The 117,643-nt window shown below is 43.3% G+C and overlaps 10 protein-coding genes and 1 long non-coding RNA gene across 20 annotated transcripts; 6 read left to right on the forward strand and 5 right to left on the reverse strand.

The window, feature by feature from the left end:
* Nucleotides 1-9,225: 9,225 nt before the first annotated feature.
* LOC113145933 (high mobility group protein B3-like) lies at nucleotides 9,226-18,296 on the forward strand. 3 transcript variants are annotated; one of them, XM_026333098.1, is made up of 3 exons: nucleotides 9,226-9,367; nucleotides 11,146-11,304; nucleotides 17,367-18,296. In XM_026333098.1, exons 2-3 carry the CDS (start codon nucleotides 11,155-11,157, stop codon nucleotides 17,553-17,555), a joined length of 339 nt encoding a protein of 112 aa, XP_026188883.1. In that variant the 5' UTR covers nucleotides 9,226-9,367; nucleotides 11,146-11,154; the 3' UTR covers nucleotides 17,556-18,296. The 3 variants fall into 3 exon arrangements, with proteins under 3 accessions (XP_026188883.1, XP_026188891.1, XP_026188900.1); XM_026333106.1 differs by lacking the exon at nucleotides 17,367-18,296 and adding an exon at nucleotides 14,372-15,012; XM_026333115.1 differs by lacking the exon at nucleotides 17,367-18,296 and adding an exon at nucleotides 14,375-15,012.
* Nucleotides 18,297-22,840: 4,544 nt separating this feature from the next.
* On the reverse strand, nucleotides 22,841-34,110 carry LOC113145887 (H-2 class II histocompatibility antigen, A-Q beta chain-like). 2 transcript variants are annotated; one of them, XM_026333031.1, is made up of 6 exons: nucleotides 33,957-34,110; nucleotides 32,050-32,322; nucleotides 28,551-28,764; nucleotides 28,387-28,454; nucleotides 23,317-23,430; nucleotides 22,841-23,224 (listed from the first exon to the last, which is right to left on the reverse strand). In XM_026333031.1, exons 1-6 carry the CDS (start codon nucleotides 34,009-34,011, stop codon nucleotides 23,199-23,201), a joined length of 750 nt encoding a protein of 249 aa, XP_026188816.1. In that variant the 5' UTR covers nucleotides 34,012-34,110; the 3' UTR covers nucleotides 22,841-23,198. The 2 variants fall into 2 exon arrangements, with proteins under 2 accessions (XP_026188816.1, XP_026188824.1); XM_026333039.1 differs by lacking the exon at nucleotides 33,957-34,110 and adding an exon at nucleotides 32,697-32,703.
* A 5,539-nt stretch (nucleotides 34,111-39,649) lies between these two features.
* Nucleotides 39,650-44,583, forward strand: LOC113145917 (mamu class II histocompatibility antigen, DR alpha chain-like). Its single transcript, XM_026333075.2, has 4 exons — nucleotides 39,650-39,804; nucleotides 39,883-40,131; nucleotides 40,861-41,145; nucleotides 44,385-44,583. Exons 1-4 carry the CDS (start codon nucleotides 39,732-39,734, stop codon nucleotides 44,504-44,506), a joined length of 729 nt encoding a protein of 242 aa, XP_026188860.1. The 5' UTR covers nucleotides 39,650-39,731; the 3' UTR covers nucleotides 44,507-44,583.
* Nucleotides 44,584-47,839: 3,256 nt separating this feature from the next.
* Nucleotides 47,840-51,088, forward strand: LOC113146009 (uncharacterized). The gene is made up of 3 exons (XR_003297307.1): nucleotides 47,840-48,054; nucleotides 49,189-49,304; nucleotides 50,953-51,088. It is a non-coding gene; the product is annotated as an uncharacterized LOC113146009 (long non-coding RNA).
* Nucleotides 48,764-56,724, reverse strand: LOC113145829 (CST complex subunit CTC1-like). Of its 2 annotated transcripts, XM_026332940.1 has the most exons (25): nucleotides 56,556-56,724; nucleotides 55,999-56,092; nucleotides 55,725-55,821; nucleotides 55,271-55,493; nucleotides 54,786-55,006; nucleotides 54,584-54,713; nucleotides 54,126-54,431; nucleotides 53,902-54,024; nucleotides 53,538-53,767; nucleotides 53,220-53,361; nucleotides 52,901-53,115; nucleotides 52,489-52,658; nucleotides 52,294-52,408; nucleotides 51,813-52,215; nucleotides 51,642-51,731; nucleotides 51,238-51,375; nucleotides 51,100-51,146; nucleotides 50,922-50,998; nucleotides 50,537-50,672; nucleotides 50,348-50,416; nucleotides 50,102-50,261; nucleotides 49,664-49,719; nucleotides 49,380-49,536; nucleotides 49,167-49,287; nucleotides 48,764-49,011 (listed from the first exon to the last, which is right to left on the reverse strand). In XM_026332940.1, exons 1-25 carry the CDS (start codon nucleotides 56,610-56,612, stop codon nucleotides 48,920-48,922), a joined length of 3,669 nt encoding a protein of 1,222 aa, XP_026188725.1. In that variant the 5' UTR covers nucleotides 56,613-56,724; the 3' UTR covers nucleotides 48,764-48,919. The 2 variants fall into 2 exon arrangements, with proteins under 2 accessions (XP_026188725.1, XP_026188734.1); XM_026332949.1 differs by lacking the exons at nucleotides 55,725-55,821; nucleotides 55,999-56,092; nucleotides 56,556-56,724 and adding an exon at nucleotides 55,112-55,137 and having other exon boundaries at nucleotides 55,271-55,355.
* A 9,777-nt stretch (nucleotides 56,725-66,501) lies between these two features.
* On the forward strand, nucleotides 66,502-73,747 carry LOC113145927 (high mobility group protein B2-like). Its single transcript, XM_026333085.2, has 5 exons — nucleotides 66,502-66,643; nucleotides 68,423-68,581; nucleotides 70,815-70,966; nucleotides 72,071-72,245; nucleotides 72,776-73,747. Exons 2-5 carry the CDS (start codon nucleotides 68,432-68,434, stop codon nucleotides 72,899-72,901), a joined length of 603 nt encoding a protein of 200 aa, XP_026188870.1. The 5' UTR covers nucleotides 66,502-66,643; nucleotides 68,423-68,431; the 3' UTR covers nucleotides 72,902-73,747.
* Nucleotides 73,748-75,914: 2,167 nt separating this feature from the next.
* LOC113145851 (vascular cell adhesion protein 1-like) lies at nucleotides 75,915-80,461 on the reverse strand. 4 transcript variants are annotated; one of them, XM_026332998.1, is made up of 8 exons: nucleotides 80,376-80,461; nucleotides 77,772-77,813; nucleotides 77,439-77,699; nucleotides 77,102-77,338; nucleotides 76,836-76,913; nucleotides 76,345-76,410; nucleotides 76,097-76,141; nucleotides 75,915-76,016 (listed from the first exon to the last, which is right to left on the reverse strand). In XM_026332998.1, the coding sequence occupies exons 1-8, from the start codon at nucleotides 80,428-80,430 to the stop codon at nucleotides 76,009-76,011; spliced, it is 792 nt and encodes a 263-aa protein (XP_026188783.1). In that variant the 5' UTR covers nucleotides 80,431-80,461; the 3' UTR covers nucleotides 75,915-76,008. The 4 variants fall into 4 exon arrangements, with proteins under 4 accessions (XP_026188783.1, XP_026188758.1, XP_026188774.1 ...); XM_026332973.1 differs by having other exon boundaries at nucleotides 76,836-77,027; XM_026332989.1 differs by having other exon boundaries at nucleotides 76,836-76,946; nucleotides 80,376-80,455.
* Nucleotides 80,462-82,819: 2,358 nt separating this feature from the next.
* On the reverse strand, nucleotides 82,820-91,058 carry atp1b2a (ATPase Na+/K+ transporting subunit beta 2a). Its single transcript, XM_026294954.2, has 8 exons — nucleotides 90,675-91,058; nucleotides 87,653-87,781; nucleotides 86,301-86,405; nucleotides 86,109-86,188; nucleotides 85,876-86,001; nucleotides 85,217-85,276; nucleotides 84,592-84,687; nucleotides 82,820-84,339 (listed from the first exon to the last, which is right to left on the reverse strand). Exons 1-8 carry the CDS (start codon nucleotides 90,778-90,780, stop codon nucleotides 84,175-84,177), a joined length of 867 nt encoding a protein of 288 aa, XP_026150739.1. The 5' UTR covers nucleotides 90,781-91,058; the 3' UTR covers nucleotides 82,820-84,174.
* Nucleotides 91,059-92,487: 1,429 nt separating this feature from the next.
* Nucleotides 92,488-105,345, reverse strand: LOC113125274 (uncharacterized). The gene is made up of 7 exons (XM_026298625.2): nucleotides 105,249-105,345; nucleotides 96,188-96,678; nucleotides 95,591-96,106; nucleotides 95,112-95,511; nucleotides 94,796-94,900; nucleotides 94,502-94,576; nucleotides 92,488-94,395 (listed from the first exon to the last, which is right to left on the reverse strand). Exons 1-7 carry the CDS (start codon nucleotides 105,262-105,264, stop codon nucleotides 93,491-93,493), a joined length of 2,508 nt encoding a protein of 835 aa, XP_026154410.1. The 5' UTR covers nucleotides 105,265-105,345; the 3' UTR covers nucleotides 92,488-93,490.
* LOC113125275 (uncharacterized) lies at nucleotides 98,969-103,118 on the forward strand. Of its 2 annotated transcripts, XM_026298629.1 has the most exons (7): nucleotides 98,978-99,272; nucleotides 100,188-100,269; nucleotides 100,374-100,454; nucleotides 100,871-100,978; nucleotides 101,101-101,137; nucleotides 101,691-101,776; nucleotides 101,865-103,118. In XM_026298629.1, the coding sequence occupies exons 1-7, from the start codon at nucleotides 99,258-99,260 to the stop codon at nucleotides 101,879-101,881; spliced, it is 426 nt and encodes a 141-aa protein (XP_026154414.1). In that variant the 5' UTR covers nucleotides 98,978-99,257; the 3' UTR covers nucleotides 101,882-103,118. The 2 variants fall into 2 exon arrangements, with proteins under 2 accessions (XP_026154413.1, XP_026154414.1); XM_026298628.2 differs by having other exon boundaries at nucleotides 98,969-99,272; nucleotides 101,691-103,118.
* Nucleotides 105,346-107,588: 2,243 nt separating the features above from the next.
* mogat3a (monoacylglycerol O-acyltransferase 3a) lies at nucleotides 107,589-113,019 on the forward strand. 2 transcript variants are annotated; one of them, XM_026299223.2, is made up of 9 exons: nucleotides 107,590-107,971; nucleotides 108,199-108,377; nucleotides 108,457-108,517; nucleotides 109,628-109,771; nucleotides 110,948-111,078; nucleotides 111,670-111,713; nucleotides 111,819-111,909; nucleotides 112,392-112,500; nucleotides 112,649-113,019. In XM_026299223.2, exons 1-9 carry the CDS (start codon nucleotides 107,878-107,880, stop codon nucleotides 112,801-112,803), a joined length of 1,008 nt encoding a protein of 335 aa, XP_026155008.1. In that variant the 5' UTR covers nucleotides 107,590-107,877; the 3' UTR covers nucleotides 112,804-113,019. The 2 variants fall into 2 exon arrangements, with proteins under 2 accessions (XP_026155009.1, XP_026155008.1); XM_026299224.2 differs by lacking the exon at nucleotides 112,392-112,500 and having other exon boundaries at nucleotides 107,589-107,971.
* The last annotated feature ends 4,624 nt before the right edge of the window (nucleotides 113,020-117,643 follow it).

Below are 117,643 nucleotides of genomic sequence, written 5' to 3' on the forward strand. Positions count from 1 at the left end.
CCTCAGATACTAAACAGCACATTACAGTAAAATCATTGTAAATACCATTGATGATAAATGTGGATGAGGATTAGGGCCACTGAAAAAATAAAAACGATGCCAGATGCCATCAACAATAATATAAAAGGAACATAGTTGGTTAGTACAGTCGAGCACTAATATTCAGGCATAATATTGTGTGGTGCTGTTTTGTCTTTTCCCCTGAAAACAGTACTTGGAAATATACATCTGACTGTAATCTCAATATTTTGTGTGTGAAAACAAACTTTAAATGACCAGTTCTCAGACTGCAACATATTTACATCAGTACAAGGTGTAAACTGTCATATGGGCTAATGTGCAACTGGGTAAAGTATTGGTCCATGGCCCAGTTGATGCAGTTGGAACAGATTGATCGTCCTCAGGTCACAATCCTACAAAATATTATAAAATCCAATGCCACATCCTAATATATTACTGTACCTACAGCCAATGGGCTTTGAAAGGGAAACAGGTTAAATCAATCAGAAATTAGAGCAACAGAAACACTTGAGTATTAATTTGTTGCAAACCAAAAATTTAATTAAACAAATGTATATAATTAATCTCAAAAACACATATACAAGCGTCCGAAATAGATTTGTTACCATGTAAAGTGTTCAAATGTACACAGTTACAAACAAAATGTACAATTACACTTCAAAAGTCAACGTATGGACATGCAATTATAGATATAGACAAATAACAAACTGTAATTTTTCATTACACATACCCTAATTTAAAAATTCTTGGCATATAAAAAAACATCTGGTCACATCTAAAAACTCTCCTCAGATTTTATTTGGCCTATTAAAATATTTCATTTATAAAAAATGTTTAATGTTATGTTCTTGATTAAGGTCTCTTAGTGTGAGGGTCTGAAGAGTGAAAATATAAAAGCTCTTTTTTTAACAGCAGAATATTAACATCCTCTTTAACATGTTCTATGTCAATATATCTCAGAGAAGACACAGAATGGTTTGACTCTGTGAAATGTACAGCCACAGGATTATGCTGATTTATCTCATGTATAGCACTTCTATGTTCTGCAGTCCTAGTGTTTATAGCTGTTGGTGATTTGCTCATATATGCAAAACCACCAGCACATTTTATCATATAAATGACCTTTTTTGTGGAGCATTTTATAAAACCTTTTATTTTCATTATTTTTTCTGTTATCAAGTAGTTGAATGTAGTAAAATGACACTGAATGACAGAACCACATCGATAATTACCTGTACGAGGATGCAGAAGGTTGTGTTCTTAAGTGTCATCACGTCAGATTGAACTAACATTTGTCTTAAGTTTGGAGGTCACTTATATACAACTTTAGGAGATTCATATACAGTATCTGACAGAAGTGAGTCCACCCCTCACATCTCTGTAAATAGTTTATCATATCTTTTCATGTGACAACACTGAAGAAATGACACTTTGCTACAATGTAAAGTAGTGAGTGTACAGCTTGTGTAACAGTGTAAATTTGTTGTCCCCTCAAAATAACTCAACACACAGCCATTAATGTCTAAACCGCTGGCAACAAAAGTGAGTACACCCCTAAGTGAAAATGTCCAAATTGGGCCCAATTAGCCATTTTCCCTCCCCGGTGTCATGTGACTTGTTAGTGTTACTAGGTCTCAGGTGTGAATGGGGAGCAGGTGTGTTAAATTTGGTGTTATTGTTCTCAGTCTCTCATACTGGTCACTGGAAGTTCAACATGGCACCTCATGGCAGAGAACTCTCAGAGGATCTGAAAAAAGAATTGTTGCTCTACATAAAGAGGCCTAGGCTATAAGAAGATCGCCAAGACCCAGAAACTGAGCTGCAGCACGGTGGCCAAGACCATACAGTGGTTTAACAGGACAGGTTCCACTCAGAACAGGCCTCGCCATGGTCGACCAAAGAAGTTGAGTGCACGTGCTCAGCGTCATATCCAGAGGTCTTTGTCTTTGGGAAATAGACGTATGAGTGCTGCCAGCATTGCTGCAGAGGTTCAAGGGGTGGGGGGTCAGCCTGTCAGTGCTCAGACCATACGCCGCACACTGCATCAAATTGGTGTGCATGGCTGTCGTCCCAGAAGGAAGCCTCTTCTAAAGATGATGCACAAGAAAGCCCTCAAACAGTTTGCTGAAGACAAGCAGACTAAGGACATGGATTACTGGAACCATGTCCTGTGGTCTGATGAGACCAAGATAAACTTATTTGGTTCAGATGGTGTCGAGCGTGTCTGGTGGCAACCAGGTGAGGACTACAAAGAAAAGTGTGTCTTGCCTACAGTCAAGCATGGTGGTGGGAGTGTCATGGTCTGGGGCTGCATGAGTGCTGCCGGCACTGGGGAGCTACAGTTCATTGAGGGAACCATGAATGCCAACATGTACTGTGACACACTGAAGCAGACCATGATCCCCTCCCTTCGGAGACTGGGCCACAGGGCAGTATTCCAGCATGGTAACGACCCCAAACACACCTCCAAGATGACCACTGCCTTGCTAAAGAAGCTGAAGGTAAAGGTGATGGACTGGCCGAGCATGTCTCCAGACCTAAACCCTATTGAGCATCTGTGGGGCATCCTCAAACGGAAGGTGGAGGAGCGCAAGGTCTCTAACATCCACCAGCTCTGTGATGTCATCATGGAGGAGTGGAAGAGGATTCCAGTGACAACCTGTGAAGCTCTGGTGGACTCCATGCCCAAGAGGGTTATGGCAGTGCTGGAAAATAATGGAGGTCACACAAAATATTGACACTTTGGGCCCAATTTGGACATTTTCACTTAGGGGTGTACTCACTTTTGTTGCCAGCGGTTTAGACATTAATGGCTGTGTGTTGAGTTATTTTGAGGGGACAGCAGATTTACACTGTTATACAAGCTGTACACTCACTACTTTACATTGTAGCAAAGAGTCATTTCTTCAGTGTTGTCACATGAACAGATATAATACATTATTTACAAAGATGTGAGGGGTGGACTCACTTCTGTCAGATACTGTATATACCTTTATGGAATACTTAGTGAACATCTCAGGCAACAGAAGCCTGATGCAGAGGAAGAGGAGCAAGAACCATCATGGCAGGACAAACCCCTGCACAGCATGTACCACCGACAGATACAAGAAGTGTCTGATATATAAAAGTCCTACCAGTGTCTGGAAAGAGCTGGACTGAGAGACAGCACAGAGACAGCACAGAGACAGCACAGAGACAGCACAGAGACAGCACAGAGACAGCACAGAGACAGCACAGAGACAGCACAGAGACAGCACAGAGACAGCACAGAGACAGCACAGAGACAGCACAGAGACAGCACAGAGGCTCTAATCGTAGCAGCACAAGAACAGGCCCTGAGCAACTTCTTGTTTTGTCATTTTACAGACTTTAACTGTACATCGCAATGCATCATGGGTCCAAAATAATTACAGTAGCTAGCAGCATTTTTCTACAGTAACATGTTGCAAAATTACAGGCAAACTGTGTTGTGATTGTAGATGATGCTGTAACAGTTAAATTCTGTAAATATCGGATTACGTTGCAAAAGGAGGTTTGAAGGAGGAACCACAACATGTGAGGAGCAACAGTCAGCTCTGTGGGGAGAACAATATTATGTTGTTTCACACATCACTGAAGACGATTTAGAGGTGAGAACATTTGTCATTTATGTGATTGTGTCCAAGTGTGTAGCTGTTTTCTGACATTCAGGATGAGCTCTGTGCTAATTTAGCATAGATAAACTAGTTTATCTTCATCCATGGCGCTGCTTCTCTGCGGTCACTACTCCAATTCTTCTCTGATTGGCCGGCTGACTTGACATGCGTCACTTCTGACCAATCAGGGGCAGAGCTCTATGCTAATTTAGCATAGAGCATTTAAGCATTTAGCATTTAAGTTTGTTACCCTCTGCATAACGTTTTAGGTGTGATAGTGAAACACTTGACTCTAGGTTGTGGTACCAGTTAGTTAATGACCCAGATTAGTTAGAGCTGTGTTTACTGTGTTTAGCAGCTGTGAGCAGTTTTCTTAAGAAGTTTCTTGTCATGTGATTTTGTGATTTCAGGTGTTTCATTGGAATCAACCCAACCAGTGGCACCAAGATGCAAAGCTGCCAATAACTCAGTTAGTCCTCTCGTCTCCTCTCAGCTCAGGTGATTAATGGACTTTGAGCTTAAGTCATATACAAACCTCCGGTTCTGAAACCTGTTGTAAATTGAGTTTTAATTTAAAAATGTTTTTGGCTACAGCTCTGACTCTGGTTTTATTTGAAACAAATGCAGTGTTGATGAATTTTGGTTCAACAGCAAGTCGGGTCTCAAACACTTCACAATATGTAGAATTTGTCAAGCTGTTACTGTAAAAAACAGAAATAAACTGTAAAATATTCTACAACAAAATATTGTGTTGTGAAGTATCCAGGTATTTATTGATAACTTTAGTTGCCAGGTAACTTCTGTAACTTGAACACAATACAAGGTAATGTAAACTAGATTACAATTAATTATTGTTTTCCTGTAAAAACAATATATTGCTGTAATTTACATACAACAAAATCCTGTAACATACTGTAGTTCTTGTTACAGTAATTAAAAGCAAATTGTACAAAACTATTGGCAACTTTTTTTGCCAGGTATTTACTGTAAATTCTATAGTCAGTTTGTTACAGTGTACATGTTGAGGCTTTCAGATGACATGTTTTACTTTATTGATTAATCTCAGTTAAAATAATTTACACATTAGAAAATAAAGAAAACTGCAGTTTACAGTCAATGAGGTGATGTCTTCAATTTAAATGTTTTGTCTGAACAACAGTCCCTAAAACATATTCAATGAAAAACCATATTCCCTGAAGAAAAACAGAATTTTTTTTTGAGAAGCTGAAACCAGAATGTTTTTGACATTGTGTTTGAAAAGAAAAAATTAACCTGTATCAAGATAATAAGGGGTTGAATCCAGCAAACATTCACGCTATTGCTTTTTATTTATCTCTTCATCCATTCTGTGCATTTTATTTAATCATTCAGTCTGGAAAATATACAACACACACTCCATGAAGCTTTAAATTGTAATCATGCTGTTTTCTATGATACTGAAAATTTCAGGTTTTTTTATATTGGTCAGAAACAAGATATTAACAGACATTACTTTGGGTTTTACATCAATGTCAATGAGCAGCTACCAAACTCAATAACAGAGATGAAAATATCTGATTTATTTTCTGTTATGAATCTTTATCTGTCCCACACTGAAACAGCAGGGATGTACGGCACAAGATAAAAATAGCTGCAAAATAGAAAAGGGAAAAAAACAAGGTATTAATAAAAATAATTAGGAGTTGGTTCTGCAGGTGTAACCGGGTCATATGTTCCCTTAGTTATAATTACACAGAATCTGTTTTTATCCCCAAATATTTCTATACCTAACTGTCAGGACCTCCTAACCTGTTGTTTTTGTTGATAAAGTTTGAGTTCAAAGCCCCTCGTCATTAATTTCTGCTTCTGTGGTACCCCTCCAAAGATCCTGACTAGCATCAATGCTGCTATCAGTAACTAGGACACCCAGGGCCTCTGCTGTTCTAGGACTTATAGCCATAATAAACCACTTATCGACCTGAGGCCCAGGGAGAGAACACTCTCCCCTAGTGCTATAGCTCCAGTCAAAGCACGCAGAGTGACAGTTAGACTGTCCAATCAGAGAAATCTAATTCAAATCACTTGCAGACAGATAGTTTCAGGTCCTACTCAAACCAATTTGAAACTTGCAGTGCTCAATGTCAGATCTCTATGTAACAAATCATTTTTAATCAATAATTTTATCTCCTGTTACAATCTTGATTTTATGTTTTTAACAGAAACATGGTTAGATAGCAGGACAGCAAATGCAGTTCTTATTGAATCCACCCACCTAATTTTACATTTCTATCAGAAACAGGAGAAAACAAAAAGGGTGGTGGCGTCTGTGCCTTGTTTAGGGATAATGTGGTTCCCCACAGGCTGTCATTTGGGGAGTTCTTATCATTTGAGTATGTATCTTTTAAAATGGAGCAAAAATTATCTCCCTCTGTACTTTTTATCATCCTCTACAAACCTCCCCAATGCTGTCAAAATTTTATTGATGAATTTACTGAGATGCTTTCAGTCGTCTTCACAGAGTTTGACTGTCTGGTTATTACAGGTGATTTTAATGTTCACATGGATAAGGCCTGTGACAGATATGCTAAAGAACTTTCTGCCGTCCTTGAAACGTATGGCCTTAGTCAGCACGTTAGTGAGCCGACCCATACCAGAGGTCACACTCTGGACCTTGTCATTACTAAGGGTGTTAACGCTTCTAATATCACTGTGATTGAAGTTGCTTTGTCTGATCATTTTTGTGTCTTTTTTGATTTGTCCATAATTCCCAAAGATGCAACTGGACCTACACTTGTTCAGAAAAGACCCATAAATGACAACACCAGGACACTGTTTATGGAGATGATTAGGTTTGAAAATATCACTTTCTCTCATGTTGAAGATTTGTTGAATTCATATACTTCAAGTGTTCTAAATGTCATAGATGTGATTGCTCCTGTTAAGGATAAATTAATCAGGAACAGGCAAAAGCCACAGTGGAGAAATGATGACTCGGTCAGGGCACAGAAAAGGGAGTGCTGGAAGGCCGAAAGAAGATGGCGTAAATCAAAGCTCCAGGTTCATTATGACATTTATAAGCAGATGTTCTGTGTGTTCAATGAAACTCTATGTAGAAAGAGAGAAATGTATTTTTCTGAAATCATCAACAACAGCAGTAACAACTCACGTGTCCTGTTTGCTACAGTGAGTAGGTTAAGAAACCCTCCATCTCCATTGCCACTGGAACTAATTTCAACATCTAAATGTAATGAATTTGAATAATTTTTTAATGACAATATTCAGGGTATTAAACAAACAATAAATTGCACAAGGCAGATACCAACTCTGCAGCCATCCAGGAGACACTTGGTAGAACTGACACACTTTACACCTGTAAATGACATAAAGAGATGAAGACATCATCTCCAGTCTGAGTTCATCCACCTGTTGCCTTGATGTTCTACCCACTAAGTTTCTGAAATCAGTACTAAGCAGTTTGTTACCACAACTCACTCAATTAGTTAATAACTCATTACAGTCTGGAACATTTCCAAGGGTCTTGAAAATTGCTGTCATCAAGTCTCTCTTGAAGAAGAGCAGTCTCGATGCCATGGTACTGAACAACTACCGGCCCATATCAAACCTGCTGTTTTTAGGCAAAATCATTGAAAAAGTTGTTTACCAACAACTTACTGACTTTCTCATGCTAAACAACTGCTTTGATGATTTTCAGTCAGGATTTAGGCCCCATCACAGCACTGAGGCTGCCCTCATCAAGGTGACAAATGACATTCGTCTGAACACTGATGCTGGCAGAGTCTCTGTCTTAGCACTGCTGGATCTAAGTGCTGTGTTTGACACAGTGGACCATGTGATCCTGTTACAAAGGTTAGAGGACTGGATAGTCATCTCTGGTACTGCCCTTAAATGGTTTAAGTCCTATCTTGAAGACAGGAAGTATTTCATTGTTGGTAACTGTGTCTCAGATCAAATGGTTAATACGCAGCAATAATGTGTCCTACCATAACTATGCAGATGACACTCAGATTTACATTTCACTCACAGCAGGTGAACATGGACCAGTCGACTCACTGTGCAGCTGTATTGAACAGATCACTGTGTGGATGAAAAACAACTCTCTCCAAATAAACAGTGACAAGACTGAAATAATCATCTTTGGGCCTCAGAAACAAAGAGAAAGTCTCAGCAGTCACCTCGAGTCTCTTTCTCTAAAATTTAAAAATCAAGCTAGAAATCTAGGGGGAATCATGGACTCAGACTTGAATTTTAAATAAACTTGCCTTGCCTCCTATAAATTCTGGGCGCTCACTTCCCCTCTCCCTTTTTGTACAATTCTCCTGTGGGAGAGATGGGTGCCATTTTCTCAGTTCAATTAACATCGTAATGAAATCGTGTTGTTTCTTATTGTTTTGCATTTATTTTAGATCATCCTCACCATCATTATGGTTGTTACTATCTGTTCATATGAATGTGTTGGCACATGAGCGCTTATAAAGCTACTTTTAATAGACGGGTGTTGCTAGCTTAAAAGCTATGGTGCTAACTCCCGTCCTGTCTGTTTATATTTATTTGTGTAGGAGCTGGAGCGGGAAGAATAGTTACTTGGAGGTTTTTCTTTTTTTTCTTTTTATTGTCAGGAAATAAATGGAGATCGTCTCTAAACATGATCCTAGTGTCACCATCCTCACTTCAACACAACGCAGAAACCCACCGGTCACACAGGCACCAGTCAAAACTGGTCCCTGTGGGGCCCCTGTACTACAGGCTACCATGTCAGACACCCAGCCCTGTGCCCTCATGTACTGTGGACAGCTGGTGAGGTAGTCTAGTCTGATTAATGGAGGTCCACCCCCATGTGGTCCAGATTGTCCCAAAGAAGTCTTGGCTGTCTGGTGTTGACTGGAGAAGTCAGAGAACATGATCCAGACTCTGTATAGGATGTAGATGAGGGCGTCATCCACCCCTATGGCAGGCTGGTAGGCAAGTTGAAAGAAAGATGAGCTCAGCAGCTGAGATGGACTAGGACCAGCCTCTCCAGTGTCTTCATCAGGTGTGATGTCAGTGCCACTGGCCTGTAGCTGCTGAGGTCCTTTGGGTGCTGTGTCTTTGGGACTGGTGCCACACAGGATGCCTTCCACAGTTGTGGTACTTTCCCCAGCCTCAGAGTGAACAAGTGCACAACTATCCCAACTATCACTGTAGTTTTAAACTTGATGCCACTTAATGTTCCAAATGAAACATAAAAATGTCTCGATAATAGATAAATAAACTACAGTTTATCTTCATCCATGGCGCCTCTTCTCTGCGGTCACTACTCCAATTCCTCTCTGATTGGCCGGCTGACTTGACATGCGTTACTTCTGACCAATCAGAGGCAGAAACACACAGTAGCCCCACCCTGTTGTCAGTGTAGAATTCCCGCCCTGCTGACGTTCTTCAGTGGGTGGAGCCGCGTAAGCAAAGATCTTTGACATGCGGTCCTGTGAGCCAATCACATACGAGTATGGAGACGCGCCCCGCCCAGGTTGGCTGGCCGTATTCCCGCCCTCTGTATAGGAACGACCAACGGGGCGTCTCTGGGGGGCGGGGCCAAGCTCGAGCTCGACCCAGTTTGAAAGTGAACCAACGGCTGCAGTCGCTGCTTCGCCACCAAACAACAGCAAGAACCCGAGAACCCGAGAACCCGAGCCCGGTCCAGAGTCTGCTCCAGCCTGTGTCTGGGCCTCCTACCAGTGAGTACCTTCCGTCCTCTCAGGGCTGGACTCAGGGTAGCGCTGTGGTATTTCTCTGGAAATGAGCTGGTCTTGACTGGGCTGGTTTGTCTGTGACAAGTGGGACTGTGCGATAAAAGGTCCGTGAAAGAGGCCGAAAACAGGAATAAAATGGCCGCTTTGACGGTAACGAGGTGGCGGGTGTGTGATTTGTTTGTGTTTCTGGCCTTTGTGTGTCCGCACTCGGGGCCTTTCGAGACTCGACTGTAAACACGAAACGCCCATTTTGGAGCATGAACGCCAGCAAATAGTCTGGTCCCGTCCATACAACGTTGACCTCTCCGGAGCATAGACGGAGCCTTCGTTGAAAATGCGTAGCTGTTATGCGGGCTCCATATTTCCATTGCAGACGCGCCAGTTCGGTATAAAACCGGCGCTGTGGTTAAAGGTAAAACGGATTAACGGGGGTTCATACCGGGGTCTCTGGCGTCCTGCGGTTTAAATGTCTGTTAGCCCGGTAGCTGCTGCTGCTAGCGGGGGGATGGGGCGGCTAGCTCCGCAGAGGGCGGGAAGAAATGGTGGCCCATTGTTCTGGCGGAGCTAGCCCGTTAGCACGGCTAGGCTAACGGGCTAGCCGTGCCCGTTAGCCTAGGATGTAGGATCTCTGTACGGGACTCGGCCCCGGGTCCACTTCATCTCTGCGGCTCACACACCTCCAGCCACAGCAGGAGAGGAGGAACCGAGCTCCAGGGGATGTCCCAGTATTGTACCGGGCAGAGAGGGTCCATCCCGGGTGTGAGGGCCTCCCAGCCCCCGGTGGATAAAATGGATCCCCTCTTCTTTGTTACCACAGTCAGCCCCGGTTGGACTGATGAGCCGGTGATTCCCCGGTAAATCACGATTAACGGGAAACTTTAGTGGAGGATGGAGGAGCTTAGTGTCCCTGATTATAATAAAACATTTTTTAATATTTTACAGGTTAAAGGGTCATTCCACACAAATGTGTTTAGTTTCTCTCTTCAATCACCAATGAAGCACTTTTTGATTTGAATCTAATGAAAATAAAATGATGCTGCTTTTACAGATTGTTTTAAAATATTTCATTGTTTGATTTGATGTGGTGTCAAGTTCAAATATGACTCATTCTTTAATTCACAATCTTCATTATTTTCAGCTAATCAATATGTTTATTACAAATTTTCCAATCTTGTCTTTCTGGTTCTTCATTGTGCAGATTTGACATCTGATAATATTTTACGCTGCAGGTCAGACAGGAGGACATGTGAACGCCTGTTTTAATTAGGATAATTGTGATGAGCATTTATTAATATTTTATGATAAATTGACAACATAATGGATCGTCTAACCCTCAACTCAATTATATACAACAGTTATTAATAACACCTGATCTGTCATATTATTGAATTATTCTCTGGCTGCAAATGTTCAGTCCTGATTTTTCTCAGCTAAATATCTGGACATTTGAAGTCACATTCCTTCCACCTGATTCTGAAATAAAAATCTTATAAATAATAGACAACTAAACAGTTGTTTATAATAATATGTTTGTTTAACCAGGCTGTTGACTATATGTTTGGTCACAATAGTAACCACATTTAACATGTTTGTTATTACAAAGTTGAGCTGTGTCGACTGAAATGCTTCAAAATATGAGCAATGTCATGAAATTAATAATGTTGTCAAACTGCAAATCAGCTCATTGACCAGCTTTTTACCAACTAACCAATGTTTCCCTTCACTTTTTACCCGTATCTGTCTCTCTGCCTCCTTTCTATCAGACCGCCACTATGATGCGTAAGGACGTCAACAAGCCGAAGGGGAAGACGTCGGCGTACGCCTTCTTTGTCCAGACGTGTCGAGAGGAGCACCGGAAGAAAAACCCTGAGCAGTCGGTCAACTTTGCAGAGTTCTCCAAGAAATGCTCAGAGAGATGGAAGGTAGGAGGGAGAGAGAAATACAGGTGGAGAGTCAAGTAGAGACAGAGGACTGTTTGTTCAGAGAGGTTTCACTGGAAACATAAAAACTGACTGTGAGTCTCAAGCTGACAGAGAAGTTTGTTCCAGTCTTTGAGTGGAACAGGACAATGTTGAGGTTACCGTACTGCTAATAATTCAAACTCCCTATTCTATGTTACTAGTACTAGATCTAGTTCTAGTGCTGTTTCGGATCAGCTGAAAAGATGAAGACAGATTAACGTACTATTGAGTTTTCTGAGAAAAAGTATTTTGTTTCTGTTAAAACATGCCTAGAGTGAGTGAAAGGGTTTTCAGAAAATCAAATCTTATATTTAGAAACAAATCAATGGTGTGTTACTCAGTTCCTGACTTCCTGTCTGTGCTTCCCGGCTCCAAGCTCATTGGTTCGTCCTCAGTAATGCTGGGTTGGTGTTGTAGTGAGTGTTTGGGCAGTAAAACAGTGGATGTGTGACTGACAACACACAGAACCTGGTTTAGATCTAAATGTGGGAACATACAGTGGGTACGGAAAGTATTCAGACCCCTTTAAATGTTTCACTCTTTGTGTCATTGCAGCCATTTGCCAAAATCAAAAAAGTTCATTTTATTTCTCATTAATGTACACTCAGCACCCCATCTTGACAGAAAAAAACAGAAATGTAGAAATTTTTGCAAATTTATTAAAAAAGAAAAACTGAAATATCACATGGTCATAAGTATTCAGACCCTTTGCAGTGACACTCATATTTAACTCACATGCTGTCCATTTCTTCTGATCCTCCTTGAGATGGTTCTGCTCCTTCATTGGAGTCCAGCTGTGTTTAATTAAACTGATTGGACTTGATTAGGAAAGGCACACACCTGTCTATATAAGACCTTACAGCTCACAGTGCATGTCAGAGCAAATGAGAATCATGAGGTCGAAGGAACTGCCCAAGGAGCTCAGAGACAGAATTGTGGCAAGGCACAGATCTGGCCAAGGTTACAAAAGAATTTCTGCAGCACTCAAGGTTCCTAAGAGCCCAGTGGCCTCCATAATCCTCAAATGGAAAAAGTTTGGGACGACCAGAACTCTTCCTAGACCTGGCCGTCCAGCCAAACTGAGCAATCGTGGGAGAAGAGCCTCGGTGAGAGAGGTAAAGAAGAACCCAAAGATCACTGTGGCTGAGCTACAGAGATGCAGTAGGGAGATGGGAGAAAGTTCCACAAAGTCAACTATCACTGCAGCCCTCCACCAGTCGGGGCTTTATGGCAGAGTGGCCCGACGGAAGCCTCTCCTCAGTGCAAGACACATGAAAGCCCGCATAGAGTTTGCCAAAAAACACATGAAGGACTCCCAGACTATGAGAAATAAGATTCTCTGGTCTGATGAGACCAAGATTGAACTTTTTGGCGTTAATTCTAAGCAGTATGTGTGGAGAAAACCAGGCACTGCTCATCACCTGCCCAATACAATCCCTACAGTGAAACATGGTGGTGGGAGCATCATGTTGTGGGGGTGTTTTTCAGCTGCAGGGACAGGACGACTGGTTGAAATTGAAGGAAAGATGAATGTGGCCAAGTACAGAGATATCCTGGAAGAAAACCTCTTCCAGAGTGCTCAGGACCTCAGACTGGGCCGAAGGTTCACCTTTCAACAGGACAATGACCCTAAGCACACAGCTAAAATAACAAAGGAGTGGCTTCGGAACAACTCTGTGACCGTTCTTGACTGGCCCAGCCAGAGCCCTGACCTAAACCCAATTGAGCATCTCTGGAGAGACCTGAAAATGGCTGTCCACCAACGTTCACCATCCAACCTGACAGAACTGGAGAGGATCTGCAAGGAAGAATGGCAGAGGATCCCCAAATCCAGGTGTGAAAAACTTGTTGCATCATTCCCAAGAAGACTCATGGCTGTACTAGCTCAAAAGGGAGCTTCTACTCAATACTGAGCACAGGGTCTGAATACTTATGACCATGTGATATTTCAGTTTTTCTTTTGTAATAAATTTGCAAAAATTTCTACATTTCTGTTTTTTTCTGTCAAGATGGGGTGCTGAGTGTACATTAATGAGAAATAACATGAACTTTTTTGATTTTGGCAAATGGCTGCAATGACACAAAGAGTGAAACATTTAAAGGGGTCTGAATACTTTCCGTACCCACTGTAGATTACTTTCACTTGTGTTTGATGAGTCTTTGTTTCTTTACCTATATATACCTGTTCCTTTTCTTTGTTCTTCGTTGGAGCATTAACGTATGTGAATGAGTTTACCTGTGGAGATTATATGTTTGCCTGCTTGTCCGCGCCGAGAGGGGCGTTTAGCTCCCGGTCAGGAACTCTTTGTTTTTGTGCCTGAGTCCTGGGAGATCCAGGTTTAAATAAAACTCTTTTATGTCCTGCATTTGGGTCCTACCTCCTTCATCACCACACCCCCACACCACATAACACAGAGAAATTCAATGTAGTTGGCTGCACTGAGCTGCTCAGTAAACATGTTCACAGTGAACTGCAGGTGTCAGGTACATTTAAACTGTTAAATTGAGTTTGTGGTCTGTTGTATTTTAATTGTAGATTATCTTAGTGTGGACGTTTTATTATTTCTTCATATTTTGAAATAATAAGCCCATTAAATGTAAATGTTGCCTTTTCTCTGGCTTGTATATTTGATTAGAAATAAAACAAAATATAGAACAAGTAATAAAAATTTTAAAAAATATTTAAGTTTGACTTGTCTTTACCATTTTCCAGTGGGAGGACCTTCACCGCATTACGAGTGAGCTTAAGGTTCTGTTTGCAGACCTGTTGATTAGCCACAGCTCCTTCATAAGTTCCTTCCTCATAGCTCATATGATCAATAAAACTGGGCTGAGGTTCGACTCCTTTCTTGTTGATAAAGTCAGCGTACCACTTCTCTTCACCATCCAGTCCGTACACGTCCTCTCCATCAGAGTCTGAACAGCCTGAGATACCAATGTCCTGATGTTGACCTGAAACAGAAGGAACCTGATCACAAACTGTTTGTTTGTTGTTGAGTCCAGACTGTAAACAGACTCTTACCTTCAGCAGAGACACAGAGGACCCAGGAGAGGACCAGGACCAGGACCAGCTCTGACACCTTCACCTTCATCATCATCATCAGCGTCTGTGGCTCGGACTGAGTCTGTGAGGAAGACTCTCAGGAACTGACTGAGAGTCCAGCAGCTGCTCAGCTCTTACTCACACAGCAGCTGCTGCTGCTCACACCTGAGGCTTCATCACACACACCTGGAGATCAATAATAAATAGTTTATCAATAATCAATAGTTCATCAATAATCAGTAGTTCATCAATAATCAATAGTATTTCAAGTTAAAGTTTATTGGTAAAAGTTAAATCTGAGACAAATTTTAAATGAGATTTTCAACATAAATTTAGTCGAAAACATTTAATCAGATTTTTCTTTCAAACAGCAAAAAGGTTTTTTCTCCAACATAAGAAAATCTATTGTATAAACATATTTATGAATGTACTTTATATTTGTAATAAATGTTGTTTTCACCACATTTTATATTTTTAATCAAACTGTTTAAATTTCCCACAGACACAATCATTTTCATAGATCAAACAAAATTCAATAAAAGTCACACATTCAGTTTTGTGTGTTTTTCCACTGTGGGAAAGAACATGACTACAATACTGCAATAAGTACAGTTTTAAAAAACTTCCACATCAGTGATATTATTGATTAATCAATACTCCATCTCAGACAGAAACACTCTTCACTGCACAGCATTTATGAAAGAGATGAGACAAACTTTATTCATCCCTGAAGACTAATTCAGGTGATCTTGTAGTACCACTGGGTATCTGACGTTAACTACCTTATATACTTGTGATTTGAAGTACTTTATGTACCGCTGGGTATCTGACGTTGACTACCTTATATACTTGTGATTTGAAGTACTTTATGTACCGCTGGGTATCTGACGTTGACTACCTTATATACTTGTGATTTGAAGTACTTTATGTACCGCTGGGTATCTGACGTTGACTACCTGATATACTTCTGATTTGAAGTACTTTATGTACCGCTGGGTATCTGACGTTAACTACCTTATGTACTTCTAATTTGAAGTACTTTATGTACCGCTGGGTATCTGACGTTAACTACCTTATATACTTCTAATTTGAAGTACTTTATGTACCGCTGGGTATCTGACGTTGACTACCTGATATACTTCTGATTTGAAGTACTTTATGTACCGCTGGGTATCTGACGTTGACTACCTGATATACTTCTGATTTGAAGTACTTTATGTACCGCTGGGTATCTGACGTTAACTACCTTATATACTTCTAATTTGAAGTACTTTATGTACCGCTGGGTATCTGACGTTGACTACCTGATATACTTCTGATTTGAAGTACTTTATGTACCGCTGGGTATCTGACGTTGACTACCTTATATACTTCTGATTTGAAGTACTTTATATACCGCTGGGTATCTGACGTTGACTACCTGATATACTTCTGATTTGAAGTACTTTATGTACCGCTGGGTATCTGACGTTAACTACCTTATATACTTCTGATTTGAAGTACTTTATGTACCGCTGGGTATCTGACGTTGACTACCTTATATACTTCTGATTTGAAGTACTTTATATACCGCTGGGTATCTGACGTTAACTACCTTATATACTTCTGATTTGAAGTACTTTATGTACCGCTGGGTATCTGACGTTGACTACCTTATATACTTCTGATTTGAAGTACTTTATATACTGCTGGGTATCTTGGGAATTTCCCCCCAGGGATCAATAAAGTTTGATGATCAGTCTGTATTTTGTTGGATCCATCTGATCCTGAAAAGGAACTAAAGTTATCAGATAAATGTAGAGCAGGAAAAAGTCCAAGGTTTGACTCTGACATGTAGTGAAGTCCAAGGGTGAAGTAGAACTACATGGAAATACTCAGGTTAAGTACTAATATTGCAGAACTGGACTGAAGTACTGTACTTTGGTAAATGAGTTATTTCGTTCTGTCTGTGTTTGTTGTGGATTTTAGAGAACATTTATCAGGATGTTACAGCATTTTTACTTTTTGTTTTTATGAGGCTTCAACCACATAAACATATACACATACATTATATCTCTCTGACATATTTGATTTACTAACAGCACAACTGTCTCCATTTCAGACAATTTCATATTATTTAATTATTTTATAGAGATTTGCATTAAGAAAATATATAAAATTGTTGTTGGTTTGTCAGATATGATTCCTAGAGATTTATTCTCATACATAAAAATGAATAACTGAATAACAACCCAATGAACACACAGTAAGAATTTGTTAAAAACAAAGTATAATAATGAAAATAGATAAATTCTTTCTTGTCAGATTCTTAATCTGAAATTTGTTTTGCATAAAAAAACATTTTACTCTGTTCTGACACAAACACATGAACATTGACATTAGACATAAACATCCAACATAAGAACTTACTCAGCATTATAAGGCCTTTGACTATTATAGATTAGGCTCCTTGTTTCCTCTGAGGACTGACTGATGGACTAATGAATGTTTCAGTCTGACCCTGTTAAAGCCTGGAACGTGGTCCAAAGTGTAAACTGGCTGTTCAGAACATGTTTGGAGTCAGAGATGATGCTTTTAATCAGCCACATTGTGTTGTTGTCATAAACTGTCTCATTCAGTCCTTCCAGGGATTGACCTACGACCTTTGAACAGCTTTTTATTAGATGTTTCAGTCCAGATGTTGTAGACAGCTGTTCCACACTGTATTAATACTGTAGAACACTAAGGAACACTAAGAATGACAGCAGTAAACAACAACAGGACCATCTGCTGAGGGGCTCCCAGAGATCAGAGGAGACAGAGGAAGTATGTTCATTGTTTTGTCTTTTTCCAGATGAAGTCCAGATGGTGTTTCCATGATAAGGTGGAATCAGTCATGACACCAAGATGTTTATGTGACTCCACCTGTTGGATTATTTGGCTGAACTATTCATTTAGAGCTGAACACTGTTTCTTCTGTCTTCTTTGTATTTATTTCCAGAGCATTGACCCCCTGCTGGTGCAGCCCTGGACTGTCCGAGCTCTCCAACAGTCCAACAGTCTTAGTAAAACAGTGTCATCTGAATATTTGAAGCTGAACCACAATCATCCCTGTGTAAAGTCAAAAGTCAAGCTGAGCTCACACCAACACTGGTCATGGTGGCAGAAGAGAAGGTCTTGTTCCCTTTAACCAGCTGGACTCTGTTGGTGAGGAAAGATGCAGACCAGTGACCCAGATATGGATTAACTCCCTGGTGGGTGTTTGGAAATGAAAATGTCAGGTTGAATCTAGAAACAGGGCTCTTGCATAGTTCTAAGGCTTATCTAGATGTGGACTGATGATCTGAACTAATGTAGCAACAACCTGTTTTCTATACAAACTGAAATGAGTCCAGTTTGTCACCTCTACATTTGAGATGTTTCATCAGGATCTTTCTAGAGCCTTCGTAACTACTGAGGTCAGAGCTATGAGTCTAAAACCTTTGCCTTCTTTTGGACTTTGTGTTTTGGCTCATGGTTTTATGTCTGAGGTTTTACGGGGACTGTATGACTGTCAATTGAAAGGTCAAACACTGGTTGCCAAGCTGGGACCAGCTCTGTTGTAAAGCTCTTTAAAAGAGAAGGACCACACTTGTCTGGCCCCTCGGCTTTTCTAAATGTTTTTCTGACCTCATCAACACTGATCTCAGACCTGTCCATGAAAAGAAGATGTTTAGATCATGATCTGTCACAGTGGGTTTGACTGGGGACAACAGTCCTGTCCTAGACTTCATGGTGTCCCACACTTTTTTAGAGCTGCTGGTTTGAAAGTTCTTTTCCAAATCGTTCCTATGTTTTCACTTTGCTTCCCTCAATTTAATCCTAATCTCCTTTTCTGTCTGTTGAAGTGTTGACGTGTCTTTAGTATTAAAAGCCAAATTTCTCTCCTTTCTCATTTGTTTATTTATTATTTATTTATTATTTGGAGAGATTTTCATTTCTTTGTAGGGACCAACTGCAGACAAAAGTCCATCTAATCATTAATCACTGCTCTTCTTTCATTCAGGGAACCTTCATGAAAAATGTCCCAGTCAGTCCAATCAAAACCTGCTCTGACTTGTTCCTTGTTCTCATTTGTCCAGATCCTTAGAACTTTCTTTTCTGGCTTAGTTCTCTTAAATGTGGTTCTGTAAACTGGAACCATATGAATTCCATTATGATGTGAATTGAATATTGGAGGTCTGCACTTTGAAATCTAGTCCCTGTTAATGTTTCCAAAACCCTTATCCAGGATGTTGCCATGTTTTCCATATTGTTCAAACCTGGCAACACAGATTCTAGTTGACCCTGATTCTACTGTTGCTGCTGCATCAAGATATTTGAGTTGGACTTCATCAACACATGAAGCTATGATGGGAGCTGCTTTTGCTGCTTTACCATCAGGAGGAACGTCCACTACAAAAAGTCTCCGGGCCAGTCCAAAGGTCTTAAAGTCCTTCCCAGAAGCTCCACATTGGGGTCATTCACTCCAGTAGCTGCTATATTCCAATATGGGCTCCACGTTGTTGTTCAGAGAGCACAGATGTGTGAGGATCATTGAAAGGAGGGATGGACGATTCTTAATCCCCCTCTTCTTCCACGGTTCCTACCCCGTTTAGTTCTAATGAGCTCTGGAGGAACAGTGTCCAACATCCAAATCTCAGGCTGTAAGTTAGACAGAGTCCGCTCTCGTCCTTCCAACAAAGTCTCTCGTCTGTCAGAGCCAGTTGTTTGTATCAGCTCCCTGCACCTGTTCATGTTGTCGTCACTCAGGTGAGCTGCTGTGAGCAATAGCAGTGACAGACCAGATCCACAAAGGCTAAGAATCCACTAAATCAAGGGCCTCGTTGATGAAGTCCTTCTCTCACCTGGACGGTCTTTAGTCCAACGTTGTTGGGTCAGACGTCATTTACAGCCACAACACGCACAGACTCCTGATCAATCAATATCTGTGATTGGATGTTGTTACATGTGATCAGTCATGTGATCAGTGGAGACAGTTATATTTGACTTTAAATCATAAATGGATCAATAAATTACCGTCCTCAGTTTATCTGACGTTAACATGAAACTGGAAACTTGATCCAAATGTCCAAAAACCAGTAACAATCTCATCGTCATATGTAAAGATACGTTTTTACTCAGATACTAAAGTCGAAATATAAAAACTGTGGCTGTACTACAAAAGTACTTCAGCAGACAAGACCATGTTCTTCAGAACCAGCCAAAGACCAAAGCCACAGTCAGAACTGGGACTATGATGGTGTCACCAACTAAATGTGTCAGGCCCAGTTTCTGTTTCAGACTCTGGTCCATCAAAGGACGAGTCTCACGTCTCATTTCTCCAGTTTCTAAAATAAAAATAAAAAGTCCAGATCACTGCCACAGACTTTAGTCATTGATTATTGATTATTATTGATTATTATGGAGGCTGCCAGGAGTTTGACACCATCAGAACCACAACCAGCACCACAGCAAACAGAGCCAGAGAGGAAAGTTCATTAGTTACTCTATTGATTATTAGTTAATCTATTGATTAGCAGCATCTCTCAGTCCCTCCAATATTCAGTCTTGGTTCTGACATCGAGGACTGAAACAGGAAGTCCACAGCTTCACCTTCAGCTCGGACCATTTCCTGTTCTGAACCAACACGTTCATCACTTTTTAAAGACACTGTGACTTTAACACCGTCCTGTCCCACAGGTGTGACGCCCACCTGCTGACCCACTGCACATGATCCCCTGGGTCCAGAAACCACCACACTATGGTGACCCAGTCGGGTTAGAACAGAACCTGATCTGGACCAGGACCATGGTGATCCAGTCGGGTTAGAACAGAACCTGATCTGGACCAGGAGCATGGTGACCTAGCTGGCTTAGAACCTTCATATTTTTAGAAACCCTTTACACCTGACAGACCATGGTACTGTAATCAGACTGTATACTGCAGTACTGACATTAGTACTATAATCAGACTGTATACTGCAGTACTGACATTAGTACTATAATCAGACTGTATACTGCAGTACTGACATTAGTACTATAATCAGACTGTATACTGCAGTACTGACATTAGTACTATAATCAGACTGTATACTGCAGTATTGACATTAGTACTATAATCAGACTGTATACTGCAGTATTGACATTAGTACTATAATCAGACTGTATACTGCAGTACTGACATTAGTACTATAATCAGACTGTATACTGCAGTATTGACATTAGTACTATAATCAGACTGTATACTGCAGTACTGACATTAGTACTATAATCAGACTGTATACTGCAGTATTGACATTAGTACTATAATCAGACTGTATACTGCAGTACTGACTTCAGTACTATAATCAGACTGTATACTGCAGTACTGACTTCAGTACTATAATCAGACTGTATACTGCAGTACTGACTTCAGTAGTTTATTCAGTACTTTGGTCTTCTCTCACATGTCAGTGAAAACGTGTGAAACCAGTTTCCCCAGTTTATTTTCACCACCAAACCAGTCTGACCACATGCTGCCTTCAGGCATCTTTGTAAAACCAGGAATTTTCTACGTTCACCTCTAACACTGAGGATCAGCTCGAACACTCAGTTAATGTGAGGACACTTTGTTTTCCTGCAGTTCTTGAACGCAGCAGCAGCTCTGTGAAGTCCCCACTGTTTATTTCGGTTCAGCAGCAGCAGCGAATCAGGAGCAGAGCTGCTGATGAGTCATCAGTTACCAGGAGAAACAGCTGAGCCAGGATGAGAAGGTGCAGCTCAGTCCAACAGGTGGGACAGGTGGGACAGGTGTCTGTTCATAGTGTCCTTAAACAGACCTTAGGGTCAAAAACTGATTTACTGAGGCAGAAATAGAAAAGACTCACATCAACGTTTGAGTTTCTCCAGCAGAACAGAGGAACCTGCTCAGTGTGATACAGACCATCTGTGGGACAATCTGGTGCTTTGGACCAGCAGCTACAGAAATATCAGCTGCTGAGAATCTGGACCCCTCTGTCAGATACTGGCCTGCAGAGGCCAACAGGTCAGACCTGTCCCAGAGACTCTTTAGGGCCTGAATGTTCGTATTAACCCTTCCTCGACTAGTCCGTTGTCCAACAAAGTGCAGCTATTGTGTAGGAACTGGGTGACTGGGGGACTTTAGCCTGGACCTTCTACACGCTGCCCTTGTCCTGGACTGAACCTTCATTTGTTATAATGTGTCAACACCTGCAGGAACAAACGTGTCCATCAGACCAGTGACATGAATAAACACCAGCTGTATAAGACCAGGCCTGACAGGAATAATGATTAATGTTATATATATATATAGATATATAATATTAATCATTATTATTGACTGACACATGAACGGTTATATAAAATGACAGCAGCACGTCTGTGATGTTTTAATGCAGGACAATCAAAGTGATGCCACATATTTACAAGAGACCATGAAAAGACTGTAGAACATAATATCTCTAACAGGACTGAACTAACTGATCCATCACTGGGATCAATGACCTGCTCTGGACCTGCACAGAATAAATATCCACAATAATTATATTTAGGATCATTTAACCTGAGTCAGGACTAAACTCACCTGGGAAATCCCTTCTCTTGGTTTCTAACCCTCTGAAATCACTGACTCAGCTCAGCCCTGATTTATTTAGTTAGTCTGGATCTGTTTGTTCAGCTTTTGTGAAAAATCCTTCATGTTCCTGATGTTTAGTTTTCATGTGTAAATGTGAGTAAATGTCCTGATTTCCATCAGTTAAACTTTCAGTTTTTGTTTAGTCCAGTTAAATGTTTCCTGGACCTGCAGCATCAAGTCCTGATGAAACTGTGTCACATTTTGTCCAAAGTGACAAATAAACATTTCAACACTGGAGGGAAAGAAGGAGGTCAGACCAAACAAACAGGATGAGCTCAGAGCTGCAGGGCCAGAGGTCAAAGGTCAGGTCAGAAATATTTTAACACTGTGGAAGAAACTGTCTTTGAATTAGTTTTAATTTTATAATTAAACTATTTTTATCATCTAAACCTGAGCTGAACGTTTTTTATCTGTGGGTCTGACTGTAAAACTGTTTAAAATAAAGTTTAATAAAAATAAATTCTCAGTCAAATGTTTGTGTCTCCAGCTTCAGAAAGTGAAGTCAGATCAGTCAGATAAAATGTGTATCAGACACTGTGATGTTTGTTTGTTGTTTTGATACAAAAACAAACTGGACTCTGGTTTTTACTCAAATTTGATCAGCGGGTGTTAATGATTCACCAGAACTGGTTTATAAACTAATTTTAAAATGGTGTAACCTGGTTTGTCTACTGGTGTAAAGTGGATCCAGTTCCAGTCAGTGTTGGACTGAGACTAATCCAGAACAATATGAACAGAACCACTTTGTGTTCTGACGTGGATCTTTCCAGATGTGACTCCAGTTTATGAACAGCTGTTGAATAAAGCGACAGTGAGTCCAACTGGTTTCTGGAGGTTTATTGTGGTTAGAAAACGTCCCAGTGCAGGAAAAATACATCAGTCTGACAATCACACAACCTACGAGCCCAGAATCATCCACAGACCCGGATCAGATTAAAACCAGAATTACTCAGTTTGTTTGGAGAAACAGTTATAAAATGTTGATTTCACACTGTAAAACATCAGCTGATACAGTCCAGGCTGAAACTGATCCAGGACTGTTCAGTCTGCCTGTCCTGAATTGGATCAGGTTCAGACCAGCAGAGTATCAGCACAGACAGAGTCCATCAGGGGCAGCACTGAGAGTCTGCTGAGCTGGAAACAGAAACAAGTTGAAGCATCAGCTGGTCCAGAACCAGGATCAATTAGTGGGAACCAGGATCCGTCCTGTTGTTAGAGAAGAGACAAGAGTCAACTACAAAACACCACATCCTTAAAACTGGTCTAAACTGGTTTCAGACTTTGTGTCTTGCTCTGACCTCTGGCCTTCCTCTTGTAGTAGATGAATCCAGCCAGAGATAAGACCAGACCCAGGATCAGTCCTGAGGCTCCAATGGCAATTTTGTTTCTCTCTGACTCAGGCAGGGACGGATCTGAGGACAGACAGAAACAGACAGGTGTCGACACAGACAGGTGAAGACACGGACAGGTGTAGATACAGACAGATGTAGACAGACAGGAGTAGAGACACAGACAGGTGTAGACACAGACAGGCGTAGACACAGACAGGTGTAGAGACACAGACAGGTGTAGACACAGACAGGTGAGACACAGACAGGTGAGACACAGACAGGTGTAGACACAGACAGGAGTAGAGACACAGACAGGTGTAGACACAGACAGGAGTAGAGACACAGACAGGAGTAGAGACACAGACAGGTGTAGACACAGACAGGAGTAGAGACACAGACAGGCGTAGACACAGACAGGCGTAGACACAGGCAGGTGTAGACACAGACAGGTGAGACACAGACAGGTGTAGACAGACAGGTGAGACACAGACAGGTGTAGACACAGACAGGAGTAGAGACACAGACAGGTGTAGACACAGACAGGTGAGACACAGACAGGTGTAGACACAGACAGGTGTAGACACAGACAGGTGAGACACAGACAGGTGTAGACAGACAGGTGAGACAGACAGGTGTAGACACAGACAGGTGTAGAGACACAGACAGGAGTAGAGACACAGACAGGTGTAGAGACACAGACAGGCGTAGACAGGCGTAGACAGACAGGTGTAGAGACACAGACAGGAGTAGACACAGGCAGGTGTAGACACAGACAGGAGTAGAGACACAGACAGGTGTAGACACAGACAGGAGTAGAGACACAGACAGGTGTAGACACAGACAGGCGTAGACACAGGCAGGTGTAGACACAGACAGGTGAGACACAGACAGGTGTAGACAGACAGGTGAGACACAGACAGGTGTAGACACAGACAGGAGTAGAGACACAGACAGGTGTAGACACAGACAGGAGTAGAGACACAGACAGGTGTAGACACAGACAGGTGTAGACAGACAGGTGAGACAGACAGGTGTAGACACAGACAGGTGTAGAGACACAGACAGGAGTAGAGACACAGACAGGTGTAGACACAGACAGGTGAGACACAGACAGGTGTAGACAGACAGGTGAGACAGACAGGTGTAGACACAGACAGGTGTAGAGACACAGACAGGAGTAGAGACACAGACAGGTGTAGACACAGACAGGTGAGACACAGACAGGTGTAGACAGACAGGTGAGACACAGACAGGTGTAGACACAGACAGGTGTAGAGACACAGACAGGTGTAGACACAGACAGATGTAGACACAGACAGATGTAGACACAGACAGATGTAGACACAGACAGGTGTAGAGACACAGACAGGTGTAGAGACACAGACAGGTGAGACACAGACAGGCGTAGACACAGACAGGCGTAGACACAGACAGGTGTAGACAGACAGGTGTAGACACAGACAGGTGTAGACACAGACAGGTGAGACACAGACAGGTGTAGACACAGACAGGAGTAGAGACACAGACAGGTGTAGACACAGACAGGAGTAGAGACACAGACAGGTGTAGACACAGACAGGTGAGACACAGACAGGTGTAGGCACAGACAGGAGTAGAGACACAGACAGGTGTAGACACAGACAGGTGAGACACAGACAGGTGTAGACAGACAGGTGAGACAGACAGGTGTAGACACAGACAGGAGTAGAGACACAGACAGGTGTAGACACAGACAGGTGAGACACAGACAGGTGTAGGCACAGACAGGAGTAGAGACACAGACAGGTGTAGACACAGACAGGTGGGACACAGACAGGTGTAGACAGACAGGTGAGACAGACAGGTGTAGACACAGACAGGTGAGACACAGACAGGTGTAGGCACAGACAGGAGTAGAGACACAGACAGGTGTAGACACAGACAGGTGAGACACAGACAGGTGTAGACACAGACAGGTGAGACACAGACAGGTGTAGACAGACAGGTGAGACAGACAGGTGTAGACACAGACAGGAGTAGAGACAGACAGGAGTAGAGACACAGACAGGTGTAGAGACACAGACAGGCGTAGACAGGCGTAGACACAGACAGGTGTAGAGACACAGACAGGTGTAGACACAGACAGGTGAGACACAGACAGGTGAGACACAGACAGGTGTAGACACAGACAGGAGTAGAGACACAGACAGGTGTAGACACAGACAGGAGTAGACACAGGCAGGTGTAGACACAGACAGGCGAGACACAGGCAGGTGTAGACACAGACAGGTGAGACACAGACAGGTGTAGACACAGACAGGTGAGACACAGACAGGAGTAGACACAGGCAGGTGTAGACACAGACAGGAGTAGAGACACAGACAGGTGTAGACACAGACAGGTGTAGAGACACAGACAGGAGTAGAGACACAGACAGGTGTAGACACAGACAGGTGAGACACAGACAGGTGTAGACAGACAGGTGAGACACAGACAGGTGTAGACACAGACAGGTGTAGAGACACAGACAGGTGTAGACACAGACAGATGTAGACACAGACAGATGTAGACACAGACAGGTGTAGAGACACAGACAGGTGTAGAGACACAGACAGGCGTAGACACAGACAGGCGTAGACACAGACAGGTGTAGACACAGACAGGCGTAGACACAGACAGGTGTAGACAGACAGGTGTAGACACAGACAGGTGTAGACACAGACAGGTGAGACACAGACAGGTGTAGACACAGACAGGAGTAGAGACACAGACAGGTGTAGACACAGACAGGAGTAGAGACACAGACAGGTGTAGACACAGACAGGAGTAGAGACACAGACAGGTGTAGACACAGACAGGCGTAGACACAGGCAGGTGTAGACACAGACAGGTGAGACACAGACAGGTGTAGACAGACAGGTGAGACACAGACAGGTGTAGACACAGACAGGAGTAGAGACACAGACAGGTGTAGACACAGACAGGTGAGACACAGACAGGTGTAGGCACAGACAGGAGTAGAGACACAGACAGGTGTAGACACAGACAGGTGAGACACAGACAGGTGTAGACAGACAGGTGAGACAGACAGGTGTAGACACAGACAGGAGTAGAGACACAGACAGGTGTAGACACAGACAGGTGAGACACAGACAGGTGTAGGCACAGACAGGAGTAGAGACACAGACAGGTGTAGACACAGACAGGTGAGACACAGACAGGTGTAGACAGACAGGTGAGACAGACAGGTGTAGACACAGACAGGAGTAGAGACAGACAGGAGTAGAGACACAGACAGGTGTAGAGACACAGACAGGCGTAGACAGGCGTAGACACAGACAGGTGTAGACACAGACAGGTGAGACACAGACAGGAGTAGACACAGGCAGGTGTAGACACAGACAGGAGTAGAGACACAGACAGGTGTAGACACAGACAGGAGTAGAGACACAGACAGGTGTAGACACAGACAGGCGTAGACACAGGCAGGTGTAGACACAGACAGGTGAGACACAGACAGGTGTAGACAGACAGGTGAGACACAGACAGGTGTAGACACAGACAGGAGTAGAGACACAGACAGGTGTAGACACAGACAGGTGTAGACACAGACAGGTGTAGAGACACAGACAGGTGTAGACACAGACAGGCGTAGACACAGACAGGTGTAGACAGACAGGTGTAGACACAGACAGGCGTAGACACAGGCAGGTGTAGACACAGACAGGAGTAGACACAGGCAGGTGTAGACACAGACAGGAGTAGAGACACAGACAGGTGTAGACACAGACAGGAGTAGAGACACAGACAGGTGTAGACACAGACAGGCGTAGACACAGGCAGGTGTAGACACAGACAGGTGAGACACAGACAGGTGTAGACAGACAGGTGAGACACAGACAGGTGTAGACACAGACAGGAGTAGAGACACAGACAGGTGTAGACACAGACAGGTGAGACACAGACAGGTGTAGGCACAGACAGGAGTAGAGACACAGACAGGTGTAGACACAGACAGGTGAGACACAGACAGGTGTAGACAGACAGGTGAGACAGACAGGTGTAGACACAGACAGGTGTAGAGACACAGACAGGAGTAGAGACACAGACAGGTGTAGAGACACAGACAGGCGTAGACAGGCGTAGACACAGACAGGTGTAGAGACACAGACAGGTGTAGACACAGACAGGTGAGACACAGACAGGTGAGACACAGACAGGTGTAGACACAGACAGGAGTAGAGACACAGACAGGTGTAGACACAGACAGGAGTAGACACAGGCAGGTGTAGACACAGACAGGTGTAGACAGACAGGCGTAGACACAGACAGGCGTAGACACAGGCAGGTGTAGACACAGACAGGAGTAGACACAGGCAGGTGTAGACACAGACAGGAGTAGAGACACAGACAGGTGTAGACACAGACAGGCGTAGACACAGGCAGGTGTAGACACAGACAAGTGAGACACAGACAGGTGTAGACAGACAGGTGAGACACAGACAGGTGTAGACACAGACAGGAGTAGAGACACAGACAGGTGTAGACACAGACAGGTGTAGGCACAGACAGGAGTAGAGACACAGACAGGTGTAGACACAGACAGGTGAGACACAGACAGGTGTAGACAGACAGGTGAGACAGACAGGTGTAGACACAGACAGGTGTAGAGACACAGACAGGAGTAGAGACACAGACAGGTGTAGACACAGACAGGTGAGACACAGACAGGTGTAGACAGACAGGTGAGACAGACAGGTGTAGACACAGACAGGTGTAGAGACACAGACAGGAGTAGAGACACAGACAGGTGTAGACACAGACAGGTGAGACACAGACAGGTGTAGACAGACAGGTGAGACACAGACAGGTGTAGACACAGACAGGTGTAGAGACACAGACAGGTGTAGACACAGACAGATGTAGACACAGACAGGTGTAGAGACACAGACAGGTGTAGAGACACAGACAGGTGAGACACAGACAGGTGTAGACACAGACAGGCGTAGACACAGACAGGCGTAGACACAGACAGGTGAGACACAGACAGGTATTTACCCCAGTCCGTAACCAGAGGTTCTTTCAGGCTGGCGTGCTCCACCACACAGGAGATCTTCTCTCCAGACCTGTTTTAACACAAACACATCACTGTTTCTGTCTCACTGCTCATCTACCTGGACCAGACTGGACCAGACTAGACCTGGACCTGAACCTGGACTGACCTGGGCGTGTACTCCAGGTGGGAGTGGACCTGGTAGTACCAATCAGCGTCTGCCAGCTCATCAGTGGAAGTGACATCAGAGGAGACTTCCTGTCCGTCTCTGGTCCAGCTCACTCTGATCCGTTTGGGGTAGAAGTCGAAGACGCTGCAGACCAACATGGCCGGATGTTTCCCAGAAGGGGGGGTCAGTGAGCGCAGTCTCACGTAGGGCTGAGCTGGAACAGACGTTATGACGAATATTATTAATATTTTTATTATTATCAGTAATTTACAAATATGATCAATATCACTTATAGTATAAGGGAAAGTTTTCTGTGACCCCAATCCCTTCAGACAATCAGAACCATCTGATCATTGTTATTGATATTCATGAATATTAATCAATGACCATCAGCGGAAACTTCTCTGATATCTGACTTGTCTAATCCACCACCTGGTTTGGACTGAAGATCTAAAATAATCTGATAAAAATCAGCTTTTCATCTGACCCTGGATCTGTCTGAAACACAAACAGGGTCCTGATCTCAAACTTCCTGTTTACATGAGACCTGAGCTCTGCTGATCAACAACCTGTTTCTAAAGTTTGTTTTACTTTTGATTTTACTTTGTTTTTATTTTTTCACTCTGGTTTTATTCGTTGTTTATATTTAGTTTGACATGTTTGACTGAACAGTTTTAACTTTTTCTCCTGGTTCAGATTTTAGACACAAAGTAATAAATCTGTTATAGTCAAATATTTAACAGCTTGTTCTCACTGTGAGATGATGATAAAATAAATATTCATTGAAAATATAAATATATAGTTAATATAGACACTGCAGGTCAACAGTTTGGGATCACCTCAGTTTTCCAGTGTAATAAAATGAGCTCTGGGTCTGTACAAACAGGTCTACACCTGTCTGTCTACAGATTAAAGAAAATCTGCTGGTTTAAGTAAATTAAATCATAAATTTGACTCTTTTAAAATCCTTGTGGCATTTTTTCTGTGGCTGAATGTGACATTGTTGGGACAGACAGCACCTGTTGTTGTTGCACCCATAGGTGTCTTTCCCTCTTCACCTGGACAGTCTGCAGACTGAGCTGCTGTTCCATCGTTTGAAGCCGAGCGTCTTGTTCTTTCCTTCCACAGCCTCATTATCCTGACTCCCTTTGTTCATTGGACCAGCCAGACCCAGTCCTGCTTCCTGCTGGGCTGGATGGTCCAAATAATGGACCCCAGTCTTTATACACACACAGTTTGTTGGAAGGACTCAGCCAAAGCTGGGACACCTGGAGGAAACTGTTTGCATCCATTTTGTTTAATCTTTGGTTTATTATTTTATTATTAAAATAATTAATTGCTGGATGACCAGTAACTTTTTACTTTTAAACTCGGAGAAAACAGAAGTCATTATATTTGGGCCTAAAAATCTCAGAAATAACTTTTCTAAAATTATAGCTACTCTAGATGGCATAGCCCTGGCCTCCAGCACTACTGTAAAAAACCTTGGAGTTATTTTTGACCAGGACATGTCCTTTAACTCACACATAAAACAAATCTGTAGAACTGCATTCTTTCACCTGCCCAACATTTCCAAAATTAGGAACATCCTGTCTCAAAATGATGCAGAAAAACTAGTCCATGCATTTGTTTCCTCAAGGCTAGATTACTGTAACTCATTACTATCTGGATGTCCTAATATCTTAATAAAAAGCCTCCAATTAATCCAGAATGCCGCAGCCAGAGTCCTGACAGGAACTAGCAAGAGAGATCATATTTCTCCTATATTGGCTTCTCTTCATTGGCTCCCTGTAAAATATAGAATAGAATTTAAAATCCTTCTTCTCACATACAAATCCCTTCATAATCAAGCTCCTTCATACCTTAAAGACCTCATAGTACCATATTATCCCAATAGACCACTTCGCTCTCAGAGTGCAGGCCTACTTGTGGTTCCCAGAGTTCTCAAAAGCAGAATGGGAGGCAGAGCCTTTAGCTATCAAGCTCCTCTCCTGTGGAACCAGCTCTCAGCCTGGGTTCAGGAGGCAGACACTCTCTGTACTTTTAAGGCTAGACTGAAAACCTTCCTCTTTGACAAAGCATATAGTTAGGGCTGGCTTCAGGTAACCCTGAACCATCCCTTAGTTAGTTATGCTGCTATAGGCCTAGACTGCCCGAGGACCATCGGTGCACTGAGCTCCCCTACCCTAACCCTACCCTGAGCCCGGTTCTGCTGGAGGTTTTTTCTTCCGTTAAAGGGAGTTTTTTCCTCTCCACTGTCACCAAGTCCTGCTCATAAGAGATTTGTTGGGTTTTGTTGTTTTTTTGTGCCTTGAGATGATTTGTATTGTGATTTGGCGCTATACAAATAAAACTGAATTGAATATTATTTATTACTTACTTACTAGCATTTAAGGATCATTAAGGACTTTCAGGAATATAATGTCAATATAAAATGAAAACTCTGGTCGAAAAATGGAGGTGATCCCAAACCTTTGACTGTTAGTGTGAATATGAATAACTATTAGAATTTGTCTTCACAATAAAGATTAAAAAACATCCAGCAGGCGGAGACAGAAATTTTTAAACTAGGGCTGAATCATTAATCAATAAATTGATCTTTACTCATTTAAAGTTTAACAAATATATTTATATTTGACTGTAGAAAAGTTGGAACAGTCTGAATATTTTGTTGTGTCTAAAATTAAAAAACAGTAATTGATCAGTTTGACCAGCAGGTGGAGACAGAGACTCTGGTCTGTTCCAGTTAAATCCACATTGATCAATAATCACTGATGATGTTTGATATAATTAATAAACTGATTATTTACCAACAATCTGATGTTTACACTGATTTAATTTCTGTTGATCAGGGATCAATAATCTACGGATCCTCTTAAGTATCAACTGGAAATTATGTTTTAGACTTTTTGCTAGATGAGTCCAGTTACATCCTGTTTCGTCCGGTTGGGCTGTTTCGCTGGTTCCCTTCATTTTAAACAGATGGAAACATAATTTAACACTGAGGCCACAGATTAACTTTAGACTGACTTTGTCATCCTTCAGTCAAATATTCGTCTTCACAGCAGCTGGTTTTCTAACATCTGTCGAGTCGAGCTACCCAGTAGAAAATCTTATATTTTACTCTGGACCATAATTTAATAACCCAAATTGATCTGTTGAGATTGTTGAGTCTGAGCTTTGCTGCGATTTATTGATAGGACTCGACAGGCTGCGTGCTGCGTTCAAGGGCTCAGTAAATTTAACACTTTGCAAATCTTTTTGCGAGGAAACGAAAAACAAAGTCTAAAAAAAAAATCTTTTCCACCTGATACTTAAAGGGCTCCGTAATAATCAATATTTCAATAAACAGTTTAATGTGAAACAAACTCAAATGTTTTCACCATGTTTGTTAATTGAACCTGATCGAGTCTGATCAGACACATTGATCAGTGTTTGTATTGATAAAGACTCAGTCTGAGGTTTGACATGAAAATCTGACCATGTGACACAAACTCACCTGATTTAGTCAGAGCAGATTGGTAATCAATGTCAATGTTGTGTTTGCAGTATCTGGTCTTCTCAGCTCTCCACGTGCTCAGTTCTCCAGGAAGGTTGTTGAAGTAATCGGCCTGTTTGACTCCAAACTCAGTGTATCCAACATATTTACCCAAACTGCTGCTGAACCTGGTGATTTCATCATGGTTGAAATAATAAGATCTGATGTACTCGATGTCGTTCAGTTCAGTGGAGTTAAAGTCACAGCGGGCCACCATATAATGAAAAAATCCATCTGAGGAACAAAGAACAGTCAGTGATCAGTGTATTGATCCTACCTGCTGTGTAGACAGCGATGAAGTGTAACAGTGTGTATTGATCAGTGATCAGTGTATTGATCCTACCTGCTGTGTAGACAGTGATGAAGTGTAACAGTGTGTATTGATCAGTGATCAGAGTATTGATCCTACCTGCTGTGTAGACAGCGATGAAGTGTAACCAGTGTGTATTGATCAGTGATCAGTGTATTGATCCTACCTGCTGTGTAGACAGCGATGAAGTGTAACAGTGTGTATTGATCAGTGATCAGCGTATTGATCCTACCTGCTGTGTAGACAGCGATGAAGTGTAACAGTGTGTATTGATCGGTGATCAGAGTATTGATCCTACCTGCTGTGTAGACAGCGATGAAGTGTAACCAGTGTGTATTGATCAGTGATCAGTGTATTGATCCTACCTGCTGTGTAGACAGCGATGAAGTGTAACAGTGTGTATTGATCAGTGATCAGAGTATTGATCCTACCTGCTGTGTAGACAGCGATGAAGTGTAACAGTGTGTATTGATCGGTGATCAGAGTATTGATCCTACCTGCTGTGTAGACAGTGATGAAGTGTAACAGTGTGTATTGATCAGTGATCAGAGTATTGATCCTACCTGCTGTGTAGACAGCGATGAAGTGTAACCAGTGTGTATTGATCAGTGATCAGTGTATTGATCCTACCTGCTGTGTAGACAGCGATGAAGTGTAACAGTGTGTATTGATCAGTGATCAGCGTATTGATCCTACCTGCTGTGTAGACAGCGATGAAGTGTAACAGTGTGTATTGATCGGTGATCAGAGTATTGATCCTACCTGCTGTGTAGACAGCGATGAAGTGTAACCAGTGTGTATTGATCAGTGATCAGTGTATTGATCCTACCTGCTGTGTAGACAGCGATGAAGTGTAACAGTGTGTATTGATCGGTGATCAGAGTATTGATCCTACCTGCTGTGTAGACAGCGATGAAGTGTAACAGTGTGTATTGATCGGTGATCAGAGTATTGATCCTACCTGCTGTGTAGACAGCGATGAAGTGTAACAGTGTGTATTGATCGGTGATCAGAGTATTGATCCTACCTGCTGTGTAGACAGCGATGAAGTGTAACCAGTGTGTATTGATCAGTGATCAGAGTATTGATCCTACCTGCTGTGTAGACAGCGATGAAGTGTAACCAGTGTGTATTGATCAGTGATCAGAGTATTGATCCTACCTGCTGTGTAGACAGCGATGAAGTGTAACCAGTGTGTATTGATCAGTGATCAGAGTATTGATCCTACCTGCTGTGTAGACAGCGATGAAGTGTAACAGTGTGTATTGATCAGTGATCAGAGTATTGATCCTACCTGCTGTGTAGACAGCGATGAAGTGTAACAGTGTGTATTGATCAGTGATCAGAGTATTGATCCTACCTGCTGTGTAGACAGTGATGAAGTGTAACAGTGTGTATTGATCAGTGATCAGAGTATTGATCCTACCTGCTGTGTAGACAGCGATGAAGTGTAACAGTGTGTATTGATCAGTGATCAGAGTATTGATCCTACCTGCTGTGTAGACAGCGATGAAGTGTAACAGTGTGTATTGATCAGTGATCAGAGTATTGATCCTACCTGCTGTGTAGACAGCCAGGAAGAGCAGGGAGAAGCTGAGAAAGGATGAAGCCATGTTCCTCTGGTCACTTCACAGACACTGACTCAGTCTGACTGAGAGCTGCTCTAAAAACAAGAGACATGGTCACATGGTGCAGCATCAGCTGTTACCAGGCAGACGACTCTCACAGTCTGAGGAGGAAGCGACAGACAAAAAAGACAGACCGTCATTTAGGCTTTGATCTGTGCTTTAATAAGATATTATATGTGATTATTCAAATCACCTCTGAAGACGGTTTAAGACCTCCTGAAACTAATGGCCAGTCCACCTTTCTTTAGTGAGAATTGATTTTCTAATGTTTTCACATGTGCGCCTTTATTTTTAATGTCAGTTCAGATCATGAAGGCACTTAACTGTCACGGAGGCTTAGGACTCGGGGCAAACAGAAGCAATAGCTAGACAAGACAAACACAGAATTCAGAAGAACAGGCGCACGAACACAGGACTCGGGGAAACTAGGGATACGGTCTGGTCACTCACACTCTCGGGGACACAGACTCAAAACACAGAAAATAGGGAACAGGGAATCCAACCTGGGTCACACATACTCCTGGGGACACAGCAGGGGGACGCTAACAAAAACACAAGACTCGGGAACAGCATGGGTCCCGCACACAGACTGGGACGCATCAGGCAGACAGAACATACACAGACAGCGACTCGGAGAGAACAGGGCACAAGACAAGACTGGGAGAGGAACTCAGAAGGACACACAAAAAAAGACTACTTAACACATAAGGGCTCCACAGATAAAATCCAGACAGGAGAAAAACTCTGGCAGGGCAGGAACGTAGGCCGGGTAACTCTGACACATTGACCGTGAAAGTAACGACAAACAACCTGACAAATAACAACAAAGGAGGGGTATTTAACTAAGGGGGAGAAAACGAGACACAGGTGAAAACAATCAATATTAAAACAAAGTGAAACGAACAGAAAGACTGGATCCTGTCTGATCCTTCAAACTAAGAGTCCAGGAGAGGAAGTCCACACGTGGATCATGACACTTAACTGGTAGAAAGGACTAGTTTTATAAGCTACATCACAAAAATGTAAGGAGAGTAATTACACTTTTGTTTGTGTATTTATTTTATTTATTATATTTTTTGGTAGGATATTTCGTTGTGATTTTTTTGGCCAATCATTTTTAGAAACTAGCAAAAAGGCACTTGACATCCGGCACAGGAGAAGCTACAGTGGGTACGGAAAGTATTCAGACCCCTTTATATTTTTCACTCTTTGTGTCATTGCAGCCATTTGCCAAAATCAAAAAAGTTCATTTATTTCTCATTAATGTACACTCAGCACCCCATCTTGACAGAAAAAAACAGAAATGTAGAAATTTTTGCAAATTTATTAAAAAAGAAAAACTGAAATATCACATGGTCATAAGTATTCAGACCCTGTGCTCAGTATTGAGTAGAAGCACCCTTTTGAGCTAGTACAGCCATGAGTCTTCTTGGGAATGATGCAACAAGTTTTTCACACCTGGATTTGGGGATCCTCTGCCATTCTTCCTTGCAGATCCTCTCCAGTTCTGTCAGGTTGGATGGTGAACGTTGGTGGACAGCCATTTTCAGGTCTCTCCAGAGATGCTCAATTGGGTTTAGGTCAGGGCTCTGGCTGGGCCAGTCAAGAACGGTCACAGAGTTGTTGCGAAGCCACTCCTTTGTTATTTTAGCTGTGTGCTTAGGGTTGTTGTCCTGTTGAAAGGTGAACCTTCGGCCCAGTCTGAGGTCCTGAGCACTCTGGAAGAGGTTTTCTTCCAGGATATCTCTGTACTTGGCCACATTCATCTTTCCTTCAATTACAACCAGTCGTCCTGTCCCTGCAGCTGAAAAACACCCCCACAACATGATGCTCCCACCACCATGTTTCACTGTAGGGATTGTATTGGGCAGGTGATGAGCAGTGCCTGGTTTTCTCCACACATACCGCTTAGAATTAATGCCAAAAAGTTCAATCTTGGTCTCATCAGACCAGAGAATCTTATTTCTCATAGTCTGGGAGTCCTTCATGTGTTTTTTGGCAAACTCTATGCGGGCTTTCATGTGTCTTGCACTGAGGAGAGGCTTCCGTCGGGCCACTCTGCCATAAAGCCCCGACTGGTGGAGGGCTGCAGTGATAGGTGACTTTGTGGAACTTTCTCCCATCTCCCTACTGCATCTCTGGAGCTCAGCCACAGTGATCTTTGGGTTCTTCTTTACCTCTCTCACCGAGGCTCTTCTCCCACGATTGCTCAGTTTGGCTGGACGGCCAGGTCTAGGAAGAGTTCTGGTCGTCCCAAACTTTTTCCATTTGAGGATTATGGAGACCACTGAGCTCTTAGGAACCTTGAGTGCTGCAGAAATTCTTTTGTAACCTTGGCCAGATCTGTGCCTTGCCACAATTCTGTCTCTGAGCTCCTTGGGCAGTTCCTTCGACCTCATGATTCTCATTTGCTCTGACATGCACTGTGAGCTGTAAGGTCTTATATAGACAGGTGTGTGCCTTTCCTAATCAAGTCCAATCAGTTTAATTAAACACAGCTGGACTCCAATGAAGGAGCAGAACCATCTCAAGGCGGATCAGAAGAAATGGACAGCATGTGAGTTAAATATGAGTGTCACTGCAAAGGGTCTGAATACTTATGACCATGTGATATTTCAGTTTTTCTTTTTTAATAAATTTGCAAAAATTTCTACATTTCTGTTTTTTTCTGTCAAGATGGGGTGCTGAGTGTACATTAATGAGAAATAAAATGAACTTTTTTGATTTTGGCAAATGGCTGCAATGACACAAAGAGTGAAAAATTTAAAGGGGTCTGAATACTTTCCATACCCACTGTATGTAGTTTTATTATAAACTAGAAAGAATAAAGAATAAAAATAAAATAAATACTATGGTATATACAGAAAAGTGAAAACTGCATGAAGTGTAGTGCACTTTAAGTGTGTTCACTTAAAGGGGGGGGGGGGTGTTCACGTAGGGGTAACTGGGGTACTGTTCTGCAGTGGGGAAGAAACTGTTCTTGTGACGTGAGGTCCTGGTCCTGATGGACTGAAGCCTCTTGCCAGTGGGGCGGGATTGAAAGAGTTCTTGCCTGGGACGAGCGGGGTCGGCTGTGATCCTGGCTGTGCCTCTCTGGGTCCTGGAGATATACAGATCCTGGAGAGATGGGAGACTGCAGCCGATCACCTTCTCAGCAAATTTGATGACAGGCTGCAGCTTGGTCTTGTCTTTGGTTGTGGCTGCAGCAAACCAGACCGTGATAGAGGATGTCAGGATGGATTTGATGATGGCAGTGTAGAAGTTCACCAGTAGCTTTGAAGGGAGGTGAAACTTCTTCAGCTTCCGTAGGAACTAGATCCTCTGATGAGCCTTCTTGGTGAGGGAGCTGATGTTCTGCTCTCATTTGAGCTCCTGGGTGATGGTGTCGCCCAGGAAGCGGAAAGACTCGACAGAGGTCACCGGGGTATCGTAGAGGGTGAGGGGGTGGAGGGGGGCTGGGTCCTCCTTGAAGTCCACAATCATCTCCACTGTTTTGAGGGAGTTGAGCTCCATGTTGTTGGTGCTGCGCTATCCAGGTATGGAAATGGACACGAGGTTGCTGCTGGTCAGTGGCTGGTGGGGGAGGAGTGGGGGAGGTCAGGTTTGTCCCATTGTCTTTCAAAGCGGCAGAAGAACTCATTCAGGCTGTTGTCCAGGTGCAGGTTGTTCAGACTGGGGGGCTCTAGGCTTGTAGTTGGTGATCGCCTTAAGCCCTTTCCAGACAGAGGCAGAGTCACTGGCTGAGAATTGCTGTTCCATTCTCTCACCATACACAGATTTAGCTCTTCTCACCTCCTCACTAAGTCTGGACTTGGCCTTCTTGTATTTTTCTCTGTCCCCACTTCTGAATGTGGCCTCCTTCTCTGACCTGAGCCGTCTGAGTTTAGCTGTGAACCAGGGTTTGTCATTGTTATAACTCACCCTGGTGCGTGATGAATGAAGGAAGGAATGAAGCTGTCCTCACAGAAGTTAATGTAGGACGTCACAGTGTCTGTGTACCCATCCAGACTGTTGGTGGCAGACCTAAAAACAGTCTAAACACTCCTTAAGTTCCCCCGCAGCCTCACTGGTCCACGTCTTTGATGTCCTCACATCAGGTTTACAGAGTTTTAGTTTCTGCCTGTATGCAGAAATCAAATGCACCATGATGTGGTCGGACTGGCTCAGTGCGGCACGAGGGACAGCACAATAAGCACCGCTGATGGTGGAGTAACAGTGGTCCAGGACGTTCCCCTCTCTGGTCGGGCACTTAATAAACTGTTTGTATTTAGGCAGTTCATGGACCTTTGTTAAAGTCTCCTAGGACAATAACCAAGGTGTCTGGGTTTGTTCGTTCCACACACAGTACCTTGTCAGCCAGCACAGAGCACATTTCCTTGTAAACACCGACAAGAATGAAGGAGCAGAACTCACGGGGCGAGTAAAAGGGCTTCCAGTTGATGGTGAAGGCCTCCAGGTCCAGGGGACAGTGCTGAGACAGTACTGTCACGTTGTTGCACCAGCTGTCGTTGATGTAGAAGCAGATTCCACCACCTTTTGTTTTGCCGGAAAGTTCTGTGTGTCTGTCCGCTTTGAAGAGTTGAAATCCACTGAGCTGCAGCCACGTTTCCGTGGAGCACAAAACACAGGACGTGGATAATACTCTGTTTTTGTTCAGCAGCAGGGTCAGCTCGTCCATTATGTGAGTGCACGTTACAGAGGAATATCCCAGGGGGCGTGGTGCGTAATCCGCACAAGCACACCTGAGCGTTTCCCTCTTCTGCGGGGCCTCACTTTGTTACATGGTCCCTTAATATTGATATATAATAATTCAATAGCAACCTGTAAAAGAGCATTTTTTGTGCCCAAGGGACACAGTTGGAGCACAACCCGAAGGGAGCCCCAGGGGTTAATGGAAAAGATGATTAGCCAAAATAAAACTAAGGATTAAAGATGTGTAGTCAGTGAAACCAGCAGTGCAGGTGAGTGCACAAGTCAGTTTATTTTACTGAGCTCTGAGTACTAGACTCTATAATTCTATTATACAAACAATAACTAACACACACACGTGCACGGACAAAAAACAAAAACTGCCATAACAATTGAATTACCCCTTGGTTATTAATAAAGTCTTCTTCTTCTTCTTCTTCTTCTATTTTTACGGGATGAAAACTTCCTCCCCTTCTGGGTGTTTGGCTGACATGAGTCCATCCAGACTGAGACTGTTCTCTGGTCCAGGCTCAACTCAAAATGTGTCATGAATGTTGTGCAGTGAAAGTATTTTTAGCTGAGATATTGTCATTTCAATAATAATAATAATGTTAAATGTAGTGATATTTTAATTAGTACTTGAAGAAATGTTCTTTCCAACAGTGGAAAAACAAACCAAACTGTTTGAGTGTGTATTTAATTGAGCAATAAAACTATTGTCATTGGTAAAATTGATAAAATTGGTCAATGGTTGCAAAAACCAACTTCTATGATTTTTTAAAATATTTTTATAAACTATTGATTATTTACCAACTATTGATTACTGATCTCCAGGTGTGTGTGATGAAGCTTCAGGTGTGTGCAGCAGCTGCTGCTGTATCTACCTGGTAACCGGTGATGTCATGTGGTCTCTGCGCTGTGATTGGCTGCTGTGTGAGTAAGAGCTGAGCAGCTGCTGGACTCTCAGTCAGTTCCTAAGGTCTTCCTCACAGACTCAGTCTGAGTCACAGACACTGATGATGATGATGAAGGTGAAGGTGTCAGAGCTGGTCCTGGTCCTCTCCTGGGTCCTCTGTGTCTCTGCTGAAGGTAAGAGTCTGTTTACAGTCTGGACTCAACAACAAACAAACAAACAAACAGTTTGTGATCAGGTTCCTTCTGTTTCAGTTAAACATCAGGACATTCAAATCGTTGGCTGTTCAGACTCTGATGGAGAGGTGATGTACGGACTGGATGGTGAAGAGCTGTGGTACGCTGACTTTGTCAACAAGAAAGGAGTCGAACCTCAGCCCAGTTTTATTGATCATATGAGCTATGAGGAAGGAACTTATGAAGGAGCTGTGGCTGATCAACAGACCTGCAAACAGAACGTGGGAACGTTTCGTAAAGCTCTCAACAACCCTCCAGTGAAACTGGGTAAATATGTCTGATCTAAACTTTCTCCAACTTTAATGAAATGAAACTATTTAGGTTTAATTTAACATTTGTTGTATATTTCTGATAATAGACACATAAAATTGACCAGAGGAGGTGACACTTTCCACCGTTAAAAGTTGAAACAGCTCAGAAAAAGAAAAAAATATGTATTTGGGATAACCATTTTCTATTGACAACATCAGACATGATGACCAGAATGAGTCGAACCAAAATACAAAACTGGTCTAACCAGCTAATATTGAAGCCCATGAAAAGATAATGTCATATTTCACTTGTCTCTTGATAAATAATCTCTGCAAACATTTAAAATAATATTGAATCTATAACAGATAATGGAGGTGGAGCATGGGAGGACTGAGTTATATTTTGTTCACAAAATAAAACTTATAATTTAAACCGTCATGAGCTCGGACATAAAGATATTTATAGTTCATGACAATTTAAGAGGTATTTTCACTCTTTCATCTTCATCCACAAATGAAAAGTTATGTTCTAAGAATAGAAAAACATTTTACTCTCAGTTAATAATAGAATTTATATCAAGTGAATTTGAAAAAACTCTGGTTACCTGTAAAAAAGGAATAACTGAAAAATGGTTTAGAGACAAAACACCCAGATTTAAACAATGGCAATGGAAATATATATAATAATATTATCAATTAAAAGATAAACTTGCAGTCAATACATATGTATTGTTTTTGTGTTCAGTTCCTCCTTCCAGTCCGATCATCTACAGCAGAGACGACGTGGAGCTGGACCAGCAGAACACCCTGATCTGTCATGTGACTGGGTTCTATCCTGCTCCTGTAAAGATCCACTGGACCAAGAACGGACAGAACGTGACTGAAGGAACCAGCATCAACGTTCCCTTCCTCAACAAAGACACTTTCTTCAGACAGACCTCCAGACTGGAGTTCACACCACAGCTGGGAGACGTTTACAGCTGCACAGTGGATCATCCAGCCCTGGACCAGCCCCTGACCAGGATCTGGGGTGAGACCACTTTGTTTATAGTCACATTGTGTACAGTTGCTTAGTGACAGAACTGAAGCCTCTGTCTCCAGATGTGGAATCTGATGCAGGTGGGTTCAGGTTCTGTTTGGGTGCTGCTCAGTTGCACTTAAATACTATGTTACACGCTGAGCTAAGAACAGGACGCTAATGCTGCCTGGCTTTAATAGTCAAAGGCAAGGGGGTAGGGTGAAGGATCTGAATGTGGATGGTCTCTCAGGTGTGTTAGCCCCCTTCCCGTCAGTGACCAGGAGCATTTCTAAAGGGCTGTTGTTAGGGCTGAGTAAGTTGTAGGAATGCTGGTGAGTAGTTGGCTGCAGCTTTGTTAGGCCAGCCGCCTGCTGAGGCTCAGGTATCATGTTCTAGCCTGACTGATAGCTTTGGCCCTGTCAAGCTCCAGCGCTCCTCTTCACTTCTTCACTCCTCTGTGCACATTCCTCCCAGGTCACTTTTTCACAGTAAAAAAAGGAGGATGAAGAAGAAAAACCAGAGTAACATTTCCAAAGAACACCCAAAACCGAGAGGAAAAAAAGAGGCTCTTTTTTTTCAACATCCTCTTCAGAGTCCAGAAAGATGCAAGAAGTGTTTTTCCTTCTTGTAATCTGCTGAGTTTGAAAAATGTTGTTTATCTTTTAGGAACCAGGGTGACATCCTGGTGCCAGTTCCTCAACTTAACTGTGCTCACAATATTGGACTAGAGATATAGATAGAGAATTAGATGAGATTGATAGATGGGAACGCCAAGGTCTCTCTTTAAATTAGCCATACTTGTGAGGTCAGACAATCCGCGTAGACACAAAGCTTGTTAATAACATTTTTAAACACCTTTAAAAATACTTTTATTGTAGGAGGTGTAGACATTATAGGCAACACAGCACACAGTCTCGTTAAGAGGTGATGATGCTATTAGCGCTCTCTTGTCGATCTTTGAAATCGTGAGAGTAGTTTTTATCCTTCCATTTTACCATGTGGCCATTTTATGATCTAACAGCACACCGATCAATTGAATGTCCTTCAGTGCTTGTCCACTGGCATTCTCTTGAGTCTTTACTGACCCTTTATTGCACTCTTTGGCTGAAGAAATAGCTGTATGCTCCAGTAAAACAAGACCATTTAACAAATCCAAAAAGACAGCCAGAAACCCACATGAACATGAACTCTTAAATGCTGTTGATTATTGTATGGTTGAGGCTATGCCATAAAAAGTTTTTGCTAGGCACATGAAGTCCTCTCAATGAGCTCTGCAGGATGAATTCTTAGCGCTTGTGCCTTGGGAACCACTTTGGATGGATGAAAAGGAAATGGGAACCGAATCGAAAAATAATGTGCACTGTAAGTTGGAGAGAGTATAAGAAAGCAGAGTAGGAAAGAAAGAAAGGGAATAGAAGGGAAATAGAGGATAAGGAAATAGAGGATGGAACAATCACCCACAGTGTTGACACCTCGGTGTGTTTTCTGTCTCCAGATGTGGAGCTGATGTTGAAGTCTCTGTGTGTTTTCTGTCTCCAGATGTGGAGCTGATGTTGACGTCTCTGTGTGTTTTCTGTCTCCAGATGTGGAGCTGATGTTGACGTCTCTGTGTGTTTTCTGTCTCCAGATGTGGAGCCGATGTTGACGTCTCTGTGTGTTTTCTGTCTCCAGATGTGGAGCCGATGTTGACGTCTCTGTGTGTTTTCTGTCTCCAGATGTGGAGCTGATGTTGACGTCTCTGTGTGTTTTCTGTCTCCAGATGTGGAGCTGATGTTGACGTCTCTGTGTGTTTTCTGTCTCCAGATGTGGAGCCGATGTTGACGTCTCTGTGTGTTTTCTGTCTCCAGATGTGGAGCTGATGTTGACGTCTCTGTGTGTTTTCTGTCTCCAGATGTGGAGCTGATGTTGACGTCTCTGTGTGTTTTCTGTCTCCAGATGTGGAGCCGATGTTGATGTCTCTGTGTGTTTTCTGTCTCCAGATGTGGAGCTGATGTTAACGTCTCTGTGTGTTTTCTGTCTCCAGATGTGGAGCTGATGTTAACCCTCCATCAATTCTGATCGTACAGATAAAAGAAGCATATCATTCAAATCTGTAAAGGGTCTAGTTTCAGTGGTATACCATCATAATAACAACAAAACGTTGTGCTTTTTTTAAATAAAGAAAGCCGACAGGGTGCGCTCTCTGACTTTTCTGTCTCTGCCATTTCTCTTCACAGACGCGTAAATAAAACCACCAGAATCTCAGCGAATACTTGGCTCATAAAAATAAGAATTATATGGCTAGAAAGCTTGAAATGTTTTCTTTTGGGTGAAACAATTCAAGTCGAAAACAAATCATCACGTTTTATTTAATCCGTATGAACGTAAGGAGAAGTCTGTTTTCTCCTGTCTCACCTCATTACAGGTAATGCGGTCCCGCCTTGTACACTGTCCACTGTTCACATGTAAATAATCTCAGGTGAACCAGGTAAATATGTGCACGCCCCCGAGAAATGACACAAAATATCAAACTTCATCATAGAATTTACTCACTTTTTCGGCCCGTTTGGATGATGGCGCGTTACGCACGTGAAGCGGCGCTCCTTACATTCCACACAGAGACAAATAGTTTAGCTTGTCCTCAGAGTAAAAACACTGATTTTAACTCAAATGAGGATCGTTTGCTCCTCATTGTGTTGTATTGTACAGCACTAATCCGTCCCATCTACATTGACTGAAAGGCTCAATATGCGCGGCTTTGTCTGGACGTTCAGTGCGTCTTTTGTGTTCTCAGGTAAATCACATGACTATTCATCCTCAGACACACCCTCTTGCATATGGCCTTTCTGGACAAAAAGTGTCTTAGAAAATTTAAATCAGTGTATTGTTTTCTGTGAATGTGTGAACAAGATGACATTCACAGCACTCTGAAGTAAACACTTTAGCCTACAACATGCAGGTCTCCAAAGTCTTGTGAACCAATGTTCAGTTTGTGTTTTATGGTCTTATTTCAGTGAGTAAAAAATTGTAGTTTTTCACTAGCCATGCATAAACACTTTTTTCTCAAAAACACAATAATGTATAAACTTGAAGCTCACATATTATTGTAGCCAATTTTGTGCTGATTACAGTGTTATTAGACTTTAGACATTAATATGTTTAAAAGACACTGAAAAAAGCACAAATGTCAGGACATGTCAAAATTTGTCCAGGCCCCAAAATCCCCCTCAGACCCCAGAGGGTTAAAGTCTCTGTGTGTTTTCTGTCTCCAGATGTGGAGGTCCAGCAGCCCAGTGTTGGACCTGCAGTGTTCTGTGGACTGGGTCTGACTGTGGGTCTGCTTGGTGTGGCAGCTGGAACCTTCTTCCTCATCAAAGGGAACGAGTGCAGCTGATTGGTTGGAACTGATGATGTCATCAAAGTATTTGTGGTTTTAATCTGAATTAAACAAGTTTCTCTAAAATCTCTAAATCTGATTCTGTTGTTTTTATTAAACATCCATTTTAAAGTTTCTTTCATGTGTTGCTAAAACTAAAATTATGTTTTCTGCTGAGAATTATCACAGACATGTTAGTGACATTTTTTAAGTTTGTATTTTCCCTCCAGTTTCAGTGGATTCTGCTGTTTATCTTCATACTGTAAAATTATTACACAGGATGACATTTATTTTGTTGACGTAAATTTAAACTGTGGTTAAACTTTAAGTTTTAACATACTTTTATAATCATCTGCTCCAATTATGAATTTCACTTTGGGAAAAAACAATAAAATCTTAATTAAACTCTGTCTCTTTCTTTCTGTTTCATCTCTTTTTAAATGATTTGCAGCTAAATGATTATAAGTTTTGTGTTTATGTTTCTAAAAAAACAAGTATTTCTTTCTTTCCGCAGGAGCTGCTGCAAACATACACATATAAACCTACATGTCTACAGTGGATAAATTAATATTAGTTTTTCACAGATGATCCTGGAGAAGAGTCATTAGTGGAAAAACAATACCATTAATTTATCATCACTGCAACAATATATCTACAGTGTCTGACAGAAGTGAGTCCACCCCTCACATCTGTGTAAATAATTTATTATATCTGTTCATGTGACAACACTGAAGAAATGACTCTTTGCTACAAAGCTCTGGTGAACTCCATGCCCAAGGGGGTTATGGCAGTGATGGAAAATAATGGTGGTCACACAGAATATTGACACTTTGGGCCCAATTTGGACATTTTCACTTAGGGGTGTACTCACTTAATACTTAATAGACATTAATGGCTGTGTGTTGAGTTATTTTGAGGGGACAGCAAATTTACACTGTTATACAAGCTGTACACTCACTACTTTACATTGTAGCAAAGAGTCATTTCTTCAGTGTTGTCACATGAACAGATATGATAAACTATTTACAGAAATGTGAGGAGTGGACTCACTTCTGTCAGATACTGTATATACTGTATATACTATATACTTCTAATGTGATCTAAGTGAGCAAAAGCCTTGGAACATGTGACTGACAGGTGTGTTTGCCCACATGTGTCCTAAGACACTGACTGTTGGAACAATAAATAGAGCTGGATGTCTACACTCAGTGTCAGATCTGGGCTTTGCCTGTGCAGACTGCATTTATAGTCAGAGGTGGAACCAACATGAGAACCACAGAGCTGGTCTGTGGGGGAAAACTGAAGCTGAGACAAGATGGAGAATCAATCAGAGCCACTGCACAAACATTGGCCACAGTCCAACCATTTGGTCCTGAAGAAGAAAGAAACCACTGGTGCACTAAGTATCAGACTTCAAACAGGGAGACCAAAGAAAACAGCAGCAGCTGAGGACAGAAACACTGTGAGAGCTGAAGAAAGACCCTAAAACAACAGTTAGTGACATCAGCAACAACCTCCAGAGGGCAGGAGGGGAGGTTTTACAGTCTATTTGCAGAAGACTTTATGAATAAAAGTGCAAAGGCTACACCAGAAGATGCAAACCAGTCATCAGCAAGAAGAAGAGGAAGGCCAGGCTGGAGTTTGAGATAAAGTTCAGAGATGAGCCTCAACAATTCTGAGACAAAGTTTTATGGACTGATGGGACAAAGATGAACCTTTACCAAAGTGATTTAAAGGCTAAGGTTGGAGAAAGAAAAGATCTGCTCATGAAACATAGAAGCTCATCTGTGAAACACAGTGGAGGTAACGTCCTGGCTTCTTCTGGGACGGGCTCATTGATCTTCACTGATGATGTAACACATGACGGCACCAGCAAAATGAACTCAGGTGTCTACAGAAACATTGTGTCTGCCAATTTAAAGAAACAAAACAACAGAGGAGTTAATCAGGACAAGAAGTGGAAGGTTTAGACTGGCCCAGTCTGTCTCCAGACTCAAACCCTATAGAGCAGCATTTGACCTGCTAAAGCAGAGACTGAAGGTAGTAACCCCTCAAACAACTGAAGGAGGCTGTGGTGAAAGTCTGGGAAAGCATCACAAAAGAAAAATGCAAAAGTCTGGTGTCAGTGGGTCACAGGCTTGATGCAGTTGTTGCAATTAAGTGAAGTAAAAGTGAAAGTGACTTATGTGGCCAAGTATGGTGACCCAGTTGGGTTAGAACAGAACCTGCTCTGGACCAGGACTATGGAGACCTAGCTGGGTGAGAACAGACCCAACAGACCATAGTACTATAATCACCCACTGCAATACTGGCAGTAGTAGTTTATTCAGTACTTTATTCTTCTCTGGCATCTCAGTGAAAACACATGAAACCAGTTTCCCCAGTTTGTTGAACTGGGACAATTTTTGTTCACCATCTCAAACCAGTCTGACCACATGCTGCTTTCAGGCGTCTAAAACCAGGAATTCTCCATGTTCACTTCTGACACTGAGGATCAGCTCTAACGCTCAATTAATATGAGGACACTGTGTTTTCCTGCAGCTCCTGAACGCATCAGCAGCTCTGTAAAGTCCCACTGTTTATTTCAGTTCAGCAGCAGCAGCCAATCAGGAGAAGAGCTGCTGATGAGTCATCAGTTACCAGGAGAAACAGTTTGGAGCAGCTGGAGCAGTTTTATCTAAGTGTGTGGGGAGAGGATATGAACACACTGTGTCCTAGAGTCTCTGGTTATGATGCTGGTTTATGTGCAGTTCACTGACACACACAGTGTACGGAAGTGTTGACTCACTACATGCACTGCGTTGATTCATGTTAATCACTCAGACTAAGGCCTGATTCAAACATATATTAATGTTTTTAACACACAGGAAACAGTCATGTAACAAACAGGTTAACAAGTGTAGGCTTGTCTCCAGCCCTCCTCAGAGAGGAGCTTATCCCTAACCCTCTCCACTGCGCAGGTACATCAACACCTGGATGTACAGTTGTCACTGACAAACATTAACATGAGAACATTTTCAAATTTCACCAGGACAGTTTAGTGGTCAAAGATATCTTTAAAACGTTGAGTCCAAAGTCAATGTGTCAGTGAAAATAGTTTGACTAGTTTGTGTTTTTATTTGTAGTTTCATTATATTTCTAATTAGTAATTAAAAAGCACTGTTTCCAATGCTTTTATCCGTTTCACAGTAAAACGTGTGGAAAATACTGCAGAAATAAAAGTTATTTTGGTGTAAGGTAAATTATTTGACTGACTATGAGCTTCATAAACACAAGCTGAGCATTTTCATATTAAAACGTCATATATTATGAATCATGATCATGTGCTCAAACAGCTGCAGTGTCTTTGTTCAGTTTATTTTGCTCCTTCTCTTTCCATTAGTCCCTGAACGCACCGTGGAAAGTCCCAAAGTTTTACTTTCACTACCTGTTTGATCAGCAGCCAATCAGAAGCAGAGCTGGAAACGCGTCATCGGTCACTAACAGCAGGTTTTTATGGTTGAACAGCAGCAGAGAACGAGCTGATACGCCCCCTGCTGGTCATCATCATCATCACACCTGCTCAGGTAATATTTCACTTCCAGTCAGTATACGTGTTCAAAACAATAACTACATACTGATCAATAACTGATTACAACTGGTTTAATTAATCATTCAAGACATGAAAACACAGAATCCAGCTGCTTTATCAGATAATATCAGTTTTTACTTTAATACAATTATTGATTTTATTCTTATGATCGGTTGTTGAACTCCACCTGCATTTAATTCATTTATAATTTAGTACATGTGTGTGTTTAATGTGATTATATTTGTGTGATGATTCAGGTTTGTTGTTTTAAATAAAGACAAAGAAAACAAACATCTGCTCGGCCAATCAGAAAATTAGCTGCTGATGACTCATCTGTTTCCAGGTGAAGCTTGTTGTTGTTGAGCAACAGCAGATAAACTGAAGGAGCTGAGACGCCCCCTAGTGGATCATCGTTAAACAACACTAATAATAACTGTTAATTATGGACTGTTTTACCTGCCGACAGGTAACTGCTGTGAAATAAGAGCTCAGCCTGGAGAAGAAATTAACATTTATAAACTTCACTTTATTAATTTAATATAATTAAATCTGTGCATTTTTCTCTTAGTCTTTTAGTTTTTTGTAGCATTTCTGTAGCATTTATGTTTACTGCTTGACCCTTTGTAGCATTTGTATTTATGTCTGTTTGCACTGGAGTACCCCCCCCCCGTACCTAAACAAATTCCTTGTGTGTGTGTGTGTGCACACTCACTTGGCAATAAAGCTCATTCTGATTCTGATTCTGATTAAAATGTTCAACATTAAAATTAAACAAAACAACACCACACTCTTTACAACTGAATATTAAAAAGTTTGTTCTGTACATCAAACTCTTCAGTGTCAACACAAACAGGTTTAGATCAGTCAGTGTGGATGTGCAGACACTTGAGCTGTAGAGCAGGAACCATCCTGGTCATGAAGTCTCTGTCTCCTCGACTGAACCTCCGCAGCTCTACAACAAACAAACATGTTCTTCAGGTGTGGTTTCACTAAACCAGGATAAATTATTCTGATAATTCCCATCCAGGTATTGGACTCTTATTTTTTAAGGTGTGTGTGTTTTAATGTCTGTATCTGTTTTAATATCTGTATGTGTGTGTGTGTTACCCTCTGGTCTCTGGTTGCTCAGTTTCCTGCAGGTGAGCGAGATGGGACGACCCACAACATCAGTGCTGCACACACACAACAGGAAGTGGAGGAGGGGGTCGTCACAGTCAGAGTCACACACCTGAGACAGAGACACAGGTAAACAGTAAACACACAGGTAAACAGTTAAATGTCTGCAGAAACAGAAACAGTGAAAGAGGAAGTGGTACTGACCAGGCTCTGCCCCTGGGGGTATACTCTAATATGACCCTTGACCCTGAGCGCCCTCTGAAGCCCCTCCCACTGAGAATCAGCCAATTCGAGCAGAGGACGAACGAGAGCACCTGAGAACCAGACGTGAGCCTCACCTGTGCCGTCGTCCATCACCAATCTAGTTAAAATATGGATCAATACATCATCAGTCACCAATCCAATTAAGATATTGATCAATACATCATCAATCACTGATCAATACACAGACATGAAGTGAGGACCAGGCTGCAGGTCCAGGTTCTTACTTTGCTTTGGACTGAAACACTGAAGAGGTCGAACGACACTGAGAACTGGAACAAGACTGAGAGAGAGAGAGAGTCAGGTGTTTACCACAGGATGGAAAGTAAACAAACTGTAGTAAATATAAACAATAAACATAAATAATAACTAACACAAACTATAATAGATATAGATATAATATTACACAGATATAATGCAATATATAACCTGTGTGTACATTTACCTATCTATATTGGTAGTACTAGTATCTGAACCTGTGTGTACATTAGTGTACTACATATACGGTATACATAGCTGTGTGTACATTTGCAGTACAGTTACCTGTGTATATTGGTAGTACTAGTATCTGAACCTGGGTGTACCTGTGTGTACATTAGTGTACTACATATGCAGTATACATAGCTGTGTGTACATTTGCAGTATTATATTAGTAGTATACATACCTGTGTGTAGTCGCTGCCACACACTGAGCAGCTCCACTGCAGCTGCAGGAACAGGAAACAGATCATGTGACCTTTGACCTCACCCACAATGCACCTCTGCTCCCTGCTGAGAGCCCACAGGCCCAGGTGCATGATGGGAGCAGGAGGAGGGTGAGCAGAGCTGAAACAAAACCACACAGATGAAACTGTGTCAGTGTTTTAGTAGTGGATCAATCATTATTATAGATAATCAATCAGTCATGTTACCTGGTGTCTCCCAGTGAGGTCACAGTGATGGAGCTGACAGGTGAACTGCTGCAGTACACACTTCCTGACCTGAGGCAGGTAAACACAGGTGGACTCAGAGATCAGACTCATCTTCACAGGTCTGTCTGAGGGCTCAGACCTGGTTTGAGGGTTAAGGTTAAGGTTAGTGTGTGTGTGTGTGTGTGTTACCTGGACAGTTTCCTGTGGAAACCAGACAGCAACAGCATGTTGCCAGGCAACAGGCCAGGGGGGTAGGGGGTGTGGCTTAGGTCCAGGTACACCTGCAGACTCCTCCCAGTTTGGTCACACATGGTGAGACGCACACCTGAACACACACATACAGAGTCTGTCAGTGAGGAAACTCATCAGTGCATCCCCTGGGCCTAAGGTCCAACACTAATCTGGTTCTAACCTGGACCTGGGTCTCATCTGAACCTGATTCTGGAATTTAATTTTTTTTTCTTGTGTGCTGAGGAAAGTTAGTTCTTCTGTGACACAATGACAGTAAATTATAATTTATCCGTGTGTGTGTGTGTTAATGTGTGTTTATGCCTGTGCATGTGTGTGTTTGTACCTGCATGTGTGTCACTTGTCCTGTTGTTCAGGTTGATCCTGTCTGATACCAGACCCTGAAAACACACCAGCTCTGAACTACACACAGATATGAGAGTTATTGATTACTCCTCATGGCGATCAATCACAGGTGTTTTTGTATATAATTAGAAATACAGGTGTGTAAAGGACCAGTTCACCTGGAGTCCAGGACCTCAGAGACAGACAGGACTGAGGGCGAGAGAGTCTGAAGACACAGAGAGAGAGAGATGGGGCTTCATCTCATTTGAGATAAACAAACTGATATATGCAGTATGACAGTATGTGTGTGTGTTTACCTGTCTGCAGGTGTGCAGCAGCAGTGGACTTATCAGAGTGTGGAACCTCCAATCAGATCTGACCTGCAGGGTGGGGTCAGTGTGGAGCTCCACTCCGCTCCACCCAGAAACACCAGAGCCAATCAAAACACTGGGATCCTGATGAACAGACACACAGACCAATTAGCTGCCAGGATTCTGATGATGCAATAAAACTACATCAGGCTGAACTTAAGATCCGACTGATTCAAACCCAGAGTTCACCTGCACCTGAATCAGGTCTGAAGTGCATGGAAACATGACTCTGCTGCCTCAGGTAGAGTTAAGGTGTGATGGAGGTGATAAATACACTGGGCTACAGGTTGTAGAGCTACAGGTGAGACTTCAGCCCTGCCCCTCAGTGTCATCATCACGGGTGTGTTTACCTGAGTGTTAGCAGCGATGAGTCTATAGAAACATCCAGGCTGGAGGAGGGGGAACCATCGAGCCGACACACCTGAGAACACCAGCACCACCTGTACACAAACAGGTAACCAGGTAACAACTGATCACAGGTGCATCATTGGAACTAACAGCCACATAGGTGTATGTCTCACCTTGTCATCCCAGTCCTTCTCTGCCTCTCTATCTGCCATTGGTCCATTTTTTGGGTCCCGCCCCCACCTGACAACTGGGCCAATCATAGCAGCTTGGACACAGAAGCTCAGTGTCAGCCCCACCTCTTCTTTCTTTAGCTCCACCCCTGTATTCCTCCAGGCTACACCGTCTTTCTGCTCCACCCTGATCACCATGGAGACACAGGCCTGGGTTGTCGTGGCAACAGATGTGTCTCCTGTTCTTCTTTTCCTTCCTGCAGTTTGTCCTCCCTCTTGTTCTTCTATCTGCTTCCTGTCTGTGACATCACCTGCTGGCCCCTCTCCTGTCTGTCTCAGGTGTGTTACCATAGCAACAGATGGACTCAGGATGTGCACGTGGTCCAGAGAAAACTGCAGGTAAACTCTGCAGGTAAACACATAAAGAGATTTTAACATGTTCATATGTGTGTTTTAATGTGTGAGTGTGTGTGTGTGTGTGTACCTGCAGTTTTTGTGTGTGATGAATCTGTCCTGATCCAGGTGTTGGTAGGAGGGGAAATCTGATTGGAGGAATCTCTCTGTTACCATGGTGAACTGCTGCACACACACCAGACAACCTGGAACACATACATTTGTTGAACCTGCAGTCTGTGACCTCTGACCTCTGGGCAGGTGTGTGTTTGTGTGTGTGTTATACCAATCCAGGCGGTGTTGAACGCCGCCCTCTGACCTCCCTCCTCTTCCTCACTGGTTTCCGTGACAACACAGGCCACAGCTCCAGTGGAGTCTCTGAGCTGCAGAGTCTGTTTGTGTTCAGACGCCAGAGATGGAAGCTCCAGGACCCCGACCAACAGCAGGGGTCGCCGCCTGACACACAGGTAACAGGTGTTATTTATTGTGTGTAGTCAGTAAATACTCATGTATTAACTGGTTAATTTATCCAGTACTACCAGTATATTTCTGTGTGTACAAAATGTTTCTGTCCTATAAAACATGAAACACAGTGAATGTTCCTGCTCTGAAAAACAGTTCAAACTTTCAAACTGCTGTTTGTGTTTGCATGTAGCTGAGCAGCTGCTGGTCCTGAGTTTACCTGAGTCTGGGTTTACCTGAGTGTCTCTCCAGTCTGACGATTGTTATGGGGGTCAGGGGTCAGAGTCCTGCAGGACCAGGACAGTGCTGTATTGATCTGGGATCTGGTCAGACTGGATCCATCAGGAGGCAGCAAAGCGCTCAGAGAGACTGAAGACCAGCAGTCGGACTGTAGAGACTGGATGAGCTTTGATATACTGATGTACTGATGGACGCCAGGGTCGACACTGTACTGGGGACACACATACACACAGACACACACACTGACTGTGTTAAAGATGTTAAAGACACAAACACTGACCTGTGGAGACACAGAGCCACTTCAGGTGTATCTACCTCAGTCAGGGGACAGGTATGAGGCTCGTCCAACATCTCTGAGTAAATATCCCTCCTCCTTCTTCCTCGTCTCCACACAAAGTCCATCAGCTTCCAGGACAACACACACACACACTGCTGCTTCAACACACTGGGAACCAGACTGAGACACAGACACAGTGGTCAGTTTATTAGGAACTCTTGGGTAAGACTCAGTCGGTTTATTAGGAACCCCTGTGTCGGACCAATTCAAAAGTCCAGCAGTGAGAATGCTCAGTGTGTGTTCAGACTGTGTGTTTAATAATAACATCGTCCTGTGTCTCTGCAGCATAAACTCACCTGTGTGACAGCTGTGAGCTCAGGTGACACGCCCACAGGTACTCAGACACGCCCACGTTCTTCTCCAGCAGCAACCGTGGTAACGCTCCATCACCTGGGCAAGTGGAGTCAGGTGGAGACCCCCCCACCCTGCTGAAGGAAGTGACCCTCAAGGTGGAACGCAGACAGGTGCAGAGCATGCTGGGAGGAAAGTCAGTACAGGGCCGGAACAGGAAGTGGACATGATGGAGCTGCAGGGGGAGTGTTTAGAAAACAATAAAACTGTATGAAGAATTTCTGTATATATTTATAAAGTGATATTATAAAGTGATATTAACACCTGGACCAATCACAGAGCAGGGATCACACCTGGACTCAGACTCACCTCCACACAGTCTCCTGCTCTCAGTCTCCTCCTCAGAGTCGGCTGATAGGCCAGGCACAGACCCACCTTCCTGTCAATCACATACAGCCCCGCCCCCTCACTTACCACCTCAGTCACCATGCCCTGTCAGAGGTGAGAGGCGGAGCTTATTACACAGGTACCTCAGCAGGTAAAATGAAAACATTCTGACAACCAATCAGGACTGAGTATCATCTGTATCTCACCTGGTAACTGATGACCCTGGACTGTTTCACCCTGACACCTGATTGGATAAAGTCTCTCTCAGGCTCCTCCTCTTCATTGTCATTGTCATGTGACATCATGGGAAGGGGCGTGTCTGATTGTGACTGTGTTTGTGTGTGGTCCACAGGTGTGTGTGTCAGTGTGTTGTCTGTGTGTATTTGTGATTGGTCTGTTACACACAGGATGTTGTTTCCTCTCCAGCCTCCCAGGACACACACACGCAGAGCTGTCACACACACACTCTGACCAACACACACACACTGAGACCACCACAGTCTGCTAGTGACCTGCAGACAGACAGGTGAGAGAGAGACAGGTGAGATAAAGAGAGACAGACAGACAGGTGAGAGAGAGACAGGTGAGAAAAAGAGAGACGAGACAGGTGAGACAGACAGGTCACAGAGACAGGTCACAGACAGGTCACAGACAGGTGTCGTACCTTCACGAGCACAGGTAACTGGTGTCTGTTGTCTGTCAGTGTGAAGCAGAAGAAGCTTGTTCCTGCCACGACCAGCACTGGGCTCACTGAACCCACCTGTCCACAGACTGCCACCCGCTGACCTCTGACCCTAACGCAGACAGACAGGTAAGTCAGAGACAGAAAGACAGGTCAAACAGAGATAGACAAACAGGTGACCCACCTGTGCTGCAGTAGACCAGCAGCCTCACTGACACTAAGACCCGCTTCTTTTTCTGCAGCAGCAGCCAATCCCTGCTCAGGACCAGGACACAACACCACAGGAGAACCAATCAGCTCCACGCAGCCTCTAACCTCACCCTGCCCCAGGGCATTGTGGGGGATGTAGTTCCAGTGAGGGAGGAAGACGGGACGATTTAGCCACATAGGAGAGGGAGACAGGACCTGCAGAGAGACAGACAGGTGTTAAACTGTTCAGCTGCAGGTGAAAACTAATAAAAACAATAAAAACCTGTTAAGCTAAAAGGTTTTACAGGTGTATAACCTTACCTTGTGGATGCTGGAAGGCAACAGTTCTGTAAACATATAGATTAAGTCAAATAAAGAGTCTTAATGACTCTGGACTCTCTTACCCCCCACCCTTAGGACCAACCTTTAAAACCCTGAGTCACTCTGACAGTCCAGATGGACACAGCCTTTTAGACTCACCTCACACCTGACGCTCCCACTGCTGTTCGTCAGCCTCCACTCTCCGCCCCGCCCCTCTCTCAGACAGCCAATCAGCAGCAGGTTGACCCGCGGCAGAGCCCGGTGTCCTGGCAGAGAGAGCTCCGCCTCCCTGGCCCACGCTCGCTGCTGATTGGTGCTCCAAGACAGGTTACTGACACAGGCCAGGTGCTGCTGGGAGACCAGTTCAAAGACAGACACCGGTCTGGGACAGGCAGGGTCAAAGGTCAGTGACAAAATACAGATACAGTACAGCTTTAAACAGTAAATAACTGAGAATATAAACACAGTAAATATATGAACACACACGTTTGTGACAATAATGTGGTCATATTGTTACAGTAGTGACACAGGTGTCAAACAGGTGTTGGACACACAGCAGACAAGTATTGGACAGGTGTCAAACAGGCTGCAAACAGGCTGCAGACAGTCGTACCTGTAGCTGACAGGTAACGTGTGTGTGACTGTCATGTTCTTCTGAATCTTCTTCACCACACACACACTCAGAGACACACCTTGGTCAGAGCTCACACCTGAAACAACATCAGTAAACATCTGCTCTAATACCTGATGATAACCTTTGACCTTTTCAACATGAGTAAAACAGCTGAATTTATATATTCACTGCGCTCTAAGATTAGCCTGGTTCATTTACCTTTGGGCAGGTATTACATTGTGAAACTACACTGAAAGCTGATTGGATGACTCACCTGTCAATAACTCGTCAGCAGCACAAGGGGCTGGACATACCGGACACACCTGTTGTGTGATGAAGCTGAACATCTCCTTTAACCACGTGGTCTCCTGCAGGACCAACATTTACCTGTTTATTCATGACTGAGACACGAACAGAACTTCATTTAAAAACTGGACCAAAGTCTGACAGCAGCCTCAGTACAGTGTCTTCAGAAACACAAACATCAGTCAGGGCTAAACTGCAGCTGGTAAGTGAATTATGAGTACACCGAATTTATAAACACACCAAACAAGAAAAGAAAATTAATCACTGACACAAGTTTCAGTGACGAGTTGCCATAACTTAGAAAATGTTAACTTTAGATTAAAAAGATTCTTTTACTGCCGTTTTCAATATGTTCTTTTTAATAGTAGGTGGATCAATTGAGGCCGAATTGAGCAGAAACGCTTGGTAACTGTAAAATGTTTTATTTTCTACTGTCATATCTCTATTATGGCTCATAATCTAAATATGATTAAATTGACATATTTCTGTACGGAGTTCCTGCTGTCTGCGCTAAACTGTACTGACGGCTTCACTGCGGAGTTTGAACTGGTCCAGGAACAGCTGCACGGAGTCCATGTCCATGGGGTCCAATAAACCTGAACGCTGAAGTCTGATGTTAGTAATTTATGACTTATTAAGGATGAACTATGTCGTTTTTCAGTCCTCTCGTTTATTAACAAACCGCTCCCGCAAAAAACCTTATCAACTTCCTGTTCAGCTACGGTGTCCGGGGAGGGTCAATTAGGTCAGTGTGTTCAGCACCATAGAAAGTGTTTGTGCTTCACACTGTGGGCAATTACTTTATATACATGATGGTGAAATTAAAAACCCTGTCTATAATATACAATACTAAAATGATTTTAACACATGTCAAATATGAGTTAGGGTTAAGTTCTTATCATCATTTCTGTGTGTCACTCTGATAAATTAAATTTTAATGTATAACCAATAAGGAAAATTACATTCACTCTAAATACATTTAGATGTACCTATGTACCTTATAGTTTATTACCAACTTTATCAGGTAGAATTGATTATCCTCAGATACTAAACAGCACATTACAGTAAAATCATTGTAAATACTATTGATGATATATATGGACGAGGATTAGGGCCACTGAAAAAATAAAAAAGATGCCAGATGCCATCAACAATAATGTAAAAGGAACATAGTTGGTTAGTACAGTCGAGCACTAATATTCAGACATAATATTGTGTGGTGCTGTTTTGTCGTTTCCCCTGAAAACAGTACTTGGGAAATATAAATCTGACTTTAATCTCAATATTTTGTGTGTGAAAACAAACTTGAAATGACCAGTTCTCAGACTGCAACATATTTACATCAGCACAAGGTGAAAACTGTCATATGGGCTAATGTGCGACTGGGTAAAATATTGGTCCATGGCCCAGTTGATGCAGTTGGAACAGATTGATCTTCCTCAGGTCACAATCCTACAAAATATTATAAAATCTAATGCCACATCCTTCAATATATTACTGTACCTACAGCCAATGGGCTTTGAAAGGGAAACAGGTTAAATCAATCAGACATTAGAGCAACAGACACACTTAAGAGTATTAATTTGTTGCAAACCAAAAATTTCATTAAACAAATGTATGTAATTAATCTCAAAAACACATATACAAGCTTCCCACATAGATTTGTTACCATGTAAAGTGTTCAAATGTACACAGTTACAAACAAAATGTACAATTACAAATTCAAAGTCAACGTATGGACATGAAATTATACATATAGACAAATGTGCATAGAATACTGTAGTTTTTCATTACACATACCCCAATTTAAAAATTCTTGGCATATAAAAAACATCTGGTCACATCTAAAAACCTCAGATTATATTTGGCCTATTAAAATATTTCATTTATAAAAAATGTTTAATGTTATGTTCTTGATTAAGGTCTCTTAGTGTGAGGGTCTGAAGAGTGAAAATATAAAAGCTCTTTTTTTTTAACAGCAGGATATAAATATCCTCTTTATGTCAATATATCAGAGAACACACAGAATGGTTTGACTGTGATATGTACAGCCACAGGATTATGCTGATTTATCTCATGTATAGTACTTCTATGTTCAATCCTAGTGTTTATAGCTGTTGGTGATTTGCTCATATATGCAAAACCACCAGCACATTTTATCATATAAATAATAATAATAATAATGTCATCACGTCAGATTGAACTAACATTTGTCTTAAGTTTGGAGGTCACTTATATACAACTTTAGGAGATTCATATACAGTATCTGACAGAAGTGAGTACTCTCCTCATATTTCTGTAAATAATGTATTATATCTTTTCACGTGTAAATTTGCTGTCCCCCCAAAATAACTCAACACACAGCCATTAATGTCTAAACCGCTGGCAACAAAAGTGAGTACACCCCTAAGTGAAAATGTCCAAATTGGGCCCAATTAGTCATTTTCCCTCCCCGGTGTCATGTGACTCGTTAGTGTTACTAGGTCTCAGGTGTGACTGGGGAGCAGGTGTGTTAAATTTGGTGTTATTGCTCTCAGTCTCTCATACTGGTCACTGGAAGTTAGTGATGGGCAAGCGAAGCCTCATGAAGCACTGAGGCTTTCCTGACAATTGTGCTGAAAAAGATTCAAAGCTTCGAGACTTCAGTGACGGTGACATCTGGTGGACAACTGAAGCCATAGCAACCTCTAAAGAGCACGAATGAAGCTCTGGCACTGTTTCAATCCCATGACAGCAATAAAAGTTCAGACCTCTTGAGATCAAAATGATCCCAAACTTTAGAACGTCGCTTATTGGTGGGACTCGCCATGAAACTTGCCAAAATACTCTCACTCTCCAAATCCTGAAGCAGAATGATGCATGTTATACAGCTGGTATGGCACCAAACCACTCACATCTGTCAAACCTGTCAAGCTGTCATTGGCTCAGAATGCATTGAAACGCCATGAGCCAATGACACACACTGAAAGACTATGAGCCAATGAAAAGCTTTGAAACATTTTGAAGCAATGAAGCACGAAGCGAAACCAGTGTCACATGACACTGGTGTTTTGATACAAGCCTCGACACAGCGATTCGAATCACTCCGCTTCAGGAAGAGTGACACAAGCTCCGAAGCCTCGGTATCATTTGCCCATCACTACTGGAAGTTCAACATGGCACCTCATGGCAGAGAACTCTCAGAGGATCTGAAAAAAAGAATTGTTGCTCTACATAAAGAGGCCTAGGCTATAAGAAGATCGCCAAGACCCAGAAACTGAGCTGCAGCAAAGTGGCCAAGACCATACAGCGGTTTAATAGGACAGGTTCCACTCAGAACAGGCCTCGCCATGGTCGACCAAAGAAGTTGAGTGCACGTGCTCAGCGTCATATCCAGAGGTCTTTGTCTTTGGGAAATAGACGTATGAGTGCTGCCAGCATTGCTGCAGAGGCTCAAGGGGTGGGGGGTCAGCCTGTCAGTGCTCAGACCATACTCCGCACACTGCATCAAATTGGTCTGCATGGCTGTCGTCCCAGAAGGAAGCCTCTTCTAAAGATGATGCACAAGAAAGCCCTCAAACAGTTTGCTGAAGACGAGCAGACTAAGGACATGGATTACTGGAACCGTGTCCTGTGGTCTGATGAGACCAAGATAAACTTATTTGGTTCAGATGGTGTCAAGCGTGTCTGGTGGCAACCAGGTGAGGAGCACAAAGAAAAGTGTGTGTTGCCTACAGTCAAGCATGGTGGTGGGAGTGTCATGGTCTGGGGCTGCATGAGTGCTGCCGGCACTGGGGAGCTACAGTTCATTGAGGGAACCATGAATGCCAACATGTACTGTGACATACTGAAGCAGACCATGATCCCCTCCCTTCAGAGACTGGGCCACAGGGCAGTATTCCAGCATGGTAACGACCCCAAACACACCTCCAAGATGACCACTGCCTTGCTAAAGAAGCTGAGGGTAAAGGTGATGGACTGGCCAAGCATGTCTCCAGACCTAAACCCTATTGAGCATCTGTGGGGCATCCTCAAATGGAAGGTGGAGGAGCGCAAGGTCTCTAACATCCACCAGCTCTGTGATGTCATCATGGAGGAGTGGAAGAGGATTCCAGTGTCAACCTGTGAAGCTCTGGTGGACTCCATGCCCAAGAGGGTTATGGCAGTGCTGGGAAATAATGGTGCTCACACAAAATATTGACACTTTGGGCCCAATTTGGACATTTTCACTTAGGGGTGTACTCACTTTTGTTGCCAGCGGTTCAGACATTAATGGCTGTGTGTTGAGTTATTTTGAGGGGACAGCAGATTTACACTGTTATACAAGCTGTACACTCACTACTTTACATTGTAGCAAAGAGTCATTTCTTCAGTGTTGTCACATGGAAACATATAATAAACTATTTACAAAGATGTGAGGGGTGGACTCACTTCTGTCAGATACTGTATATACCTTTATGGAATACTTAGTGAACATCTCAGGCAACAGAAGCCTGATGCAGAGGAAGAGGAGCAAGAACCATCATGGCAGGACAAACCCCTGCACAGCATGTACCACCGACAGATACAAGAAGTGTCTGATATATAAAAGTCCTACCAGTGTCTGGAGAGAGCTGGACTGAGAGACAGCACAGAGACAGCACAGAGACAGCACAAGAACAGGCCCTGAGCAATTTGTTGTTTTGTCATTTTACAGACTTTAACTGTATATCGCAATGCATCATGGGTCCAAAATAATTACAGTAGCTAGCAGCATTTTTCTACAGTAACATGTTGCAAAATTACAGGCAAACTGTGTTGTGATTGTAGATGATGCTGTAACAGTTAAATTCTGTAAATATCGGATTACGTTGCAAAAGGAGGTTTGAAGGAGGAACCACAACATGTGAGGACCAACAGTCAGCTCTGTGGGGAGAACAATATTATGTTGTTTCACACATCACTGAAGACGATTTAGAGGTGAGAACATTTGTCATTTATGTGATTGTGTCCAAGTGTGTAGCTGTTTTCTGACATTCAGGATGAGCTCTATGCTAATTTAGCATAGATAAACTAGTTCATCTTCATCCATGGCGCTGCTTCTCTGCGGTCACTACTCCAATTCTTCTCTGATTGGCCGGCTGACTTGACATGCGTCACTTCTGACCAATCAGGGGCAGAGCTCTATGCTAATTTAGCATAGAGCATTTAAGCATTTAGCATTTAAGTTTCTTACCCTCTGCATAACGTTTTAGATGTGATAGTGAAACACTTGACTCTAGGTTGTGGTACCAGTTAGTTAATGACCCAGATTAGTTAGAGCTGTGTTTACTGTGTTTAGCAGCTGTGAGCAGTTTTCTTAAGAAGTTTCTTGTCATGTGATTTTGTGATTTCAGATGTTTCATTGGAATCAACCCAACCAGTGGCCCCAAGATGCAAAGCTGCCAATAACTCAGTTAGTCCTCATGTCTCCTCTCTGCTCAGGTGATTAATGGACTTTGAGCTTAAGTCATATACAAACCTCCGGTTCTGAAACCTGTTGTAAATTGAGTTTTAATTTAAAAATGTTTTTGGCTGCAGCTCTGACTCTGGTTTTATTTGAAACAAATGCAATGTTGATGGATTTTGGTTTAACAGCAAGTCAGGTCTCAAACACTTCACAATATGTAGAATTTGTCAAGCTGTTACTGTAAAAAACAGAAATAAACTGTAAAATATTCTACAACAAAATATTGTGTTGTGAAGTATACAGGTATTTATTGACAACTTTAGTTGCCAGGTAACTTCTGTAACTTGAACACAATACAAGGTAATGTAAACTAGATTACAATTAATTATTGTTTTCCTGTAAAAACAATATATTGCTGTAATTTACATACAACAAAATCCTGTAACATACTGTAGTTCTTGTTACAGTAATTAAAAGCAAATTGTACAAAACTATTGGCAACTTTTTTTGCCAGGTATTTACTGTAAATTCTATAGTCAGTTTGTCACAGTGTACATGTTGAGGCTTTCAGATGACATGTTTTACTTTATTGATTAATCTCAGTTAAAATAATTTACACATTAGAAAATAGAGAAAACTGCAGTTTACAGTCAATGAGGTGATGTCTTCAATTTAAATGTTTTGTCTGAACAACAGTCCCTAAAACATATTCAATGAAAAACCATATTCCCTGAAGAAAAACAGATTTTTTTTTTTGAGAAGCTGAAACCAGAATGTTTTTGACATTTTGTTTGAAAAGAAAAAATTAACCTGTATCAAGATAATAAGGGGTTGAATCCAGCAAACATTCACGCTATTGCTTTTTATTTATCTCTTCATCCATTCTGTGCATTTTATTTAATCATTCAGTCTGGAAAATATACAACACACACTCCATGAAGCTTTAAATTGTAATCATGCTGTTTTCTATGATACTGAAAATTTCAGGTTTTTTTATATTGGTCAGATGAAACAAGATATTAACAGACATTACTTTGGGTTTTACATCAATGTCAATGAGCAGATACCAAACTCAATAACAGAGATGAAAATATCTGATTTATTTTCTGTTATGAATCTTTATCTGTCCCACACTGAGACAGCAGGGATGTACGGCACAAGATAAAAATAGCTGCAAAATAGAAAAGGGGAAAAAACAAGGTATTAATAAAAATAATTAGGAGTTGGTTCTGCAGGTGTAACCGGGTCATATGTTCCCTTAGTTATAATTACACAGAATCTGTTTTTATCCCCAAATATTTCTATACCTAACTGTCAGGACCTCCTAACCTGTTGTTTTTGTTGATAAAGTTTGAGTTCAAAGCCCCTCCTCATTAATTTCTGCTTCTGTGGTACCCCTCCAAAGATCCTGACTAGCATCAATGCTGCTATCAGTAACTAGGACACCCAGGGCCTCTGCTGTTCTAGGACTTATAGCCATAATAAACCACTTATCGACCTGAGGCCCAGGGAGAGAACACTCTCCCCTAGTGCTATAGCTCCAGTCAAAACACGCAGAGTGGCTAAAAGAGAGACAGACTGTCCAATCAGAGGAATCTAATTCAAATCCCTTGCAGACAGACAGTTTCAGGTCCTACTCAAACTAATTTGAAAGTTGCAGTGCTCAATGTCAGATCTCTATGTAACAAATCATTTTTAATCAATAATTTTATCTCCTCTTACAATCTTGATTTTATGTTTTTAACAGAAACATGGTTAGATAGCAGGACAGCAAATGCAGTTCTTATTGAATCCACCCCACCTAATTTTACATTTCTATCAGAAACAGGAGAAAACAAAAAGGGTGGTGGCGTCTGTGCCTTGTTTAGGGATAATATGGTTCCCCACAGGCTGTCATTTGGGGAGTTCTTATCATTTGAGTATGTATCTTTTAAAATGGAGCAAAAATTATCTCCCTCTGTACTTTTTATCATCCTCTACAAACCTCCCCAATGCTGTCAAAATTTTATTGATGAATTTACTGAGATGCTTTCAGTCGTCTTCACAGAGTTTGACTGTCTGGTTATTACAGGTGATTTTAATGTTCACATGGATAAGGCCTGTGACAGATATGCCAAAGAACTTTCTGCCGTCCTTGAAACGTATGGCCTTAGTCAGCACGTTAGGGAGCCGACCCATACCAGAGGTCACACTCTGGACCTTGTCATTACTAAGGGTGTTAACGCTTCTAATATCACTGTGATTGATGTCTGACCATTTTTGTGTCTTTTTTGATTTGTCCATAATTCCCAAAGATGCAACTGGACCTACACTTGTTCAGAAAAGACACATAAATGATAACACCAGGAAACTGTTCATGGAGATGATTAGGTTTGAAAATATCACTTTCTCTCATGTTGAAGATTTGTTGACTTCATATACTTCAAGTGTTCTAAATGTCATAGATGTGATTGCTCCTGTTAAGGATAAATTAATCAGGAACAGGCAAAAGCCACCGTGGAGAAATGATGACTCGGTCAGGGCACAGAAAAGGGAGTGCTGGAAGGCCGAAAGAAGATGGCGTAAATCAAAGCTCCAGGTTCATTATGACATTTATAAGCAGATGTTGTGTGTGTTCAATGAAACTCTACGTAGAAAGAGAGAAATGTATTTTTCTGAAATCATCAACAACAGCAGTAACAACTCACGTGTCCTGTTTGCTACAGTGAGTAAACTAAATGTAACATCTAAATGTAATGAATTTGAATAATTTTTTAATGACAATATTCAGGGTATTAAACAAACAATAAATTGCACAAGGCAGATACCACCTCTGCAGCCATCCAGGAGATGCTGACACACTTTACACCTGTAAATGACATAAAGAGATGAAGACATCATCTCAAGTCTGAGTTCATCCACCTGTTGCCTTGATGTTTTACCCACTAAGTTTCTGAAATCAGTACTAAGCAGTTTGTTACCACAACTCACTCAATTAGTTAATAACTCATTACAGTCAGGAACATTTCCAAGGGCTTTGAAAATTGCTGTCATCAAGCCTCTCCTGAAGAAGAGCAGTCTCGATGCCATGGTACTGAACAACTACCAGCCCATATCAAACCTGCCGTTTTTAGGCAAAATCATTGAAAAAGTTGTTTACCAACAACTTACTGACTTTCTCATGCTAAACAACTGCTTTGATGATTTTCAGTCAGGTTTTTGGCCCCATCACAGCACTGAGGCTGCCCTCATCAAGGTGACAAATGACATTCATCTGAACACTGACGCTGGCAGAGTCTCTGTCTTAGCACTGCTGGATCTAAGTGCTGTGTTTGACACAGTGGACCATGTGATCCTGTTACAAAGGTTAGAGGACTGGATAGGCATCTCTGGTACTGCCCTTAAATGGTTTAAATCCTATCTTGAAGACAGGAAGTATTTCATTGTTGGTAACTGTGTCTCAGATCAAATGGTTAATACGCAGCAATAATGTGTCCTACCATAACTAGGCAGATGACACTCAGATTTACATTTCACTCACAGCTGGTGAACATGGACCAGTCGACTCACTGTGCAGCTGTATTGAACAGATCACTGTGTGGATGAAAAACAACTCTCTCCAAATAAACAGTGACAAGACTGAAATAATCATCTTTGGGCCTCAGAAACAAAGAGAAAGTCTCAGCAGTCACCTCGAGTCTCTTTCTCTAAAATTTAAAAATCAAGCTAGAAATCTAGGGGGAATCATGGACTCAGACTTGAATTTTAAATAAACTTGCCTTGCCTCCTATAAATTCTGGGCGCTCACTTCCCCTCTCCCTTTTTGTACAATTCTCCTGTGGGAGAGATGGGTGCCATTTTCTCAGTTCAATTAACATCGTAATGAAATCGTGTTGTTTCTTATTGTTTTGCATTTATTTTAGATCATCCTCACCATCATTATGGTTGTTACTATCTGTTCATATGAATGTGTTGGCACATGAGCGCTTATAAAGCTACTTTTAATAGACGGGTGTTGCTAGCTTAAAAGCTATGGTGCTAACTCCCGTCCTGTCTGTTTATATTTATTTGTGTAGGAGCTGGAGCGGGAAGAATAGTTACTTGGAGGTTTTTCTTTTTTTTCTTTTTATTGTCAGGAAATAAATGGAGATCGTCTCTAAACATGATCCTAGTGTCACCATCCTCACTTCAACACAACGCAGAAACCCACCGGTCACACAGGCACCAGTCAAAACTGGTCCCTGTGGGGCCCCTGTACTACAGGCTACCATGTCAGACACCCAGCCCTGTGCCCTCATGTACTGTGGACAGCTGGTGAGGTAGTCTAGTCTGATTAATGGAGGTCCACCCCCATGTGGTCCAGATTGTCCCAAAGAAGTCTTGGCTGTCTGGTGTTGACTGGAGAAGTCAGAGAACATGATCCAGACTCTGTATAGGATGTAGATGAGGGCGTCATCCACCCCTATGACAGGCTGGTAGACAAGTTGAAAGGAAGATGAGCTCAGCAGAGGGCTGAGATGGACTAGGACCAGCCTCTCCAGTGTCTTCATCAGGTGTGATGTCAATGCCACTGGCCTGTAGCTGCTGAGGTCCTTTGGGTGCTGTGTCTTTGGAACTGGTGCCACACAGGATGCCTTCCACAGTTGTGGTACTTTCCCCAGCCTCAGAGTGAACAAGTGCACAACTATCCCAACTATCACTGTAGTTTTAAACTTGATGCCACTTAATGTTCCAAATGAAACATAAAAATGTCTCGATAATAGATAAATAAACTACAGTTTATCTTCATCCATGGCGCTGCTTCTCTGCGGTCACTACTCCAATTCCTCTCTGATTGGCCGGCTGACTTGACATGCGTTACTTCTGACCAATCAGAGGCAGAAACACACAGTAGCCCCACCCTGTTGTCAGTGTAGAATTCCCGCCCTGCTGACGTTCTTCAGTGGGTGGAGCCGCGTAAGCAAAGATCTTTGACATGCGGTCCTGTGAGCCAATCACAGGCGAGTATGGAGACGCGCCCCGCCCAGGTTGGCGGGCCGTATTCCCGCCCTCTGTATAGGAACGACCAACGGGGCGTCTCTGGGGGGCGGGGCCAAGCTCGAGCTCGACCCAGTTTGAAAGTGAACCAACGGCTGCAGTCGCTGCTTCGCCACCAAACAACAACAAGAACCCGAGAACCCGAGCCCGGTCCAGAGTCTGCTCCAGCCTGTGTCTGGGCCTCCTACCAGTGAGTACCTTCCGTCCTCTCAGGGCTGGACTCAGGGTAGCGCTGTGGTATTTCTCTGGAAATGAGCTGGTCTTGACTGGGCTGGTTTTTCTGTGACAAGTGGGACTGTGCGATAAAAGGTCCGTGAAAGAGGCCGAAAACAGGAATAAAATGGCCGCTTTGACGGTAACGAGGTGGCGGGTGTGTGATTTGTTTGTGTTTCTGGCCTTTGTGTGTCCGCACTCGGGGCCTTTCGAGACTCGACTGTAAACACGAAACGCCCATTTTGGAGCATGAACGCCAGCAAATAGTCTGGTCCCGTCCATACAACGTTGACCTCTCCGGAGCATAGACGGAGCCTTCGTTGAAAATGCGTAGCTGTTATGCGGGCTCCATATTTCCATTGCAGGCGCGCCAGTTCGGTATAAAACCGGCGCTGTGGTTAAAGGTAAAACGGATTAACGGGGGTTCATACCGGGGTCTCTGGCGTCCTGCGGTTTAAATGTCTGTTAGCCCGGTAGCTGCTGCTGCTAGCGGGGGGATGGCGCGGCTAGCTCCGCAGAGGGCGGGAAGAAATGGTGGCCCATTGTTCTGGCGGAGCTAGCCCGTTAGCACGGCTAGGCTAACCGCAGCGGCCGGTCTTCGTACGGGACTCGGCCCCGGGTCCACTTCATCTCTGCGGCTCACACACCTCCAGCCACAGCAGGAGAGGAGGAACCGAGCTCCAGGGGATGTCCCAGTATTGTACCGGGCAGAGAGGGTCCATCCCGGGTGTGAGGGCCTCCCAGCCCCCGGTGGATAAAATGGATCCCCTCTTCTTTGTTACCACAATCAGCCCCGGTTGGACTGATGAGCCGGTGTTTCCCCGGTAAATCACGATTAACGGGAAACTTTAGTGGAGGATGGAGGAGCTTAGTGTCCCTGATTATAATAAAACATTTTTTAATATTTTACAGGTTAAAGGGTCATTCCACAAAAATGTGTTTAGTTTCTCTCTTCAATCACCAATGAAGCACTTTTTGATTTGAATCTAATGAAAATAAAATGATGCTGCTTTTACAAATTTAAAATATTTCATTGTTTGATTTGATGTGGTGTCAAGTTCAAATATGACTCATTCTTTAATTCACAATCTTCATTATTTTCAGCTAATCAATATGTTTATTACAATTTTCCAGTCTTGTCTTTCTGGTTCTTCATTGTGCAGATTTTCTGCTTTTCTTTGACATCTGATAATATTTTACTCTGCAGGTCAGACAGGACAGGAGGACATGTGAACGCCTGTTTTAATTAGGATAATTGTGATGAGCATTTATTAATATTTTTGAATAATATATTTTAAATTGACAACATAATGGATCGTCTAACCCTCAACTCAATTATATACAACAGTTATTAATAACACCTGATCTGTCATATTATTGAATTATTCTCTGGCTGCAAATGTTCAGTCCTGATTTTTCTCAGCTAAATATCTGGACATTTGAAGTCACATTCCTTCCACCTGATTCTGAAATAAAAATCTTATAAATAATAGACAACTAAACAGTTGTTTATAATAATATGTTTGTTTAACCAGGCTGTTGACTATATGTTTGGTCACAATAGTAACCACATTTAACATGTTTGTTATTACAAAGTTGTGCTGTGTCGACTGAAATGCTTCAAAATATGAGCAATGTCATGAAATTAATAATGTTCTCAAACTGCAAATCAGCTCATTGACCAGCTTTTTACCAACTAACCAATGTTTCCCTTCACTTTTTACCCGTATCTGTCTCTCTGCCTCCTTTCTATCAGACCGCCACTATGATGCGTAAGGACGTCAACAAGCCGAAGGGGAAGACGTCGGCCTACGCCTTCTTTGTCCAGACGTGTCGAGAGGAGCACCGGAAGAAAAACCCTGAGCAGTCGGTCAACTTTGCAGAGTTCTCCAAGAAATGCTCAGAGAGATGGAAGGTAGGAGGGAGAGAGAAATACAGGTGGAGAGTCAAGCAGACAGAGAGTACTGTTTGTTCAGAGAGGTTTCACTGGAAAGTGAGTCTCAAGCTGACAGAGAAGTTTGTTCCAGTCTTTGAGTAGAACAGGGCAATGTTGAGGTTACCGTACTGCTAATAATTCAAACTCCCTCTTCTATGTTATTAGTACTAGATCTAGTTCTAGTGCTGTTTTGGATCAGCTGAAAAGATGAAGACAGACTAACGTACTACTGAGTTTCCTGAGAAAAAGTATTTTGTTTCTGTTAAAACATGCCTAGAGTGAGTGAAAGGGTTTTCAGAAAATCAAATCTTACATTTAGAACCAAATCAACGGTGTTTCTGACTTCCTGTCTGTGCTTCCCGGCTCCAAGCTCATTGGTTCGTCCTCAGTAATGCTGGGTTGGTGTTGTAGTGAGTGTTTGGGCAGTAAAACAGTGGATACAGGACCTGGTTTAGATCTAAATGTGGGAATATACATCAGACTTCACTGGGCCCTCTGATCTGTATGGGAATTGATATGATTTTATTTATATCAAATCATAATTATATCAAATCAATATCATTATCTGTTCTGATCAGTTTCGTGTTTTAAAAAATACTTGACCTACTTGTTTTTTTTTTTTTTTGCATCAATGCAGCTGTTATAACAATATTCCACTAAAATAGAAAAATACATCAAGTAAACACTGTTAAAATAGAATCTATGATTTATTATATCAGTCCCACTGAACTTACAGCTCTTTTAATTTATTTTTTTACTAGTTTGTTTAATTAGTTTTACCTTGGATTATATGATGTAATTCTGTATGTTTCTGCTTTTAATCATTTGGACCCTCTACCTAACACCCATCCCTGAACCCATAGGTGACAATATTGTTCTGTTGTAGTTTACCTTGTCCCAGGTGTTTCTGCTCTGTAGTGTTTACAGTGTGTGCCCAGTGTAGACACAAATACTAAACAATACACCACATGCTGATGTGCAGTAAGAGTGTCAGTTTCTAAAATAGATGGAAAGAGAGAATATTTTAGTCAAATAAAGATCTGCTGAGCTGCTATGGCACTGATGTTGTTAACACAGGACCTTTACCCTCCGTAACAGACGGGCTGTTCAGTTGGGAAGTGGTGACTTTCATGTATTTGTTGCATCAAAAGATTTGTCAACATGCTGCAGGTGCAGGTCTGATTTTATTCATTTATTAATCTTTTACACTAAATAGCTCTGCTGTCATATTTCTTTGTGAAATTTATCCATGCTTCGGAGAACTTCTCTTCACCATGAACTAACAAAGTGAACAAAATTTTGGAAGTGGTTCTAACCTGGAACAGGGTCTTGATTCCCATCCCTAGTCTCTAACAGTCCTGATGTGGACTCCTTTATATAAAATTCATCCTGGTGTTCACCTGACTGGTTGGTTGCAGCCTATGTTCAGTGGTGCATTGCATTATAAAGGTGTTTCAGATGTTTTGTCTACCGAGACTCTCCAACATGAGAGTTTATCCTGTGGGACAGACTTTGATTTATGGAACCAGTCAAACTGAGTCCAGCTGCACTATGTCCCAGTGGGATTTGAAGCTCTGGTCACATTTAGAGAAACTTTTACTGATGTGAAATAATCACTGTTCATTTCTGAAACATGCACCTGCTGTGAGCATCAGCTCAGGTGAACATGGACGTTTTATATTTGTGTCAGTAGGAGGCAGCAGAGCGTCATCGTCTGTTACCGTTTCACTGTTCAACAGAAACAACCAGTCGGTGTCAGGCTCTTAGTGAGACCAGAACCAGTCACCAAACCAAAGCTACATTCATCATAAATTAAAATATTAAAAGGGTTTTGATGACACTGATTTTTCTTCTTCTCTGTTTTCTGTCACATTAAACTGAACATCTGTCACAAAAACACTTAAATATCCTCCTCACATCAACTGATGGTACAGTCGAGTCATTTAGTCTGTTAAACTATGACAACAGTCCTGATTTAAAAAAGTCTGTAGTGCTGAGAAGAAAACTGATCTTTAAGTTCTAAACTATATGGAAACTGTTCTCAAACTTGGACTGTTCTTCTGCAGGTTGAAGTCCAACTATATGTGACATTGACTGTGGTTTGTTGTTTGTATTTGACAGTTTGTGGAACAGAGACCATCATTAACTGACCTCAGATCAGTGTCCATTTGTACATCTGACATAGTGTGTGTGTGTGTGTGTGTGGTTCCAGGCTCTGTCTCCCAGTGACAAGAAGTGTTTCGAGGACATGGCCAAAGCCGACAAAGTGCGCTACAACAGGGAGATGAGGGACTACGTTCCACCCAAAGGCTTTGGAAAGAGGGGCCGCAAGAGGAAAGATCCCAACGCTCCCAAAAGACCCCCGTAAGTTGTGGAACTCACTAAACCTGCTGAACCTGACCACTCTAGTTTAAACAGCACCTGGCTGAACTGGGTTACCTGTGATCCCAGGTGGTGTCTGAGTGTAAATCTCAGGTCTGATGTGGACTGAGACTCAGTCTCTTACATGAAGGTTTAGGCTTTGGTTCAGGCTGTTGCCTGAAAACCTTAAATGAACCAGTTTCCTCCTTCAGGTCATGATTAAAGGAAAGTGTCATATAAACTGATGCACATGATCTTTTGACTGATGTTTTGTGCTCAGGGGATGTTGAGGTGAAATGTTTTCTTCAGTGTTAATCAGGTCGTCTGTGTTTGGCCTCATTATGGTCTGTGTAAACCTCTGGTCTCTTTATCAGTGTGAATTCACCACTGACTGTAAACCAGTTTAACACCAGTGTGGAGTGAACACTGAGCCTCATGTACAGAAACACAAACCTGCTGTTATTTTATTTACTGTGTTTGTTCTGCAGACACAGTTGAACCTAGAGGTCGACTGATTAAACTGATTGATCAGGCTGATTATTGGCATTTTGATGTTACATTTAGCAGGAAGGATTTTGGAGCCTTTTTAGGAGTGAGTCTAAATTTTATCTAAAAAAAAAAAAAAAAAAAGATAAATATTAACTGTTAAATTTTGCAAATGTGTTAAATTTCTGTGTAAACACCATGAACATAACAGCAACATAGAAGGTAGTGGATGTCGTGGTGGAAAATAAAACCACAGGTAAATGAAAAGTTAGATCACTGACTGTGAACTGGTCAAACTGGTCATTAATACTGTGACTCGTTATCACTGCTGAGGAGCTGAGCTCCTAAAACTCAAAGACTCCCCCTGACCTTCAGACAGAAACTGTGAAGACCCAGTCAAAGATAGTCGGCCCAATATATTGGCCAAAAATTATCAGGATCTGATGCTCTGATTTCTAAAACCAGTATCAGCCACAAGAAAACCTGTATTGGTTTAAACTGGTGTTACTGGTTTCCACTGACAAGTCATCTGCCATGTTTTGGTGTTTGTCCTGTTGTCAGAGCTGCCTTGTTAAAAATGAGCAGCTACATCCTGTACTGACTGGTTCTCTCGACCTGCAGGTCTGCGTTCTTCGTGTTCTGCAGCGAGTACCGTCCCAGCGTGAAGCAGCAGTATCCGGGTCTGTCCATAGGAGACTGTGCCAAGAAACTGGGAGAGATGTGGAGCAAACTGTCCCAGTCTGAGAAACAGCCGTACGAAGAGAAGGCCCAGAAGCTACGGGAGAAATACGACCGGGTGAGGACAGAAACCAGTCACAGGACGTTACAGTCTGTAAACAGCAGCAGGTAGAAACGTGTGAAAAGGTTTGAGGCCTTTGTTTTTCACTGGACGTCTCCAACAGTTTATAGACAAATGTCAACAGAACCTAGATGCTGAGGAAAAACCCCCTGGCTCAGTTTTAACTCTGGTTTAGTTTTCTGTGATAAATTTCTGGGCAGTGAAAGAAGCAGATTTATTGATCATTACTAACATTTTTTCTTTTTTCTGTCGTCTGGACTTTCATATTAATAAAAATGAGGCAGTTCCTCAGTTTGTCCCAGAGTTTTTACTCCTGAGTTTTTAAGGTTTTATTTTTTAAAGCTTTTAACCAAAACCTGAATTTGAAAGAGCCTGATGTTCCAGTATAAAGTTTACAGACTGGGACAAGCTGGAAACTGGTTTTTAATTAATTGACTGGGTGCAGAAACTGGTGCAGACTGGGAGACGGACACCTGTCCCATCTGCAGAGGACGCAGAACATTAAACTGCTTCCTTCCTTCCCTCAGGACATGGTGGCGTATCGCGGCGGCGGCACGTACGCCAGGAACCCCGGCTCTTCAGCTCAGGGAGGAGACGAAGAGGACGACGACGAGGGGGAGGATGAAGACGAGGAGGAGGAGGATGACGAGTAGAGACGAAGAGCTGCCGCTGGATGAGAGAGAGACTGAGTGTGTGTGAGAGAGAGAGGTAGGTGTGTGTGTTTCAGAGGGTGGACAGTGAAGGTCAGGGTCTGACAGCTGATTGGACAGGGGTACAATAATGCTCCACCTGTAAGTGTTGCCATAGAGACGACAGCTGGGTCCTGAGACTTCCTGCTGCGTCCTGTTCAAGGGAGAGAAGAAGACAGACAGGTGAGGGTGAAGGTCAGCTCGAATTACATCAGGGAATCCAGCTGCCAGCCAATCAGCTGCTGCTGTTTTCAGTCTCCATGGTAACAGTGATGTAAACTCCAGTTTGAGTCAGAGATAAAACAGGCTCCATCTTTGTTTACAAACTGATCAGTAAACAAAGATTTTAGGTCCTTAAATGTGAGGACGTCACACTGAGCTGCAGGTGGAGGCTGAGGGAGGAGTCTGCTCTCACTGCTGATTATTAATGAACCTGTACTTATTGATTAGACTGATCAGCAATATGTTAGTGCTGATGTTCACCTGACAGGTCGCCCTGAAACACACACACAGGAAAGTGGAGAGTGTGTGTGTGTGTGTTTGTTTGTTTGTTTGTCCGTGTGCGTGTGTGTGTGAGAGAGTGAGGTCAGAGGTTAAACTGTCTGACACCAGAGGATAGTAAACCCCCACTGTTACCATGGTTACCCCCATACCCACCTCACCTGTGTCACCATGGAAACCCCAGCCCCTCCTCCTGCTCTTCATGTTGTTTTTTATTTTCTTACTGGAGGTTTAAAGGAGTTTTTCTGTTCCTTGTTCACTGTCAGAGTAGAAACTTCAGCTTTTATAATAAAACTGAGGGAAAAACCACCTGAGTCTGTTTTGTTCTTCTGACAGAGACTGTCCTCCTTTAGGTCCTCACCCAAACCTGGACTCTGCTGATCCTGTTGTGTCTGGGCCAGTATTAATCAGGTGTCACAGCATCTCTACTGGGAATCATATTGAAACTTACCTTAGGACTTCACAGTAACCCACAGAACCTCCTGCACCCTGATGATGGTTTCAGATCCTCATCAGTGCTCACTATTTTAAACTGTGTGCCATCGATGATGCCAGAACTCCAGATAAACCAACAGTGCACGTGAATTTCATCTTATTTCTTAATGTTTGGTGAAGAAACGTATAAATCTGCACATGATCTGTTGTGCTAAAAGAGCAGCCAAGTTTAGTTTATTGCCGACACTGTCACCTGTGACGAACCAAATCATCACTGATCCAAAGCTGCATCTGTTTCTTAAAAAAAAAAACAGTAGCAATGATCTTAGTTTCTGCTGAGACTGTGTGATCTGTTTGTTGATGGAGCGACTGCACAAGATCTGTCACAGCAAATGTTCCAGTACGTTTTAATGAGCTCTGTGTTCAGTGTCTCTTCTCCTGACGACTCCTGACCATGTAGGACGTCTCTGCTCAGTTTAGTGGAGATAGACCTGAGCTCTTATTTTAAGGATGTTAAATTGTTTTTACTTCTGAAAGTATAAATAAAAATAGCATCACGGAAATTTTGCCCACTAAAAAGTGATTCCTACTCAGACTAAATCCAGGGTCTGATTTGTTCTGAAGGAGACTGTCCTCCTTTAGGTCCTCAGGACAGTAACAGACTGACATTACAGCTGTGGGCTGCACTAATAATAATGTGTTTGGCTTTAAGACTCCACATCTGTCTGAAGATAGTTTTGGTTTCTTCCAGTGTATTAAAAAGTGAGAAGTTCTTCAGTCTGACACTTAAAGATGTTACACAGACTAAACATGTATAAACATTTGTTTGTCATTGATGTTCAGCATCTTATTAAACTAAACTAAACCAGGTTCTTCTACAATCACTGGATGGGTTTTCTGCCCAGTTGGTTTGGTTTTTGTTTTTTTTTGCACTTTAGCCTGTGATGGAGATTCCTGGGTCAAACATTGGCACTGAAGGTCCCACAATGCATCTGGTTAATTTCATCCTAGAGCCTCAGGTAAATACGATCAAGTCTGTGTTTATTGGGACAATGAGAAGCTTTTTGCCCTTTGGCCTCTGTCCACCACCACAGACGTGAGACTTTCAGCTTTAGTTCAAGTGTTTAACAAAAGTGACATGATCCATTTAGGAACTAGTCGTTTTATACACACACTTATTTTAGGTGGCTCATCAATGATGGGACAAAGTGACTCAAATATGAGGTTTATGGTCTTCATCAGGTTGATTGTGGATCTTTTTGGCTCCAGTCAGTGAAAAGCTCTATGGGATCGGGTCTGGACTTCCCCAGGACTTGTCCTTTTTGTTTTGGGTCATTAGCACTGCAGCATGATATCGGTTTTACAGGTGTGGTTGGATTTGAGCAGAGAGTCCAGCCCAGTACACTTTTGGATCCATTCTGCTGCTTTAATCCACAGTGAGGTCCTCAATAAACCACCAGTGACCCGGTTCTGTTGGCACTCATACACATCCATGTTGGACATGAGCTGCTCCTTTCTTTTTCATTATTCTGATTAATCTGGGTTTCATCAGTCCAAAGAACCTTAGTCCAGAACCTGTTTGGGCTTTTTCAAGTGTTCTCTGCCAATGTAACACCAGAACCAACTCCAGACTTTTAGTTGGCCTGATCTGTCCTGGACTGATGAGGGAACAGGTCATACTGGGCCATGAAACTTTGTGTCAGCCATGTGTCCAAAAAACATAAGGCTGGTGTGTAAAATGGCTGTGATTCCTAAATGGTTCATGTCAAACCTCTCGACTTAAAGCTGAAAGTCTTCTCCTACATCCTGAGTGTCTCATGTCCAACTCACTGTGGTGGACAGAGGCCAGATGGGAAAAAGCTTCTTATTGTACCAATAAATATGAACCTGACTGTAACATCCACTCAGTGTGTTTCTGGGTTTCTAGTCCTATAACCTGGACCTGTTTCTGTCTCCACAGACTGTCCAGCTGTTTTTAAATCAGTAAAATGAGCGGACTGAGCCTTTAATCAGTTTCCTTGACATCAAACTGATGACAGTGTGGACTGAAGTCCGACTGTTTTATCTTTGTTTATTAGAGTAAACATGAAGCAGCTTCAGAACAGACGGATGAATCTGACTGGAGACCAGTGTCTTCAGTTTCCTGTTTGGACCAACAAAATAAAAGCATGGTGTTACTTTGTGTTACCATGGTAACTGTGTGTGTGTGTGTGTGTGTGTTACCTGATCTCACAGAGGAATAAACCACGTCTGGTTCAGATGACTGAGCTGCAACATAACCGTAGTGTTAGACTCTTATTTTGGTAGTGCTTAGTATTGTCAGCAGTAGTACTGGTAGTACTGGTATAGTATCGTAGTATAGTCAGTATGTACTGAGGTCACATGTTACATCGTCCAGAGGAAAGAAAAGATAGAAGCTTCAAAATAAAAGCCAACATTGAAAAAAATGTGTGTGTGGTTGTCATAGTTACCAGGTGTCTCCCCAGCTGACCTCTGACCTCTTATGATCACATGACTGTAAGTGACCTCATCAGGACCTGAGAGACAGGACTGATTAATAGATCGATTGAATGGATTCTTAAACTTCATGTCCAAACTGACCTTAAAGTCAGAACCTGAGAACTGGTTCTGGTTCTGCTCAGTTCAGGTGCAGGTTTTAGTAACGATGTATTTTTACAGCTCATATAAATCAAACTTTAATTTGAAAGGTTCTATCTGTCACACTTGCTGCAATAGAAAGTAAATGCACCTGATGTGGACCAGGTAACCCAGAACCTGAACATTAACCAAAGTGACCCAGTTTACACTTCAGCTCCCAAATGTTAATGCACAGTGACATAGAAACCAGATTCTGTGGTAAAGATCTGTCCCTGCTTGTGCCAGTCCCAGACCTGGTCCAGGACCATCTGAGAGATCTGCCGTATCTAAACCAGACATCGACTGGTTCCAGTACATTTCATACCTTTATGTTTCCTCCACAGCAGCAACATCAGAACCACAACCAGAACCAGGAGAACCACAGAACCCAAAGCTGCTGAGACTGGGATGAAGAGAGAGGAGGAGGATTGTGAACCTGGAGGAGGAGCAGAGTTTGATGATGATGATGATGATGATGAAGATGAAGTGGGAGGATCAGAGGTTGTAGGGGGAGGATCTGTACAGAGAGCAGCAGAAGCTGGTTCAGTCTATTATCAGCTCATAAACAGGAAGTGATGCCACAGTCCTGACCTTTGACCCTCAGCCTGCTCTGTGGAGATGATCCAGACAGATCAATATGACACCAGTAGAGACCTTCATCAGACTGTTGGACCTTCCTGATGGTGAAGTTTCCTCCAGCAGCAACAAACTCTCCATTTTTATGTAAATCAGCTTCAACTGTGGAAGCATTTCTAGCTCTACAGCACAGAGTGACATCACTTCCTGTCAGCACAGGAAGTGCAGGGATCTCCAGAATAAAAGGACCATCTGAACAGCAGAGACATACAGAGACAGAGTTACAGCAACAGGCCAGAGTCATATACATGTTAAGTTGCAGCAGACAGAAGCAAACAGGAAGTTTCTGTACCTGAGACACTGATGTTGATCCAGTCGCTGCTCAGTCCAGAACTGGTTCCACACCAGTAAAGTCCAGAGTCTGATGGAGAAACTGAAGACAAGATGCAGGAGGAACCAGAGCCTGAACCAGCTGCTCCACAGTCCTCAGTCTGGTTTCCTCTGGTCCTCTTCACTGTCCATCCACCACCTGTCTGTCCATCTTCAACACAACTCAGAGACACTGAGTCTCCACTGAAGAACTGCTGAAGGTTTGGACTGAGACCCAGAGAGACTGGAGGACAGTCAGACAGACAGTCAGTAAATGTATCTGTGTTATTGTTTCAGTGTCTCTGGTTGGTCTTACCTGCAGAAACAGTCAGTTCAGACAGCAACAGCACAGACACACCTGCAACAGGAGGTCAGAGGTCACTGAAGGTCAGAGGTCAGTCAAGGTCAGTGTTTGTGTTTCGATGTTCCTATAAACTGTTCTGCCTTTTTTCGTGGTCATTAGTCTAAATGGGCTTCCGTGTGTGTGTGTGTGTGTGTGTGTGTGTGTTTGTGTGTTATTGTTTATATTGAGGAATTATAGAGTCTTATGGCCGTGGACACAAAAGACTTCCTGAATCTCTCAGTCTTGGTTTTAGGAGGAATTAGTCTGTGGCTGAATGAACTTGAACTTGTCCAGTATGGAGTTTATTCTGTCCACCATCCTCCTCTCTGCCACAGCCTCCAGACTGTCCAGTTCCAGTCCAACAACAGATTTTGCCTTCCTGATCAACTTATTTAGTCTGTTGGCCTCACCAGCCTTGATGCCACCTCCCCAGCACATAACTGCAAAGAACAGTGCACTCACTACTACAGACTGATAGAACATCTTCAGTAGCTTGTTGCACACACCAAAGGAACAGAGTCTCCTGAGGAAGAACAGTCTGCTCTGTCCTTTCTTGAAGAGTGCCTCTGTATTGTTTGACCAGTCCAGTTTGTTGTTAATGTGAACTCCAAGGTATTTATAGGAGTCCACAATCTCTACTTTGTCTCCAAGGATGGAGACAGGGACTGGGGTCTTCCTGTTCCCCCTAAAGTCCACCACCAGTTCTCTGGTATCTTTGGTATTGAGCTTTAGACAGTTGTTGTTACACCAATCAACAAAGCTTTCTATCAAGTGTCTGTATTCCTCATCGTTATTATTGTTGATGCATCCAATGATTGAAGAGTCATCAGAGCACTTTTGGAGGTGACAGGTTCCTGAGTTGTAGCGGAAGTCTGAGGTGTAGATTGTAAACAGGAATGGTGCTAGTACAGTTCTTTGAGGTGCACTGGTGCTGCTCATCACCACATCAGATATGCAGCCATCTAAGCGAACAAACTGTGGCCGCCCAGTGAGGTACTCTGTGATCCACTCCACCATGTCTGCGGGAACTTCCATATCCTGCATCTTTGCACTGAGCAGGTGGGGCTGAATAGTGTTGAAAGCACTTGAAAAGTCAAAGAACATGACTATCACAGTGCTGCCCTGTCTCTCCAGATGGGAGTATGCTCTGTGCATTAAGAAGATGATGGCATCTTCCACTCCGATGTGTTCTTGATATGCAAACTGCAGGGGGTCCAGAAATTCAGACCTCAGGTGTTGCAGGACCAGTCTCTCAAACACTTTCATGACATGTGATGTTAGCGATACTGGTCGGAAGTCACTAAGGGTACTGGGATGGGTTCTTTTTGGTAATGGGACAATACAGGAAGCTTTCCGTAACTTAGGCACCTTTTTGAGCCTCAGAGAGAGGTTAAAGAGTTTCTGAAAAACCTCTGCAAGCTGTCCAGCACACACCTTAAGTACTCTGGGACTGATCTCATCTGGTCCTTTTGCTTTGTTGGCCTTTAGTTTAGCTAGTTCCTTCCTCACCTGTTCTGTTGCACAGACTGGGCCTGTGTATTGTGTTGATGAGGAGTCAGATGGTGAGGGCAGGGGAGGAGTTATTGGAGGTGAGGTATACTTCAATGTTGTATGGCTGCTGATAGAGGAGATGGCATCAGTGGGCAATGGGGAGGCAGCATTGGCAGAGATGTTGGGTGGGGGGATGTGAAGAGACCCCAAGGCATCAGCTAAGGTGGTGTAGGGAGGAGGGATGGTGTGTGAGGACACTGGATCAGAGTAAGAAGCAGGGGTGGTGTCAAATCTATTACAGAACAGGTTCAGTTCATTAGCAAACTTTGAGTCTCCTTCCACAGCAGTGTGTGACTTCTTATAGTCCTTCAGGTAGTATGGTCTCAGTCCAACCACCAACAGTTCAGTGTCTGGAGTACAGATGCAGTCCTTCACTGTCACATGTCCAGGGTTGGACCATGTGGAGTTAACAAATACAGCTGTAAGTTCATCCACTTTGTTGCCAAGTGACCTCACATTCCCCATAATAATTTTTGGGAGAAATGGTTTAAATCTCCTACGTTTTTCTCGATGCTTCACTCCTGCTCTACAGCCCCTCCTGCGCCTCCTCAGGTCTTGGGGGATTTCAGGTTTTATACCAAGAAGCAGACTCTTGTATAGATGCCGTTGCCACAGAAACGTATATTTTCTGATGCAGTTTCCATAATCTCCATATGTCTCTCCACAAGAATTAGAACATCCCAACTCATCCACTTTCATCCGTTATCAGAGAGAAAGCATAGATCTGGACTTGACTTGGATTAACAGATGATAATTTAGTAAAAACTCATCAAAACTTGCAAAAAGCAAACAAAGGAGCTGCTGCCACCAAGAGATCACAAACCAGAAAACTAAAAGTGATGAAAAAGTCAAAGATGTCGTCCTTCCAGTCCTCAGGGTTTTGGTGTTTGTTTCCAGTCTTTGCGCTAAACTAAGTTACCCAGTGACCCTGTGGACCCCCCTTAGCAATAACTGTTTAATGTGGACAAACTGGTTTAAAGTTTAAACAATGATCCAGAAAACACTTAGTGTAGACAGGTGTCACACCTGGAATGAAACTGTTGGACTCACCGAGCAGCAGAGATCCAGATAAACTCTTCATTGCTCAGACTTCTGCTTTTGACAGGAAGTGACAGGAACAGAAACAGTTTGTCTTTGTTCCCTGATTTCATCACATGAGCAGTTTGACTTCAGAATAAAACATTTACCAACATTTACCTGAGTGAAGAAAATGTTATTTAAACTCAGTCGGCTGTTTTATATTACATGTTTTATAAAGTTCACTATGTTATATTTTATATTTTATCGTCTGAAATAATAGATTTTTATTTTAACGCACTTTTCATTCATAAGAATCTCAGAGTGCTACAAAGGGTAAAGACACAAGGTAAATGCAATACAATATTTGTAAAACCAATAAAACCACAGATCAAATTATTTATCATTTAAAGGCCTTTATGAATGAAACGGTTTTCAATTCAGTTTTAAAAGAGACTCAAATGATCATAACACAGGAAGTTAAACACGTCAGTGACTGAATCAACTAACAAACTATTTAATACAGAAATGTACATTTAGTGTATTGATCACGTCAATGCTGAGTGTTGTCTGATGCTGTTTCTGGACGTGGCCACACGGGGGCAGCGTTGATTCAGTTTTTGTTCACACTGAGTGTCTTCAATGCGACTGTAAATCCTGGTCCAGACCTGTAGAGGCCTCAGTGCTGCAGTCTGATCTCTGTCCCCGGGTCCATAATTCATGTCGTTATGTAACAACACGCTGCTGCTGCTGCTTTTATGTAACACACATGGAAACGTCCTGCTCAGCATCCTGGTCTGTACGACGCAGTTTCAGCTTCTGCGAAGTCCAGGACCAATCTCGTGAATCCGACATTTATAATCTTCAATTCGACATTTATAATCTTCAATCCGACATTTATAATCTTATAATCTTTATTTTAAATAATCAAGAAACAGTTTTTACAAACCAGAGAGGTCATAGAAAAGCTGAATCAGGTTTATACAGATCAACTCCAGTTCTGGTGATTTGTGCGATTCTGTTGAGCAATTTGTTGATCTGTTTCAGTGTGTAAGTCCTGTAACCTAGACCTGTTTCAGTGTGTAGTCCTGTAACCTGGACCTGTTTCAGTGTGTAGTCCTGTAACCTGGACCTGTTTCAGTGTGTAGTCCTGTAACCTGGATCCGTTAGTGTGTAGTCCTGTAACCTGGACCTGTTTCAGTGTGCAGTCCTGTAACCTGGACCTGTTTCAGTGTGTAGTCCTGTAACCTGGACCTGTTTCAGTGTGTAGTCCTGTAACCTGGATCCGTTACAGTGTGTAGTCCTATAACCTGGACCTGTTTCAGTGTGTAGTCCTGTAACCTGGATCCGTTAGTGTGTAGTCCTGTAACCTGGACCTGTTTCAGTGTGTAGTCCTATAACCTGGACCTGTTTCAGTGTGAAGTCCTCTAACCTGGACCTGTTTCAGTGTGTAGTCCTATAACCTGGACCGGTTTCAGTGTGTAGTCCTATAACCTAGACCTGTTTCAGTGTGTAGTCCTGTAACCTGGACCTGTTTCAGTGTGTAGTCCTGTAACCTGGATCCATTACAGTGTGTAGTCCTGTAACCTGGATCCGTTACAGTGTGTAGTCCTGTAACCTGGACCTGTTTTAGTGTGTAGTCCTGTAACCTGGATCCGTTAGTGTGTAGTCCTGTAACCTGGACCTGTTTCAGTGTGTAGTCCTATAACCTGGACCTGTTTCAGTGTGTAGTCCTCTAACCTGGACCTGTTTCAGTGTGTAGTCCTATAACCTGGACCGGTTTCAGTGTGTAGTCCTATAACCTAGACCTGTTTCAGTGTGTAGTCCTGTAACCTGGATCCGTTACAGTGTGTAGTCCTGTAACCTGGACCTGTTTCAGTGTGTAGTCCTGTAACCTGGATCCATTACAGTGTGTAGTCCTGTAACCTGGATCCGTTTCAGTGTGTAGTCCTGTAACCTGGACCCGTTTCAGTGTGTAGTCCTGTAGCCTGGACCTGTTTCAATGTGTAGTCCTGTAACCTGGACCTGTTTCAGTGTGTAGTACTTTAACCTGGACCTGTTTCAGTGTGTAGTCCTCTAACCTGGACCTGTTTCAGTGTGTAGTCCTATAACCTGGACCGGTTTCAGTGTGTAGTCCTATAACCTAGACCTGTTTCAGTGTGTAGTCCTGTAACCTGGATCCGTTACAGTGTGTAGTCCTGTAACCTGGACCTGTTTCAGTGTGTAGTCCTGTAACCTGGATCCATTACAGTGTGTAGTCCTGTAACCTGGATCCGTTTCAGTGTGTAGTCCTGTAACCTGGACCCGTTTCAGTGTGTAGTCCTGTAGCCTGGACCCGTTTCAGTGTGTAGTCCTTTGTGGTCCTGCACCTCCATGAACAGACACAGATAAGTTTTGTTGTTTTTCTGTTTAACTTTATTGTTTTTAATTATTTAAGGAAGTTTTCAGGCAGGAGAAATCAACCAATCACAAACAAGTAACATCATGTGACATCATACAGCAGGACCATCTGATTGGCTGGTCACACAAGGAAGACGATTGGTGGAGAGCAGTTCAGGTGTGTTGGGGAGGGGCATGTCCGCAGGTGAGGTGTGTCACATGGCCTGTTTGTCATGGTAACAGTCGTCACACTCAGCCCCATGATAAACAAAAACAGATGGAAAATCAACAAAACTAACAAATCACTAACTCGTTAACTAATCCTTTAACTAAACTCACTCAATTTATTCAGTAGCTTTATTCACTAATTAATTATCTAAATAACTAACTAGCCAACCTGCTGCAGCGACGATAAAATTTTTCAAGAGGAAAAACGTGACATCAAACACTAATAAATACTGTTGCCATGGTTACTAAAGCTAGCATCTGATTGGATATGGATTCAGCTGCTTCCAGAGCAACAAATGATATTGAAGTTTAACAGACCAGTTTCTGGACTGACTCCTGTTGTTTCCAGACTCGTCTGTCAACTGGTACTAGTTTCTGAACTAGTTATGATTGGGCCTGTTCTGGTTTTTGGTTCTGAGTCTGGACTATATATGATATGGTTTGTGCTCTGTGTTCCAGTTCGTGAACTGGCTAATCGACAGGATTCTGAGTTGGTTATATGGTTTCTGTACTGGTTTCTGAGCAGGTTTATGGCTCTGTTGGTGTTTGGTTTTGGTGTCTGGTTTATTTATAAATAATATGTTCCCTAGTTTCTGAACTGGTTTCTGGCGTCTCTCTAAAAGTGTAGCTGTGTAGGTGATGTGGTTTCCTGAACTGGTTTCTACTTGTAGTGTAGTTTCTCAACTGATTCCAGTGCTGGTTTTGTTTCTGTGAACTAGTTTCTGAACAGCCAATCAGAGACAGTCGTACCTGATGATACATTCACAGAAACCGACCAGACACCTGCTAAACTTTATTCTGATCAAACTGTTTTTGGTCTGTGAAGGTTTTAATGTTGTAAACAAAGTTTTCATAAATAGCCCAAATAAATAAATAAATAAAGACATGAATAAATAAACTGAAGGTTGATCAGCTGTGTGATCAGTAATTTGGCCTTTGATGCAGATCAATATGATGATTGATCATCATTTCTCAGGCCTTCGTCAGTGGCAGTGACATCAGAGCGTGTGTGCGTGCTGATTGGTCGGTGTGTTGGAGGTAAAGCTGCACTGTGGGGAAAAACAGACTGTGGCCGAATGTGACAAATACTTTAAAAACAAAAGTGTCAGTGAACGCATCATGAAGTTGGAAACAGATGTGCTGTGATGGGGTCTAATTTCATTAAACATCTGGACTTGTGCAACTTCATCGTGACCTGCGTCTACTTGTCGTTGATCCGTAGTTTGAAGGAAACCCGTCCGGCGAACTTGTCCCTGTCGCTGCCGGCGGCGAGAGTGTTGGAGTTGATTTTACACTCGATGTTGATGTCGGTGTTCAGGGAGGCGTTCAGGAACTTCACGGCCACCAGCGGCTGAGTGTAGTTCACCTGAGACATTAAACACATCACAGGTAGACACTTGGAAACTATGTCCAACATGGATCTACTGGATCATCTGACTGATTTATATTTTCAGGTACTAACTTGGATCCACTGATCCTGTAATGTGTCTGCTGACCAGAACACCTGGTGCAGATTGTTTGAAACCACTTTCATGATCTGTAGGATCCACCAACATGGATGTAAAGACCCGGACAGGTGACAGTGTGTTAGTGTGTGTGTTTGTTGTCACTGTGTTACCTGAGCTCTCTTGCCATAGTACGGGTAGTACATGAGGTTGAAGGTCCCATTAGGAGGAAAATATGCCAGAGGTCCGATCTTCTCACTGTCCTCCCTCTGAACACACAAGCACACACACACACACACACACACACACACACACACACACACACACACACACACACACACACACACACAGAGTCATCAGTAACCTGCAGTGAAATTGAAAATCCCTCCACACAGACAGGGCAGTGAACGCCACAGAGACTCTGTGTCCTGGGTCTGGATTTGTTCTCCAACACGTCTCTACGCAGCAGAAACTGAATACTGAGTTGGATTTGATGAGGAAGGAGGTTTCTGCTGCTATGGGTCAGTCTGGCTGTGGGACTGTGGTTTTACAGGGACATTTGTCACATGTTTAATAGGATGAGATGAAGAGACCTGGTCTAACTCTGGACCTACACTGGCTACAGGTTCTAGGTTCTACTGATCTGTGTTCTATTGATCTACTGGTATTACCCAGATATCTCTGTCCACTTTGTACCTCTGAGCATAGAGACAACATGAGGGACAGTCAGTCAGACAGACAGTCAGACAGATAATCAGACAGACAGTCAGACAGTCAGTCAGTCAGACTGGGTCAGACCTTGGCTCCACAGGTGACATAAGGAGACTGACCATCCTTCCCTGGAAACATACCGATCACCTGTAGAGACGACAGGTAGATGGGTCAGTACTCAGACTGTTACTACAAACTGCAATAATACATCAATACAAACTGCAGTACTTTCTCATCACTGTCTGTATTATTGTACTGACAGTTGTTAATCAATATTTGTTCATGTTTAGTCAAATGTTGTCGATACCAGCAGACTGACACACTACAGTAATACTACAGTGATACTACAGTACCACTACATTATTATTACAGTAATACTACAGTATCATTACAGTAATACTACAGTGATACTACAGTACCACTACATTATTATTACAGTAATACTACAGTATCATTACAGTAATACTACAGTACAACTACAGTACCACTACAGTACGACTACAGTATTATTACAGTAATACTACAGTACCACTACAGTACTACAACAGTATTATTACAGTAATACTACAGTACCACTACAATACTACTACAGTATTATTACAGTAATACTACAGTACCAGTACAGTACTACAACAGCATTACTACAGTACTACTACAGTATTACTACAGACTGTAGAAACTGGGCCAAATAAAGCTTCATGTTGTTGTTTGGATCAGGGTTAGATCGGGGTCAGAGGTCAACATACTCGGTTCAGTTTGATGAGGATGCAGGGCTGGCCCTGGCTGTAACCATAGAAACGATCTGAAATCCCAGAGCAGTCCCCCAACATCGTCCGATTAAACTGACAGGAACGCTTCGGATTGTTCCTCACCTGTGGACAGGCAGACAGGTGAGACAGACAATTGAAGAGACAGGAGAGAGAGACAGGTGAGACAGACAGACAGACAGGTATGAACAGGTATAGAGAGGCAGGTTTACCTCTCCACTGTCCTCTTGGATGAAGTACTGATCTGGAGGACAGTCGTCATTGGTCTGGACCTGATAGCTGTCGTTGTACGCTGCACACAGGTAGAGACAGGCGATATGGAAAACAGGATATTGATCGGGACATTGAAATTGGAATTGTTGATTTATTTAATTAAAATAATTATTCATGAAAAAGCGTCTCACGGGACAGGAAGGTGTTCAGGTTGTAGACGAAGCTGTCCCAGCTCTCAGTCTGTGAGACCGAGAAAATGATCTCCAGTTGGTCCCCCTTTGGACGAATCATCATCCCTGAAATATGAGAAGCTCTTGTTAACCAGACCAGTCAACCAGACCAGTCAGCCAAACCAGTCAGCCAGACCAGTCAACCAGACCAGTCAACCAGACCAGCTAAACAGTGTGGCAGCACTCAGAGTTGCCACATTCAGAAATATTCTGATGATACTGCGATTGTTGTTGGACAGGAAGAGGAGCACAGAGGCCTGATACAATCCTTCAGTGACTGAACTCACTAAAACTAAACCTGAACACCTCTAAAACCCAAGGGGATGGTAGTGGATTTTTAAAGGACTAAACCTCCTACTGTGGTGGTGTCAGCCTACAAATGTCCAGTTTTGCACCGGGACAATAAGGTGGACTAGTCCCCAACACAGATGTTCCATATAAAAAGGTCAGAGAAAACTTTTCCTCCTAAGGCGACTTAGTGCTGCTGCAGTCTGCTGGGGGGGCAGCATGAAGCAGAAGGATCCAAGGCAGCTGGACAAACAAAAAGCTGGTTTAGTGACTGGAATGAGGATAGGATTAAATGGAAGCAGATGATTCGCTGTGGCGACCCCTGAAAGGAGCAGCCGAAGGGAGAAGAAGTGACTGGAATGAGGCTGGACTCACTGGAGGCTGTGGTGGAGAGAGGCTCACAGACAGAGGTAGAGTCCATCCTGGAACACACTGACCATCCCCTTCACAACATCCTGATGGAGCAGAGAAGCAGCTGCAGGACTGAACCACACAGGAGATCCTTCATCCCCACTGCCATCAGGCTCTACAGCACCTTAGACAGTGGTGGATGATGACTGACTACTGACTGACTGATTAACCACAAGACTACCTGAGTTTACTTTTGGGGATAAATAGAGTTTATCTTATCTTATCTTAACCAATCGCAGTAGCATTAGGTTCTGGATTCCAGGTCCTGTGGGCCCTGTAGCGACAACAGGGACCTCAGCTTCAGCACAGACTGACTGAGCCAACACCGGCTGAAGGACTGGGACCCCAGTGAGGAGCAGGATGACTGAGAACAGGGGACATGAGAAAACCCTTCAGCTCAGCTCAGGGTCTGGGTTTTAGTTTGACAGCTGTTCTTCACATTAGAACAACCTGTTCAACATAAAATCACCTGTGACCTGTGATTCATCCTTCAGCTGCAGCTTCATCAGACAGAAACCTTCTACTGACACTACACCTGGTGCTTGCAGACCAGATCACTGGGGGCAGCAGGGTCTGGCTGAGACCTAACGGCCCTGTGTGTTGGATTCCCTCACCTGGAGTGGCCAGCCGGTCCTGCCAGGTGGGTTTGTAGTCGTCGAGGGTCAGCAGCATGACGTACATGGTGAGAGCAAACATCCCCGCCAGGAACAGGTAGAAGACCAGGTAGAAGAGCAGGATCAGACCTGGGGGGGCAGAGTAGGGGTTTGTTATTATACAGGACATTACATCCTCCCCTCCCCCACCTCTTCTCTAGATGTTGTCTGTAATCCTCTTGTGTTTGGCCCCGCCCCCTGCCAATGACCTACATTCAGTTTGAAGGGGGGGGGGGTCTAAGCTCTGAGTTCAGTCTGTGTGCTGTCACTTCACACTGGAGGAACCTGGGACCTTCTCTGGGATCTCGGGCACCTTCTGGTATTTTCTAGTGGTCCCAGGTACCTCAAAGACCTCAAAGACCCTCAGACCTGCTCAATCACCACCCGAACATATAAACTACCTGTGGGACCTGAAGGAACACTGAAACCAGGCTCTGGACTGTGAGGGGACATTAAAACTGACCTGGTGTCAGTCTTGAGTTGAACCTGCAGAGTTAATGTCATCAAATGTGTCTTCTGATGCAGATTAAACTAACAGGATCACATCAGTCCTGAGGACCAGGACCCGATCCCTGACAGAGCTCACACAAACTGCACATCCTGGTATCAGACCAGATCCAGATGAGATTTAAGACTCTTTCCTCTACACTCAGTCACAGATCTAATTAAATCCACCTGTGTGTTGTGGACTAAATTAGGGGATCGGTCCTCCTCTAGTCCAGAAGGACAAAAACACCAGAAGAAGTTCTGACCTTAAGATGTTCAGTCACAATAGTAACAGTTTAGCAGGTGATAGTGGGAACACACCTGACACACAGGTGAGCCTCTGTGTTTACCTGTGCAGGTGCAGCTTCATCCACTTTGTTTCTGAGGCTGAAAAACTCATAGCTCAATAATTTATTACTCCTGACCTCACCAGGAAGGAGGTTCAAGGGGCCCAGGTGTTGATCCTGGTGTTGTTCAGCTTCCACCTGGCGTACTGCCCCACCCCCAACCCCAGGTTCCCCACAGACCTTCAGTTACGTCTGTAGGTTAACCTCGAGCTGTGACGATATAAAAATGTTGCTAAAATGACAGATGTTCACCTGATGTGAAAAATGTTGTACTGCTCCTTTAAGCAGATGTTGCTGATGGTCCCCATAACAACATTAATCCCAACATGTGTGTGTGGACAGATTATGGTCCAATCAACTTCGTCTGGCACCTAATCCAGATTAACACACACACACACACACACACCAGTGTTGTCTGTGTGTCCTTCAGTCTCCATCAAGACCGAACAGCCGCTGGCCCAGAGCATGATGGGAGATATGACATCATCATAGGGTAGTTATGTAAAGCCTGAGCAGACCTCAGATCAGTTCAGGTGTTTTTATGTCACTGTGGTCACATGATCTCAGGTGAGCTCTGTTGTCACACAGACAGGTGAAACAATCTACAGCTTAAATGTCCAGATAGTTTATTATTAGTAGTAATAGTAGTATTAATAGTAGTATTAATACTACTACAGAAACAACCTGGGAACAGGTCTGAAAGTGTCGGTACCTTCATAAAGACTAGAAAACCACAGTTTTGTCTGAAATACTCTGAAGCTGGAAATGTTCCTCCAGTCTTCATAGTCAACAGGCAGATCTGCTGCTGCTGCTTTTCCCTGTGACACATTTAAACAACCCAACAAACTGGACCTGATATTTACAGTTGATCCCTCTGGATGAGACGAGTTCAGGACAACCCAGTTCTCTCAGGTGAGTCCAGATGTTCAGCTGGACTCACACCAGGACTCAGATGTTTCTCCTCCATGTTCTGCAGTTTTTCCAAACAGCTTCATGTGGAAACACACTCAGTTTTTCTGAGTCTCCTCCTGCTGCTCCTCTTCTTTCATTCACAAAGTCTGGACCCTGTTGGACCTGGATCCTGGAGCTTGGATCTGATGTTTTCCTGGTTCTGTTCAGTCTGGACTCAGTGAATACTTTGAGCAGCTGTGGCCTCAGGAACATGCAGCAGCTGGAAGATGGTTTGAGCCTCCACCTGGACCCTGCTCAGCCATTCAGGTCTCTGTTCTGTCTCTACTCCAAGTCCCGGAGGCACAGCAGAGACCAGTTCTCTCCATCACACACTCCATCACTCGTTTATCTGCGCTTCATTATTGATCTGTATTGATCAATTATTCATTATTGATCTGTATTGGACTGAGCTGCTGTTTCATGCTGCGACAAACAAAACTGCAGGTTCAAAGGTCAAACACGTTGAAACAAACACACTTGATTCAATCTGGAGGAACAAACCGACACTTTGACCTCGACTGTTCGTACAGAACTTTGTCAATACGCAGATTGATCGTCAGTATTGATTCATCTGATTGGTCTGTTCTCCACATTTTATTCAACCACCAGTGAAAATAGTTAAAACAGGCCCAAAAAGACAAAGTTCACCTGTGATTGGACGAAGACAACAGGAACCTGGACGGAGACTAACATCCAGATGTTCCACACAGATGTTCTGTCTCTTCTTAGACCTGTATTTTGTTGTCACCACTTTGCCTCTTGTTGTGTTGTTTTTATTTATTCCTGGTTATTTTACTTCTTGATGTGTGTCTGAGTATTTGGTTCATGTTTTACTTGATTTTTTGTCCCTCAGGTCAATTTGCAGTTTTTTTACCAGTTTTGTTTCCTGTTTGAGTCTTTAAATGTCAGACACCCTGGGCCCTGATCCCTGAGACAGGCGGCTTTGGTTTAAACAACTGATCGATTTTCAAAATAGTTGGACATTATTTCTCGGGCAATCAATTAACTGATTAATAACTAATCAATCAACTAACTGATTAATAACTAATCAATCAACTAACTGATTAATAACTAATCAATCAACTAATAACCCAGCTCCACATTAGAGAGAGAGAGAGAGAGAGACCCTCACTGACGGTGTAACCAGCTCACGTGTCAATAAAGATCATTCAAAGTACCGGCCCGTTAACGGGACTCACCCCAGCTCGTGGCGGTTCGGCCCAGAAGCTCGTGAGTTCGCGGGTTCCAGAAGAATTCCCGCCACGGGCTCGAGCCTTTGCGGTCCTCCTCCTTGGTGCCGGACATGATGGAGGATGAGGATGAGGAGGATGAAGATGGAGGTCTGTCCGTGAGCTCGGAGGGCGCGCGATGATCCCGCTCTGACTGCACGAGCCTCCCGCCGCAGCTGCGTCAGCGTCCACCGGACAAACGATCAGTGACGTCGAATTGATCCGACGGATCGATGATTGATGAGGAGACAGTGATGGAGAGAGAGAGAGAGAGAGAGAGAGAGACTGCGACAAACCTCCGGCCCCCAACAACGCGTGACGTCACATCGCTCCGCCAATCACAGCACAGACCCCGCCCCCTGCAGCCTGTGGGCAAAACTATCGCTGTGAGGGCAAGTCCGGTCCGAACTCAGGTTAGAACCAGGTCCAGGTTCGGGTTAGGACCTGGGGGGTGTGTCATGCCAATAAATGTCCTCACACAGGTAGAAAGACCAACAGCGTGTGTTTGAGTGTGTGAGGACACACGTGATGGTGACGTCACTCACGTGTCCTCAGTCAGATCCAGTTGAGAAATGTTCTTTGGAATAAAACAAATAAAAACAGGCTGTAAACAAACTCAGCTCCATCTCTGGCTGTAGAATAAACAAACTGTAAACATTATCAATAACCAGCTGTTACTATAGTGACAGGTCATTGGACATTGGCCCCCAGACTGAGGGACATAAAACCACTTCAAACAACTGAAGTCTGCTGATAAAGGACTCTACTGAGCATGCCCAGTGACCACAAAACGCAGATGTAGTATGTTAGTGTTTCCATAGCAACAATTACACATGGTGCCCAGTTCTCCTTGAAACACCTGGAGCTTCAGCCCTGCAAAGACCTGAAATGTTGGGACCTAATCTGGAACCTGTGGAAACCAGACTCATCCCGAAGTTTCACAGCAAGAGACCTGATCCAGACAATCAGAGTTATTGATCAGACGCAGCATCAAGGAAACTGTTTGTTTTTCTCTGGAAAGTCAGAATCATAATTGATTAGCCTGCTGCTCTATCGTCTGTCCCAGACTGAGACTTTAACCAGTCAGTCATAAACAGGTAAAAGTCAATGACCATCCTTTAAAATAAACTTTATACGGCCCAAAATCACAAATCAGCATCGAGGCCTTTAGACCTGGTTTTAATGTTTGACTTCCTTTTCTTCTGTGTTAAGTCTCTGAGCACCATGAGCTGTTCTCTCTGAATAAAACTTATTTCACTTATAAACATTAACAGTAACAGACTGAACTGAGTTTATTTCTGCAGGTTCAGTTTAAAAACATCCACAGCTCCAGATCTGGGACCAGGTCCTGGAGCTGACCAGCAGGTTCCCGTCTTCACGTCACCAGCACTCTGCTCTCTGTACTTCAGGAACTTGTGCAGTTTTAGGCACTAAATCCACTTCTGGTCATCACCTCAGAGGTCTCAGTGAGTTCAGGTGGTTTTCTACCTCTGCCTGTTTACATCTCTGGGAAACCTGGAGAAGTGGAGACCCATAAAACAGGTCTCTACAGACCTGAAGATAATGTGAGCAGATCCAGAATGTGATGAAGAGACAGACACTCTGAGGACTAAGCACCTGGTGATCCACGACTTGGATTCAGACCTGAGACCTGCTGCAAAACTGAACTTTATCAGACCTGATTAGACCTGTTCAGTCTGAACCGGGGCCTCAGTCCAGTGGACCTGTGAAGACCTGTTCTCTTATGAATGACAAGAAAGAAAGAATGTAGACTCCAGCCTGTAAAAATGATTTTATACTCACGTATAAACCAGAAACCTTTCTGAACACTGAGAACTCTGCCACCTACTGGTGATAAACACAAACAACCACACCGGCACAGGATTATAACTCTGTCACTGGGTCTGTGTCGACAAGGACAGAGAACAGGAAATGATGAGCAAGAGGAACAAGAGAAAACAGAATCAGGATTTATCAGGACAGTAACACTGAGTGGTGGGTTAGTGGTTATAGCTGTTAACATCCAGTCCATACAGGGACACGTCTGTCATTCAGGATATTACATTTTACACATGAAGGACATTTGACCAACACCCTCACAGACATAGACCTGTAGTCTCAGGTCTGTACTGGTGTTGGTCTTTTCCACCACAACTACCACCTGACCTATAACCTGCAGCTCCTCGTCACCTGAAAACATAAGAACCGGGTCCAGTTTGTGCCTTGTTCTCTGCTGAGTTTTACAAACCAGAACATTTCAGATTTGTTAGTGAGGACGTGACACCACCTGGAGACGCCAGGATCAGGATCTTCATATTCAGATGCTAAAGCTAATGTGGATTTTAACATGTAGAGAGTCCAAACTGACAGAAGCTGATCTGGACAGTCTCTGTCTGCTGGCTAAACTAAACCAATTAATCCTGTTGGTTACTGGAATCTCTGGAGGATCACATTATATAAATACCATTAATCCTGTTACACTCTCATTCACAACTGATCGATACTTTAAACTGATCACAGTAATAGTTTGGAAGCAGGAGCGTCTGTACTCGGATCAGGCAACTTTGTAGTTTTACAGGTTACATGTTCATATCAAAGATCAATATTCAGGTAGGTCTCAGATCAGGAACATCTCTGATTCCATGTGGTGACTTTTAATATCAGTATATTTAAACTACTAGAACACACAATGTTACGGGTCTGTGAGGTTCTGTGGTGGAAAAGACCGGTTTTATTTTGTACAGAATGGTTCTAATGCTGTCTTTACTGCTCAGGGCCTTTGTCCATCAGAAGTGGACATGTCCAGAGTGGGGGTTGGGCAGTGGTCCTCCTTGGGATGTATCCTGAAGGAGGTTCCTGGCCAGATGTCTGCTGATTGGGTAGTTCTGGGCCAAAGAATCGTCAGTCCATTCTGTTCTGGGCATTAGTTGGTCCATATGTGGGACTGGGGCCCTGTGTGGAAGTGGGTATGGATTGATAATGGGGTCCCGTTCCACAAGTGAGTGTCCTGGGGCTCGATGAGGCCCATCAGGTCCATAAGGTGCAGCCGTCAGTATAGTTGTGGTCTGGAGTCCCTGGGCCTGATGGTCCATTGGGTAGAGCTGCTTCTTATGCACCTGGATATGGTCCTCGTGGTCTAGTCGACACAGCTGTTTTTTGTGATTTTGAAGGTGGTCCTGGTGGTCCATCTGGGTATGGTACTGCTGTTTCTTTTGATTCTGAATGCTGCCCTGGTCCTGGTGGTCCATCTGGATTTGGTACTGCTGTTTCCTCTGATTTTGAATGCTGTCCTGGTCATGTTGATCCATCTGGGCATGGCACTGCTGCTTCTTCTGGTTCTGGGTGGGGTCCTTAACCTGTTGGTCCATTTGGGCCCGGTACTGCTGGTGTGGCTGCTGCTGCTGCTGCTTTTTCAGGTTTTGAATTTGGTCTTGTTGCTCTTGGTTTCCTTGCAGGTCCATTTGAGCATGGAACTGCTGCTTCTTTTGAGTCTGTATTTGGTTGTGGACCTGGTTCTTGATGTCTTTCCAGTGCCGTCCTCTGAGCACAGGCTCCAGGTCCAAACAGCGCTGACAGACTTCTTTCCCCGGTACTGACTGAACAAGGACATGGACTCCTAGTTGTCTCCAGACGGCCTCCTTCTCTGCAGATGACCATGGGCGACGTCGGACCTTCCTAGGAGCCACAGGGACTAAAAGACAACCAGAACAGCAACAACATCAGACAGACCTGCCAAAAATCAGTCTGACCATACAATGATAAAAGATTTATGACCAGCTGAGCCCAGGAGGACCCACCTGTGATTGGAGTCTGCAGTCTGGACTCTGGTGGAATCATGGAGGTCACAGGTCTGTTATTGCTCTTTGATGGAACTGGTAAAGAGACAAACAGGGCGGTCAAACGGCACCTTCTCCAAAGAGAACTCCATTAGAGTTTAAAAACACATAGAAACTAAGATTTCACAGATCTAGTTGTGAGGATTTGTGGTCTAACATTATCTGTACAACCAGGGTCAGGTTTACCACTTGGACCTGAAACTACAACACTAGTGGTAAAACACAGTTTACACTGGGGTCAGGGTCAGGACTCACCGTCTGGTCTTGGGTCAGACTGCTCTTGACCTCTGCTCTTACACTTCTTCTCACTTCTTGACTGGACCAAACGTTTCTTAATCTTGGTCCCGCTCTCTGGAGCTTCTAGATAAAAAAGATCATGTTCAGCATATGACTGAAGCCTCGTGACGAAAACTGTTACTAAAGCTGAAATGAACCAGTGAGCACCTGACCCTCATTCAGGCACAACAATCATAGAAATGGTTGAACTCTGGTACTTCCTGTTTCTCTCAGTGCAAAGTTCAACTATATAATGTGTAACCAGACAGTCCTGAGGGCTGATCCAGGTGTTTACCTGTGTCAGGGTCAGGGCTTAGCAGTCCAAGGTTGTCCCAGTCCCTCCCCAACATGTGGTAGAAGTCAGTGGTTTTGGCTGCAGCCTCCCAGTCTCCATCCTGCAGACTTTCTCCGATAGCGATCTCGCAAACCGTCTTCAGTGTTGTCTTCACCGCCAGTGGAGGGCGGGTCCACCGGTACCCAGATGCCTTTCTGGCAGCAGCCAGCGCCAAACTGAGGCGACCCGGAGCCAGAACATCTTGGAGGGTCTGAACACCAGAGTCCAGAGATTTAGCAGCCAGGAGGAACCTGCCGAGCTCCCTCAGTTTTTGACTGACATAGTCGTACCTCCTCTGGCTGCCATCTTGGTTTCCCATCAACTTGTTTCCATATTTACAGATCAGCCAATCAGATTTGACCTGGGTGGAGCAAGAAAGAGTGACATTAATACAGAGAAGGCAGAGAGAGGCAGGTAGACAGGTTGACACCTGTACACACCTGGTATGAGACATGGTCCAGGTTCATGCGGTGAAGGACTTCACTGCAGCTCTCAGATGCCCCACTTGAAATTGGGAGGAGGCGGGATGCTGCAGCCTGGACCCTTGTACGCTTCCTGGGCCGGTCCACCCCAGGGGCAGGGGTCACGTTCTGATCAGCACTGGGGTCAGAAGGCATAGACTGGTTGGTCCTAGTCTCACAGGTTTCTGGCTGGTCAGCTGTGACTGTGTTTCCTGAGGAGTCAGAAGGTGTGTCTTCAGTGGACTTTGAGGTTCTTTCATCTCCTGGGTCACAGGCCGTCTTAGCTGTGGAGTCAGAGGTCGTGTCCATCGCAGGTTCTGAGATGTTGAAGGTGGAGTCAGAGGCCAGTTTCTTACGACAAGAGACCTGGTGTTTCCAGAGGTCAGCACGAAGGAAGAAGCCGAGGCACAGTGGGCAGGGAAGGTAGTTTCTCGCATCCACCTCCTCCGTGGGTTGACGCCGTGGGACAATTTCACCACTACCCTGCCTGATCACCTGTGGGACAGACAGGTAGACAGAGGGACAGTCAGAGACACAGACACCTACACAGGTGGACAGACAGGTAAATGAACTGACCTCTATGTTGTGCAGGTAGTTGCCCCTACAGCGCAGGTGCTCCAGCAGCAGGTGCCGCTGTTTGGAGCCCGTGGGCAACGTGCTGGCGGCCATCACTTCCTGTTGGTCAGCGTGTTTCCTCAGCAGGTGACGAGCAATCTTCACCTGTGGCCGCCGACAGAACACGCAGTAATGTTTCTTATCCCACCGCCGCTTCCCACCACTCAATGTGCGCTTCACTGTCACGCCCTCTTTCTCCTCCTGACCCCGCTTCTTATCCTTCTGGCTCCGCCTCTTATCACCTAGACCCCGCCTCTTGTTTGCAGCACCCCGCCTCTTCCCTCTCTGACTCCGCCTCCCTAAGGTGTTACCAGCTCGGCTGCGGGTCTGGCGGGTTGCAGGCTTTGTTAGCTCTTCAACAGGAGCGCAGGTTTGGTCTGAGGCTTGTGGCTCTGCATTGTTTGCCATGGCAACGTAAGGACAGTCCTCAGTGGTTTCCACGGTAACAGGACCTGAGAAGAAACACCAACAAGGTGATGCACCAGGTGTGATTTCAGGTGAAAGCACCTGGTGAAATGTGATAAACTAAATGTGAACATCAGAAAAGTGTCAGTTAATGAAACTGCACCAGACTTTAATTTTATTATGACACAACTATAACGACACAGAGATGGTGGTTTTTGGACGGGCCTGCTCCAAACAAACGTCTGGCAGCATAAACACATTCAGTGTTTTCTGTTTACTTGTTTTTCAGTTCGGCCTGGACCAGAATAAATGTTTACTGGTTAACTGCTGGTTCCCAGTTAAACACAAGGCCGAATTAATTAAAACCAACACAACATCACAACAGAGTCATTAGTGAAGCTCCAGGTGTTACGGTGCGACAACGAACTTTAAACAACCGTTTCCACTATGGAGTCCGGGCCGACTCCCCTCGGCACCCCTCAGCTATCGAACCAGAGCCGGTCCAATACAGACGAGACTGGATCGTGTTCCTGGGGATTTGTGCGTGCTAAGGCTGGCCGATGCTACCGTAAACACACCGACAACAAAGGGCAGAGTGTTTGTGGGTCAGACAGCGGACAGCAGGGCGTTACAGCTGGGCGTGTCCGATAATGGAACCACGAATGCTAACGGCTAGCTAGCGGAACAAAGGCTGAGCTAGCTCATAGCATCACAGAAGCTAACGCGGCGCTAGCCTGCATGCTAACTCACAGGCTCGCTGCTAAAGCTGCTAAAAAACTTACCGAGACAGAAAATTCTAAGATATAAAACCTGAAACAATCCGCACCCTGCTAAGAGCAAACAACTCCTCTTCTTCTTATTATTGAGTCTTATTTTGTTTCTCCACAGCGGACAGAAACCGGAGACCAGCCCCGTAACGCCGCCTGCAGCCCGGAGGATAAACATCGCTACACCGGTCAGTGTCACATAAAATAATAAAAATACTATGTCTAACAAGAACTAAAAATAAAAATAGTCATTAAACCACATAAAATAAATATATTGCATTTAATACATAGTCTGGGGTCCAATTAAAAGGAGGTAGGTTAAATGTAATCTCTATATATTCCAGTGTGAGGTTTAAAGTGTAGTTTCACTGCTTTGAATTCAGTGGTAGAAAATAACTAACTACAGTTCTGAGGCACCTGCAGTATTTTAGTTGTATGCAACTAATAGTATTTTCAATTTGTGGTATTAATACTTTAAATAAAATCTTAAAGAGACTTTAATTACCTGTACCAGAATATTTTGCAGTGTAACTATTTTTTTACCCATAATATAGTATTTTTATGTTTGACTCAGTTTGAAGGACAGATGCAGTTTTATATTTGAGAGAAACTAAATGAATCTGTGATGACAGAAGGTAAAAGTGTGAGAGCAGCCTTCAGCCCTCAGGCTCTGAGATCTGCACCCACCTGTCTGGACCTGTACCTGAGTTATTTCAGGCGGTGAAACAGGTTTGAGCCTGTACACGACAGTTTCAGTCAGAGGTGGTTTGTTTCAGAGAGGAACTGTTGAAATGAGTGAAACTAGACACAACTACAACACACTCATCTATTGATCCTAATATTGATCAGACTGCATCAGTCTGGACTGATCCCAAAGACCTGATAACCAGTGAGAGAAGCTCCACATACGCAAACTTGAAAACGTTTAATAAACATGTCGTTGTTATTTCTGCCTGAACGTGATTTATAAACAGTCCTTTCTGTGTGAAAGTCTCATGTTGGAGTCTTGCAGCTTCCAGCCCTTTGTTATAATTCTGCAACTGTAGCCTTAAACTCAGCCCTGGTCTTTATCAGAATCAGATTTAGTTTTATTGCCAGGTGCAGCAAAGTAAAAGGAATTCAAACCACTTTAAAATGGTTTTCTTAACTTTTTATTATCTGTCAGTTTATCCAGGGAACTTTTGATTGTGAAGTAAATAATTGCACAAATAACGAGATGTATCGATGATGACATGAGATACAATACAAGTGTTGTTTTTCTGTTTGTTATTGACACACAGAAAACATGACAGCACTTTGATAAAACCAAACCAGATCAGATCCTGGTTCAGCATACCCCCACAGGACCAGAACCACAACCTGGACGTGGGGACCTGACAGAGATGAAGTTCTGCTCAGCAGAGCAAATGTCAACTCAGATCACATGAGGTGAACTGGGGATGTGGCCCTGGACCTTGGTAGTTCATAATTACTGTTTCTAATAAAAGATGATAAAGTCAGACCTGACTCTCTTCAGATGGTTTGGCCTCAGGTGAAGGATGAAACCAGGTCATTAAAAGTTTATATGTGTCATCAGCTCTGACAGAGGAGAACCAGGTGTCATCAGCTCTGTACCTGTGCGTGGTCCCACCTGCCCCCTCTGGGTCCTGGATTCTGTAATCAGAGTTAATGTAAATTTATATGCACACACGGTCCTGGTTGAGTGTGGATTCAGAGGAAATCCCTGACGTCACCGGAACTTGCGTCACCTCCCACAGACTGCCTGTGGGGCCGGAGGGTTCCCCTGACTCCGCCCCCTGCTGATAAAAGCCTGCGTGATTTCCTCGTGTCAGTTTGATCGCCCTCAGTGTGAAGAGAAGATGAGCAAACTACAGGTGAGTGCCGTCAGGGAGCAGCGTCAGTTCTGGTTCTGACCCACGTTGTTTCTGTGTTGTAGTTTTTAGTTTAGTCTGTTTCTGCTGCTCCGACATCGACTGAAACCTGCTGCTGGAAACTTCCTCTGCTGTTTGTGTAGATTCAGTCTCTTTTCAATCGAGTTCACAGCTGCATTTTAGTTCCTACAAAGGTCCTGGAGTCTTAGTCCTGTATCCTTGTTAATCTAGTCCAGTTTTGAGTGGATTATGATGTAGACCAGGTCTGTAGATCTGATTATTGAGAACTCTGTGATTCCAACTTTCATCTAGATGCAGAACAAAACGGTGAAATCTTTTTTTTTTTCTGATTGACAATAAAACCAGGTTTTAACAAGTCTTTAGACCCAACATTGTGTAGGTGCAGGTCTTTGGTCTACAATACGGTCTAATGAAGTCTTATGTGGTCTACATGTTTTCATTAATAACCTTTCATGAGTCTGGTTTTAAACAGCCCTCAGAGTCTTCCTGCAAATTTAGTCCAGTTTTGACATATCTGAGGTTTTTGGATTTTGGACTAGATCGGGTCTGATGTGGTCTGTGACCAAGTTTATGAAAACACATTAGCGCAGCCCAGCCTGGTGTGTGTGTGAGAGAGGGTGGAGCTTCCACAGGTATGTAGGTGACAGGTTATTTTATAGCAGTGTTTGTTGCTAGGAGACAGAAACACAGGGAGTGGTGTTTATTCACAGGCGTAAACATGCAGGTAAGACTGAGACCAGCCGAGACCTGAACAGGATCCAGCCCATCACTTCACTGATCAGTAGTTAACACATAATAGTGGTGGTTGTGTGTCTCACAACTGAGGGCTGTTGTGCGTCTGTACAATAAGAAACAGGTTTAACAGTTTGTTACCTGAAAGTCTCTGTTTGATTCCAGGTGAGCCTTGCGTGTCTGTTGCTGAAGATGAGCAGTGCTGCAGTTCTGGGGGCCAGCAATGGATGTCCAACATGTCCAGGAGGTAACTGATCTGTCCTGGTGAAAGTCTGAACCCAGAAACCTCCAGGGGTGTTTTTCAGTGTTAATTCACTACTGACGTGGTGCCTGATCTCATGTGTTCCTCAGGTTACTTCACGAAGAAGAACTGCACTAGAAACCTCGGCAGCATGGTGGGAATCCAGTGTCAGCGGTGCACCAACTGCTCAGGTAAACATCCATCGTCTGTACCCCCTTAGTCCTAACCAGGGTCCCAGGGATCTGCTGGAGCCTATCCCAGCTCTCTCTGGGTGAAAGGCAGGGGTCCACCCTGGACAGGTCCCCAGTCCATCACAGGGCCACATAGAGACAAACAACCTCACACACTCACATTCACTCCTATGGTTGTAACTGATCTCAGGCCTGCGGTGAATCATGTTTTTCAAACAACATCCAGTGTTACAAGCAGCTGTTTGTCTTTCATAGTGATGGGAGGCGCCTCAGTATAGACCAGATCAGATGGTTCTGGATGTGAGCTTGACCTGTAGTCAGTCTGATTCAGACTAGGTTCAATAAGTATTTGTTGGTTTGACCTCCATGTTGACTGATGAAGTGATTGATCGATCAGTTCTCTGTGTGTCCTCTAGCGTCTCATCAGGAAACTCTGGTGACATGTTCCACGTTCTCAGACTCAGTTTGTGGAAACAAAACCGCAACGATCATCCTGTGGTCAGAGACCCCGACCGACGCTCCAGGTAAACTTACCTGTTCACGGCTCCGTGAACTCCGGTCACACTCGTCATATTCAGGTGTTTGCAGAGAAACTCTCAGCTCCTGTTTTCTCTTGTCTGAAAACTTTTCTTTCTCTTGTCCACAGATCTTGCTCTTGAAACGTGGCTCATCCTGACAGCGATGTAAGAACCAATCACTTTCATTAATCACCACAGCGTCTCTTTGTTTAATTGATCTGCAGGTTTCTGTGCTTATGATTCCAGTTATTTAAAAGCTTTATGTTAAACCTTTAAAATACAAATCAAGAACAAAGTTAAGGTTTGGTGAGATCTGTAAAATCCTCTGGGTTTTCTAGAGAGGCTCTAATCTCAGATCAGTCCAACTGTAAAATAATATTAATAATAATATCAATAACTTGTTAATAACTCATCCCATCTGTGGTTCTTTTGGCCGGTGCATTTATTGTAAACTATTAATAAACAAAAACAAGTAAAACATTTTGGCCCTGTACATATAAATATAAGATAAAGTGAATTGAATCAAATTGAATTGCAGATGTGGCAGCACAGTCCTGCAGATGCAGGAGTCAGTGGTCTGACTGAGGACGTGGTTGGACTTGGTCCACCTCATCCAACCATGTCTGGTCACCCAGAAACTGAAGAATGTCTCTGATTTGTTGCACGAATTCACCTGTTGATTTGGTTCAAGACTTGTTTCGTGTTTTTGTCTCTACAGAGTTGTTTTTACTTTCCTCGCCCTCCTGCTTGGTCTGGTCCTCGTCCTGGTGTTTTGTCAAATCCGGCAAGGTAACAACCACAAAGGTAACAAGCTCCTCCTTCCTAACAACAAACTCCTCCCATCAAAAAACCAACCTCTTCCTTCCTGTAACGCACTTTATTTCCTTTGCAGGTTTGAATCTGCTGTGACCGAAGTTACAACTATTTCAACTTTGTATCACATCCAGACAGGCTGTGATTTAAGTCACTTGTCAGACCTCAAACCAGAGAATCCGGCTGCAGGACTGGAGTCCAAATGCTGTCCAGGCCTGATACATTCCAGTCTCAGTCCACATCTGGTCCAGTTTGAGCCCACTTGTTGGCAAGGTGTAGTTTCAGCCTCATTGCCAGTTCGGTTTAGGCGTAGTCCAGGGTCAGTTCAGGTGTAGTCAGGTGAAGTCCAGGATCAGTTCGGATGAAGTCCAGGGTCAGTTCAGATGAAGACCAGGTTCATTTCAGGTGTAGTCAGGTGAAGTCCAGGATCAGTTCAGGTGAAGGCCAGGTTTATTCCAGGCGTAGTCAGGTGAAGTCCAGGGTCAGTTCAGGTGAAGACCAGGTTCATTTCAGGTGTAGTCAGGTGAAGTCCAGGATCAGTTCAGGTGAAGACCAGGTTCATTTCAGGCGTAGTCAGAAGTCCAGGATCAGTTCAGGTGTAGTCAGGTAAGATGAAGGTAGTCTAGTAAAACATGGAATTGTGGTTCCCCCATTTAATTGTGTGTCCCCCATTAGCAAATCAGATTCAAGAACAGCTCTTCATTTTTTTTAATTTCTGTACATTTATAAAAATGTTTAGATGTGAAAAGTTTCAGTTTTAGCTCATCCAGCTCCACAAACATCCTCCTGAACCACCTTTTATATCTGTTTGTTTGTTTGTCAGCATCATGGTTGGTTCCATGAAACCATGAAACCTGAAACTGGGATTTTACAGTCACATATTCCAAACATTCAAAATATTAACTATAATAAGAACATGTTTTAAAGGTGCTATCCAAGGTGTTACTGTTGGTCTTTAGTTCAACAGTGATGATACTTGTGTAAGTGGAAGTGTTAACCTGAACAAGGGTGTTCAGGTCAATACACTGTGTCCTACATTTCCCATGATGCACCTGAACTTCTGCAAAACCACAGCTGAGGAGGAACTTCCTGTATAAAATCAGTGGAATGAACCTTGGGAACGTTTTACAGTTTGTGTAGCTGGGTGAGCTCTGTCGCCATGGTTACACCAGTTTGGAGTAACCATGGTGATGTCAGTGAGCTTTGTAACCATGGTAACAGCACTAAGCTGGTGTTTTATTGTTCTGTAATCAATGATTTATTGTTTCTATCTGTATTTTTGTTGGAAAAAAAGAACAAAAAATGTAAAAATATTGACAAGACTCTTAACCCTGAGCTGCTTCATGAAAACTTCAGTCTTTGTTTAATTTAGTTGTTAAAGTTAGTTTTTCAAGATGGCGCCGCGGACGGCTGCCTCGGTCTGGAGCTCTCCAGTTGTTTTGTTATTTTTGTTAGTTTGTCCTGCACTTTGTTTCTGTAACTTATTAAGTTTCACTCGGGCTGAACTGCTAAGCATTTGGCAGCACATTCTGCTGCCACTAACCTGGACGAACTCACGGACTCCGTTACATCTTACATCAGTTTCTGTGAGGACATGTGCATTGTTTACAGCTAACGACTCTGCTTCAGTGTGGAGAGGCCTGAGGACAATAACCAACTATAGGACTCCATCCCCCTCCTCAATAGGCAATCAAACGCTGGTGAACGATCTGAATGAGTTCTATTGCAGATTTGAATCACCCCCCACCCGCTCTGATTGTCCTCCAGAGCAACCATTAACACCTCCAACCATCAACCCCCTCTCCCCCGCTCCGATACTTCAGACCAGTGTGGACGATGTGTGTCGGCTCTTCAGGAAGCAGAAGAGAAGGAAAGCACCAGGACCAGATGGGGTTTCACCAACATGCCTCAGAACCTGTGCTGACCAGCTGGCTCCCATCTTCTCTCTGATCTTCAACAGATGGCTGGAGCTGTGTGAAGTCCCTGCATGCTTCAAACGCTCCACCATCATTCCCATCCCCAAGAAGCCAAAAATCACAGGATTCAATGACTACAGACCAGCGACTCTGACATCCGTGGTCATGAAGTCCTTTGAAAGACTGGTGTTGGCCCACCTGAAGAACGTCACTGGACCCTTCCTGGACCCCCTGCAGTTTGCCTACCGATCCAATCGGTCCGTGGATGATGCAGTCAATATGGGGCTGCACTACATCCTGCAACATCTGGACAAACCAGGGACTTATGTAAGGATTCTGTTTGTGGACATCAGCTCGGCATTCAACACCATCATCCCATCACTCCTCCAGAATAAACTCTCCCAGCTCTCCGTTCCTGACTCTACCTGTCAGTGGATTACAAGCTTCCTGACAGATAGGGAACAGCTAGTGAGGATGGGGAAATTTACTTCTGGCTCCCGCATCACCAGCACCGGCGCCCCCCAGGGGTGTGTTCTCTCCCCACTGCTCTCCCTCTACACAAACGACTGCTCCTCCTGTGACTCCTCTGTGAAACTCCTGTCTGCATACAGACAGGAGGTGGAGCAGCTGGCTTGCTGGTGCAGTCACAACAACTTGGAGCTAAACACGCTCAAAACAGTGGAGACGGTTGTGGACTTCAGGAGAAATGCCCCCACCCACCCCCCTCTCACCATTATGAACAGCACTGTGGCACTAGTGGAGTCATTCAGGTTCCTGGGCACCACCATCTCTCAGGACCTGAAGTGGAACTTCCACATCGACTCCATCACGAAGAAGGCCCAGCAGAGGTTGTACTTCCTGCGCCATCTGAAGAAGTTCAACCTTGCTTCTCCATCACTGTCTGGTTTAGTTCCGCCTCTAAATCAGACATCCGAAGACTTCAGAGGACAGTTCGGACCGCTGAGAAGATCATCGGTGTTACCCTACCCACCCTCCAAGTCCTGTTCACCTCCAGAGTGAGAAAAAGAGCTCAGAAAATCACTCTGGATGCCACCCACCCGAGCCACCACCTCTTCCAGCTCTTACCGTCTGGCCGGCGCTTTAGAGCTCCAAACATCAAGACAGCCCGGCACAAAGGAAGCTTCTTCCCTCAGGCCGTCCAACTCGTAAACTCATAGCTCTCCACCATTCCCTTCCACCACCTGCACTATGACACTGGCACCTTTTTGCTCTTTGCACCAATCAGTTCCCCTTTCATCCTGTTTCTCAGGTTATCTGTGCATCTTTCTTTAGTTTTTTGTAGCATTTGTTTCTGTAGCATTTCTGTTTCCTGTTTGATCCTTGTAGCATTTGTATTTATGTCTGTTTGCACTGGAGTACCCCCCCTGTACCTAAACAAATTCCTTGTGTATGTGTGTGCACACTCACTTGGCAATAAAGCTCATTCTGATTCTGATTCTGATTCTGATTCTTCTAAAGTTTGTACAAAAATTGTAAAACAACAACAAACTGAAGCACAAATATAAAATCAGCAGGGACACACTCACCGAGACCAGAGACCATCTGTCCTGCAGATGAAAACTGTGTTTAAAACGTCGTTGACTTCGATCGATGAGCTGAAACCAGGAGGAAGTTCAAAGATTAAAACCTGCACCTGGAGGGGGCAGGACTACACGCATGTTATCTGAAGTAACCATGGCAACAACCAGGAAGCAACAAAAACTCCTCTGCACACACATTCACACACACAGCATTACCATGGTGATTTCACTGTTGCACAGCCGATCACTGTTATTAATCAAAGAGAGGTGTATTGATACTGGTGATGTTTCAGTTTCTATATATATTTATATAAAATTATTTTTCTCATCTGAATTTGTTTAGAAGCAAAACAGGACAAAGTAAAAACTAAAACTGGACAAAACAACAAAAATAAATACAACCTGCCAAGATTTAAATCAGTGGTTCCCAAAGTGAATTAACAGAAAATAACAACAAAACCAAGAAAAATACAATGTGAGATAACTCATAAGACTCAAACTAAATATAACACATGAAATAAACAAAAACAACACACATAAATCAAAATGAATACATAAAGGAAAACTTGACAAATTAATCACATGAAAAACTGGAATGAATAAAAGTTAATTCAATAAATCTGTTAAAATGTTTGAAACAAAAAATACAGATGAAGAAAAAAGAAAGAAGGTCAGTAATTTAAAATCATTGTGATTATCACTTAATACTCACTGATCACATGATCCATATTTTTTGTTAATTAAAACTATTTTCTAACAGTGACAGAAACAAAACATGAAATAAAATAAAAACAAACATTTATTCAATAAACAGGTTTTATTTCAACAGCATTAAGATGTGTATATTAATTTACGTTTCCATCCACTCATGTAAAACAGAGTTTGTTCTATTTATTTATTTGATCTGATGTCAAATTGAATTTTCACAGAGAATAAAGTTTTTGTCAGAAAAACTAAATAAATGTGACCTGGGCTGAATCTCCAAAGCTGTTCAGACCTAATCCTGGACTCACCTGTCAGGACTCGTACCTGAGTTCTTCCAGGTGGGGAAACCGGTTTTAAAGTCTTTAAAGATCAGTTTCAGAAACAGGTCAGACTCAGACGAGCTGTTTAGCTGCACGTTTTATTTAAAGTCAGTAAATGTCTTTTTGCAGCAGACAAACACATTGTAAACAGTTTGTTTTTGATGTGAAGTTTTTAAATCGGCTCAGTTTGTTTGTTCAGTGTTTGCAGGGATGAAACCTACAGGTGAGTTAGTGGTGAACTCACTATTGTTATTGTGTGTTTGGTCAATAAAGTTTGTACAAGCAGCAGATTAACAAGAACAGGTACAAACATGAAGCTGCAGGCTTCACATTCTGAACCCAAACTTTAAATAGCTCCTCCCACTTCTACGCACACACCTGCCCAATCCGACCAATCACAGCACAAGCAGATGTTTACTGGTCTGTTGTCAGAGCAACCAGACCTTAAAGAGGAAACTCATATCTGAAACATCTGGTTTCCACACCTGTACAAGACGCTGTGAGGTGACGTTTCCTGTCAGAGGACATTTATTTAATTATGCTTCATTAAAATTCACATATTCTGTGTATCAGCAGCCTGGGTTGTCTGTTGTTAACAGAAACAAGTAAAACATTTGTTTACCTTAGATTTTAAAACCCTGAGTCTGTTTGTAGATTTTACTTTAATTCATCATCATGTGAGCAGATAAATCCCACATGGTTCATCTGAGCTGGTGAAAAACAGACCAAACAAAAAGTGTGTTTCCACAGTCGAGTTGTGTAAGTTCAGTTTCACAAAGTTCAGTGAGAAACGACTGAGGTCAAAGAGGAATTTCACAATATTTAACAATCAGGGTGGAAACTGACTGTCATTTATTAATAAACTAACATCAGTTTTCAACAGTTTGGCCTCATTATTACAATAAATCAGTCACAGGCAATTCAATATAAAGTAATTATGACGCTTTGCTTTATTATTTTTAATTGTATGATAATTATGTTGTAAATTTGTTTGTTCCTTTTTGTTTTTCATGTGATTTGGCTGCTTTTTACATTTTATCAGAAACAAATGGACTGAACTGTTATTTTTTAAAGTTAAATCTGATTTTCCAGAACAAACAGCTTTAACATGTTTATGTCATAGTTGAAAACAATCAGACTGGATGTGATGAAATCTGTGATTTTCTGTTTCGTTGTCATTAAACATAAATATCTACATTTAACTTTAATATGTTTTAATCGACCTGATTCAGTGACGTGAACGCGCCTTGCTCCGGGCACGCTCTCGACGTGTGTCGTCACGAGCTCTGATTGGCTGAAAGAAACCCACCCAGGTGGGAGGTTCCGGTACGCATGCGCAGGAGCAGAAAGAGCACAGCGTGTTAGAGAAGCTGGAGTCTAACTTAGAGAAGGTTTGTTGGTTTTAATGTTTGTAGTTAATTAACCAGGAAACCAACTTTATTACCAGCCGCAGGACCGGACAGGCACCGACAGACACCGACAGACAAACTGGTGGACACAGACAGAAACACGAGGAGCGCGACAGACAATAAAGACAAGCGACAACTTCCAGGAGGAGACACCGGGAGGTCGCAGCGCTCCAACCCGGGCCAAGGAGTGCGACCGCCGGCATGAAGATTGAGTTCGCCCCGCTGAACATCCCGCTACGGAGGAGACTGCAGACCGCCGCGGTCCTGCAGTGGGTCTTCTCTTTCCTGGCTCTAGGTAACACGCACAGACTCGTAATTACGACTTCATTAGGACAATGTTTGACATAATGTGTTCCCTAGACCCTCGACTCTAGTCCTCACCCGAACCCCAAACCTGATTCTCACCTGAAACCAGGTGTTAGCCCTTAAACAGGAGGCTGAAAATTTGTGAGGACTGACCAAAGGCCTCATTTGGGTGTAATTATGCTCAAGACACACACCTGTCTCTCACCTGTGTGTCAGCCCAGTGCTGCCTGGCTGCCTTCGTCCTCCTGGCTCTCTCTGATTGGTGGATTCTGGCTCTGCTCTATGCTGGTTGGCTGTGGTTGGACTGGGACACGCCCACCTGCGGGGGTCGGAGGTCAAACTGGGTCCGAAGCTGGACAGTCTGGGGGTACTTCAGGGACTACTTCCCTATAACGGTGAGACCAGGTCTATTAATCTGATCAATCAGTGCTAATACGCAATGATCAATACCTGATTATTGATTTGTGTCTCCAGCTGGTTAAAACCATCGATCTGGATCCAAAGAAAAACTACGTCTTTGGATTTCATCCCCATGGTGAGAAACACACCTGTCCACCTGTTTGTGTGTTTACCTGTGTGTTTACCTGTCTGACTGTAAAGTGAACAACACCTGATCATTTATTTACCTGACAGTTTGATAAATGTTAGTTTTTTGTTTTTGTTTTCATTTTTGGGACAAACTCTTGAATTTACACTTTAACTCTCAGTTGGTAAAGATCCTTAAACTTTCACTATGTTAGTTCTGAGTTTCATCAGTTCAGGACTTGGATTAAACAAATGATCTCAGGTCTGATGTTTCTGAGCAGAAGCCTGGTGGGCGGAGTCTGGTCCTCAGGTAGACTCGGCTCACCTGTCCTGCTGTGGCCTGTCTGCTTCTGTCTCTGTAGTTGAGTAAATGAATCACTGTTGCTGGAGCTGATCCAGGACCAGGGACCTGGTTTTGGTAAGAGGACCTTTAGTCCTGGTCCACATTTGACCCAGTTTGGTTTGTGGTGGTGTGTGGTTGTGTTTCAAAATGGCCGACTCTCCTGTGTGTTTAGACGAGGATTTGGCGGCTGAGCAGTTTGTTTTGTTGGTGCATGATGGGAGTCAGACCCTTGATCCTTGACCAGAGGTAGTGGACTCACTGGATCAGGGTCCAGTTTGTATTTAAACTGTAAATTATTAATGTTCTTCTTGTTCGTGGTGGATCCACTTTTTATCATCCCAGTTTGTTCCTTTCAGCATAGATGGACTGACTGATTGACAGATGTACTTTATTGATCCTGTAAAGGAAATTACTTTGTCACGTTGGTTCATTTTGTTGTTTAATTCAAACGTTTGTTTCCACGTCTGGAGCGTCTCTGCTCCGTGTCCACACTTTCTGCCTCGTCTCGTGTGTTCAGAGGTGAAACAAACATAAATTGATCGTTGTTTGTTTTTCTGTTTGAACATGACCCAGGACACGTCCAGGTTCAGAGGAGTCCCTTTACCTGAATGAGACCTTTTTATGGAAGTCAGCACTAACAACAATAATAATACAAGGCTCAGAAACATGGACACACCTGTATGTTTGTGAAACGTTCAGCTGTCCACACATTTGGACATGTTGTGTATCAGTGTGTCTCAGCCTGTCCACCTCCCTGTCCACCTGTCTGGCTCTCAGGTGTCCTGGTAGCTGGCGCTTTTGGAAACTTCTGTACGGAGGCGACTGGTTTTTCTCGTCTGTTTCCTGGACTGAAGCCTCATCTGCTGATGCTGCCGTTCTGGTTCCGAGTCCCGCTCTTCAGAGACTACATCATGTGTGGAGGTACACACCTGTCTGCCTACCTGTCTGTCTGTTTCCTTAAATGATCAGATGTTGATGTCAAATTTTCAGGTTTAATAAAAATTAAATGTAATAAACAATTGTTTTGAATTTGGATCAGCACTGGGTCCAAACGTGGTTCTGATGTTTTGGGATTCTTGGTGGACAGAAAGAGAACAAAAGTGATTTGGTCTCATGACCTTATGTTTCCAAACACCAGAGTTTTCTGATGAAACTGTCGATAGAGTTCGTCTGACTGACTTTACGAAACTGGATTTGTCTGATCGTGTATGAAACTTGTTCGGACTTTAATGTGACTGTGCGGTTTCATCAGAACCTTTCCAGAACAGGGTTCAGTGAGTCAACACTGTTACAGCTCAGTGCAGGAGGAGGCAGAATGCTGCTTTCTGATTGGCTGCCTGAACGAACTGCAGGGTCGTCTGGGTTCATGTGTTTCATCTTTGACTCTAATCGGTGTCAGTGGCTCAGACAGAGCTGTCTCCTGTTTTCTGCTCAGAGTGACGACTCTGCTCTCTCAGGTCTTTGATGGTCAGTGTCAGACATAAAGGGACTCACCTGTGTCAGGGAACAGGGTCATGTGACACCATATGGTCAAACTGTGGTTGTCAGAGCTCACTGACCTTCACTTCACTGCAGCTTGTTATTTATTGTTTTTGTTTTTTTTACCTGTTTTAGTATTTGGTCTAAAATTATTTCAGTTTTGAACATTTGCTGTTTTTCACTCGTCCCCATGTCTGTTTTTGGTAAATGTTCACGTGTGCAAACGACAATAAACATAAACCAAACCACAAAGTGTGAAAGTAAAAAGACGAATCTTTTTGTCCCTGAACATGTTCGACACCAGACGCAAAGATAAAAACAGCAGCAGAGAAAAGTTTGAGCTGCCCCCCCCCCGTCCATGTGTGTATTAGTGTGTATTCTCTGATAATACTGCAGTACTTTTTAATGTCAGCTGTGATATTGTTTAAAACCCAGTTTTATTTTGATGTTAGATGATGATCATGACTTCGTCTACACACAAATGTCTTTTAACAAAATAATCTGCAGTTAAAATGAAATATTTTAATTGACTGATGTGAATAAATTATTAACCTGATGATTAGTGAGTTTCAGGATTACAGACAATCAGTACCTGTCTGTGTCTCACCTGTGTGGCAGGTCTGGTGTCAAGCTGTAAGTCCAGTCTGTCCTACCTGGTCAGTCGTCCTGAAGGAGGTAACGTGGCCGTCATCGCAGTGGGCGGAGCTCCAGAGGCTCTGGATGCTCGTCCAGGTGCTTTAACACTGCAGGTACATTTTAATCCAGCACACAGTGACACTTCAGCCAGGGGTCACCTGAGCCTGCACCGGGTTTCAGGTTCACCTGGCGACTTACAGTTGTGTAAAACTCTGAACAGATGTTTGAAGTGTCTCAGAGGGAACAGAGTCGGTGTGTTGCATCAGAAATGGAAGAAAGAAGTTAAACTGTGACAGCACATACAGATTTTATAGACGTGTATGAAAATCATGAAATAAAGACTCACACACTTAAAAATGAAAGAATTAATGAGCCACAATTAAAAGTTGACACGTTCTGATTAAAGTGAACGTTCTGTCGGTACGTTCAGTATCTCAGGAACATGGAGCGGGTCTGGTTCTGTTTAAGAACTCAAATCTAATCAGTGTTGTTCAGCAGCCTGAGCTCATGGAAACTTTCTTCATGTAAATCAGATTTAGATCCACTTTCATAAAACTGTTTTCTGGTGAATGTAAAATATCAAATAGTTTTTACTGTGTTACATATAAAGTGTAACTTTTAAAGAATTGTGGAGGTAAATTTTTTACTTTCCATTAATTTCCAGACTGAACTTTGAGTTTGGCTGAAAATATTTTTTGTTCCAGGTACGAAACAGGAAGGGCTTCATCAAACTGGCTCTGAAACACGGGTGGGTGGAGCTTATCAAGGGGCGGGGCTAACCTCAATACATGCATATGTGTTTGTGTTGTTACTGTGTTTATGTTGTGTGTGTTTTTACCGGTTGTGTGTGCAGAGCTCAGCTGGTTCCCGTCTTTTCTTTCGGAGAGAACGAGTTGTTTGATCAGATGGAGAATCCCTCCGGCTCCTCTCTCAGGAAGCTGCAGGTCAGAGCTCACACCAGTTAAATTAACGTAGTTGTGACGTAATAAGGTCACTAGTGTTTCTTTTAACTTATTATTGTTACCACTTTAAAACATAAACCGTCTGTCCCCGTCCGTCCCTTAGTGACAATGTCTCCACTGATCAATTGTGATTTAACATCAGTGCGACACACTTTAAGTCACAGACATTAATAAAGGACCTAGTAACCATGTATTGTGCCATAGCAACCCCTTAGCAACAGGGTAGCGATCAAGTCATCTTAGTCGCCATTTAGCAACCTTGATGTGTAATTCTGGTAACCATGGTAACAGCTTGGGAACAGCTGTGTGATGGTAGCCCTATAGCCTTACCTCTAAAGTCAACACATGCTAATGCTAAGCAGTTGGACTGCTGAATGAACGCTAGTTTGTTCCCCCTGCACTCACGATTTGATGGTTGGTGGTTGGTGCTAAGGTGCTAACATGGGATGTCACTGTGTCCACAGAACCGGCTGCAGAGCATCATGGGAATAGCGATGCCTCTGTTTCACGCCAGAGGAGTTTTCCAGTACAGCTTTGGCCTCATACCGTACAGGACGTCCATACACACCATTGGTACGACTGCAGCTTGTGTCATTAATGCAGCTTTATGTTGTCTAATGTTTTTCTAACAATTACAGATGTTTTTAGTGTAAATTGGTGTCACAGCTGTTTGTTGTCATATCTTCTTTTTTGTTCCTCTCTGATTCTTTCTGTGTTTCAGTGGGGAAGCCGATCTCGGTCGTACAGACTCCAAGTCCGAGCAGTGAGGACATCGAGAGTCTTCATAAAGTTTACCTGCAGAGTCTGATGGACCTGTTCGAGCAGCATAAACACACCTACGGCCTCAGCCAGGACCAACGCCTCACATTCGCATGATCACACATGTCACATGACCTTGACATGACTGTCAGCTGACCCGGGTATAGAAAGGTGACTGCTTTTGCTGCTCATCGATTTAAAATAGGAATGCTAACAATGCTATAAGAGTCCATGTGTTTAAATGAGGAATGCTAACTGACTATTCACGGTGCGTTTAAGGTCAGCGTCTGTAATGACGAGTCTTGTTTCTGTGTAATAAACATGATGATGTAACAGGTGGTTGACAGGTGGGTCATTATGAAGTCTGACATCATAGGGACACAAGATGTTGGAGAGCCGATCGAGCGCTCTGATTGGTTGATTTGGACACTTAGATTATTTGTATGACATCAGTTGGTTCAGACTCAAGAAACACGAACGTTACATGTTTATTCTATACTGATAATAGTACTTTATACTATTATAGCGTTGAAGTACTTTATACTATTATAGCGTTGTAGTACTTTACACTATTATAGCGTTGAAGTACTTTATACTATTATAGCGTTGAAGTACTTTATACTATTATAGCGTTGAAGTACTTTATACTATTATAGCGTTGAAGTACTTTATACTATTATAGTGTTGAAGTACTTTATAGTATTATAGCGTTGAAGTACTTTATAGTATTATAGCGTTGAAGTACTTTATACTATTATAGCGTTGAAGTACTTTACACTATTATAGCGTTGAAACGCCAAAGTGAAGCTGTGCTTATTGAACTTTCCTCGCAGGCTGTGATTATGTTTGAGTTAATAATCAACCTGTTTATTATTCAAATTACATCATAATGGGTTTGATTATAGACGAGCAGATTTAATCGTTTATCGATCAGTTACACACTACACACTAAACAATAAACATATTGACTAAAAGTGATTTTAATTCTTTAGGTAAATACTGTGAGCGCGGGGCGGGGGCTCCATGCACCGTTAATACACGCGGTGTGCACGTGCATGTGTGTAAGGTATGAACATGTGTATATGAGAGATGCACAAAAGTGCGCGCGCACAATCTATATCTTAATTTAACTGTTTGCAGCGCAGGAGAAACACGTGCACGCGCTTTGCTCGCTCACGTCCAGTACAGAGTCCAGATGATCCGGAGCTGAGGAAGAGGAGGATGAAGGTGGGTGCTGCTCACTGATTGGCTGTTGTACAGTCACGTGCAGTTTACCAGCAGAAGATGGAGGGCGGTGACAGGAGAACAAGAGTTTTTGTTTTCAGTTCCCGCTGCGGCCCAGACCTTTGTTGGACCAAACACAGGACGAAAAGGTAGAAGAAGAAGTTGGAAGACTTCCTGGTTAAACTTTCTGTAAAGTCTGAGCGCGCTCCCGTCGCTTCAGCCTGCTCAGCCGCTAGTGCGCGTGCGCTTTGCACAGTTTTGTATAACGGACCGATTGCTACGGGGCCCGGTGGTGACGTCACCGAAGGGAGACGGGACCGGAGGACCAGGATCAGGCTCAGGAGCGGCGGGAGCGCGCCCTAGGTCAGTATATGCACGTGAGCGCCTGCTTACTTGACGTCACAAGTTTTATGATTTGATTGTAACACGTCAAACTATGACGTCAGACTTTGTGATTTAGGTCTAATATGTAAAATAACATCTGGACCAAACTCATTAATACAAATTATTGATCAATAAATTAACACTAAGATGAATTACTGATCAATAGCTACACTCATTATGAATTACTGATCAATAGCTACACTCATTAATGTGAATAATTGATCAGTAAGTTACGGTTTCATGTTCAGTGGTGTCAGAGACAGATGATGATTGATCAAAGAAAAAACTTCAGTTTTTTCCTTTTTAGCTTTTACAATTTTTTAATCATGACAGAAAAAGTAAAACACGTCTACACTCTGAAATACATGAATCTAAAAAAGTACATAGACAAATACTAATGTGGAGGGCAGTACTACATGTAAATACTCAGAGTGCAGGAGTAAAGTGCAGAGCGGTAAAGGTAAAGGTTGTTAAATTCCTGCAGGACCTGAACTCAACACGTTGTGACAGAACTGAAGAAACAGGAAACAGAAGAAGAAGAACACGAGCCTGAGACTAAAATTCTGGGGCGACAGACACTGACTGTAACTCCAAGGCAGAGAGAGACAGGATGTGGTGAGAGCTAAACTCAGGACATAAACCTGGTCCACACAGGTTTAGACCTGGTTCAGACCTTAGACCTGGTTCAGAGTTTAGCCCTGGTGCCGTGTGTGTGTGTGAGAGGATGAGTGGCGGCAAAAGGAGGAGTGGTTTCCAGATCACCAGTGTGACCTCAGACTTGAACAAAACTCCAGGCGGCCAATCAGGTCCCAGCATGATTCTGCCAGTCCTCCAATCACAGGCCTCCTCCTGTACCCGCCAGGGAAGCTCCTCCCAACCGACCACACCCTCTCTGAAGAGGAAATACATCTCCCATGACTCCTCAGGGATGGGGTCGTCCTCAAGGTTTCGCGTGGTAAGGCTGGCGGTGGGCAAGACCAGAAGTGGTGGGCGGAGTGAATCGTATCACCGGGGGCGATGGATGTGCACAGATTTTACAGAGCGACAGGAAGAGGCGGGGTACAGGAGGGTAATGGACAGCATGAGACACGCCCACTCATTGGAGTCATTAGAGGTTTTTGGCTGGGACAGAGACAGGGACGGGATCCGTTCCCAGACCACCACCCATCAGCTGACTCATCCAATCAGAGGCAGGGAGGGGATGGGGCTTATTCTGCACAGTGGCCCACCCTCCCCAACCCAAGGCCCACCCTCCCCAACCCAAGGCCCAATCAACATGTGGCTCTTGGACCATAAGCAGCAAATCAGAACACAGGCTTTAGACTCCACCCCTCCAATAGCTTCAGCCCGCCCACGTGACCCGCCTCCTCCGCGATTGGATGTCGACACCGCAGGACAGGTATGTAAACACAAACGTGCAAACAATAGAAGAAATCAAATGACTTTAAAACCTTTGACATGTGACCTGTCTGTCTGTCAGTCTGTCCTCAGACTGTCACACTCCCAGCCCAGTTCCCCCCCTGCTGGATCGTACCATCAGTCTCTGACCCCTGTTCAGACTCCTGCTGCCTTCAGTCTGGACCAGGTCATCTTTAATCTGCCAGGGGACATAAGGTGAATTTGTCTTCTGTTTTTGTTTTGTTTACCTGTGTGGTGTTTATGTTTACCTGTGGTGTTTATGTTTACCTGTGGTGTTTATGTTTACCTGTGGTGTTTATGTTTACCTGTGGTGTTTATGTTTACCTGTGTGGTGTTTATGTTTACATGTGTAGTGTTTTTGTTTACCTGTGGTGTTTATGTTTACCTGTGTGGCGTTTATGTTTACCTGTGGCGTTTATGTTTACCTGTGTGGCGTTTATGTTTACCTGTGTGGCGTTTATGTTTCCCTGTGTGGCGTTTATGTTTCCCTGTGTGGCGTTTATGTTTACCTGTGTGGCGTTTATGTTTACCTGTGGCGTTTATGTTTACCTGTGGCGTTTATGTTTACCTGTGTGGTGTTTATGTTTACCTGTGTGGTGTTTATGTTTACGTGTGGTGTTTATGTTTACCTGTGTGGTGTTTATGTTTACATGTGTAGTGTTTTTGTTTACCTGTGGTGTTTATGTTTACCTGTGTGGCGTTTATGTTTACCTGTGGCGTTTATGTTTACCTGTGTGGCGTTTATGTTTACCTGTGTGGCGTTTATGTTTATGTTTACCTGTGTGGCGTTTATGTTTACCTGTGTGGCGTTTATGTTTCCCTGTGTGGCGTTTATGTTTACCTGTGTGGCGTTTATGTTTACCTGTGTGGCGTTTATGTTTACCTGTGTGGCGTTTATGTTTACCTGTGGCGTTTATGTTTACCTGTGGCGTTTATGTTTACCTGTGTGGTGTTTATGTTTACCTGTGTGGTGTTTATGTTTCCCTGTGTGGCGTTTATGTTTACCTGTGTGGCGTTTATGTTTACCTGTGTGGCGTTTATGTTTCCCTGTGTGGCGTTTATGTTTCCCTGTGTGGCGTTTATGTTTACCTGTGTGGCGTTTATGTTTACCTGTGTGGCGTTTATGTTTACCTGTGGCGTTTATGTTTACCTGTGTGGTGTTTATGTTTACCTGTGTGGTGTTTATGTTTACCTGTGTGGTGTTTTTGGGCTGAGATGTTAGTTTTAAACCAGAATCCCAGCAGACGTTTAGCTGCTGCCGATGCCCCGATCCGTCTGTCAGTCTCGCGTTCCGTCCTTCCCTCACTCGTGAACAAGACCCCGAGATACTTAAACACCTCCACTTGAGGCAGGATCTCTCCCCTGGCCTGGAGATGGCAGGCCACCTTTTTCCAGTTGAGTGATCAGAACACACACATTATACTGTCAGCTGATTAACCAGAGGAGTTTTTGCATGAAGCTGTGCTCACAATAATAAACACGTCAACAGTAAAAACAAACAAACAAAAAAAACTCTCCTCCAGCTCAATGTCAAAATCTAGAATCTATGAATTTCTATAGTTTCCTGTTTGCCACTTTCATACTGAGCCCTGATTGGCTCCAGACTACTGCAGCTGTGGTGTCACACATCCTGCAGATGAGCCCAGGTGAAGATAAAGTCACATGTCAAACTTCCACTTTACTCATGGTTGTTTTCATGAAGCCAGAAGCTGCTCCCAGACCAGGTCTGTGTGAATGAATGAAGCTTTGTTTGTTGGTGGGCACCAGAGTTCAACTGCTCTGATCCTGTTGGCCGACACGGTGAGTGGGCGGGAGCTGGAATGAGACAGCAGCCAATCGGAGAGCAGCTAGTGAGCGCGCGTGTGGGAGAGAAGACTGGTCTACATGAAAACCTGAGGTCTTTCAGTGGATTCAAGAGTCACATCTGGAC

The sequence above is a fragment of the Mastacembelus armatus genome, chromosome 18 (assembly GCF_900324485.2).
Source record: "Mastacembelus armatus chromosome 18, fMasArm1.2, whole genome shotgun sequence".
In the NCBI taxonomy this organism is placed as follows: Eukaryota; Metazoa; Chordata; class Actinopteri; order Synbranchiformes; family Mastacembelidae; genus Mastacembelus; species Mastacembelus armatus.

Bases quoted from the DNA above. Each gene is read 5' to 3' on its own strand.
- LOC113145933 (XM_026333098.1), top strand. From the start codon at position 11,155: ATGATGCGTAAGGACGTCAACAAGCCGAAGGGGAAGACGTCGGCGTAC. The intron at 11,305-17,366 runs GTAGGAGGGAGA...ATTTATTTCCAG, and splicing joins AATGCTCAGAGAGATGGAAG to AGCATTGACCCCCTGCTGGT.
- LOC113145887 (XM_026333031.1), bottom strand. From the start codon at position 34,011: ATGGCTTCATCCTTTCTCAGCTTCTCCCTGCTCTTCCTGGCTGTCTAC. The intron at 28,765-32,049 runs GTGAGTTTGTGT...CGTCTGTTCCAG, and splicing joins ATCTGCTCTGACTAAATCAG to CTCAGCCCTACGTGAGACTG. The intron at 28,455-28,550 runs GTCAGTCCAGGT...GTGTTAAAACAG, and splicing joins CACCTGGAGTACACGCCCAG to GTCTGGAGAGAAGATCTCCT.
- LOC113145917 (XM_026333075.2), top strand. From the start codon at position 39,732: ATGATGATGATGAAGGTGAAGGTGTCAGAGCTGGTCCTGGTCCTCTCC. The intron at 39,805-39,882 runs GTAAGAGTCTGT...CTTCTGTTTCAG, and splicing joins CCTCTGTGTCTCTGCTGAAG to TTAAACATCAGGACATTCAA. The intron at 40,132-40,860 runs GTAAATATGTCT...TTTTGTGTTCAG, and splicing joins CAACCCTCCAGTGAAACTGG to TTCCTCCTTCCAGTCCGATC.
- LOC113145829 (XM_026332940.1), bottom strand. From the start codon at position 56,612: ATGGACATGGACTCCGTGCAGCTGTTCCTGGACCAGTTCAAACTCCGC. The intron at 54,714-54,785 runs GTGGGTCACCTG...TGTCTGCGTTAG, and splicing joins GCTGGTCTACTGCAGCACAG to GGTCAGAGGTCAGCGGGTGG. The intron at 50,673-50,921 runs GTACAAACACAC...GTGTGTGTTCAG, and splicing joins GACAAGTGACACACATGCAG to GTGTGCGTCTCACCATGTGT.
- LOC113145927 (XM_026333085.2), top strand. From the start codon at position 68,432: ATGATGCGTAAGGACGTCAACAAGCCGAAGGGGAAGACGTCGGCCTAC. The intron at 68,582-70,814 runs GTAGGAGGGAGA...GTGTGGTTCCAG, and splicing joins AATGCTCAGAGAGATGGAAG to GCTCTGTCTCCCAGTGACAA. The intron at 70,967-72,070 runs GTAAGTTGTGGA...CTCGACCTGCAG, and splicing joins AACGCTCCCAAAAGACCCCC to GTCTGCGTTCTTCGTGTTCT.
- LOC113145851 (XM_026332973.1), bottom strand. From the start codon at position 80,430: ATGAAGAGTTTATCTGGATCTCTGCTGCTCGGTGAGTCCAACAGTTTC. The intron at 77,814-80,375 runs GTGTGACACCTG...CTCCTGTTGCAG, and splicing joins GTCCAACAGTTTCATTCCAG to GTGTGTCTGTGCTGTTGCTG. The intron at 77,339-77,438 runs GTACAGAAACTT...TCTGCTGTTCAG, and splicing joins GATCAACATCAGTGTCTCAG to ATGGTCCTTTTATTCTGGAG.
- atp1b2a (XM_026294954.2), bottom strand. From the start codon at position 90,780: ATGTCCGGCACCAAGGAGGAGGACCGCAAAGGCTCGAGCCCGTGGCGG. The intron at 85,277-85,875 runs GTATGTTGACCT...TCGTCTCTACAG, and splicing joins TCCTCATCAAACTGAACCGA to GTGATCGGTATGTTTCCAGG. The intron at 84,340-84,591 runs GTAACACAGTGA...TTAATGTCTCAG, and splicing joins ACTATGGCAAGAGAGCTCAG to GTGAACTACACTCAGCCGCT.
- LOC113125275 (XM_026298628.2), top strand. The intron at 100,455-100,870 runs GTAAACATCCAT...TGTGTCCTCTAG, and splicing joins GCGGTGCACCAACTGCTCAG to CGTCTCATCAGGAAACTCTG. The intron at 100,979-101,100 runs GTAAACTTACCT...TCTTGTCCACAG, and splicing joins GACCCCGACCGACGCTCCAG to ATCTTGCTCTTGAAACGTGG.
- LOC113125274 (XM_026298625.2), bottom strand. The intron at 95,512-95,590 runs GTGTGTACAGGT...TGCTCCACCCAG, and splicing joins TGGACCATGTCTCATACCAG to GTCAAATCTGATTGGCTGAT. The intron at 94,577-94,795 runs GTGAGTCCTGAC...TCTCTTTACCAG, and splicing joins GTCTGACCCAAGACCAGACG to TTCCATCAAAGAGCAATAAC.
- mogat3a (XM_026299223.2), top strand. From the start codon at position 107,878: ATGAAGATTGAGTTCGCCCCGCTGAACATCCCGCTACGGAGGAGACTG. The intron at 109,772-110,947 runs GTACACACCTGT...CCTGTGTGGCAG, and splicing joins AGACTACATCATGTGTGGAG to GTCTGGTGTCAAGCTGTAAG. The intron at 112,501-112,648 runs GTACGACTGCAG...TCTGTGTTTCAG, and splicing joins GACGTCCATACACACCATTG to TGGGGAAGCCGATCTCGGTC.